Here is a 142587-nt window from a genome sequence, read left to right as displayed (position 1 = left end):
AAAAAAATAAAACTAGATAAATATGAATCCATAGATAATGTAAGAATAGTTCTAATAGATCAAAGCATAAAATAAGAAACAATTGAAAATTGTTTTTATGAAAGGATCACCGATATTTCTTAGTTTGTATCAAATTAAGGAATTATTGTAGTATCAAACAGTAAATGCGATTGAAAATTTAGAAAAAAGGTATCATGAGCATACTATATCCTATATAAAAACAATGAATAATAGACGAAAATTTTGAGGAAACCTTCTGTATTACATTTGTGCTATTTCAATTCAAGAAATGTGCGTATTTTCGATCGAATGTTTTGAAATAAAAGTGATTAATAATTTTTATTCGATTCATAATGTAAAATATATGACGTTGAGAAATCAAAATTTCAATGTACGCGATGAGTTAGACGTACGAACTTTGATTAGTATTTGGAATTTGTCACACTGCACTTCGTAACCACGTAAGCTTACATTAGAGACTTGAGTGCATTAAACATAACAGTACGCAACCGGTCTTTTGGATGCAGTAAAGTCCCTCAGCAACACTCGTCCTTGTTCTACTGGTTTTTTTTTAGTACAAATGTAAAGATGGTTACCCTAAATCCTGTACAGAAGTCAGAACGAGAACATTGTGTACGGCGAATGTGTACTATTTGCAGGCGGGTCAAACGTGATAAAGGTAACATCTTTTGCTTTTAAAGTTGATTATGATTTTTTATAAGATAATCTTGTGCTATGATATCTTTAAGAAACCTTTCACTTATTACTCGATTTACAAATATATTAAAAATTTTCAAACTATGGGATCATTGTCCATAAACGCATTAGCAATCTACATTTTATTTTTTTCTTTTAGAATACAATTTTTTTTCAACATACTTTAAATATAAATTATACATTTATGAATAAGTATTAATCAAAAATTTATTAATAACATGAGAAGAGTTAAATCTATATGTTTAAATTTGAATGATATTTTTGTAAGAAAAAATTATTATTCTTGAAGAAACTCAGTTGTTTAATTGGGTTCTAACTTTGCAAGTAAATAATAAATTACGAGACTATTTTAATTTTATCACTGCATTTGAATTCAATTAATACTATATTTAATTAAACAAAAGTATAATCAATATTCAAAGAAAAAAAAAATATTTTAAGCTTGAAGTTATTTTGAGAAAATGAACATTATGTAGTTGGAAAAGCCATTCACGAATAATTGTAAAAGCAGTTGAATCAATTAACGGGTATCTTGATTGATAGATTAGTAAGTTATATTATTAAAGCTGTATTACTACTTGTAATAAATTTTAAATAAAAAAATACTGAAGCAATACTTTCATGCAAAAACTTGGTATATTAAAAAATAAAGGTTACTCTATAAATAAATCTGGGTAGGACATATATGAAATAAATACATAATTAAACTTATTTTTTATTAACTAAACAGTATGATTATATAGTTTATACATATTATCGAAAGAACATAAATATATTAGGTGAGATAATAATAAAATGGTATGTAGAAATATAAATATTGAAATTAATGAAATTTAATAAATTTATACTCTTTCGGAAGTTAAAAAAAATAAGTAATATTAAAAAAATCACAAGCTCATTTAATTTGATTTATCACTTTATATCATTCTAATTTTTTTGTTTACACGTATAAAAAATTAAGTATATTAAATATTAGAGATAATATAACAAATTGAAGGAAATTGAATGATTTATATTTAATGTTAAAAATCGAAAATTGTCGATGACAAAATCGGAAGTTCAGAAACTTTATAAACTTCTTATTCATTTAATATTTCTAACACAAATAACGCTTATAAAACTCACATAGTGACTGGTGGTATGGCAAGGCTATCCGGTTTCAAGTGAAAGAAAAAGAAAGTAAAAACAGGAAAAGATGCGTGGGCTTACGACCAAGATGTTTATAAAGCCTTGCATTACGTATCGGAACACCCACACATGTGCCGTTCTCTGTCTTTCTCTGTTTTTCTCTCTCGACACATGAAAATGACGTGATATTGTCTGATTTGTTTGCATACATCGATTACGAGACGATCGAGCAATCAATAAACATAGTTTGATTATAATAAAAAAAGTGAAAATTAATATTCCATTTTTCGACTTTACTATAAAATTCAATCCCAAAAAACAAATTTGAAGCGAGTAAGTTTTCCGCTCCCGTTAAATTGGTTTAATAATTAAAAAATATTACGTTCCAACAATTACCAGTTCAAATAATTTCTCTTATTTTAGTGTTATGAAAGTCATTTAGCGAATATTTTACCTCGTTATACGATTTAATTGATGTATTTTTTCTAGTCAATCAATTGTAATAAAACAGTCTCCGAAAAGCATAAGCTTTTTCCTCCATTTCGAAATTTCTTACGCTAGTCCCCTTTTTTTAATAATTAATTTCCTCGAGGCTTATTCAAGTTTTTCAATAAAAGTTAAACGTACTTCTTACACTAGCTTCGGAATATTTTTAATAATGAAAAAAACAATGATTTTTTTAAATAATTCCATTTAGTTCATTTTTTAAAATTGAGAACACGTGCGATCTTGAGATTGCAATGAATTCATAAATTAAATATACCACAGAGTCCGTAAGCTTTCTCTTTTTCGTGCTCTCACGGTAACATGTTTGTGTCTTAGTACCAGAAATGGTATAGCTTTTGCGATTCAAAGAAACTCTAATATTGCTTCATAAGCTAACCAGAATAAGTATGCCGATGCAGGTGTCCGTTTTTATCTACATTTTTCGCGAGAAAAGTTTTAATGTTTAAAATTAATTTTTAAATTTACATTTACATTTCAGTATCGATATAGCTGTGTTATTGATATAAACTTTTCTCATGATTAATGCTTCAAGTACATATGATTTCATTGCCAAATGTCTTTTACAATTTCTTGGTAAAAAAAACTAATAGAATTGGTTTTATTAATTAATTGTATACATTTTATATTTTTCATATGTTTCAAGGTTCTGGAGCAACTGTTATTGTTGAAGCCATTTTCTTTTCATTATGAATTACTTTATTCATTCAGTACAAATGTTTGCGATGGGCATTTGTATGTAGTTTAAGTAGTACAATTTAGTACAATGCGTAGTATATTTTTTTGCGTTCTTTGAAAATTCATTTTTCTAAAAAAATTGAATTGCCGTATGTTTCAAGCCTCGAAAAGATTTCGCACATACATAATTTTACGTAAAATTTGATGCCTTTTCAGAACCTAGGCTCAAATTTAAAATTTGATGCTTCGTTAAGAAGTAATATTTGTTAAACAAAAAAAACGTAAAAATTTGTGCGAAACATCGACTTTAAGAATTATTTTCGAAGTATTGCGGTGAAAAACTCAAGTTATAAATATGGTCAGAGGTGATCATGGGTGTAAAAGTAATTAATGGAATTTTTATAGATTTTTCCAATCACTTTTTCTAACAAAATGGTGGCTATAAAAAGAAATAGCACAATTTTTCATTCGAATACAAGAATCAAGATATTTTTAGGCATACTCTTTAAAACTTTTCGAAATAACGTAGTGCTACATTTTATAAGCATAGAGTTTCAATTTTCACAAATTCTGTTACCGTTCCACGCATCAATTAAAGCGAAGAACACAATTCTTCATTGAGATCATTTCTTCATTTTCTTTATCTCTTTTTTTCCTGGGCATATATTATTTGGAGAATCACGTGTTGATACGTACATATATTGTAAGGACTTTTCACTACTGAGTCATGTCGCAAAAAACGGTAATCATAAAGGATTTTTCGTGTTGTATAACAAATATTGTAATCTTAATTATTCATTCATATTAACAAAAAAAAAAAACTGAAAAACTCATACATAATTGTGTTTTATAGTTTATAAATACACAAAACTTTATTTTTATTTAATATAAAAAGTATATTCATTTCTAAAAATTTACCCAAGAACAAATCATCCTATTCTTGATGAATATTATATTTGCATTATGATAATATGTAAAACTAAAATTCTAATATATTAATTGTTTACAGCATTGAAGGTTAAGCTGATGTTAAGAAGACCATATAACCAGCTAGTTGACCAAGGAATCATGCCGCGTAAGTTGATTCAATTATTTTTTTTAAATTATAATAATATTATTACCGATAGTGAACGAGGTACTTTTTGAATATTAAATCTGCCCCTTCCCAGGACCTTGACTAGTCTTTTTTTTTAAGAGAAGCTGCTTATGTAATACGAAATAACTTTCTTTTGAATTATAATGATTGTGATAATTTTTATAACCAACCAATCTGAAACATCTGACAATTCTTCAATGTTTCTGCAATTTCTTAATTAAAATTTTACACAGAATGTCAAATTTGACATCGACTCGGATTAGGGATCGAATCAATCGTTATTTATGTACAAGTAAGAAGAATGACACTCTAATTTTTTAGCCCCATCTGTTGACGCAGCCGGTCTTAAAATTTATTTGGGCATGAGAAATTCATGTCAATTAGTTGCCATAATAACCTTTTATCTTATTGTAAATGGGAGCGCGTCAATTCGCCCCCGCGCCAGGTCGACCTATATATATGATAGCTCGGCACAACATCTCGACGCTGACAGACATATGTAATAGAGTGGAGTCCATAACTCTGACGTAAAGTTTGATTCGGTGGCTCTACAGATTTCCAATGTTATCACTTAAGCCTAAGAGGTTGTTATTTCCGCCCCTCAATTGGGGCACCATTAGAATGACCATTGATATGAATGATCATTCTGATGGTGCCGTCTATTTATCTTCATGCACGGTACCAAAACTATCGAGCCAGCTTTGTATGCAGAATTCTAGACAGAAAAAAGTGGTTCTTCCAATCACAAATCTTACACAGTCTCGATATGTCGCTATAGTTTATGTAATAAATAATGGTGTAAGACTTTGCAATATTCAGCAAGTAGTTTACTATGGGCAATAGGCACTTCGTACACTAAGAATAAAAGTAGGTGGCGTTGACTGAAGCTCCCAAGTAAATTCTACTTAAGGAGGCAGTAGCAAAAATGGAAAAACTTTAGATCGAAGTGAAATTTTAACCAATGATAGTTTATGAAATTACAAGATTTTTGTTAAAAAAAATTTGGGGTTGCCATGCAAACGTGGGAAATAATGAGATTCAAAGTTTTGGCTATTTAACTATAGATCTTATGGGAAGTGTCAGTTTTTAGTGTACTGTGAGCTCAAATCACTTTACAAGTTAATGAAATTAATAAATATTATAGGAAATCTTATTTGCTTTCGAATGATATAATTATAAATGGGTATTTCCAGGCAAATAAAAAAGATATTAAGAGTCCAACACATTTCCCCTATGTTCTGCTATGCTAACGCTGTGCGCTGCGTAACGCATATAGCCTTGCCCACATAGTGTTTTAATACAGAACCACCTTGCATCGCTACAGCCTCCTCAACTGGCGCGGTAGTAACGGTTCGAACCGATTCAACTCAATACTTCGGTAGTTTTTACGGGACAGCTAAATCTACTTAATTAAATCTACTCAACTATTGAGTTAAATCGGCTTGAGTCGCTACTATTTAGGTGCTTCAGTCAACCTCGCTGAATTTTATTCTCAATGAGTTTTTAGATCACTTTAAGCTTACAGCGCATGTATGAACTTATCAATCGAGTCAAAGAATTACATTTTTCTACTATAATGTTAAATAACTTTTTTAAATGATCGATAACGCAGATGTTTAATATTTTAAACCAGAGTTAATAACTTCACGTTGTCTTACGTCGTTTTTCAATTGTTTAGCGACACATTTGAGAGTTATCACGTGAAATATCATCAATTTCACATAACTCTTCGTAAGACCCCACGTAAAATTTACGAATGGTTTGTTTTAGAAAATTAGATCGTATATTGGGTCTTAAATTTTAACAGATAATTTAATATATCTTATACTAAAATTGTGTATAGTTTATTATTAATGACACCGACATATTCAGTTTAGTATCGAGCAGCTTCGAGAATTTCGAAAATAAAATAAGAAACTGATGAGTGTTTTACGTTAAAAAAGTCGTTTACAATACAAATTTATTAATATTTGTTTTGGTACAATGTAAATTATCAAGTACCTTATAATTCTAGCTTTCAAGTCACCGGTATCATTACACGAACAGACAAAACAACAAGAACGTCGAAAAACTGAAGACATGCTCAAGGTAAAAATTCAACAAAGGCCTGGTCGAGAAGAACTGGTTAGACAACATATTCTTGAAGACATAAAACAGATAGATCCAAGTTTAGCTGAACGTCATCGAATGTTAAAAAAAGCTAAATTAGCTGATCAACTTAATGATCAACTTAGTCACCGTCCAGGGCCACTTGAACTCATACAAAAAAATATTTTACACACTGAAGAGCCTATAGAAAGAGCAGTTAAAGGTTAGTAATAAATAAATTATATCTTCTTATTACGAAGCGATTACGATTTATAAACAAGTATATTAATTATTAAAATAGAGGGTCACATACCGTTCAAGGCCACAAGTGAAGGTCAATTGACAAAACCTCAACACCCAGACCACTATATAAGTTTTGAAGATGACTCATTAAGTTCGGAAGGTGGAGCACCTTCACCATCATTAAACTCTATGGAAACAAATCAGCAAGTTTCCAATCTCACTGTGAATAATACTGAATCAGAAAAATTAAAAAAAAATGAAGCGCCCGATAATACAGTCACTATTGATGGCTCTAGTATCAATACGTCAAATGCGTATAACGACGACCTTTCATGTATAGCTCAAAATACTTCCAATTTTCGAGATAAAATTATAAGCTCATCTGATGTTCCAAAACAATCCGTCCCTACGTCTCAGGTAATAACTTTAAAATGAAAATTTACAGGCCCTATTGAAGCATTTTACAAAATGTACATTACAAAAGTGAAACTAAAATTTATTTAAATCACAAAAACAACTAACTCTTTGCACCTAAATATAAAAAAGTCGTTTTTACTATCCCTTTTAACATTTATGATAGATTATTTTTGATAATATGCTGGAAATTTTGATTGTTTTGTGTAGGTTATCGATCATAGAATACAAGACTTTGGTAATTTATCAAGTGGTATGAACTCAGCTAGTAATTTGGTTTCGTTAGCTACAGTTCAAAAACCAATACTGGTAACTTCCATTGTGCCAAATCTCCGACCAGTACCGAATATTTCTATGGTATCACCATCAAATGTGAACTCGAATTCACAATCTAGTCCTATTTTAGTAACTTCACAATCCAAATGTGATGCTCCTGGTAAAGAGAAAAATCGAAAAAAATCTAAAATCAAAAACCAACAGAAAGCAAGAACCATAAAATTCCACGAATATAAGGTAAGCAGTAATTGTTTTATTTAATCATAATGCGGTTGACAAAGAGACATAAATACTTTCATATGAACACTTGTTATACTTTCCTGCCAATGACCAAAAATGGAATTATAGTGAAGTAATGGCTCGGTCCATATCAAACTATGTACTACTGTTCTTACAGTCATACATGTACAAAATGGCACCGCCTCTTTTTTACGTGTCAAAGATATTACCAAATCAAAGTATAACACGATTATTTAATTCTTGTTAACAGCTTATTTTTTAACAATAAAGAGCTAGGATATTTTGTCAAAAGTCATTGCTTGATTTCGCTTAAATTAGCTGGTTTTTAGCTTGATATCCAGTCGTATCAGGATTTACAGCAGTCACGCATAAATTTTCGTGATTTTTTACCTCAAATAAATCTCTAGGATACACGTTGATACACTGAGTGAAAAAGTAAATTCAACGATGATTTTAAGAAGTCGAAGTAATTTTGCTCGAATAAATTACCAAGGTGCCCCCGCTCAGTGTACCAGGTCGATAGTGAAAATTTGTAACAATTGCTTCAAAAAATCGAAGTATTTTATTTTAGTTTTATTACGACATGAGAATACAAGCGTAGTGCGTCAGTAAGGAGACCACTTCAGCTGTGGGTGAAGAATATTTCCGAAAAATTTATTTCGAATCTCCTGGTACATGATAATAATGCTTCTTGTACTTAGTTTGATCCCGTGGGCCTTAAGGCCCTTTTTAAAAGTGTTTTCTATTTTATTTAAAAATCTTTTCTATTTTATTTAAAAATCTTTTCTATTTTCTATCTCAAGATAGAAGCACTTAAACGGAAAAATGCCAAAAAAAGTTTTAAAACTTGCCTTCCTGGAGGAAGTCGTCACAAAGCTCCATCATCAATCTGGTGCAACTATATTGTATCCTGGTGCTGTAATTAAGTCGGATAAAAGCTGAACTGCCTCAGAGAATACGTTATCGAGTTCGATTTTGTACCAAGTGCACCAAGCTTGTATCCTGAAGTTTGAAAACCTCGACTTCTCCTCAGAAGTTATCACTAAGTCTAATTATCGACCTGGTGATCTGAACGGACACCTTGGTGTTTTATTCAAACAAGTTTACTTTGACTTACTCTTACTTTTACTTACACTTACTTTTTAATATTTATCATAGGTTATTTATAAACCCTTATTTAAGGAGGTACCTGCGCGATTAGAATTACTGAAGAGATTTTGATAAAACTTCACAGATAGTTAGACATTTATGCAATAATGATTCCCCGAAAATTTAAAAACGTTTAGTTAGTTATGAGAAAAGTTATGCGAGTTACAATTTTGCGTTTTTAACATGGGCCTTATGGGAAATTCAAGATATCTGAAAAATTACTGAAGAGATCTTGATGAAATTTTGCATGCACGTAGAAATAATAATTTAATAATGTATGAAAAAAACTCTGATTAGTTTGGTTAGCTGTGAGCTGAGATATAAACAAATTAAGCATCATGTCTAGTGACTTTGGTCGTCGAAAGCAAGCGCGCGCGATACACGTTCATAACCTCGCTATTCAAATTTCGTAAACTGCACGAGAATTACATAAGATTATTTACTGATTAGCTTTGTGTTATTTAAATAATAAGATAAGATTATAAAGAGCCAAAAAAAGAACATTTATTTTACTATACATATAATAAACATTTATTAAACATTTTCACATCGAAAAATCATCATCATCGCCTCTTGTCATAGCAGCGCAGCAGACGATGTGACTTATGACAACTGTGTCGCTCAACACACTTTTGTCCCTAAAAAAAACCCTAGGCTAGCTCGACGCAGGTACCTCCTTAAAAATTACATTAAGTTTAACATATAAAATGAGTACTCAAGAATTTTTCTCGCTCCGATAAGATGATTTAATTACAGACTACATAAGAGTAAAAAATTCTGTCCGCCTGGGCGTTGACGGGTTAAATCGAATTTAAAAATTTTCGAACGACTTTTCCGTTTGGTCCGAGCCAAATAATAGTTATTTATGTAACAAGTGCCCAAAAGGCGTTTTTGGGCACGAGTGTGCGCAAAAAGCTGGGCACGTGCATACAAAATTTTATGCAATAGTAGGCGAAAAATACGTTCATTTAAATGAGCGTATTTACCGTACACCCGTGTCCAAAATGGGGCATTTTACCGCACACAGGTGTCCAAAAACGCTTTTTGCGCACTATAAAATGTGCGAAAAAAGACATTTTTCGTCATACTATTGCATAAAAATATTTTTTTTCTTTCTTTGAGTCTAGAAATACTTTGAATTAATTTTTTGATGATTATTTTTTAATTATTCAATCACAAAATGTAATAATAAAGAACGAAAATCTTATTTTTGCACGGTAAAAATCCACGTGTCTGGTGCATTAATAAAAATCACTTTTCTTTCTGGCCCGGGCCAAAAGAAAATTTTTTTTCAAGTTCCATCTAGTATCACATCTTAAAACACGTATGATCTTATTTTTCCCTCACTGTCTATATCCAACTCGCCTAAATAAGTTACATTTTACAAAAGCGGTCGTTGGCTCAATGCATAGCGAGTCGGGTATTGAGACAACATTCGTTCGAGAGGCCGTGGATTTTTATCCTGCTGGTTGACAATTGAAAAAATCCAATTGCCCTCATTAGGATTTGAACCCACGTCTTCTCGAACGAACTATGTCGCGATACCCGGCACGCTACGTATTTAGCCAACGACCGCTATTTTTTAAGTGAAATTTGTTGGTATATGGGATGCGATGGGGAGGGGGTAGTAACATTTCTCTTACGCACGGGCTATATTGGCCTCGAGTATCGACTGCAGCGCCAAGCGCGCCGTGGCGGTATCATGAACTGGGAGAGGTCTAGAAATGTGTACGATTGCATGTATTTACATACAAAGTCACGAAGGCACCCACCATAAACAACTGATAAATAAACAATCATTGATAATACAACATTACATTGATAAAACAAGCATTTCTGCGAGTTACTCTAAAGGCAAATAGCTTATTATCTGTAGGGAAATAATAAAAAGGCACTTGTGTTACGCCATTCTTACTTTTGCAGTCACGCATACAACACCTTTTCGTTTTTATTTTCTTCACTTCAGTTTTCAATCCTTTTTTACTTATAAAAAATGCAGTTACTCGGGGTTTCTAATGTATCTTTATACATTAACTCTTACTAGCATTGACCGCTCACAGTTCATTTGCCTGACACCATGGGCGCTACATGTCACAGACTCGAGGCCAATAGCCTCCTGCAGGCCTTCTCGTGAAGGAAGATAGAGAGAAAAAAAATTTAGAAGTCAAACTAACTAAATTCTAACATGTTACTCATAGCAATCACATAATTTAATACTTCTTTGTATTTGTTAAAACTTTGTATTTTTTGAAATTCTTACTAAAAAAAAACTATTATTTATTATCAGGGTCCGCCAAATCATCAAAGAATGGGTGGGGCTTCAAATCGATCTTGTACACAATCAAATGAAACAAGTTATGAGTTACTACTTCGCCAACAACAACTTTTTCTTCAGTGGCAAGTCGAATTCAAAAATAAAGTAAGTAATATTTATGTTCTTTAAAAGATGCAATAGTAGAGTTTTTCCAAAAAATGAGAATACCGGTTCGAGTTAGTTTAAAAAACCATACTTGCATATGTTGAAAATATTTTTCTCCCATGTCCCCGACTGGTGCCAGTAAGTTGTGTTTTAGTATTGGTTTTAACGAATGCCACAACGAGTTGGATTTTCAAGTAAACTGAAAACTATGTTTTACTCGAGTGTAAGTTATTGTGTTTTATCAGAGCAGTTGTGGTCATCCTATATCGGTCAACACCAGTGTCTGGGAGCATAATTGAGGGCTGAGAATGAACGATATATGCGATTATAGCAAAGAAAATTTTAAAAATTGAAAATTTTGAAATTTCAATGTGTTTGCTGTTCATATTTAGTAAATCATATTTAGTATATTTAGTAAAGTAGTGTTCAAATGTAAATCACAAAAAATAATAGCCTGCGTAAAATAGTATTGGCCCCGAGCGTTCACACAGCGTGGCGCTTTCTCATGTTAATTCTAATAAGAAAAAATTTAGTTCGAACGGCCGACGCTGGCATTTTTTCAAGACGCGTCCTATTTTTCCATAAGATTACGTGTAAATGATGACTGTAGCGCCACTCTAAGCTCCGCCCAAACGCTCAGAGCGAATATTATACAAAAAGTGTGGATATGCTATTTCTGCAAAATGAGGGGCTACAGAACCAGCCAAAGACGAGTGCTATAACGAGTTTTATTGAAAATGCTCATTCACACAAGTTCAATTTTTATGGCATAAAGCTTGAAAGTAGCGGCAAAGTTGCGATTTTTAGGTTAGAGTGTTATAAATCAAATTTTTTATCGTTTTAAATTTTGACTGAATATTTCTCCTAGGCACTCTATAGTACCATATAGTACCAAACATTAAAACGGCTTGTATCATAAAGCTTATTAGAAAAATATTCAATTAAAGTCTGAAAAATTGAATTGAAAATTTGATTTTTGGTTGATTTCGACATCTTCATAATAAAAGGCTGTTTTTCAAAATGTTCAATATACATTATTGTTTCAGTATCCACAACTGATTTTACCTGCTACACAAAGGTCAATCAAACCAATGTCTACAGACTCTAATGTTGCGAAGGAAGAATTAAAATCAAATGTCTCTAATTCTAGACAATCAAACATAATGTCTTGTGAGTCTACGACGGAACAGCCTCCATTCAGACCACTCGGTAAACTAGAGGATATGAAAGGTAATTTTATATTACTACACAAGGTACCATGCATCAGTTTAACCAATTCACTGTTAATGTTACATTTTTATAACATTCCATATGAAATAGACCCGACGGACACAATATCTGTCCGGACCTTACTTCACGCTAGACATGAAAACTTCTCATAAACGTATAGATAGACTCCGAATAATCGGAACAAGTGAAGTCGATCCGGACAGATATCATGTCCTGGGTCATTCTCCTTTTTTAATTTTAAAAAAGTGTGCGCGGCGATATTTCAAAAAAATCTGAAAAATATATTAAAAAAGACTTTTCCTAAAATTTTGAAAAAATTCTACACGGGATAGTTTTGACTTATCAGAGACGTAATTGGAATCATTTTTTTCGTCTCAAAAAGTACCCTTTCAAAAAAAATTGACCCCGAGTTTTTCGTCGAAAGCCACATTTCAACCGTAGTTCAAGTAAATAGCTAATTTTGTGGATTTTCAGTAATATTCAAACGGTTCTAAAGCAGTCAATTTTGAAGCAATCAAACCTTTGAAATAGGCAAATTAAAGGTATTTTTAAGACCTTTAATTTGCATATTTTAGGCCTCTTTTAGTTATATACAAAATAAGAAAATTTTTAGAGAAAAATATTATAATAATGATACATTGATCGAAGTAAATCGATTATTTTCGCTTATAATTGATTATTAAGCTGAAATAACTTCATTTTAATAGAATAAAATGAATAACTTGATTTTAATTTTTCAATTTTTAGTATGCGACTTGAAAATTGAACTGAAAAAACGAAATTTACCCGTGTCAGGTTCTAAGCCTCAACTTATCGAACGCTTGAAACCTTTTACCGAAGTTTCCAAAAATGGAGCAGTATGTTTAAACGGTCAGCACCTAACACAAATGGGCCACATACTGATGGATACGCCAGTTTCATTGACATCAGATAAAATTCCGAATAAGTCACAATCTGATGAAGTTGAGGCAAAAAATGAAGATACTCCGGAAACAAAAGAGAATAAAGGAAAACTTACTTCAATTACAGAAACTACTTCAAAAGAGCTTGCCTATCTTAAAAAAATTGAAGAACTGAAACAAGAATTATCCAAAGCACGCACACAGCAACACCAGTCACAACAACCTATAAAGACTGAAAAACTCGTACTTCAGCAACATCTTCAAAATAAAATGCAACAGCAAAATTTTGCTCGACATCTCCAACAATTACAACAGTTACAATATCATCATAATTCAGCCCTGCAGGAACTCAATTCAAAGACTTTTCAACAAAACCAAACAAGCAACACCGATGTGGTTCAGTCTGCTTCCATTACAGCCATAAATAATAAAAAAAACCAGAGCAAAAACATTTCAGCAACTAACAATTTAGATGTTAGTAATGACGCAAATATTCAAGTGCCCTCAGCGATTGTTTTAAATTTATCGAAGCCAACGAAATTCAATGGATCAATTTTAGAGGCTTTAGTGGCTCAAGCTCAAAATGAAGCATCTTCCAATAACGATAATAGTACCTTATTTGAATATGATGAATCGGCTAATTTACTTAAGGTAAGAACTAATAGCAATTCAACAATTATTTTGATTTACTAGAATGGTTAAATTATTCACGTTTCGATAGCTCCAATGGTTTATGCGAATCGAATTTTCGATCTAATTTACTCCTAATGTCTGCGTAATCAAACTATTTAAAAAAAAATTATTTGAGCCGCGATAAAAGTTGATCTTTCATACATTCTTTATTAAAAATTTAAAAAAGTGTATTTTTTTCTTACATTTCTAAATACAATACATAATCTTACGTGGAACAGTACATCCGGTTTTCGTGCTCATTCAACACTTTACGTGACTCTTTTCTTCCGCGGTATTTCGCACCTTGACTCTTTATTAGACTTTTTCACAGCATTCGATCTGTACTCAAATAATGCACTCGTATTATTTCGTTTGAACCCATGGGCCTTGAGGCTCATTTTTTACATCATTTTCTTTTTTATAACACCGTGTGTTACACTTTCTGTCATCGCGTCTTTCGCATCTCACTTGCTACGTTTGTACGCTAATCTCACTCAGCGGTACAAGAAAGTACGAATTAAGACTTGTGCATCGTACTCATGCGTCGTATATTGAATACGATACTCGGGCAATAGGAGACAGTTTCCAACACGACTATTAGGACCCTCGCTGCACTCAAGCCCTAAACTACGCCGTGCCGTAAAGTGTTAGTTATAGCTCTTGTATCGTAAAGTACTGTTTTCAAGTTAAAAGCACAGCGAGTGTGATAGGAGCGACGTGGTGTCAGAATGTGCGACTTATGCTACCGGAAAGCGTGTCATAAATGTGAACTTATGCCCCGCAAGGATATAAAGGGTTATTTAAGACACTTGTATCATAAAGTACGATTGTTATAAAATCATTCCGGATTTCTTACTCGAAAAAGAGCGTCTGAAATAAAAAAGTGCAAAATACAAAAAAACCATAAATTTTTTAAGAATACTTTTGAATTAGCCTATCACCTATTTTCAGAGGCCCAAATTTCTTTCAGTTTTCAAAGACTTCTGAAAAAAAGCCTTCGGAAATGGATTCTGAAAGAGAATTAATTATTGTTTTATAGGTGTATGTTACTTTTTTGTTGTCATGAAAACTGAAATTTTGTGAATGTCCGATCAAAGAATTAATTTTATCGCTTAGTCGCTCAATAAATTTTCGTAAAAATATTTACACGCTCTTTGAAGTTGCGTAGTACGTAATAAAAATATGCATTTTTGATTCACAATAATACCGTTTTTTCTTAGGTGAAAATTGAGCCCGTTACACGAAACGTAGTGAAAAGTCAAATGGTCGATGATGTATTAGAAATTCTTATAAGTAATGGTGAATTGCCGCCAAGTGCTGCCCAAGAACTGGTTACTCCAATGGCGCAAGATGGTCAACAAATGAATCGAGTTTCCCCAATGATTTCTACAGAAGATATTTCATCAGAATCTTCAATTTTGCTGTATGCTGATTCCAATTCCATGAATATAAACCAAAGTGAATGCGAAAACTATCAAAGACAAACACCACATGTATCACCATCTTATACTGCTTCTAATCAACAATCATTTTGTACCTCAAAATCGGGTCGAACATTAGAAAATATCGATACCGAAATTAAGACTGATCTAGTACTGACTCAAAATGCCAAAAGTCAGTCCTCTTCAAATCAACGCTCGCTTTCAGATGTTAAATCTTCTCAAGACAATAATCTTGAGCTTAAGGTATGTAAATGATTTATATATAATTGTTAAAGATTATCTATTTGGCAGTTACTATGATTCATGGTATTGTTATACTTTATAAGTATAAAAACAACAAACTTATGAATTATTTTGACCATCGAGTAGACGTTTTATAATTTTTAAAAATATTATTATGATTTATGTAGGAACTTGAATTGGATCTCGATACAGTGGATTTTGGAGAGTTAGGCTGTGAATTCGACGTAAAAATCGAAAATTCTCATGAATTAATGGATATAGAAGATATACCTATGGAAGTGGATGAGCCTGATTGGTTTAATTCATTAATTCCCCATTCGTCGACCAAAAACGATGTTCCGCTGGAGACGGAAACTAGTATGAACTGTTTTTCAAATTGTGCTTCAATGAGTAGTCGTCAGATGAACTCTTCTTCTCGTAATCTAAATTCGAATGATATTTATGATCCGTTATTGTGCAATAGTCAAGACGCCGATAATTTCTTCAATATAGAAGATTCAGAATTAAAAATGTCTTCCGAACTTTCTCTTGCTTGGGAGAATGGGCAAAATGATTTTGCATCGTAATTTTAAGTAACTAATCATCGATCTCTCTGTTATCCATGAATACTGGATATAGACAAGGAGTACAAATCATTCGCTTGAAAAATATTGTTGAATCACTGAATTGTTCGATGTTACTTAGTGCCGCGAAAAATAGTGATGATTTAATAAGGACTCGACTGTTCGAGAAAAATTTTTGACTTTGCTAAAAAATATATATATTTTCCAAAGAAATCTAAAGTGTCGTTTTGAATTGAATTAGGAAATTGCTACGTAATTCAATTTTAATTTCAGAATAGTGTACCTACAAAAGGAAGAGTAAAAAGTGAGAATTTAATTACAAACTTATGTAATAAGTATAATTTTTATTCATTGACTAACTATGTAATTGAGTTTGTGTATTGATTAAAAGCTTGAATTTAACCTGATTGAGAAAACTCAAGTACTGATGCGTTATAAAAAAAATACTAAGTACTTAGCCTAGCTTTGTAAATGAAAATAAATATAATAAAAGTATTAATAAAATATATTATTTTACAGTTTCTTCATTTATTTAATGAATATACAATTTTTATAATTGATTTATCATTTGAAATTCGAGGTCTCTTATTAACAGACAACCACTCGGAGTTGACAAATTAATGCTGATCATACCGAAAATGCTAAAAGTATTTTACACTGTGGAACAAGTCGAAATTTTGTCAATTTTTTCAATTTTCAAATGCATCTATCTTTGTCTATCTTTATCGTATTAACTAGTATTAGTTGAGCGAAACACTAAAAATTAATGAAAAAAATTGATTATTTAAACGTGTACCAGAACTACAGTATTTTATCATCAAAATCTAACATACATGATCGCAAAATACTCCTTTCAATGAGTAATTTAAAAAAAGAGAGGTCTCTACGACTTTTATTACACCCTATAGGCCGTTTTGAAGGTACCATTTGTTTGTTACGCAAAGAACCTTACATCGAGTCGATTTCAGCTAAACGAGATGTTCTGCGTATTTCAAATAGTTCCTTCAGAACGCAGAAATAATCGTATAAAAAACTTTTTTTTAACATTCAAATTGAGCAGAGTAAATTGTGATAGTTTATGTTAGATTTTGATGAAAAAATTACTAATAAAGTAATTTTTAGAGCTGCGCTCAAATACTACTCAATATTGCCTTGAACCCATTCATGGTATATTCATATGGATTTGAAGAAAAAAAAATTTTCAAAAAATCTAAAAACTATTGTCTCGATACGATTCAAATAGACAAAGATAGAAACATCTGAAAATTCAAAAAATTTCTACAAGAATTTTTGTTGCGATAACTTTGTTGCAAGGTGTATTTCATTCATTTCACCCAATCATTCAAGATGATTGGGTGATAAATCAAATGTGTTGTTACGGGAGTGAAACTTTGGATTGTTGTTGCTTATGACTCTCCTTATGTATCCTTAGAATTTTAGCCTATCTGTTAAAGCGGGCTTCGCTTTCCGACTCTTGTGAAAGTTTATTAAAAGTTGAATATTAAATGGCTATAACTTGTTAATTCTTTATCGAAAATTTCGATCGAACACAATTGTGTTGAGAAAATAATAAACAACTGTTGATTATGAAGCTGAAATTGTCATCATTCGAATAATTTATTAAAAAGTACATGTTACCGGACTTTCGAAGAAAATATTTAGCGATGAAGGGTAAAAATTAAGTCATTGCAGTTAGAATCCACGTTTATTAACCTACTAGGCTGCGCGTAGCAGTGCAGTAAGTGCAGTGTTACTAGAATGAAATTGATCACCCAACCATAAGACTTCAATACTTTTAACAAGGTTTTTTAGGAAAAAATATTACAGATGAAAAAATTCCTATAATTGATCGAAGAACAAGCTAGAATTTCTCCAAATTTTTAAATTTGCAATTTTCGAAAAATCTTTCAATTTGTTGAAAAAATAAAAAAACACCATCGTATTCTTTGATAAATCATAAGAACTTTTTCATTAGAAACGCTCTTTCCTTAAATTAATCGTTTTCAGGTTAAAAATTCCGGAAGGCTTTTCATTTTTTTTCGTGTTCGAGACGCTTTTTTGTGCGCTTAAAATTTTATTTCATCAAGTTAAATCATCATAAACTTTACGTTTAGGACCCATGAACGCTTAATGTGTACTTAAAACGATGTCCATGTCTAAAATCAAAAAGAAAAGGAAGCTTTTTTTTAAACACCAGTTTTTCTGCATAATATTATCCTTAACTTTTGACCCATTAATTTTTTTCGAAAATTTAACGTCAGATTCAAAAAATTCATTAAACCGATAATGCTTACTACTTACTAATTTCACAGATCCTTTTTTCGCTGAAAAGGCAATGGTTTAAAAAAGTATCAGAAATGTGACAGTGTAAACAATATTTTCTCTATATTTTTCATGCCACCCTTACATTTTTTTGTTATTTCGTGAATAAATACGCTTAAAAAAGATATCATCTAAATTTAAGTAAAACTTGGACCACCGGTGGAATTTAATTTTTCATAGACTCTACAAGATTTTTTTACTCTTAGTCGACCAAACAATAAACATACCTATGAGCTCTTTACTTATTTATCAGCAAAAAATGTAAGCTATCGAATTTTTATGCTCAATGCATAAAAACATCCTGGAGAATCAATTTCTTAGAACCAACATGTCATTATGTATATTTCGCAAAAATATATATCGATACAATTATTTTGAACCTTGAGGTTGATGATCGGATCTCCCCCACTTGAGTTTTGTTCCCCACTCTTCTAGTACAACCGCTGTGTGTTTACAACTGAAAGGAAGGGGGGTTGAAGAATTTTCAGTTAGCTATGGATTAACTGTAGTTATATTTCTCGTATTTTCCTATTCATCAATACCTATTTCACGTGATTGATGGTAAGTACACTTTAATAAATTTCTAAAAAACCTCGACTAAATCGGAAGTATCGGAAAATTATAAAATTATAAAATTGTTACAGTTTTCATGTAATTATCTAGAATTTAATAGTAATTTTTATAATTTCTGTCCGTTTACTATAAGATGTTAGATGTTCTAATGTAAACCGTTGTCAATGTCTCGAAATATAATCACTATATGCCTCCGTACCAAAGTTTTTATTTTGATTTTACATGATAACAAAATTATTTTGTAATTTTTACAATTGAACTTATGATTTGATTTTTTATTTCTTAGTGGTAACTGGCAATAAGTGTACTTCCAAATAAATATTAATAATTCAGAAATGAATATGGATTCTAGAATTCCAAAAAATGCAGCTTATTATTCTAATCCTCCAATGCATTGGTCACTTGGACTCATTGCATCTATTAATGATCCTGCATCAATATTAGAAGAGGATGATTATATCTTTGTAATAAAAGATTATTATCCAAAAGCACGCTTTCATTATTTGATCTTACCTAAAAAAGATATACCTTCAATTGAAAAAGTGACCAGAGATGATTTACAAATTTTAAAGCATATGGAATTAGTTGCTCATAAGTTTGTACAAAGACATGAAAATGAACAGTTTCAGTAAAATATTTAATTACGTACTTTCTAAATATTATAAACATTTATCCATTTAAAAATTTACATATTATTTTGTAGGATTGGATATCATGCATTACCTCACATGCATAGATTGCATTTACATGTAATCAGTACCGACTTTGATAGTCCTTTTTTGAAAACTAAAAAACATTGGAATACTTTTACGACACCTTATTTTATCCCATCAGAAGGTAAAATAATTTTCATTTAAAATTTTTAAGTTTGTCTGTTCTTTTTCAATTTATAATTTTTTTATTTTAGATATCTGCAAACAAGTTGAAAAATATGGTCATGTTAATATTGATGTTCAAAAATATGAAGCTTATTTAAGAACAAGTTTAAAGTGTCACAAATGTCCTAATCTTTTTACAAATATAACTGGACTAAAAGAACATTTGGTGGATCATAACTAAACATGTATTAATACATCCATGATTATACTATACTTGATTAATTTGTATTAAAATAAATTAAGCATATTAATTCATTATAATGAAATATGTATTATTGGAAAAATTACAAACATTGCCAATCCATTTTTTCTTAGTCCATAATAAAACACAGTGTATGTAGGTGATAGTGATGCATTAAAAGTAAAAATTATAAATTATAACAATTGCAACCAATTTTGCCTAATTTAAAAAAATGTTATCGACACTTATATGGCATGAATGAACGTATGTTACATCTGTAATAGACTACACACATTTGGCAAAAAATATTTGATAAACTCTATAATTAAAGGTTCTTAAGTTATGTTTGAAATTTCATTATTATTTTAAATTATTTTTTTTCTATTAATTTTCAATTAATCTACATTGTTACTACAACAACAGCTTTTCAGTTCTTTAATCTCAGAAAGATTTTTACATCATTATAGATCTATTATACAACTAGTAGTCTACTGATAGCTTAAAAACATAATCTCTTATTCTTTCTAATCAAAGATCACATTCTTTTTTACTAGAATTTACAAGCTATAGAGTATATTACAAAAATATGTAATAAATTTTAAAAACCATAAATGTATTTAACAACAATAAAATAGATAAATAACATTTTTTATGAAATACTATTAATTGATTAATATTTTTTACAATACATTTATGGGCATTTTGGTTATTTATAGATTATTATTATACTATAAAATTTCAAATGTGATAACAAACTTCAAATTCATGAGTTATAAAAATGAATCGTCAGTGAAATCAGAACTATGTTTGTACCTCTAACTTCTATATTTTCAACTACCCATAAGAAATACTTTTATCTATGAAAATGTGATGTAAGATAAAATTGCATACATTTATACAACAAAAACATATTTTATATGTTATAAACTTATGGGTTATCACTTTGTCCATAATAATGAATCCGCACATCATCAATAGTCCGACACCAATCAAGAGCAAAACCTTGAGGATCTTCAAGATAGTAAGTTCGATTTGGCTGTAAAATAAAATTTTTCTATGAAGTTAATTACTGATAACATTGATAAATTTTTTGCTTGAAAACTTCTTAATTGTATAGAAAACAGAAATATTCACCGTGTGCACAAAAAAGATTTTGAAGTTTTTTGGTTCAACTTTAAGTTTATTGCTCCAAGGTATTTCTCCTTTCAGTGTCATAGAGAAAGGATCAACATAATAAAGATGTGGTCCGGTGGTAAGTAACAGCATGCGTCGCCTTGCAAACAAGCCTTTTCTTTTATTAACAAATCCTTCTTTTAGAATGAGATTGTTTTGAACAAATTGATGCCATTGATTGCTAGATTTTTGTTCAGCAAGCTTACAAATAAACTCATGATCATTCATTAGTAAATTCAATGATTTATCCTGAGGACTTTCAGAAATTTTATCTGATTTTTCAGCATTAACTTTGACTTTTTGTTGCTCACACATTTGTAAGGTTGATAATTTTTCAGATTGTACTTTAGAAGATGATTGTAATGAAGTTGTTTCATCATCTTCGTCATCTTCACTTAATTCACCAATTCCAAGTCCAAGAAGACGAGTAAGTTGTTTATCATCAAGACCTGGCTCAAGATTATCTGGTAAACGATATTGTGAACGCATTTCTTCATTATCAGAAGTTCCTGGTAAGTAAGGACATATAGGTGGTGGTGTTTGTTCCGGCAGTTTTTCAAAATCAATACCATTGAAGAAAGGATGAGCACGAATACTAGTGTATCCAATACTTAGTTTATCATTAGCACCAAGTCGTTGAGAAGGTTCACGCACAAGTAATAAACCAACAAGATTACGAGCTACTTCACAGAAACCATCAGGTACTTCATAATCTACTTGAAGAATTTTCTGAAAGATTTGATATTCACTGCGTGAACGAAATGGTGGTAAACCTGCAACCATTTGGTAAATTATACAACCAAATGCCCATAAATCCGAAGCAGGACTCGATATTTTGTTAGAAAGTAGTTCAGGGGAAACATACTGAGCTGTCCCAACAAAAGAATTACGTCGCTGTGTTCGTGTAGATGTTTCACGATGATCTTGACTTGAACTATCAGTTTGATCTGGTTCTCCAAGTATTTTAGCACTACCAAAGTCTGTGATTAATGCATGCATTTTATCATCAAGTAAAATATTTTCTGGTTTGAGATCTCGATGGATAATACCAAGCCCATGTAGATATTCTAAACCTCGTAAAATTTCTGCAGAATAAAACTTGGTACACTCAATGTCAAAACTACCATTTTTTGTAATATGTGGTAAAAGCTCCCCATTTTTAGCATATGATAAAACAAAGTACAGTCTTTCTACATCTTGAAAAGTACAGAAAAGACGGACAAAATAATGCTTAGCATTGGCCAACATATTAAGTACTTCTTTTTCTCGTTTGACATACTGAGTTTTGCGTTCTTTAATAATGTGTCTCTTTTCACAAACTTTTATAGCATATTCTTTATTTGTATGAATATCCTTGGCAAGGTAAACCTGTGAATAAATATTTTCAAGCTCATAAAAAAAAAACTGACTTATCCAACATATTGCTCAACATGAAGCATTACTATATAAAAAATTATCTATCATATAGTTGAATAAACCAAAATAAATACAAAAATTAATTGATCTAAGTTATTCAATATCAACTAATTTTTGTCAGTTGTTTAATACATAAAAATAAATAAAATAAGATACAGAACAATTGTATTTACCTATATTGCAAAATTAACTTGAAGTAATTGAGTAACATAGAATAATTTATTATATTAGTAGCTTATGCTTCGTTTGTTCTCAATTTGCTTATTTTCCTATTTTATAAAATGTTTCATAAATAAAGTACTCACTGTAGAAAAACTGCCTTCACCAATAACTTTTCCAAATATGAAATCTTTAGGACTTCGTTTGTGTCGAACCACTTGATTAGAATTTGGACCTTCAATTGGCTCTTGTGAATTATTTTGTGAATGACTTTGATTCTGTTTTTGCTCATGATTTTGTAATAAAGGATAGATGGTACTCGGTTTGACAACGTTAGTTTTAGGAAAAATAGTTTCTCCAGTAGATTTTAGTTCTAGATTGTGGTCACTCACATCTTGAGGCGGTGGAGACATGTTTAGCATTTACCTGTTTACCAAAAAAATAATAAAAAAAAAACGATGAAAAATTTATTTTTGATGCATAAAAAGTAATAACTTATTCACTCATAAACAAAAAATAACAAGCTTTCAGCATCTGATGCTTAAAAAAAGTCATGTTAAGCACCCTATTTAGCAACCAACACGTGCCCACTTTTCCATAGATAAAAGGTAAATCTAATCAATACCTATGTATACTTATTAAATTTGCATCAACGCAGTTCGCTGTCTCCAAATTTCAGTTGTGTTGCGTCGGTATGGATAGACTATGAGTTAACCGTTACTCCCTGTCAAATAGCGACTTGTAGAATAGGTGCATTTATACACATAACTGCGTTCGCCGTCCCACAAAAGCTTGATGAATGTAACGGAATTCGCCGTGGAACGACAACGTTTCTATGTAAGTATATGAAATTCTCATGCAGTCAGTCCTATACTGTTCTCCGGACCAGGGTAAAAATTCACGTATTAAGTAAAGTTGGCAATCGATTACATTTGATTATTCGAAAATCAAAAATGAAAATCTTATTTTCAATTTCTTAGAATTACAATTGAAAGTGAATAAAGTAATGAATTACTTATGTTGTATCGCGTGCTTTGTAAAATAACAATGCCAATCGATAATTCTTATAAAAAGCACACAATATATATCAAAGTCAAAGCTATTATAAACTATAGAAAGTATTAACTTGCGTTGCAAAACATTTTTTTTCAATGAAGGAATAAAATGTGAATTGGTTGAATTGAACAAAAGTTTAAAAAATATTAAAAATAATTTTTTCTTAGTTGCATAATAAACTACTAACAAGGACAGGTGTATTGGGATAAACACGTTTGCTAGTTACAATTGCTAGCTTGCGGAGTGGAATTGCGGAATGTCATATTGTATTCTGTTATATTATTATAGTAAAAAACTTGAGCATTTAGTTGAAGTCAAACTAATATTCTTAAATAAAGTAAAATATTGATATAAATTTCAAATGAATCTTCAAAAGTTGAACATTATGTTAAACTGAAACTTAACATTTTTGAAATTTTCATCTTTATTGTTTAGCTTTAAGGGTTTACGTAAAGAAGTAAAAAGTAGCCTGATATTGCCCTTCCTAATTGCTCATTTAATAAGTTAAAAAAAAATATTTAAATTGGTCAAGAAAAAACAATTATTCTTCAATAATTATTTTTTTGTAATTTCCTCAATCCCGTTCCGCAATCCTATTGCACGTGCGTTCTGTTGACACTATAGTATGTTGACTGTCGCTCATTGCTCAATGGCAAAGTGCTCTCATTGCTGAGACGTTAGCCCTCATTTAGACAAAAGCATAATCGGTGTTAGGATATGTGAACTATGAAGTTTAAACGTAATCTTAACCTGTAACTAATTTATCACTGTTGACTGTTATTTGTCATTAAATGCAAATTTCTGTAAATAATTTAATTCGTACAATCGTTTCGTGTCGTCTCCAAATATTTTTTTGTTTCTATTTGATTCACTTTGTGTAAAGTATATTTTTTCAAATTGAATTAATTATTTTACATTTGCAAGTCAAATATCTGAAAAATTTTTTTCGATTATTAGTAACGTCCTGTAACCTGTGAAACATGGCTACATCAAAGGTAACTGAAGTTATCAACTTAGATTCTGACGACGATAATGCCGCAAATGAAGAGAAAAAGACAAATGCAAAATGTATCAACTTTGAATGTAACTCTGGTAATAAATTAAAGCTCAAGTCTCCACCACCATTTGCTTGTGCGTTTTATGGCGTTAACAATAATGCAAAAAAGAAGCTTTATATTTGCCAAGAATGTCTAAATACTGCTTTAGAACATCAAGATGTAAGTTTTTTTTAAAATCATGATATTTTTTAGTTGTACTCTTGAAAACATGTAACTATTTCTGTTTGGTTTTAGAAACTTATCCAAGCTTTATTAAACTCAGAACCAGTCGTTAAGTATGAACTTCCAGATCATACCATGCAAGTGGAAATTTCAGACAGTGATGATTCAGATAACGATACAATTCAAAGTAACATGGTTTTTTCTACTTTTCTATTTTCTTTACAACTTAAAATGTAATATTTAAATCAATGATGTTTTTTTTCAGAGGACTGTCTATCCATTGTGGAATTGTCTCAATTCAAAGAAAAATTGACTAATACTTATGAAGAAGTATTTAAGACTTATAACATTGACTATCAAATAAGAGAAACTCATTCTGATTTAAAATCAAAATTAGATGAAATCAATGGTAAAATAAACAAAGTATCATGATTAATTAATAATTAGTTCTAAACATTCATTAGATGATTTAATTTTTTTAAAAATTAAAGTTTTTGCTAAAAAATCTGAATTTTGTAAATTGTAATTTTACTAAAATTGTAGAATTAAAATTTATTTAAAATTAATCTCATACTTTCATATTAAATTGTTTTGCAGCTTCTAATAAAGAGATGGAGGAACAATTTTCAACAATTATGGGCAATTTAGATGATTATAGAAGACAACTTTACGATGAGTTTAAGCCTGACATAAAAATGTTGGAAGAATTGACCATCAATGACGATAATGCAACTACCAATACTTCATCATCTGCACAAGTTGCTACTAAAAAAGTTACACGTGGTCAATGTTCAAATCTATCAAATTCTAATGTGGATAGTCAACCTGAAATTCTTCAAGTAGCAGCACCAAGCAATAAACTTCTGGGGACAATGAATTTACCCCCTACAGGCCAATTAATAAAACCTGTACCAGAAATTGATGAGTATGTTTTCACAATGAAGCATCCTCTGTTTCCATGGATCAAAGGAAAGGTAAAATAACAATTTGATTTGATAATTAATATATGCTTATATAATTCCAAAAAATTATTCTTATATAATTAATTTATTTTCATCATTAGATATAAAATGTTTTCATTTTATATATTAATTAAATAAATATTTTACATTGATTTCAGGTTCAACAGATCTCAAATAAGTCTCCAATGCAGTACAAAGTAAAATTGCTGCAAAAAAAATATGCTGGTCAAATAAAAACTCTGAGTGGAAAACATATGGCATATAGTAAACCAAGTCCAGTTATCATACCTGTAGGTACTAGAGTTGTAGCTATATTTCAAGACACATATTCAAGTAATTATTACAGTGGAGTTATTGCTGAACCACCCAAGTCTACAAATTTATTTAGGTATTTATATAGTCTTCATTTTTTGATCGCTAATGTTAATTTAGGACTTTTTTAAATGCAAATATTTTAATTTATAGATACTTGGTATTTTTTGACGATGGCTATGCTCAATATGTATATCACAGACATATATTTTTAGTTTGTGAAAGTTCACGAAATGTCTGGGAAGATATACCTCTTGAATCTAGAGATTTTGTTAAAAAGTACATGGAATCTTATCCAGAGAGACCAATGGTAAAACTCCAAAAGGGTCAAGTAGTTAAAACTGAATGGAATGGAAAATGGTGGATAGCTAGAGTACGGGAAGTGGATGCTAGTTTAGTGCAAATGCATTTTGATGCTGATAATAGAACAGAATGGATTTATCGTGGGTCTGCAAGATTGGGACCATTATATGTGGAACTTATGAAAGCAAATCTTCGACAACAAGGTTGTCATTCTTCTCTTAACACACCAAGACGCCATAACACTATTATTAATGTATGTATCATCCTTATCTTGCAATAGAATCAAATCAAATTTTTAAATTTTAAATAATTCAACTCCGCTATATCTTCAAAGATTTAAACCAGCAATGGTTGAACAAAAAAGAATTGTCGGTTATCTATAAAAGTTTAATTTGTGTTTGTTTCAGAAAAATGGACCATATGTTGAATATACATCTACAGCTACTGATGAACGAGACGCTTTCATAAATGACACAAAATCTAAACATTCAGGGACCGTTAATAACACTTTAGTTGAATCTGTTGCACCCCAACAGGCTCGAGCAGTTGCTAAAAAAAGTACTGCCAAGCGTTCTATTACACAAGAAACTACTTCTACTTCTATTTCAACTACTTATAGCACCAATACAGAAACAAAGCCATCTCACAGTATTGTTGTAAGTATTTTATTAGAATTATTTATCTAAAAAAAGTAACATTTTAGTTCAACAACATAAAAGTTATTAATAATTTTATTCTAGTATTATCAAACACAAAATAAAATTCAGACGAAAAAATATAAAATTCATAACTGCAGTCCGGAGTGTGTTAAAGCAATATCGTTTACACCTGATGATTTACGTGGTTATTCGCCATTGTCCATACCACTACTATGTGGATGGAATAGACAACTTTGTAGATTCCCCAAGGGAAAACAAGTTATACTATATCAGGCCCCTTGTGGTGTTAGGCTGAGAAATATGGAAGAACTGCATAAATATCTCAGAATTACTGGCTGCCCAATGTCTGTAGATTTATTTGAATTTGATTATTGGGTTCATTGCTTAGCTGAGTTTGTCTTGGATAAATGCTTCGTAAATATTAAGGTAAATTACACATACATTTATTGAAATCAGTTTTAATAAATTCATTCCAACAATAAATGAATAACTTGTGGGATTTTAGGATCTTAGTTATGGAGTTGAAAATGTTCCCATTCCTTGTGTCAATGAAATTGACCATGCCTTTCCAGATGCCATTACGTACGCAACTCGGCGTCAACCTGAGGACGATGTACACATAAATTTAGATCCAGAGTTTTTATGTAGTTGTGATTGTGAAGATGATTGTGCTGACAAGACCAAATGTCAGTGTTGGCAATTGACCATACAAGGCGCTACCCTTGGAGGACGTGTGCCAAATGCTGCTGTTGGATATGTATATAAACGTTTACCTGAAGCTGTTACTACTGGCATATACGAGTGCAATTCACGGTTAGTTAAATAAATCTGGTTGAGAAATAATAAAATTTTAATAGCATTTTGAGGATTTTTACTACTTTTTTTTAGATGCAAATGTTCGGTTAAAACTTGTTTAAATCGAGTAGTCCAACATCCACTTAATTTGAAACTTCAAGTCTTCAAAACAGCACCCCGTGGGTGGGGTATTCGTTGTCTAAATGATATTCCTTTAGGATCATTTATATGCATTTATGCTGGCCGTTTATTGACCGAGCAAGGTGCTAATGAAGGGGGTAAAAATTATGGAGATGAATATCTTGCAGAATTGGATTATGTTGAAGTTGTTGAGAGTATTAAAGAAGGCTATGAAAGTGATGCTCTGGAACCTGAAATGGAAGGTAATGCTGGTAATGATGACATAACTGATACAGATTTTAATATATCTGCTCATAAAATGCAAGAAGATAATGTAGATTCAGCTAATGCATCAGAAGATGAGGATTCCAGATCATCAATGCGGTAAGTTTTAGAATATTGACATTTATGAATTATTAGTGTATTAATGTATTATTGATATTGCAGAAGACGATTAAGAAAAAGAAAGAAGTATGATGAAGATAATGCCTCAAAGGATAGTCAAGAAAAAGGAAGCGATGAAGAAGATCAAGATGAGATTCGTGAACCAAGTAAATTAGATTTAGCTGTAGATACAACAAAGGTAGAGAAACCAAAATTCAAATCAGTTCGTGATTTCTTTGGTGAAGATGAATCAGTATACATTATGGATGCTAAGACAACTGGCAATATCGGAAGATATTTAAACGTAAGAAACAAATTTTAATATATATTATGCAATAAAAATATAATAAAACAATTGTTCAATCATATAATTTAGCACTCTTGTGATCCAAACGTGTTTGTGCAAAATGTATTTGTTGATACCCATGATGTAAGGTTTCCATGGGTAGCTTTTTTTGCATTGAACTATATTCGAGCTGGTCAAGAATTGACATGGAATTACAGTTATGATGTAGGTAGCATACCTGGAAAAGTAATTATTTGTAAATGTGGAGCAAGTAACTGCAGAGGAAGACTTTTATAAATCTCAATTTTATTTTTAATTGAAGACTGAGTGTATGATTGAGTATTTTTAAAGTTATTTCCAAAAATCTCTTTGTAAAAAAAAACACCATATTCAAATCAAATTTTTGTATTTTTGTAAAATGTAATAAATATCTGTTAATTTACAATTGTATTATTTGTATTGTAATGTAATATTTTTGATAAATACATATGAATTCATTAATTTGCAATGAGGAAAATGTATACCATTTTAGCACATAAAATTAATTACATGGATTATTTTCTGATGCATCTATTTTATCTGTTTTGTTGTTAAAAATATAATTTTAATTATTTAAAGTTTTAGTCAACACTTTTGAACTTGATACCAAAATGCTTTAGAAATATCTTTCTCCGACTTCATTTAAAACAATAGAAGTTTTGCACATAAGTTTCAACAAAACTAACAGTAAACATTTTAAGAGTATAATTTGTTTTAAAATTAAGCCAAGTATAAAAAATTAACAAAAAATACCATTATTATCTTTTCCAAGGAAAATTTGTTTCTTTTCTAGCTTACAAAGTACACTTAAAATTGAATTAAAAAGCTTGGATAATATGGGTCTTCAACTTTTGGTTTAGTATTAATGACTCCTTAATAAATCTTTTATATCATCTTTTTCAGCTGCATCTAAATAACTACTTCCATCTGGTGTTTTTCCAGTAGCTGAAGCTCCTTTTTCGAGCAATAATCTAACACAATTTGTATGTCCTTCCCAAATTGCTGCCAGTAAAGTTGTGATGCCATGTTTATCTGTTGCCTAAAGTAAATCAAGTAATCAAGTCGGCGAACAATTGGATGAAATATTTAATAAAAATACAAAAAAAATTTACAGACATTTGCATCTGCCCCTTTATCCAGAAGGTACCTAACAACTTCACTCTGTCCATAATCGGCTGCATAATGAAGCGGTGTTCTACCATCTATAGTTTGATTAACATCAATGTTCTGAAAAAGTTGAGTTAGTCAAATTCCCGGAAATGGATCATAACAATAACTTGAATATCGTATAATTTTATTAATAAGCTAAATACGTTTACATCAATAAAATTACTAGAATTTTAATTAATCTTTAGGCCTTTATTTGTTATTTTATAGTCATCTATGATAAAAGTAAATACTGTCAGGAATGTACCTTTTTCTCTATGATATCGCGAACCTGATCAAGATCGCCATTTTTTATACCCCAGACTAATTCACTCATCTTAAGATTTAATTACTGAAGGTCTTAATTTCTTCTCACTTTAAATAAACAAGACAGCACGAGTTATGTACAATTTCGGAATATGATAATTTATCATTTACTCAGTCATGAATGTTTTGCCGTATTTACGAATTACGGCTTTAGACATGTGTTGTTGCTTACAATGGAACGTCGGTCGTGTGACGCGTCCACTGCTGCAAATCTAGTGAAGGTGTCGCATAATCGATTGAATGTGAAGTTAGCGTTTGTTGGATAAAAAAATATGAAACACTTGAGAAGGAACTTATTTGTAAAAAAAATTATCCCTCCTTAACAATAAATTCACTATTTATTGAACATTGTCATTCGAATGATTATTCAAACGTTTACTTGAAGTTTTGAAGCATTATTTCCTGTCCTGACATTAAATGATTTATCACGTCGCAAGATAAAATTATTTCTGTTTAGGTGCTTATTGTATGAACTTATGCTGTTACTCAAAATTCATATTAAATTAAAGAAAATTAATAAGATATGAACATTTTTCAGTTATTCACAGAAGATTTTGTTTCATTTGACACAAAACTTTAGTATTCATCACAAACGAAACGAATTTTTCGCGATATTAATTATTAAGAATGTTTTTGCTTAAACAATTTCTAATTGAAGTTATACACACTATTGACGTAATAGAAAATGCAATACATATACTCTTAACGACGATGGTTTTTGATTTTAAATTTAATTCTGAACTTTCATCCAACTTGCTGCATAAATTTGATTTTTCTCTTTTAATTTTCAAAATTAAATGATTCAATAGTGAATAGAAAAAATGAAAAGCACATTCAAATGGCAAGATGTATTAACTTGCAACAAAATCATCATTCATTCTATACCTCAAGCTTCATTGTTATGTACTCATGTGTAAGGCTGATAATGCTTGTATCTTTTGTATTAATCAGACAGTCTGGTCAGGTGCAACACTGAATTCTTATGTAAATTCGAAAAAGAAGCTTACAAATATACATGACCAAAATCGTATTTTCTGCGTTTTGTTGATAAACAATTAGAAAATATCTTTTTTGGCATTGAATTTAAAAATATTTCCATCTTATCTTTCTTTTTTTAACTTATACTTATTTTTGATTGTTATTTATTTATAAAATAGCAGAAATGGTTTAATTATATAAATGAACATGAACATTGATGCGATCGTTAATCAATCAAAATTTTTCAAAATTCAAAGCCTTCATTAAAAATAAGATAGTATTATAATATTATGTTAAAGAAACGATTTTAAATAAATTAAATAAATCGAACAGAAACATTACAATTTTTTGAGCTGTTTATAGTTTTTCAAAAATTTCCAGCTCTAGATTTAATTATAATTTTATCGAGAATAAGTCTTGTAAACAAACTATATCATCACTATACTTTTGCTGTTTAAAGTAAAATTGATCTAAAATCAATAGCTTTAGGGAAAATTTCGTATTTTCTGCTTAAAAAATATGTAGAAAGTAAAATGATTTGTCATACTCATGAAAAATGTATCGTTTATGAGTATCGTTGATAATTTGTCAATCTGAAGATCAGTACATTGACAAAATTGAAATTAAAAGTAAAATAGAATATGTTTTTAATCAAAAATTTAAAAAAAAAATGGAAAACAATCAAATAAAAAATATTTTTTGAAAGTATATCATTCATTTTTTGGAAAGATTCATTCCTATGAATCCGTTAGTTATGTGAATTCTTTCCAGCTCACAGGTTCACGAGCGAAACTGCACTTTATAATAACATGTTATAATCTTTAATATTCCAATCGTGTACACTGGAGTATTGCACGATGCATCGTAAAATCTTCTTATTTTTATTCTTTCGAGCAATGAACAGATTTATCAACGTCGCTTCAACATCAGAATGAACAATAATATTTGCTTCATAAGAATGTCCGTTTTATAGGACTTTTTATTTATCATTATTAATAACGAGTAATTTTCAAAAATATTGTAGTTTATTAATCAAACATCTTTTTTAAGGCATACGTTAAGATTCTTTTTTGAAACTAATAAATCAGACAGGTTTCTGTATTTTTTACAATAATTTAAGCTAACTATATGTTCATATTATAAAAAATAAATTTATTCATTTTAATTAAATTGAATTTACACCCTAATCGAGGTTGATAGTTATTGAATTGTCGGTCTTTTTATTTATTTGAGTTACTTACAAATCTTACAAGATGTTTCTCAAAAAGTTAAGTATTTTTAAAAATCATTTCTATATAAAATTGTATCATTTCTTTAAATTTTTAACTTTTGATAACAAATAATAAGGCCGTAAAAACTGAATTGAATGTCTATTCAACAATTTTAAAGAAACAATGAACGCAAAATTATTTAAAAAGTTTCAGTAGTTTCATTAGGAAAGTACTGAATACTCATGACAACTTTTTGTGTGGGTAACTTTATTTAATCGAAAGAGGATGTTGAGTCGGTTGAACTGAAAGAAGTCCAGTCAGCTGCCCGGATATGTCTCCCCTTTTGACTTGCACTGCACCACACTCGAGAGCAACCATGTGAGACACCTTCCTTTTACTTAATTCTCTTTTTCTGTTTTCTCTTTCTGACGTCGTCGCTATCTTCTTCTTTCGACGCTGCAGAAATAAACTATTAATTTTTATTTAATAATTTTATCGTTAAAAACTAACGTTATAAAAGTTTAAACTTTTTCTGATTATTACGATGATGTTTAAATAATTTTATCGATCATATTAATAGATTTTTGCTCATGAACATACTTGCATTTTGAAAAAATTGTAAAGATAATAAAATGTATTAAAGCTGCTATCTAATAAAATGCTGAAAAATCATTAAATTTATTTCACAATGCGAAAAATTGCATTTCAGTTTTACTCAAAAAAATGTATCATTCTGCCAAATATCATCTTTTAATTAATTATTTAACAGGCCCGTAAATATCATAAATAAAATATGTGTTGGAGGTTTATAATTTATTTTTCAGCAAAATTATCTCTTTTTTTCATAGGAAAGAAGAACAACAGACTAGCTGGCTTTATCTCTTTTTCTCTTACCCACGCAACTCAATTCAGCCTATATCTCTCTTGCTGTCACGAGCGACAAGGGGAGAGGAGTTGGTCTCTTGCGAGGCCGGCAGGTATTGACCCGGTGCAAGCACGAGCTTCCATGGGTGGTAACTTAGCAACGTTGTCTGCCAACACACCCGCGTATACTATTCTTCATGAGCAAACCTAAATTTTTTCCTCATATTTTGTTTAAAGTATTTTTGTAAGCTTCTATTGATTTATTTTTTTAAAACAAATAACAAATTTATTCATACATAGCTTCTGATTTTTTTAAATATATAAATGTATATCAAATTACTACAAATTTTTATCTTAAGAGTAATTCTTCCATGTTGATGCATCGTTATATATAATTTTTAAAATAAAATTGAAGATAAAATATCTGAAATTTACTATTCAATTAGTTTCAGATTGATAATCAAACGTGAAATGAATTCGTAATTTTATCCGATTGCTGGATTATAGAATTATAAAAAGGATAGGATTAGTAGATTTAAAGAATTTATGCCGTGAAATGATTCGTAACATGTGACTCAATGTTATGAACATAAAATCTATTGCAATAAAATAATTCACTGTATAATCATGTTATATGTTCTTGCTGCGCAACTTGTCGTTAAAATATTATTTAAAATAAGTAAGTGTGTAAGTATGTAAGCTAATTGCAAACTTTTAAAAAAATACCCACTAAGTAGCTACTTAAGTTGTAAAGATTTTACAGTACGAGTGTCATTTTTTGTAAGAATTTTTCTTCGTGATCTTCAAAATCGTATAATTCCAAGCCCTAAAGTATTTTCAATTATTTACCACCAATGAAAATATTGTTCGACAACGTCAAAAATAAGAAATTGAAATTCCAAAAATTCATAACGTTAAACAAATTTTAACATCAGGATGAGAACGAAATTGTTAAAAAATTCACCTCACCCGTGTATCATAATCGTACTCAAAGGGTAGGTAATAAGAGTGCTGGCTCAAAATGAGCTGCGTAAATAATGGAGTGACTCGGTGGGTGCGGCACTTCGTAACCCAGAGCAACACACGCAATCGACCACCCACATCTGCAGTTTCTTCCTCTCGTTACACGGCGCTCATCTTATGCACGCATGTAAAGGCTCTGGGTGAATTTTCATGTCGAGATGTTTATTTCTGGCGTTGAAATTACCAGAGTACCATTGTACCATTGTAGTTTTCATTAGAAATTCTTATAAACAATAATATTTTTAAAACTATACCCAATTTATACTTTCCGTTTTGAATTTTCTTTATTTAGTATCATTAGATCAGTTATTTTATGTCACCTGATAATTATTAAATTGTTTAAATTCGCGCGCAAAAATATTTGTAAATAATTACAGTTAAAGTTTTTCAAAATTGGTTACTACATCAAATCCAATTTTTCGTTTACCCTTGTTTTAGAACAAGTAATTTTTCTTTCATGCAAAGAAAAATGAATCACATTATGATCTGTAAGTAGAGCAGCTTTATTCATGTTATCAATTATTGAAGAACGTTAATTTCTAAAACCATAAGACTTTGATTGTGACAGTAAATCAGCCGCCATCGTTGCACTGTAACTGACTCGCGGCCATCTCAAAGATAGAAACGAGGGCGGGAGGCGGAAAGAAAAAATGAGAACGGAGATTGTAGTAAATCAAGGGGAGTTTCAGTAAAGTTTTCTGCAAGAATAAATCAGAAGTGGGGATGAAATAATATATTTTCATTGATAAATCTTTCTATTTTAAAAAAATTTCTTGTAAGACTCGCCTATAATATTATGAATGAAAAAAATGTTATTTCTGGATATACCGTATCCCGAGCAAAGATAAATATTTGCAGACACATTTCAAAATGTTAAAAAATATTTGTTGAAACACTGAAAATCAATCTATAGAAGATTAGAAGAAACATATTGATTAATTTTTTAAAGTTATATTTGGTATCAATCGTACGACTCCTGTTTGAAAATGGTCAAATAATTGCATACTAGATTCAGAATCTACGTATAAAACTTTAAAATTTGAGTGTTTTAGATATATTGAATGACTTTGGAATACCATTGAAAATTACATTTTTTCATTTGAATGATTGAATGTCCTAATAATTGGGGCCAAATGATTTCAAAAAATCACTGCTAGATATTAACCAAAAGCTCTCGTGTTAGCGAACCAGCACTCAAATAACCATTAAAAAGTTAGAACATTTTTTAAATGAAAACCCGTTGCGATTTTTGAGAATTCGACGATTTTCTAGCGCCATACTCATACTTCATGAAAATGTAAGCAAATAAGAACTCAATTGAGAATAATTCACGTGAAATTAAAAAAAATTTATGATTAAAAAATTGTCCTCGCATTTTTTTATCAGTTCACCAAATTATTATCCAATCTTCACAATCCTGATTAAAAGCCTTGAATGACATTGAATCTCATCTGAGCTTCAAATGTACAGGAAATCAGGCTCAAATTCGAAGGCAATTATACATTTCGTAATATTAAATTAGGATAAATATTGTAATTTTCGGTGTCGTGGAGTGAGAAAAGCGCGTATGTAATGGTTCTTGAAAAAATAAGTAGAAAGAAATTTAAAAATAAAACTAATGCAGTACTCGGTCGGTAAAAAGTGTGCCCTCGGTATTCTCTTAAAATTTTGCGGAAATTTTTGTTTTACCAACCAAGCTTTGAAAATCTATATTTGCGTACTTTTCTAAGCCGATTTTTGAAAATTTCCTATTTGTCGGGTAAAAAATGTCCATCCAGTTTTTTGAAAACTATTGAAAGTAATTGACAGAAATTCGGTTCAATTATTCATAGCAACAATATAGGGGGCTGCATGGAGCCCTTCTATCAGTTTTGGATAAAAGTTATGCTAGCATACATATTCATTGCTCGGTTGGTAAAAAAATGAGACTTCGATATCACTTTAAGTATGACTGAAGCCCTTCGCATATTGGTAAAATTTATAAATTGTTTCGAGTTTTGACTCTATTTTTATTATGTTTTTTCCTATTATATGAATGCCTCAATTCATTTATTAGTATAAACTAAAAACGGATTAGTTCAGGATTTGCACCCAGGATTGTAACCCTGAAAACTTAGTGTAGTTATAACTTTATGTAAAGAGATTTGATGGATGAACTAAGTCATAAGTAACATAAGTCTATTAGAGAGCCATTTTTTCCCTCCTGCACGTAACGTTCCCGAGCTCCCCATTGTCTGCCCCTTTCCCCCGCTACAACAAAGTCTTTGTTTATAAAAATTGTCATATTATGTTGACAAGTAGAGTCATCAAAAACTCTGTCCGATATAGTACTCTCACTATAGCGGAAACTAACGAAACTGTAAAATTTGTCCGCTTTGAGAGATAAAGGTATACGTAGTACTGTATAAATTATCAAAGCTCAGTCGGTAAAAATGTAGCTGTGGCATTTACCTTATAATGCTTCTGTCAATACTTTTAGCTATTCGAAGTTCGTGTCCTTCTCCCTGCGGAACATTAGCAGTATCTTTGTCAGAAACTTTTTTATGCATTTAACACAAAACCTTTTTCAGTAAGATGCGGCATATTTTAAAAGTTTTATAAACTCAGTAGATAAAACAGGTGGATTAAGCATCTGTTAAAGCTCTGCAAGAATAAATATAGAATCATAAACCTGATTATAATTAACTGTACTATTATTATTTTACTGATTTATGATAGTTGAAATTGGTATGTTAAGTTATAACGCTTATTTATCATATATTTATCATACATATTTTTTTTGGTCAAGTACTTTTTTTCATGCTTAAAATATTTATATTGTTAAATTTATAAATACTTATACTTAACACATTTAATTTTATATTAATTTTTTTATATTGATATTGGTTTAATAAATGGAAAATAGTTGAATAAAAACAATTTTAGAAACATATTTGTTTATAGTTACCTTTTCTTGAACAAACGGAGTTTTCCTAAAAGAGTCTACATCGTGCTGAGATTTGTCGCACCTAATTTACAATCTGGTGTCAAATTATCAAAAAATCGGGCCAAAGAAGTCATAGCCATTCAATCATACAATGAGCCAATGTCAATTAAATAATAGGCAACTTTTCTGCTAAATTTGTTTAGTCCTAGATGACCAGGGTAAGCCTGACGCATTGCCAAACTCGTAAAAAACAGAAAAATGAACATTTTCTTGTTTTCAATTTGGAGCAAATGCACCTTTGCAGTAAATTTTATTATAAATTGATTTTTATGATTTTTACTTTACGCAGAGTATGAAAATTGCGATATATTTTGCTGCCGAGACGAACTTGACCTAATAGTAGGATAGTCAGTATTCGATAAATGAACGACATATTTATCAAACAGTCGTACATACTTACAGAGAGGGAGAGAGAGAGAATCCGTTATCATGCTCTCTTCACTCGTACTTGCACGGAAGTCCAAATGGTTAAGGCTGCTGATGCGTGTCATCGTTCATGTGTATGAATGCGTACATCGCACTTATTATTTATGTAAATGGGATCTGTGTACGCATTACTGCGTTACCTGCATTAGGCATTAAAATATGAAATTCTTGTCTTCTTTCTTTCAGAACATTTTTTACTCGATCGCTTTTGACGCACATGCGTGCTACAATTATTGAATATCGGTAAAGTATATTACATACACTAATTTCAAATGAAAAATTTCTATTTGTATTGGAATATGGTAATAATTTAATTAATACAAATACGGTGTATTGCATCTATTTCGATACCTCCTCAGAGATTCGTTCATAAAAACGTAGATAATTGAATTTTCTTTGTATTGGTGACAGTGTATTATTATACTCCAAATCCCCAGGGAGATGAAAGTTATTCGGTGGTTGTACGAATCTCAGATTACAATGGTAATTAGTCACACAATATAAATCACTTCTGATATTCGTTTTAAAAAATGAACAAGGGAAGGGCCGTATAAACTTGATAGGCATGTCAATATCTGTTTAAATTCTGACCCCTCGTATTCTGAACAATTGGTTGATTTTGAAATTGTCAATGATGAATATGTTTTTCAATTTTTTTTAACATTACTTTTATAAGTAGACACTTATGAAGTAAATTTTTATTTGGATCCCAGTAATTACTTGTACAAATATTCAATAGAAATGTCAAAAAACTAATCATTTTCATATGTATTTAGCATCTGTATACTTCTAATTTTTTTGCATAAATAGAGATGAGCAAGTTAAGAATCAACCACTTTTTTTCAGCTGCTATTGCACTCAGCCTCACCTATAAATATCCATTTATGGCAAATGAACATCAACCGCTTACACGCAGGCGAGGTGTACGCGCATGGGCAAGCAGATGACGCCGTTCAAGATGGATCTGAAACACTCCAGCTGCTTTGGATGAGTCGACGTTAGTATCAGGGTAAACGACTCGATGCTACAGATGTTCTGTCTAAAATATTATACATATGGGTGCTTCTATATCGAATCAAGATTGGTTTATTTGTTTATTTTTTTTTCAATTATTAAGCATGTTACAGTCTACTATTTACCGAAAAGTTTTGTCGAAATATTTTTTTTTCATAACGATTCAATTGCTTAGAAAATGACTGTACATGTTCACCCTAGTTATCGTTTATTAATCAATTTCTTATCATTGCAAAATAACTTTAATTTTTCCTTTGAAATTTTCGAAAATATTTTCTATTCGTGTAGAAGCTACGTAAATGCATTTTAAAAATAAAAAATCTTGCTGAATATTTAATTCAGCCAATAAAAAAAAAAAAACACGAAAAATTACGTACATTTGTTTAAATCAGTCTGTAATTTTTTAAATGTCATGCGATAAAATATTAGTGATAAAAATTATTAGAAAAATATTAGTGAGGAAAGATGGAATTGATAATAAGAGTCGAGCATTGGTAGTAAATATTAATCATAAATTCGTTTATGTTTCATCAGGTTCGTTAACTGTAAATTATGTTAGAAATCGTAGGGATGAGTATGTATCTTATACTTGGTCGATTTTTAAAAAGTTGATACGAAGATCAATATGCAAGAGAAAAAGAGAGAGAGAGAGTACATTTACATTCATATAATATCGACACATAGGGTAATGATGGGTTCGGCTCGTGCCGCAGCTCGAATTACAATATGTAGCCGAGTCATCGCCACCGCTAAAGCAGGTGCTGCCAGCAGACGTCAAGTTCTCTTCCTCTCCCTCTATCATTTCCTTATTTATTTTTTCGAAGTAAGGAGAAGCACTTGGAATAATGTGTTAAAAATGAGATATTTTTTACCAGATGATCTAGTTAAAGAGACGTTGATGTTAGATTAGTATTTTGCATTTTCAGCAACATTTTTATGTAACAAATGTAAAACATATATTTTTCTAAGTATTATAGATAAATTAAAAATTTACACGTGTATTTATTATCATTACGAAGATAGTTTTTTAAGCCCACCCCTTTCTTGGTAATTTGTCATTATTTTTATTTTAGTTGTTTGTAAGTTATGAAGACATTTCATTAGTCTTTATCGGTACGAATTTTTGTTATTTTTTATTTTTATTGATAAATATTTTTCAATTATTTTTAAATATTAAAAGAAAAATTCATCTTCAATAATAATAAATATCGAGCTTTTTTAAAAAAGTTCAGAAACGATTATTAGGAAAACAAGCTTTCGTGACACAGTTCGATAGTAACATCATCGATAAAAGCAATAAAAATAAATATGATTTTTTTTTTAAAAGTGCATTCTCTTTAGTTACTTTTGAAGGGTTTACAGTGTCAAAATTGAACTTTTTAGGTTATAATAATGCAGTTGGTACTCAAAATCCATCATTAAATTTTGTACAATGGCATTAAACAAACGAAATTTCGAATGATGATTTTTAAGTCAGAAAAAATTTGAGAGATATGAAAATAAACACGGTTCGTTTCTCGTTACCAATATGGGTTTCATTTAATCATTCATTCGTTCTATCAGGTATAAGAAGGAAACTGCTGGAGCGGCTGTGCAAGAGATATTAGTACGTAGGGTATATACATGTATATACAGTATTATAGGTGTATATGTAAGTGGTCAGATAGCAGGTGCCACATAGCATGCAAGGGCAAACAGCTGTCACACGCCAGCCACACGCCTTAAACACGCACCCACATATACTCTCTTACTGTTTCTGTCTGAAAGAAAATATATGTACATGTTTTTTTATTGCTTTTCCAAAATTTAAATGATTGCCTATGTCTATTAGAAACTATATTTTGCTTCTACAGTAGTAAGTGTAATATTTGTGTCATAATAAGTAATGGTGAATTTACGAAGAATATACATGTAGTTACTTTTTTTGTATAAAAAAAATTGATGATCTGAAAATGAATAAAAATAAACTGGCCATATACCGATTTGAAGAAGTACAATGTAAATTCTTCTATGAAACTGATTAAAAAAATCAAAAAGTAATTATTATCAGGTTTAAAATTGTTTTGGACTCAAAATTGTAACGATGAATTCCAAAAGCTCAATTTTCTTTCAAAACGAGGACTGGAAATAAATTTGTTTAATAAATTAACCAATCTTGTTTCCTATTTATCATAAAAAATCTCATAATTATCAAACATTAGTAAATAAAAGAATGATATGCACAGCTTGTGAGAGCAACAGACTTTTTGAAAGCAAACGGCAAAAAGCTATAACTTGGAGCGGAAATTGATTCCTCCTTCCCGCGCTTTCTCGTATTCAGAGTGCGTCGTTGTATGAATGTATAAAAGCAAGTGTGTCTGTTGTGAGTCGCTGATCACGATGGCAACGGTTGAGTGCCCATGGCAACACCTCCTTTCCCTCGCGAGTCTAGCTTTCAGAGGACATAACAAGAGATGACCTAAGCTTCGTTCAAAAATGAAGCACATATGTGTACTCTTCGTAAATTCATTTTCATTTCATTTACCTTCGTTGATTCTCAAATAATCAAATGAAAATATAGTATTCTTAATTGAATTGATAGTATTTAATTTAACAATTGTAAAATTTAAATATATGAATAAAAATATTTTATTAAATGATATAAATTTTTTTTTTTGGGTGAATAAATTGAGCTCATTTAATAATAATTCTAAAACTGATCGATAAAATAAGTATTTCTAAAAATGTACAATGAATTAGAGGCTTTTTAAATTTATTCGTAATAATTTTTTATCAAAGGACTATGAAAAATGTACAAGAAACTCTTTTAAAAAGAATTTAAAAAAATAACTTAAATTAAAAATAACATTTCAAAGTTAATTTAACATTATAGTTTTCATTTATATTCGTATTTCGTTATGCTAAGCAATTTTATAGAAGATCATTCAAAATGATCGTGCATATAATGTGTAAAATTATCTTAATTCCTAATCCTAATCTTTTATTTATTAAAAGTTCAAATCAAGACAAAAAATACCTACTATTAATTAGCAATAAATTTAGTTACTCCAAACTTCAAAGACCTATACAGTATATTCAGATATTATATTTATAATAAGTTGAACGTTATAAAGGGATATTTTGGGGTTTTCTTAAATACAAAAGTTTAAAATTGATCTAAAAATAATGATTTTTAATGAATGCGGTAAAATGATGTATTAAAGTTCGTGAAACATTTCGATAATTATTCAAATTTATATAACTAAAGATCAAGTTAAAAGGAGTTAGTTTGTTATAATAGCAACCTTTTTTATTTAAGGGAAATGCATTTTGTTTAAAATGTCATTATTGTTGATTCGTTCATTCTTATTATAAAAATAACAGAGACGAAAACTAAAATATCTGAAAATAAAAATTTTTCTTAGAATTCGTAAAAATTTGTAAATTTTATTATTTGATTTTATTATTCATGATTTATTATTTTTCACAGTATATTATTATAAATAAATGTTAGTGTACCGTATAAACTATGATAAAAATTACACTAAATTATCCATTTTTATTATTTATTTTATAAGACTGAATGAAGAATCTCAGTAATATCTCAGATTCTTAATTTAGATAAGAAAAGAGAATTTCTGCTTTAAATGAACACTAACTTGCGGAAAAAAACAATTAGATTCAATGCAATACAAGTATAAAAAATGACAGTGTGAAATTTTCCAACTTCTTAAAATTTCTATCCGTACTCAGTTAATTATTTAAATACTAAAATTAGTTATTCGTAAAAATTTTGATACATCAATTCGTAACTTTAGTTCATGAATCGATTCTTGTAAAAGAGCAGTGATGAAGAAACGAAATGGATGGCAAAAGACGTTTAAAAAGCAGAATTTCCTCACAATCAAATTTATTCTGACTCGATTGGAGAACGCTTTTGAACCGAATGACATTTTTTCATTGATCGTGCATCAAACGTTGTAAAAATCTTATCACGAATCAGCAGCCTACTGAAATTTTGTGTCTAAAGCCTCAGCTACATGCTCGACCTTTCTCACGTAAAGAATTGTTCAAGTTGACCCCTGTTTTTTCTTTAAGTATTATCGCCGTCACAATGATGAGCGGCTTACTAACGAATAAAACTAAAGGCGAGCAAGAGACTCACCTTGGATTTTTTTCAGCACAATTCAACGAGATGAATATGGATGATATCTTATGGTAATTCTCGGCCGGCATTGGGAGTATCAGAGGTCACAAACGTCAATCTGTTCGAAAAGTGAAAATTCTTCAAAGATGGGATTTAGGCGTTAAAGATATTCTTATCAACCTAATTCATTGAACAATTTTTTAAATTTAAGTTGTATTTATTTTATTGTTTGATAACCAAAATACGTTTCAAGTAAACTATTGACTATTCTACAAAGAAATGTCACAATTAAAATTTTGAAATAAAAAAAAATTCTAGTGTGAAACTTTAGTGTAAGTGGGTTACTGTACGAAGTTGCGCTAAAATCAGTATCACTACGCTTTGGTCCAAAACAATAAAAAAACACATTTAAAAAACCACTGAAAAGTTGTGTTCATTTTGTAGTACTATTTTTACAATTCTTATAAATGTATATTTACATGTATCATATCGTTCAACAATAATTAATTTTAATTGGCTGTATTTATCCATTATTTCACCTATTTTTACGAATATCAGGGATTGTAAATAAAATCTTGTTTACAGAAAAACTACACGCATCAATACTATATTTATTCTCATTAGTTGAAATAAAACACGGGCATTGCTATATTTTCTGTACAAATCTTGAATTGAATTAAATCACGCTAATTTACGCAATTTCGATTTTTTTCCAAAGTAAATGCTTGATTGATAAGTCATGCGCACCGGTTAGACGTGCAAAATATCGTTTTGTCGAAAATAAATTACATAAAGAACTCGTATAAATATAAGGTTGATGGCAAGAAGAAGGAGAAGTAACTCGAGAGTTTCGTAGTTTAAAAGTTAGGATTGACAAGCCGGAAGCTTATTTCCCAGGAATCACTTGTACTATCTGCCGTTTGATGCGTGTATAAGCCTAGAAAAGGGCTAATGCAATTTTTTGCTCCCGACTCTCCACTGCATGGACATCGGTCACTGCATCGTTCAAGGGTGGCGATTGTATAAACTTCCTAGTTAAAGCCGGTCGGAAAAAACGTTGACCAGTGCAGATGGAAATAGGGAAGGAGTAGTAAACATGTATAATACATGTCTATAAGTATGCCTTTATTACACGAATTTTTTCTGTTGCTACGATTTACATAGTAAAGAATGACGCTTGTGTGGCAATGACCGTTGCTGACTTTTCGTTAAAAAACACCTCATGGGAAAAGGTAGTTCATACAAGAATGAGTAAAAATTACAAATTAAGAGAGCTAACGTACATAACTGAGCCAAAATACTCGCTCGATGATATTATGAAACTGAAATGATTTTTTAAGCAATAAACCAAGATTAAATAAAAAAATACTAAATCGTGTTTAGTTAAAAAGGTTGTAATCGTGAATTATAATCAATTGATTTTTTTCCAATTAAGCGAAAGTCATCTACAACTCCAGCATCACAAATAATTTGAAAAAATGTTCAAATCGTTTACTAATGTCATCGTTCCTAATCATTTTTATTTATTCAATTGTTATACCGTGAAATATTTCAAAAATACTCTCAGAGTATGATTTTTAAATAATTAATATCCAACAATTGCTAATTGATACAAATGAATCGATGAAAATCTACTGTGATGAAATGTACTAGCTGTGCATTTAATTGAATGATAAAAAGTGTGGGAAACTCCCGGAAATAATTGTAGGTCGAAGAAAAAAATTGCGCGCCCGATTTTCTCGCCCGGTGAATTTGCGCGTCGCGAGCGAGAGGGGCGTGTTTGGACAAGGAATTTCGGCTAAGAAATGCATCTCTCCTTAGATTTATAGCTAGGCACATTAATAGTACGTGCGAGTGACCAACGGTCTCTCTCCTTTTCTCTCTGTCTAGGGCTATGACAGAATAAGCACTCGTAGCTCTCGGTGTACCTAGCGTAGACTTTATATTGTGACGCCTATCATCGTGCATATGATTATAATCGTTTTTCGAAGCAAAAAATATCTCTTGGAAGGAAGATGTATGGAGAAGAGAGAAACGCATTTTATTAAATGTCCCGAAGAAGGTATACGTATGTGTGTGTGCGTGTGTATATACCTGGCTATTTCTATGTAGGTTAGGGTTACTAGGACTTGCACCTCGCCCAAACCCCTCGCACCACCTTGCAATGGGCTCTGTCTCTTTTTTTTTTTGCAAGTGCACACGTGCTTGTTAAGAAGCATCCGGTTCTAGGACCCTTTTCTGATAAATCTTAGGGGACGGGCCCGGTAGCGAAATTTTTGGACAGTGACAGCGGAGTCCCGGGTCCCGTATAAGAATGTAGTCGCACGCATGAGTTATGATTAATGCGCCGGGGATTATGCGTGTTTCGGAATGGATGGTCAGTGGCGGCGCGCCTCATGCTACTACCGAGCGCGCGCGGCTACGTGCAGTAAAAGTGATAGTTTCCTAGGCTTAACGCTAGTTTTACGCTGGCTATTAGCGTTACAGTTGTTTGCCATAAATTATGAGAGACGCTGCGAGCCTCTACATTTATTTTAGTTTACTTCGCGCAGAGGGACCGAAAAAAAGATGCTTAAAATGTAATTACGCGTTTTGGTGAAATCTCGCGATTTTAGTCAAGGAGCGACGAATTCGAAAAGATATGATCAAATTCATAGAAGTGATAAGGTACTTTTTTAAACGCACTGAAAACTTTCGAAGGAAATTTAAATATAAATGAACAAACCTCCACAAGTTTTTCAAGTAATAACAAACAATCTCTAATAATTCTTGCGTATAAGTTACTTTTTAAAAACTCATAACATCGATGTGCGTTGATTTTAATTGTCTCATGCTCAGCCACGGCAATACAAACATTTCCTTAATCACGAACTAACGATCGAGTAATCTCGTAAAAAAAAATCGATGCCCATTAATCAAAGCTAGGCGCTAATTGATAGCGTGGCCGAATTTAGCGGCAAATCGAGAGGCACGTGAGATTGACATTAAAAATCAGGATCGGTCCGGGTCAGTTTTCGCTCTCTCCCTCTCCCCGAGCTATATCCGCTGTACATCGCGTCGTGTCTTCCCTTCCTCAAAGTTATATATATCCACCTCGTCTCGCGGCGACAGGTAGCACCGCTTGTCAACGTCCACATGATACATAATACGCTCGGCATGCATCATATATATAAGGGTGATCCACATATTATGCGCGCAAGCCCTAGAATAACTGGATCTCGTCTCGCTCGGGCCGATGATCGTGCGGGGCACGCAGGGCCCGGTGGCGCTTTCACCTTTAAAAAGTAACTTGCCCCGGCTATACGGCCGTGTATTACTCGAAAAACCAGTATAGATGCTACATGATGTAGTGGACATTTGCCTACACGGAAGGAAATGCGCGCGCGAGCGAACGTTACTTACTCCCCATCAGCGGCCTGAGCAGCAGCAGCAGCAGCACTACTACCACTGCCTTGTGCGTGTGATATGTGAGAGCAGCTTATAGTACCCCTACTCCTCTCGGGCGCGTATAGATGAATTTACCGGGCAACAAGCGAATTAATGAATACTCGCCTCGTAGAAAGCTAGTCATGTAATCGCTTGTTGCACCTTCATAATTTCGATTGCGGCTAGCGGTTTCACGACGGCACATCGCTCGACTCGTCGTCGACAATACATAGAAATTTTGCGCGCACACACACACATACACGTGCACACATATTTACCAATGTCTGATCAGGGAGGGTTACGTATAAATTGCTCGATGAAAACTCAACGGTATAAAGCTACAGTTAGTCGATCGTCAAATGTAACGCGATACTTTCTTCGTAGTGTCCAGTTTTGCCATCAAAGAAATGAAATTTCGCTGCAGACGCACTATCGAGTCTTTTTCTATTTGCTCAGCGAACGTGCATAAATTTAAATTATAATGTGCCAGATCCTTTTTTAAAAGGTTTTTTTTATGAAAAGTTCCCTCAAACATATTCCTTAGGTAAACGAAAGCCATCGTCATTGGTCAAATGCAAAATATTCAAGACCTTTTTAATAATTAATTACAGATATGTAAACAATTGTCCAATGCTTTTTATTTACAGATTTATTCAGTATTATATCAAAGGAAACATTCATTCGATGTCTTGATTTATTCAATTTACTAAAAATGTTTTTTCTGATCAAATAATGCTTTTTTCCTTCTTTTTACTGATTCGATAGGCATAAACAATAAAGCGATGCACATCGTACTGTATGTTACCGTGTATTTCATATTCAAAGTACTAAAGTAAATTTAAAGCACAGTTGAATCATTATAAATCTATATCGTCAACTGTGAAAAATTTAATTAAAAATTAGGCTGAAAAAATTCTCGAGGCTCTGGTCATTGCATCTAGAAGGGGATTATAAATGTTCTAAATTTTCATTGGTTCAAATCTGGAAGCCAACCACTACTGGGCTCCCCAGCTTCCCCTTCCCGTGACATCACACGATTTCCATGACTAGATCCGCCTCTCATTTTCTAGAGATTCAACTGCGTGGTGATGTCCAAATTTCCAAGAAATGTATCACTTTCTTCACTTAGAGAAAAATGGCTTCTTATTTGTCACAGGCTAAATAGCTGTGAATAAGTTCCAAGTTAAATTTCTCAAATCACTCCTAGTTATTATATTATTTAGAAAAAAAATTAACTATTGTTTCATACTTATTACCTATAGATATGCAATTCGTTCAAATTTAATTACTATAGAAAAGTTTTAGAGTAATGATTGTGCGATATTTTTTTCTTGAAATAACGTTCTTGTATCATTGAAGTTGAAAAAACGTAACTACAATCGTACTTAATATTTAACTATATTCCAGTTTTGTAAAGAAGAAAACCTTGGACATTATGTATCGCATTTACGTACTTATAGAGTTATTTAGATTAAAGTAGGGCAAACTAGTTAAGTTTCTTAAAGATACAAAAAGTATCTTTTTGTGTCGAAATAAGTCTTAATATGGAAAATTTAAACTGGGTAGTGATAATATGTACAGTTGAACATAAACATATATTTAGAAAAATGATTAATGTGGTATGCATAATGCCTCTTAAAAGGTACCTTTTTTATTTACAGAAATAACAATAGTATTTGATAGATATTCATTATAATCTCAAAATTTTACCATCCAATCTTTTTATTTACTCATTTTTTAAATGTCATTAATGATGAAAATAGACGCTGACCAATGTCTGACCACCACCCCTTCTATTGCTCATGTTATCTTTCCTCTACTCTTTTCCCCGAATCTTTAACCCCACCCCGAAAGAAATCAGTTTCTTAATATTTTAAGAAGGGTTAAGGGCTGGTGGTACCTTCAGAAAACTTTCGTACCACATAACTCTAGTGACAAGTACAGTGATGGGCTCACTGATCAAGAGTCGACGGGACAAGCAACATCAATTTTTCAATAATAGTGAATAGTTCCGTATTTCTAGCATTTAGTACTGTCAAATAGTGGAATAATTCATATTACAACTAAAATACAAAAGCAGCCAAAAGTGAGTTATTTCAATTTATTTTTTAAATATTACAATTTTTTTAACAATTACAAAATTGTATAATACCTAATATTTCGATCCGTCACTCTTACGTAATAATTTAAAAATTTTTTAAAGAAAGGTAACTGACCTTAAATTAATATTTATCAAGATTGTTGAGATTCAAGAATATCTCCACATATAGGATGTATTGAATTACTGTAAGAATCAAATTTGATCAGATAGTGTATCAGTCTAAGAATGCTGAAATTGCCTTTTTGCAGTAATAATTTAAATGACTAAAACTCGATCATTAATAGCAGGAAAAAAGCGTTATTTATGTAAAAGGTTAACAATCGTGCAAAGATAAAAGATATTCCACACACGTGCACACTTGTCTATATTACTATAGAAAGCATGAATTGATACAATCAAACATCTCATATGACATGCTAACATATCACTTTTATTTTTGCGAAGCCACGTGCCAAAGACCTATCGTTGCTATATGCTTAAGTGAACAGGATGAAGCGAAATATGAAGGTGTGTTCTTCTCGGCGGATGTATTTTGAGCTGCATTTATTGCTTTAAATTTATTTTATAAAACGATCAATAGCAACGAAAAATCAAATAATTGACTTTTCATTTGGAAAATATGAGAAATCTTTCTTTTAAATGTTTTTTTTTTTCAAAATAAAATTGAACATTATTCTTTCGAGTATATCTCCAAAATACTGTACAGTAAGCTTGGTTTTATTGTTCTTCGAGACCCCACGAAACCTTTTTTTTACGGTGGTTCCGGCATCTCCTTTCCGAAAAATACAAGGCATTCATGTGTTCATATGGGTAGTGCATATTAAGCACTCGATGATACATTCTCGACTCAGATTTTTACGAACGTCTATTGAAAGAAGTGAATGAACTTTTTGGTAATAGTTCAAAAACTTTTTCATAAAAAATTTAAACTAGCGAACAAATTGACCAAATAATCGATTCGTCAATGACGACGGCATTTAAATGCTCTTTTAAAGCGCACGAAAATAAAATAATTTCAAAACAGTACGCGTCAATAAGTATCGCCAGCGAGTTCACGACAGAAAATTATTCAATGGACTGCTGGCTCATCATATGCGCGCATACGTGTCCGACTGTAGCATTGTTAATCGAGTGTAACTTGATGTTGTTTAGAGTTTTTGCTTATCAGCATCTCTCTTCGCTTCTTTGCAGTTCGTTCTGTTGTTCGTGAAAAGGCGATTAACGTTTTTACTTCCTTGCGAGCGCGCGCGAGCCGTTGATAACTTATCATAATTCTTGTACACTCGATCCAACTATTAGCGAAAGAAAATTATGCTATCGATCGATTAATTCTAATGAATGCAAATACCCTTTTAATTGAACGCTATAACTTAATTCAAATTACAGCAGCGATCCATTTATGCCATTAAACATTTAACAATTAATGCTTTTATTCGCTGTATTGATTTGAAAAATCCAAAGCGTACGTTTCTTGAGAATAGAATTTTTATAAATAAAAAGATGTATTTAAATCACGCTCACATGATGTCTCGCTTCGCGAAGCCAAGTCTGTCAAAGATGATAATGATAGAGTTGCGAAATCAAATCACGTTTAACATTTCACCGTGTATTATAGAGATCGCTCCGCTCATACTTAAGTACATATACAATTTCAGAGAAAGATCTGTAAGATCCGAATACAAATTCCGCTGACCTCCTGTCTTACGCGGAAGGCAGAGCACAGATCGTCTTCTTTGACTTTGAAATTGAAACTGCCTCTAATTCTCGGAATAATTTTACAAACGTCAGTGTCGAATGTTTCGTCGATTAAAGTTTGCTCAGCAATTTTAATGCAATTCAATTTAAATCGCTGTAGCATTGCGAATCCATTTAAATCTATATCATGGAAAAAAAAGTATTTGAAACTAGAAATTGTAAGATGTAAATGCTCTTATAATTTTGCCATTTCGAAGCGACCGAATAGTTGGATTTACGAAAAAGCCGTAAAACATACACGCATACGAATGACATTTATCTCAAAAATACATGAAACTTGCTTCCGAATCCTTTTGAAAGGATGTGGTTAAGCGTCTCGCACAGACTGACCGGATGATCATTATACGATAGGGAGCATGCAGAGAGCGAACGAAAAGAATCAGGAGAGCTGCTGCAAGTGTGTAAGGTGAAGCCTGGAAACTCATATGCATATTTACCTGTGATATAATTGGGTTGTGCGAAGAATATAGAAAAACATAAACTGAAAAATCCGTGTGAAAAGAAAGAAGGGTAAAGACATTTGCTCAGTTAGAAAATAGGGTTGTCGAGATGAGATGAATTTACATATACCTAGAGAGCGTGCCCGATCTTGAACAAACAAGCCATGTATTATGATCTTTAAAATGAAAAAAAATGTTAAACCGAGCATGAATTTCACGAAAAATTATGAGTTTTTGACTGTTTATATTAAATTATATTTACGAGATTTACGAAGATAAACATTCATAATTTTGCAAAAAGTAACATTGTGTTTCAGTACATAATCAAAAGTAACACATTTTAGCTCGTTTCATTGGTTTTTGCATGAGTTTGTCAATAATTTATCATCAAGTCTCAGATTTTTTAAATAAAATTATTATAGAAAAAATTGTACTTGAAAAAGATTCATAAAGCTTTATGGTCAACACATACATAAAGCAATTTAAAACAAGTTGCAAGGTGTCATTGCTACATAAATTCATGACTACTACCAAATCTGTAGTAATATTTATCAATCAAGTTCAGTGATAAATAAACGAAATCGAATAATTAAATAAAAATTTGATAACTCGGAAGCTGTAAACAATTCTTATACGGCCAGGCGTTAGCCTCGGTTAACACACTGCAACTGATGCCGCGTAATTCTTAGACGATATACAATGTAATAAATTAGAAAGTTTTAAGCTACTAACAACAAGCTCGAGGTAAAAAATGCTTGGATAAAGGCATATATGTATATATGCGCTCGCGAGCATGCCTAGGCGCACGCACGCGCTTATGTACAACGCGCATTCGCAGTTTTCCCTTTTACTGATGCGCTTCGTAGATTTTTACTTGTATCTGTCTAATCGAACGAATTCCGCTATTTCCGCTTTTATCGTTTTTGATTTTATCGTGAGGATTTTTCGACAAACAGCATCGAATCGTATAGACATTTCTGATTATTTATTTGAGAATCATAGTACATTTTAATAAAAAGTGTCATTTGGCTTGACTGAGTGGCAGAGCACGTCGTTGCAATATATACCTGCGAGCACTGCAACAGCCTCGCGAATACAAAAGATTATTAAATTTTTCGTGCAAATAAAGTATAAGTATCGTTGCACACGCGCGCGCGCTCAAATGCTCATGTAAAAAGAAGACAGTCTCTCTCTCTCTCTCTCTCTCTCTCCTTCGTTTTTGTCTGTCTATAAAACTATTATAGCCGTACGTGCATCGTGTAACAATGTGCGAGCGTCAGCAAACGAAAAAAAAAAAAAAAGAAAAAGAAAAGAAATGCTCATACCTACTCGCACGCTGCGCTCGCTCAACTATATGTATATGCGGCAGGCATGAGGCACAGGCAGGCAACGATGGCCATCGGTTACGTAAAAGCTCTCTTCTTTTATATAGTACCCATACTGTATAATGCATACGTACGGGTTAGGCTTACGTGTGGAGAGGCGCTCGGTGGGCACCGCGAGCAAAAGTGAAGTTGCTCAGACTAATTAGTACGTATAGAAGAGAAAACGACGGCCAGCCAGACGATGAGATATACATAAAAAAAAAGAGAGTGTGCTACACGCTCACTTATCTCTCGTAATCGGAAGAGGAAGAAGGAAATGCGCGCACATCTCTGTTATACCTATATGCAGATACACACACGCGCACACACATACACATACACACGTGTGCATCAATTATTATATTCCATTGACATGATTGGCTTTCAACGCGCGACGATATTCGATATAAAGCTTCGATCCTCTTTTGCGATCGATAACTAATCTGTATACGACTGCGCGAGGAAGAAAGAGACACGCGTGTCTCGTTCGTATTGTATAGGATTATTTTTTTTTGTCAGCCATTAGGTCTCGTGCATGAATACCGATGTGAATGAGATAACTAAAATCTCATGTTTGACTGACCTCACACAACGTGCTTGTTGTGTTTTATCGACTCACTATTGCTCTATGCACCGGCGTAACCATTTGCGCTTCAAAAAATTAGAAAACTCGCTCGTTGTTACATATAATGAGTTATGTCGGGTGAGGAGAAAAAAATTCGATGGTTTACCCATCAGACGAGAGTGCAAGTCGTTGCAGTTTCGCAACTCTGCATTATTCTCCGTTTTTAAATTGCAAATATAATTTCGACTTCGTTATTATCGTATCGAACCATAATGTATTTGAATGTAATGGCCTACGCGCGAGTCTGTGGATTAAAATTTTCACCTTACAAAAGATCATTAGTTTATCTTTTTTGACGGCTTAAGATAACTTTAATTACTTGTATGTGATGTTGTTTGATCTCTCCTGAGCATCCGATGTTCTTTCTTGAAATAGATCATTTCAAGATTTATCTAGCACGTACAAGAGCATGAATCTGGGCGATTAATTAACAATTACAAAATTGTCAACTTTGAAAAGTATTTACATCATATGACTATGATTTTTCATCAGAAAATGTATGTTTGTTCAAAGTCAATTAGATTTGAAAGTTTACTCGGCTACTTGTATGCACGTTCACACGTATTTATTAATTCAAATCGTTCGTGTAAGAGAGCGAATAATATCCAGTAGTAGTTCCTCGTCGTGTATATCCGACACTGCATGCGTCAATCTTTTCTCAAAACTCAGCGGCAGTATTGCGCACACATATAACACGACTGTATAAATATATGGACCAATGCAATTCGATGTTTATCTGAACAAGAGCAGAGCTCACGGTGAGACGCGACACGTCTTTTTTATCGCGGCTGGACTATTTATCTCAATTGTCAAACACGTGTGCGATAATAAACACATCGTATCACATGATCCGAGGTTGCTTCATACAATTCAAGATGATGATTTTCTCGGAAACTGGCGAGGTCATCTATTCTATAAATCAAGACACAGGTGTGACTGATAATGTAACGTTGAAGCTTGTAGCTCGGAGTCTCGTACCATTTCTTATTGATACAATGATATATACCTGAAAAAAAAAACTGATTCGGCAAAGAGTCAACACACTATCCTATGAGTTACAAAAGCATATAAATTATATAAAAAAGTAAGTCATAACAATTTGATCTTTTTGTAACGAAACGAAACAATTGAACCGTTTTTTCCAGTTTTTAAACACAAGCCTCTTTGCCAAAACTTGAAAATTTGCTCTTTCTCGAAAATCTGTGCGTTTTTTTTTCTTTTAGATGTATTTCAAGACAATGTAAAGCGTTTTGCCTCATTCTGTCCCACGCTCCAGAATTTAACACTTAGCGTCGCGCGTAATAACGTGTTTCAGCGAGATGCAAGATATTCTCTTCTACTCTCGGCGCGCGGGCAGTTGAGCGACTTTTTAGCGTTGGCTCTTTAAAATAGCACAGGATTAACACGCATTTTACAACGCGAGTCGCGTTGAGAAAGTGTGAGATTCCGAGAGACTGCAACACACAACGCAGGGCCTAAGTGAAGCGCATATGAAACCGAGACTGCAGCGCGATGAGAAAGACTGACCCTTTCTTTCTCTCACTAATATTGAGAATAAAGCGACGCGAAAGGGACAGAAGCCAACCTGACGATCTATGATGCATCTCGCGAGTACCATTACCTTTCTTGGTATGTAGATTTTGACACTTGTTCGCGACGTCTGTTTTTTTTTCTCGTCGACAGTTTGAAACATTTTATTCGATGCTATCTTTTTTTTCGATTTCAATCTTATTCTTTGATTGCAATGTGATTAACCTTTTTACCAATCGAGATAAAGTTTCTTCTAACTCGTTTAGAAGATTTACTTCCACATTGAACTCATTCGCTATCATACAAGTATAGAGCATCCGATGGTACAATTTCGCTCGGTGATAATAGAATTTTATCAGTTTTTTCGAGAATATAAATACTTTTTGTAAGGCTGTTAAATATTGAGTTTTATGTGTGCAGAGTTTTAATAGGTTTAAGCTAACATTCTACGTCACAATTCTTATAAAGCTTGTAAATAATTCATTCCACAGAATTTCAAGTCAGTGCTCGGTAATCCGACACGCTATCCTTACCCCTATTACAAGACCAAGTTCACTGCCCTATCTTTATAGATACAAACGAAGCTGAAAATTAGTTTTGATAACGTGTAAAAACTTAGTCACTGCTGTTATCAATGGAAATAAATATTTTTCGCATACTGTACTTAATAATGAATTAAACTTTTTGCTACTGAAGACGATGAATTTAAAATTTAAACATTTTTAAATATTTCAATAATTTTTGTTTCACGTGTAATACTTACAGCAACAATGAAACAATACGTAAAAATTGTAGTGATTTTTCTGGAGTATAAATCTTGTGGAACAATTTCTAGTCCGATTTTCCTGTCTTTTTGTATAACTAACACAACGAGACTTTTTTTTTCAATGCGTGTATCGACCAAACTCTCAGCTGAATTATTAATACTAAGGTCAAGTGCTCAATTGTCAACGAGATCTGCATGTATGTAACGTGGAATGATTTTTAAGAAAGAAAGTTTGCGAGAAGGAGATCAGTGCGATTCGTTGTATGCATTTTTAAAGCGAACTGCAGTGCACCTGTACGCGACATGCTAGAGCATCAGTAGACGTGGTTAATGAACCTTAGTTTTTAGAAATCTCTCGTCACATGTTGCATCGATCCGCTTTGATATAATGCAAAATTTTAAATTAACTAGCTTATTGAGACTAATATTAATAATAATAATAATTTTTTGAATGTATTTATAAATAAATACAGAAAAATAAATGAAAAAACTCGAATTTATGATAATAATGTATCTAAACTTGTGGTTATCATGAAAAAAATCGATCTTGAAACTAAACCCAAGAAAGTTCAATCCCACTTGTATTCTCGAAATAAGATACATGAGCGGTTACGCATGGTTTTATAGGCTAACAGGTGTTTTATATAAATTTGTAAGTTCATGATGTATCTTATTAGATAGATATTGCGAAAGAAACTTTAATTGTAAAGTAAATAACTTCTGCAAAATATTAGTACGTCTTTAATCTATGAGTCGGATGTTAGTATAAAAAATACCTTCGCATTTTTTTATCATAGTACTCAGACCTTATTGTTATCGCTGGAACTCGAAGCATCTATGCACAAACCGTAGCAGTCACTGCGAAAGTTTTGTAAATTTTAATCCCGAAAGATACTTGAAAAAAAATGGAAATCATCAATGATGTATCAAACGCGCTGTCTGTATACCTATACATACAGCGCAGCCGGCAACGCGCAGCATCTGCGCGCGACCTCTCAAACGCACCTGTGTATACAAATTGTGTACACGCATGTTCCTCATCGAATGCTATATGCTCGGCGCAAAGTATTATCTCCTCGCGCTCTCGCGTGCTCTCTTCTCTTTCTGCTCGTACCTGTATATAGGCATCGTCATCAGCGACACACATATGAGTTTTGCTCTTTACTTTATCCGAGTCAGAGCACGAATATATATATATCTGATAATGCCGTCTAATCTCGCTGTTCGGCATCACAATCGTCATCATCGAGCTTGTGAAACTGGGCGTACTTTGCTCATAAAAATATTCTCGGTTACGATCGATTTAGGTCACCTGTAAAATTCGAAATGTCAATTATCGGGAGTTTTTTCTTGATACCTCGAGGTGATAGTTAGCAAGACAAGCAGAATCGAGTTAAAATATAAAAAAAATTTTGCTGCACAATGTAAATTATTGTATGAAAATTCACCATTATCTAGTTACAATTTTTGCCCAAAATCTTGTCATCCGAATTCATAAAATTATATCATTAATAAATTCGTTTATAATAAAGATGTATTAAAATTGGCTCGGCACATAAAAGACAATTGAATATTTTCAACACAAGGTCTCAAGTTTTTTTTATATTCATACTTAGCTATAATGCACCTGCAGACGACACATTATTTTAAAGAGAGAGAAAGAGAGAGAGAGAGAAATTTCGCAGTGTAATCATTTGCTATACGTGTTATAAGTAAAAGTTGGGAGCAGGCAAGAAGTGATGCGTGTGCCATCCGTTGGCACAACGTTTTTGTTGCTATTGTTGCTGCTGATGTGTGCGCACCATGAGCGAAAAATGAGATATTCCTTCTCGGCTGTTTCGACATCCGTTTTTGGTTTTTTTATCATTATTTCTTTCTGTGCATGCGCATGCACATACCTCGAATACGACGAGCGAAATAATTCTTTCGCTGAATATAAGTATTTATTGAAGCGGATGATTTATTTATCTATGCATTATCAATTTGTTATAGTTAGGGACACTTATTATTCGCAAAACTTTTCAACAAATTATTTTTCTATAAATTTTTATAAAAATTGTTAATATTTGTTTATGTCTTTGGTCAAAGTACCAATAGAAAATAGTACAAAAAGAAATACAATTGATAACAATAAATTATGAACGAGAAGTAAAATAAATAATGTAAATGTTTATAATAATTTTCATTGTCGGGTAGTAAATAAGTCCGTGAATAATAAGGAATTTAACGAAAATTTCAACGACACATTTAGCAGGTTCCAGCCGGCAGTGGCAATGTGGCTGGGGCTCTCGTGAAGTTCTTTTGTTCATCATCATACCGCTGAATGAGAGGAAGCAGGTGTCTGCAAAGATGCAGGTTGCACTTGTTGTACATGATACTCTTATATACAAGCGTAAGACTTGATTCCCGGTAACGTAATTATTATAGCTTTTATCAATACAGATGAAATCTATACAATTCTCTATTATGAACATTTTCCGAAGAATTATCAACTGAATTTCATCTAGTACAATCATCTTCTAAAATAATGTATAAAAAAGTGCGAGTTAAGCGGAATCCCTGCAAGTTGTCAGTCGTCTGCAAAAAGATCGATATTATACACATTCTAACTTCCATCCGGATGCTGAGATTTGGCTATTACACGCATGCCCGTAGCCGTATATATAACTTATAAGCAACATTTACAAGGCTTCTATAAGAGGACAGTGACCAGTGTCAGTGCTAAAGAAGACAAGGAAATACAGAGATGGAACATATGTTGCTACAGTTGGCGCTTTTGTACGAAAAAAATATTCTGTGTACGATTAATACGAGGGTAAGAGTGAAAGGACCTTTCGGAAAAAGATGCTATGTTGTATAAATAATTGAGGCATTTTCTAATACAATTATCAAGTGTGAACGATGATTAGGATGAGTTGTAAATATTATCAAATTAGTCAGCTTGAAAAAATCGAATTTTAATATATAAGGTCAATGTCCCGAATTTCGCTCATGTCCCGATTTTCGCTCAGTTTGTACAAAAATATATAATAATAATTTAATTGCTAAATAAAATGAAATAAAAAAAATATTTTTGCATTCTCTAAGTAATTTGGATTGAAGTATGACAAACTAAATACAAAAACTGAAACTAATTTTGAAGAAAAAAAATAAGTTTTAAAGCGATGTCTGCGTCATGAGTGACATTTTCCGACATCTTAGCATTTGGGCTAAGATATTGCAATTTCAATTTTTATAATAAATCATGTTTAAAGATAATGATCTACTTCGGGAATGTTTTTTTTAATAGTATAATACCTTAGTATTCGATTGTTAAAAATTAATCATCGAAAATTTAAGTTGTTTTATAGTAATGTAGGTGAGCGAAATTCGGTACATGAGATCTATGCTCTGCTGATATTTTCGCTCGCTCCAATCCGTCGCAAACATAACCGCTTGTCCCTAGTGCGACGATACATCGCAGCACGGCTCATGCCGCATGGGTATTTACAGAACTTCGTTTCAATATTATTATAGCAGTTAGAGACACGAAAGTTATTAAATTGATAATTACATTGGTAATTACAATTAATAAAGTATAACAAAAGGAAATATTTCTTCAGAAGTTGCACAATCGTAAGTTTATTTACATATGCTTGGTCTACATAACCTAATTGATATATGTCTAAAATATATTTTATTGAAATGTTTACAGAGTCAAAAAATGGGTAAAAAACGCAAAATAACATCAAGTGACTCTTCAGCAAAAAAGATGAGAGAAAGTTATAGGAATTATAAACAAGAGCAGCTGGCTAATGCACTGACCGCTGTAAAGAAAGGTGTGGGCTTGAGAGCTGCAAGTGTTGCTTATGAGGTACCTTATTCTACGCTGAAAGACAAAAGAGATGGAAAAAGTCAAATTGGAGCNATGATGATGAAGCTATTGAAAACCTGAATGATGACACTGTTTCTCAACCTCCTGTTATTGAATTTAACAAGTTGGAGTTTGTGGAAACGTTAATTGACAAGAATGTTATAACCATGTTTAAACATGCTAAGCAGCGAGATGGTAATTGGTACGGGGAGGAAAAGTACGCTGAATTATTTACTTTCTGGAAACGTTGTGCAGATTCAAAAAGCACCCAGGAAAATAATTCTCATTGTGATGAAGCAGCTCTTCCTTCTGTCAACATCAATGAAAACTATTCCCTTGAGACTTCAAATATCGTGGTAAAAACATTATTAAATTTTTAAAACTAATATATACACCATTTTCTAAAGATAGTTATTATTTACAGTTTAATTTCAATCTTTAGGTCATTTTTAGATGAACAGAGATGTGATGAATTTTATTTTTTATTTTTTTTTTAGTGCAAACAAATTGTTGTTATTGTAATTATAACATTTTTACAAAAAGTGATTAGTGGACACACCAAATAATGTTTCACTCCAGTTAATTTGATAACGTTTTGGACATTTATCTTTAAATTATAGGTCGAGAAAGAAAAAATAGAAGATGAAAATATATTTGTTCGTGAATCGGTAATAAATGAATTTGTAGCTCAAGATGTGGAATTGGTTATAGAATCTGACATAAATTTAAGTGAAATAACCGTCGATGACATGGTAATTGTAGAAGATTCTCCTGAATCAAGTAATCAAGCTCTCTCTAATTGTTTAAGCAATAAAGATACAAATTGTAAAGTTTTAAAGGAAATTGAGCTTAATTCTAATCCATCAACAACTATTAAAAATGAAGGTAATAACTATTTCTTTACTTATATTATTTTATATTTAACATTGTAAATAATGTTTATTTTTTTTTAAATTACAGATGTGAAAAAGCCAGAAGCTCAACACGTTTCCAAAATTTTCAAAGATATTTTATTTTACCCAAAAAAAGAACCAGCTAAACCAGGAAAAAGACAACCAAAAGAAAAAGTTCCAGCAGTTGCAACTGGTGATATATGGAGAAAGTGGAAAAAAGAAAAAGAAGACCAAAAAGATTTAGCTGAAAAAATAAAAAAAGAGAGAAAAATTTTAAGAGAAGCTCGAACTAAGATAAAGCAAGAAAAAGATAAAGAAATAGCAGAAAAGAAAAAGGAGATACAATTAGAAAAAGAGAAGCTGAAAAAACTTGAAGAAGAATCTAAAATGCTGAGAAATAAAAAAATTGAAATAAAGGAAGAGAAATTAGCATTAGTACAAGAAGAAGTTAAAACATTGAAAGATGTTAAAAAATCGAAAGCTGCTACTAAACCAAAACCCAAATCAAAAGCCAAACCTACAGCAAAATCAAAGTCAATACCCAAAAGGAAAAAAGAAAATAAAGAAAACTAAGCTAAAAATAAATTATACTTTTCAATACTAATTTAATTTAGAAGAATGTTATCTAACATTTAAAATACTTTTTATTCTTGTATTCTTAAATATGTAAAACAATATATAAGTTTTCCTACTCTAAATTGCAATTTTATTTACATAACCCTGTCTTGAATAATGGAGCAAAGTCGCTGAGCGAAAATACGGACAGACGTGAGCGAATTTCGGGTCAGTCACGTTGTGCGTGAGCGAAAATAGGTACTGTAAAGGAGCCAGCTTTATTTATATTTTTTCAACTCAAAACCTTCGAAAATAATTTTTCACACGTATCAGTATCATAGCTGGACATGTAAACTATCATTTAAATACACTTATTTTGCCGAAAATTCGTTTAATCTTTTTATATACGCTAATTTCGCTGTTAAACGCCCTTAGCTGAGCGAAAATCGGGACGTTGACCTTAATTGAGGTTCATTTGGTTACTTACTAGAACATTTCCTAATAAAATCAATAATTCAACGAATTCAATATTTCATCATAATTTACACTTTCGTATTATCCCTGATTGCACCTATAAGCAACGATACTGACATAGTGAGGTTGTATGTATTTAGGAAAAAAACTGATTATAAATGTAATAAATTAACGAGTATATTTATAATAATTGAACCAATCAATAGTTAATGAGTTAGTTAGTGTCCAGCTTATTTTTGATCATTTTTAATCTTTTTAATTGGTTTGAAAGTATCTTATTAGTTTTTTTACTTTAGTTTATTAATCAAATATAAATTTTATTGTAAAATATTCTATGCAATTTGTGTTTTTAAATCATGACAGCACTTGTCTTGCTTTGTGTTAAAATCCCTCGTTTTGTGAAAAAAGGCTTATCCGCACTAGTTGGGTAAAGCACTACTACACAACAAGTGTTGTAATGGGAATTCATCCAGAAAAAATTTTTCTTACAATTTTAAATTTATTGTAGCATGAAATAAAACTCAATCAAGAGTAATAGTATCAGCGGATAATTTTAAATACTCCGTGACATAATCACTTCGTCCATGCTCAACTCTAACAATTTTCAGGTTTTTTTTATCAGTTTTCTACCATTGCTTTTGGTGATTCACTTTTCTTTTCAAAGATTCTAGCCAAAATCAAGAGATAATTGGATTGTTTTTTTCCGTAGTTCTTCTTTACAAAAAAACTCTGACTCGGGAAAAGCAGAGCATAAACGAGAGTTACAGTATGATATTTTCAGGTTGACCAAGTATCTCTCCTTGGCGAATTATTCCCAGTACAGTAAATAGCCGAGTAAAAAGATTTGGAGCGACCTACGCACATATGATTTTTTATGATATACTCTTTTCCGTCTAAGTGAGCTGTACTAGTCAAGTAATTACAATATTTACATCATCGCACAACGAGAAAAATGTGAATGTTGATTACTATCGACTACTTATAAAAAAATTGACCATATTTTATTCATATTTACATAGATGCTGTTTGAACTCAATATGTATAAAATTATTTGATAGGGCGTTCAGGAAAAACCTCATCTTAAATTTAAATAGCTAGGAAATACTTTTTAAGAAAATCTTTTTTTGAAAAAATCAGTAGGAATTTTACTTTAAAAAACGTTTATTTTAGGTAAATTAATGCATAATTTAATTTCTGATAGGAATGTAAATTAGGAAAAATGAACTCCTGTATTATAGGATTCCTCTTTAGGTTCCTGTAGGCTCCATTTAAATACTAAATCGTATATGGAGGGGAGAAAACTGCCGTGATGACCACGGGCACTCTGACACCTCCGTAAGATTAACATGGGAAGAGGTGGCGCCCTCATTCGCGCCCCCAGTCTACATGCACGCCACTGACAGTTTTATTTATAAAGCTGCAATAATGATAAGACTGCATCGTATGAAAAAAATCTTAAACAAACAACTGTATCGACGTAAGGATTAAAAAAAAATTAGTTAAGTAATATGTTTGAATTTTCAATCAATCTTTGTTTTTGAACTTTTTTGAGGTATTATTCATCCCTTATGAAATAATAACATGCAAAATTAGTCTTAAACTAGAATAATTTGGTCGAAAAAAAATCTCTTTTCCGAATATTAATTAAAAATGTTTTAATAAAAATCCTAATTTTATCGATTCATATTAGTGTGAACTCATGACTTTCATTTCAAAATAATGTGCAGTTGTCTGTATAGCTCAGCGCATAGCTGAGTTATACGCTGCACGTGTGTATGTACAAGCTGCTACAAAACCATTTGTTAATGTACAAAATGTAATTTATGAACAATTTTTAATCTTTAAGCCAAATTATGATTTCTGTATTTTTCAAAGCAAGAACTACCTCGTAAATCGATTAGAAATATAAATAGTTTTTTTTCTAATAAATACAATACTACAATATTGAGTTCGCGCTTGCGCGAACTAGAGTTGAATTTCCGCTATTGTATGTAACACAAAAGCTACTGACGCTTAACTTGTAATAAAGATTTGAAGCTACACACTCACAGCTATACTTGATTCTCAAAATTACCGAGAGAAATCGTTCCTCGAATCTGAAGTCTTTGATCAATGTTACAGTGTCATCGATTGATAAGACTATTGCTGATGCTGATACATTTATGTCGTTAAATTGCTATTAACCACATACTTCTTGAAATTAACAGATTAATTTTCTCGGATTCTCTTTTCTTATTGATAAATGTCATTGAAAAACTGGATGTAACTGAATGAGCGAAAAAATTTCATCTTTGAAGATAAATCTATTCGAATTTCGTCCACCTTAAGATAATAGCTAATGTGGGCTTATATTATAAGTGATGTTTATTCTCATATGCGTCACTTTCGTAATTAAAGATTTTTATCACACGATGTTGTAATTACAGTCTTTATCGGCTCATGTCTGTAAGTTTCATAGAACAAAAAAAGTAAAAATTTTACAATAATACGAGTAGTTTTTTAAAATTGTTTTTCGTTACTTTTAAATCAGTTGCATCGTGTTTCAAAAAACTAGCATCGTTAAATTAATATTTTTCAACGACATTTACAGCAAGTTTTCAAAGATAAGATGTGTCGATATACAAGCTTCTGGTGTAAGCTATAAAATCATCTAGGATATATAGATATTTAATATGCACTTGATTCACGCATGTATTTATATCCATATGTTTATTACACAGGAAGATAACAAAAGGATTTATCATATAAAAACAATAAATTCTGATATAGAATGATAGTTTGGAGCAGAAAATGAGGTTGTGGAGCATTAGTCATCAAGTCCTTTCAAAATTGAAAACAAATGTATCACTAAAACAGTATTTTCGGTTAAAAGATAGTCAATTCTAATTCTGCAGAAAAAAAGTAGAATATAAAACGGTGGACATTTAAATAAATACTTCTACACTTTTATCTTGGTTAAGTTATTATATTTTACGTAAAAATAAAAGTATTATAGATATCTGAAAGTAGGCGTAATGTTTGTATGAGAATAGTTCATCGCTAGAGCTAATTAGAACTGGTGAGCTGCAGACTACCGTATGGAGGGGATGACCACCTCTTTACTCGGAATCGAGAATGGGGGGATACATACAGTAAATTTGCAGCCAAAGAACGAGAAGGAAAGACAGATGAGAGAGAGAGAGAGAGAGAGAGACGCGCGTAAGAGCGCGCCTCCCTCGCCTGTACAGAACGCACACACAGCAAAGAGACGAAAAGTAAATAGGTAGGGGGAAACAGGTAGAGTGCTCCGTCAACCGGGCGGTCTCTGCTGCTTCTCTCGGGTGAGATCATTTCCTTTCTATTTGTCGGTCTGAGCGCATCGCGGTTGCTGCCGCCGCGCGCGTTGCTCCTCTCTGTCTCTCTCTCTCGGTTCACAGTGTGTAGCTGCGAAAGAAAAAAAGAAATAAATAAATTTCAACTGGTGCGAAACACTCGTAATGTGATATATATATTAAAGTAGTGAGAGTGCAGGTGTTTATACATATACAAGGTGTGCATTGAAAGGTGATTGACTACTGCAAACGGTGATATTGTCTAATATAAGTGCACAAGCTCGATATCTATACGTGTACGTATATAGATATACCTGGATGTATACCTGTATACGTCGTTAAGGCTGTATAAATACAATGACAGATAACTAGCAAAACTCTTCTGCCACGAGATAATGCTTTTGAGGTTCGTACTCTCGTTATTTCTTCTTCTGCAAATTTTCCATCTTTCACGAATTTCAAACTGAACATCTAAAAAGTGTATTGTTATACAACTCAATTGCATTGCTCAAAGACCAATGTTATTTATTTATAGATATCACTGTTGTTGATTAGTCGTTATTATCATATTCTTATTATTATTGTGGTCTGCGTAATCTAACTTGGTCAATCTAAAGTATTATTAATATTATTGTTTAATTCAGAATGAAAATGGATGAATTATGCAATATTTCGCTTCAAAGTAATTTCTTTTTAGTTGTGTTTTTGATATATCTTCTAAACTGTTTTTAATGTTCAAAGAGTCAACGTCACGCCAACTCACAGCATGTTCGAAAGCTCCATGTTTAAATGAATTTTCGATATTTACGTAGAATAATCAGTCATCACTGAAGATGACTGTCAGTTGAAATTAGATAAGATTGAGCCATACAATATTTAAGAATACATTTCATGAATTGGGTTCTGTGAAATCATTTTTTTTTCAATATTATCTGCGCAGATTACCTGCTAGTGCTTTCCACCTGTATTATTTTCAAAATATCACTAGACTAAATGGAGCATTCTGTAGATATGTATCTATTCAATTTGGCCTAGTAAAATGAGCACAAGCTCGATCGAAACCCAATGTCATAAATGTATGAGTTTGTTTATTAATTTTTCTACGAAACTGTAAAAGTTTATAATTTTTATGTATTACAATTAATTCGCAAAAATATTGCACCAACAGAAACTATACTGATTAATTCATCTACATACTTCCAACGAATGAAAAACAGTTTCTTACAGGACACGATTGTTTATAATATGCATGCATTTTATTTTTCCATTCGCCATTGCAATATAAAATAGTTATAGTCGAGTCACAGCATCGAAGGGAAAAAAGAAATTCGATAAAATGTGCGCACACGCTCACGGACTAGTGCAATAAAAGATCCTGTTATAAATTTGCTTGTGGTTCTTCATGCTTAAAAAGTGGCATCCGTTTATGTGGTACTTTTAAGGCAGGGCAGGTTGCAATCAGACGTGACATCAAACGACACGTGCCTGATTCTGGACGTAGCGCGCACCACTCCCGTTTTGTGTGACACTTGTTCTCGTACGCTGATGTTTTTAAAACTAGGCTGCTGCCTGCCTCTGATGCATAATTTTAAAAGGATGTCAAGTTTTGAGAAAAGTCGCGTAGCCAGTCGAAATGTGCTCACCGCCTGGTTATACCAGCTCCGAAGTACTTGCAGTATCCTGTGTCCACCGTTTGCGGGGTCGACCCGGGAATATCACTTGGGAACTGGTTAAGCCGGCTATCGCTATTACAACTCATCACTGTAACAGCTCTGCGCAAAATTAGGAGCCAAATTAAGTTGTCCTTCATTTTAATTATTTTATAACGTGTGATGTTCAGCAAACGTTTTGATATATTCATTTTATTGAGAACAAAATTTCCAATACGTCTATTGATTGGCCAGCTATATAGGGACACTGTATAATGGAAAATGCTCACAATCTATTTGAAAGTATTTCTTGAAGTCACTTAAGATCTCATTAGATATATTATATCAGTATTTTCAAGTATGCATCTCTCAAGCCTTATGCTTGTTTTCAACTGTCCTGTACATAATTAGCAAAAGGATACATCCAGAATCACGATTTTTAAGGACAGATTGAACAAAGTGATGTGGGAAAAAACATAAATAACTTTTGGTTGGTTTAAAAAATGTTGCCACGGAAACAGGGTACAAAATAGTTACGCTTATTTTGACTGCCTTCATTTTTTCCATTTGATTTGATATTCATAGTTTTAAGGTCGTTCTGAAGCCAATGAAAAAATGAAGCTTTTTTAACTAGTTTTTTGAGACTTAGCTTTTGTCTTACTATTTTTAAGAACACCATAGTTTTGTTTAGAAAAGTATTCAGTAAAAGTATCTGTAAAATGATTTTGGAAGTGCTCATTTTTACCCTGGCTTTGGCGTCGCCTTGAATACTCTTGATTCAATATTCAATATGGAGACCTTGGTTGTGTTGTTCTTGCGGTCTCCATAGAGACTTTTAGAAAATCATTCTGTACAGAATACTCGTTTGAAATTGTTTATAACTTCGTAGGTTTTAAAATTCGTCAAGCAAAGCTATTCTTTCCAATCATGTATTGTTATTCTTTTTCTTAATCAATCTAATGATTGAACTTGCAATAACGAGTACACATTGAATCGTGATTGTTCTGATACAAATTGCCACGGGGAACACCCAGTAGAAAAGAAATTCACTCTTCGAGTGATATTATTTCCCGCAAGAATTAATTATTTTTGATATTAGTTTCGTATTTTCTTTCATAAAATAATAAAAGCGTTTCTGTATTCTTTTATTTAAATACATTCATTCATGAACTTTATAAGTATAATTTATAATACATGATGTACACGTAGATACGTATGCATCTAGACTTTTTAGCCTCTTTTTGCTAATTTTAGGTTTACCGTGTACATCATATACAAGTTTTGCGCATGGCTTAGTGTGCATGTAATAATATTGCACATGGTAAAAAGAGCAAAGAAAAAAAGGTCTGGTACTATAGAGAGGTATATATGCGAGTCGCGCGGGCGACGTGGCGTTGCCATTGGTAACAATGCACCCATACAATTACAAAGCTGTACCTTGACTCTTGAACGTTTTTACCTATAGCTCGAGTGAACTTTACTGCGCTGCACTGAGAGTTTATTTATTATAAATTAAGCATCTTATTGTGTTGGTACATAGAGTCGAAAAATTTATTTATAATATATAAAAGCTTTTGAATGAAAATAACTATTCGTAAAATCTGTCCTGAATTATTAATGGCTAAAATCGATAATGAGATACTTTTTACCATTTGGCAAGAACTTTGTATAAATATTATTTCAAGAAGCCGAAGAATAAAATAAGATGGTCTAAAAAGTTGTATTGTTGATCTAAATTCCGTTTATTGTGAAAATATCGAGAGCAGGAATCTTTCGAAAGTCCGGCGATGCTATTGATCGCTACTCGACAGATAAAAAAGGCATTTATTTATATTCATTACCGAATCACTTGTCACTCGTGCGAGTGAATTATCAATTTTTCTATGCTGACTAATGGTTGATAAGATGAGGTGAGGCGAGCATTAGGGAGAGCTCGGACGCAGCAGCGCAGCGAGAGAGGAAACTTAAACTTGACGTCTTGGCGCGTGCGCGCGGAGACTTACGGCGAAGCTGGGGGCGTTTGCTACTCGCAGGCTCCGCCACATCTTCGGAGCGAGCGGAGAAAGGCCAACCAATAGCCGCTTTTAGGTTACGCCCCCATATTCAACATCACTCTCTTTTGTCCAGCATCCCGCCCCGAAAAATATCAAGCTCTATTATCCCTTCTACGCTTCTGCTTTTCTACCTGTGTGTCTTTTTCTTTTACTTGTCCTCCTATTAATTTGTTAATTTTTTTTCACATTTAATACCGTTTGGTGTCAAGTTCTTGTGGAAATTGATACGTAAATCAAAAGTAAAAGTAACCTTCGTATTTACTTCTCCGATATTAATATTATACCGACTTTTTTGCGATTGTAGTGTATGAAATTATCATTCTATCTATTAAAAAATACTCGAGTATAAGAATAAGAGAATATTTATTTACATTTATTACTGAAGCTTTATCTGCAAAGCTCTAAAAAGCACATTTCATCTGCTTTGACTTCGCAGAAAATCATTACGAATAATTCTAATTTACAATGAACTTTCAACTTGTTTCTTTTCCATGCAAAGTCTTATTTTGACCAGTGTAAGAATCAATTTTTGTTTTCTGCAAATGTTAAGAATTAAAAGGATATTGGGGCTATTTAAATTATACTGAATGATCTTAATTACCAGGCTTGAGTTAGAAACAAATTTTAAAAATTGCACATTGTTATAGAGCAATCGTTAAATAATTCGTTATATTTATATTAGTATTCATATACTACTGTTCGAGATAACAATTTTTTAAGCCACTAAAAGATGAATTGTTCAATGGACTTATGAAAATTAAAAAGAGTTTATAAATTTACTGTAATACAACTTTTTATGTCTTTTGGTTTCAGTATTAGAAAAAAAAACATTTAAAACGCATCGCCTAGTTTTTGTTTACTTCTTGAAAACAACAATTGTTACAATCTTAAATTCGGGCGATGCTTCAGATCGATTGGTATATCACTCGAGTATAATTATGTTTTGACAAAATAGTTTTCCTTAAAGGTTACGACATTCGAACAAATTTGAGGATAAAATGTAACACGCCAATTACACAAAAGTATTACGTACAAACAAGTGCGTTTCATAGAAATTTTCCAACAATGAAAAGTGCATTGGGCCGGTAAAGCAAATCCCACCCGAAACCGTAACACGCAAACTAACAATTTAAGATAAAGAAATTGAGGTTCTTTTTTCTTTTAGATTCTCCAAGCGATTATAAATCTATTTACTAATTTAATTTCACTTGAAAATCACGTACGCGCGATGAACGAAATTGTAAGTGTGACACTTTATCTTATAAGAAACTTCGCGATCGCATTGATGAAGGTGCCAAACATCTATCATACGTTCGAGCAATATACGGATTTCATCATAAAAGATTAAGTGATGAGGTTTTAAAAAAAAAATACAGTCATCACGTAGAAAAATGTCTTATTATATTTTTTTTATCGGTCATTTTTCCTCTTGTTATATTTTTTGTGTCTCGATTGATGTATCATAAAAACAATTCAAAGTAACACAAGCATGCACGCGCAGTAATATACTTCTCGAGTTTATCAAACGATTTTTCTCATTAAATTACTCGCACGAGTTATTTACGCGGCGGATTTACATGCATACTTCAGTGTCGATCTTTCGAAATTTAATCTTTCTTTTTTTACTTTAAACAAACGAAGATGTTCACGTGTCGAGGAGATTCTCGGCGCGAAGATTCTCGCGCCTCTTCGAAATAACGTCGCGAGCTCGAGATTATTGCTGAGAAAATGTCCACTTTCAGCGTGCCTCAGTTTTATTATCGGTTCTCGCTTAGTGAGAATCAGTAAAGAATGTATTGATATCCGCTTGAATCACCATCCGATCAATACTAACGCGAGAGAGCCTTTTCATTGTTTCTAGCGATCGATAACAGAACATTTAAGCTTTTATCGCAATTGTACCTGGTTTCTACGAACACTTAATATGTATAATATAACTATATTTCTCGCTCGAGAATCACATATGTTGTACACATCTTTTGTGGGTCTGAATCAACTCGTTGCATGCGTGTGTTACAAAGATAGGTAAAATACGAAATGAGAAGATCAGTCGTTGAACATCCGGTAGACTGCGGATACTGCTTTAAAATTTTTAAAGCACAAGTTAAATCTTTGAGTAACCGTGAACTATTATTGTTTATTTCTCTACTTCTAATGGTTCGTTTGATCAATCAATTAAATATTCAATTGAAAAGCCTCGCAACGAAATAAGTATTAAATTTATTTATTCTTCTTTTTGTTACAGTGACTGCTGAGATCACAACTGATCAATGGTACGACGTGAGTTCTTGCAGTGATAGTCGAACGGATGTTGCATCATCGTCATCAGTAAGTGTTGCTGTGTGTAGCTATATACCGAATGCGTCATTCGCCTTGAAAATCTGCTCACGCACAGAGATCGTCGCAATAAATTTTCCTTCCTCAATACCGAACCATCCTCTCAATCTTCAAGATAAGGCCTCTCATATGCACACGTCATTTTTGTCTCGTCGCTGAAAAAGATAAGATAAACACCTTGACGATCGTATCGAACTCGAACAAGAAACTCTTTAGAGGAGATCTAGCCTATACAAATTAAAAATATTTTTACATCCCGATGTTACATTGAAAACAGCTTCGCGAAACGAGCGCGACAACTTCAATGCTGCCTCGTTCGTCCTTTTCATAATTTAATGTCATTATGTACCAACTTATTACACGATCTGGCACAATATATTAGAAATTTTTTAGAATCGTTGTGCGCGCCTATTTCTCCTCGAGTATTTATGTATTGTTCGGTAAACAAGAACAATAGCCTTAAAAATTTACCATACCATTGTTATTATCTCATCAGTTCACAGTAAATATAGCAGACTGCTGCAACGCGCTCAACGCGACAGCACCTGTACGATGCATCGATGAAAAAATTATGTTTCACATTTTATACTCTCGTTATCTCTGTCATTGATTTGTGGGTTCTTGTTCGCGTTACCACGTGTTTCAATTTCAAATTTTTGAGAAAAAAAGTGATAGCTCGATGAAATTGAGGATTTTGTGAAACAATTTTTAAAGAGATTGTTTTTGGTGAAGTTCGATGGATTTGTCTGGTTGTTAAAAAATATCTTTAAAAACAACCAATATATGTCCATAAAAGTATTTTATCATTATCATCGCGTTAGAAAAATAAGAATAGATCGATCGAAGCCTTGGAAATTAACAAAGGCACAATTTTGCAATTGCAGTACAATTATTTCAAGTGCGAGGTCGAGCTGCACTCGTTCCCGTGCGACGCCGCGACGGATTTGGACGGGAAGCGAAGTGAAGCTTATCTAGCCAGCCCTGGCGGGCTGGCCGAGCCGCCAGAACAGCAGCAGTTGCAGCAGCAAGAAGAGCAACGAGAACGATTGAAGGACCTGCTGCGGAGCATCCAGCAGCATCCTCGCGACAGCTACCTCGAGGAGAGCCAAGCCGAAGTGATCAGCTGGTACGGCAGGATGGCGTTCACGGCGAGCAACGGCCTGAGCGAGCGTCTGCGCGCCGAGCACCACTCGGTCTCGCCGACGTCGCAGCACAGCTGCACCGACTCGGACGGGGGCGGCAGCAGCGACAGCGAGCCACAGAGGCCGGCGCACAAGCGACGCATCGTCCACGACGAGTACAACAACAACGAGGTGACCAAGCGCCAGTGCATCGAGACCGACCGCAACGATCCTCGCTCGCTGCTGCTCGCCGATAAAAAGAGTCAGGAGGAGGAGCAGCAGCAGCAGAGCAGCCAACAGCCTCGATCGGCCAAGCAGCAGCATCAATCGGACTCGGGTCCGCACACGTGCGACATCTGCGGCCAGCAGGACTTTCCCACCTACAAACTGCTCGACGCGCATCTCGAGCAGAGTCATCCGGACGATCCGATCAGTTGCCCGGAGTGCGATGTCGCCTTCAAGAACTATCGCACCTACAGCGTACACAGGTACATGTCGCACTCGAGCTCCACAACGACGACGACGCCGACGCCGACGACGAGGCAGAGCAGCGCCGAGTACAATCACAACAGCGTCGTGGGCTTCTCCGACCTGACCTACGTGGACTTTACGAGCGACAAGTTCCCGTCGATAGCGCGGGCCGCCTGCGAGCGAGCCCGACACAGGCCGTCCTCGAGCGACGAGGCCCACCTCAGCTTCCAGTGCGACAAGTGCCAGCGCGCCTTCCCCTGCCGCTCGGCCGTCGAGGCGCACGAGTTCGACTGCGGCCGGAGATCGCCGCCCTTCGAGCCCGAGCACTCGCGGCGCAACGACTTCTTCGCCGGCCTCGATCTGCAGAACAAGTCGTCGTCGAGCGAGGTCAAGGACAGTCGCGATCTCGCCGACATACAGAGCATCATCTCGGTGACCTCGGGCCCGATTCTCCAGGGTTTCGGCGCCGGTCACCACGGCGAGTTCGATCACGGCCGGCGACGCTCGGCTCACCTGCCCACCGAGATGATGTCGATGAGCTCGGAGCAGCAGCAGCAGCTGCAGGATCAGCACCCCCAGGAGGAGGAGGCGCAGGACGCGTTCGCCGCCGAGTTCCGGCGCATGAAGCTCAAGGGCGAGTTTCCCTGTCGGCTCTGCAGCGCCGTCTTTCCGAATCTGCGCGCCCTCAAGGGCCACAATCGGCAGCACATGAACGTGTCGGCCGGCCAGTCCTATCCGTGCAACATGTGCTCGTACAGCCACCCGGACAAGGCCACGGTGATCAGGCATCTGCGCTCGCACAACGGCGACCGGCCCTACGAGTGCTCGCTCTGCAACTACGCCTTCACCACAAAGGCCAACTGCGAGCGGCACGTGCGCAACCGGCACGGCAAGGTGACCCGCGACGAGATCAAGCGGGCCCTCATCTACCATCCGAACGAGGACGCGACCAACGACAGCAGCCTCGAGCAGAGCTCGCCCCGCAGCGGCTCGCTGCGCGCCGACGACGTGCGCAAGTCTCACATCTACCTACCCGGCGCGGAGAAGCGGCCGGAGATCCACGCCGACAACATCCTCTCCTCGCTCAGAGTCAAGGACGTGGAGGCTGTGGTGAAGGCTCAACGAGCCGTCGACGAGTTCGAGGAGCCGCTGCGCAAGCGACACTCGGACGAGGCAGACTCCCATTCCTCGGACGGCGACGCCGCGGTCGTTCGTTCGGCGGCCAGTCAGGAGGCGCTGATGGATCGCAAGAAAGACAGTCCCATTCATCGCTACTCGAGACTCGACGAGATTCCCTTGGATCTGTCGATGGACGTGCTGGACCTCAGCAAAAAGGCAAAGGCCGCGGCGGCCGCCAAAGCCGTCGACGCGATCGCGATCGGGCAAGACGCCCGGACGAGCAAGAACGGCCTGGAAAATTCGAGCAACGAGCCCAAGGACGTCTACAGCGGTAGCCAGGACCACTTGCTGCTGACTCAAGCGCTTCTCAAAGCCACCAACATGGGAGCTCCCCCCTCGTCGCTCGAGTCCCTCTACGCCAATGCCCAGATGATCTATCGCAACTTGCCCGGTTTCCCGCTGCCGTTCAACATGTTCCCGTTCTTCGCCCAGGATCTCAGTACCAAAGACAAGCCACAGAAGGAGCTGGTGCGCGGCCTACAGACCAGCGGGGGCAGCCTCGTCGAGCCGTCGAGCAACAGTCCCGTCGTCGGACACTCCCTCGGCCACTCGCCCAATCCGATCAACTCCGAGCACAACGACTACGTGGCGCTCATCAATCAGAAGCTCATGAACAAGAGCGGCAGCAGCAGCGGTGGCGGCGGTGGTAGCAGCAGTGGCATGCACGGCAGGGCCGACAAGATCGAGACCTCGCCGTCGTCCAACTCGGTCAAGATGGTCATCAAGAACGGCGTGCTGATGCCCAAGCAGAAGCAGCGCCGCTACAGGACCGAGCGGCCCTTCACCTGCGAGCACTGCTCGGCCAGGTTCACCCTCAGGAGCAACATGGAGCGCCACATCAAGCAGCAGCATCCGCAGCACTGGAGCCAGCGGCCGCGAGGCGGACACTCGAATCGCGGCCGACCACCGGCCAATCCGCCCACGCTGCTTCAGAGCCTCAGGCACTCGCATCTGCCGTCGAGCTATCCGACCCTGCTGCCCAAACTGAGCCAGAGCTACAATTACGAGAAGCACGAGATCTCCGACCAAGTCAAGTACGCCATTCTCACTCAACACCTCAAGTCCAACAAGTCGCTCGAGCACGAATCCGACGAGGATCTCGTTATCGACGAAGAGAGCGTCAAGGAAGAGAAGGAAGGTAACAAATCAAAAGACAAAACTCTGAGCTTGCTGAGAGACAAGTTGGAGTCCGGTATCGTAAATCAGAGTCACGAGGCCGACGGCCTCAAAGTAGAAATAGATACGAAACAGGAGCTGGCCTCGCCGGAAAGCGATAGTAAATTATACAAAAAACGTGCCAACACGATCGAAGACGAGCTCGATCAGTCGAGGATCGGCGAGAAGACGAGCGAGCGCGGGGGCGTCAAGGCGGAGAAGCAGGAGTCCGAGGATCTGGCCAGCGTCTCGGAGATTCTCGACAACGCCTCGCAGAGGTACCAGCAGTTTCAGCCGCAGTACATCAGCGACGAGGAGGGCCTCGTGGCCTCGACGAGCGACTGCAGCGACGACAAGTCCGACTCGTTCAATTCGGGCTCGGGCTCCTCCTCCGGCCGCAAGAAGAAGAAGAAGCTGAAGAAGAAGAAGAAGGCCAAGTCGTCGGCCTACTCGCTGGCCCCGAACCGGGTCCTGTGCCCGTACTGCCAGCGAGCCTTCCCCTGGACCTCGTCGCTGAGGCGTCACATCCTCACGCACACCGGTCAGAAGCCCTTCCAGTGCACCTACTGCTCGCTCCTCTTCACCACCAAGTCCAACTGCGATCGCCATCTGTTGAGGAAGCACAAGAATTGCCTGAATCTGAATCTGATCCGTAATCGGGCGCGCAGCACCTCGTCGCCGGAGGTGCAGGAAGCGGCAAAAGATAGTATTATTAATCAAACGACGACGACGACGAGCAACACTACGACGGCTGCTAACGTCGCCTCGAGCATCTCGGCGTCGCACGGGGCTCTGGCCCTGCGCAACGTTCCCGAGCGCCCCTACAAGTGTCACCAGTGCCCGAGCTCGACGTTTTCCACCCTGGGCAATCTGAAGAAGCACCGCACGACCAAGCATCCCCTCGCGGATAATCAATCGTACACCAAAGCTAACGAGTCAAATAAACTTGATAAACCAAATAAAGCCGAAGACGGCGAAGAGATGGCGAGGGCCGAGGAGGAGGAAGTGGACAAGGTACGATCGTACAGCGTCGAGTCCGACGCGAGCCTTCGAGATAGCCCTCAGCCGTTCGATTATCAGACGGCCGGCCTGGCCGAGTATTCGAGCGCCAAGAGGGACTTCCGGGAGAGCCAAATGAAAGCGAGCAACGACCAGAGCGACTACGACAGCCAATCGTCCGGCGTGTCGGACCACATGGAATCTTCCGGCTCCGTCAAAGCGGCCACGAGTTCCAAGACCTTGATGATGAGCAGCAGCAGCAGCAGTGCCAACAACAACAACAATAACAACAACAGCAGCAGCAACAACAACAACAATAACGCGACGTCGCCCTCGAACAACGACGCGGCGTCCCGCTCGAGACGACAGTCGCCGCATTTGTCGCCGGGCATGGTGAACAGCGACACACCCTTCAAGTGTCACCTGTGCGACTGCGGCTTTCCCGAGCGGCAGGACTGCCTCGATCACATCAGGGACAATCACGAGAAGTCGTACGAGGTGCTGGTCGCCAAGGGCGCCCTCGACATGGAGATCGACGGCGTGGACGAGCTCATGCCGCAACAGCTGGTGGCTCAACAGCAGCAAGCCTCCAACGCCAGCGACGGCGAGGACAAGAAGGGCCGCTTCCCTGACTACAGCAACAGAAAGGTAAGCCAGTCGCTCTCGTTTTCTCTTCTTTTTGTCGAGCTCCAAATTGAGTTAACGTGTTTCGTTTTTGCTCTGGCGTTATTTGCGCGCAGGTGGTATGCGCCTTTTGCATGCGTCGCTTCTGGTCGGCGGAGGATCTCAGGCGCCACATGCGCACTCACACCGGCGAGCGGCCCTTCTCCTGCGACATCTGCTCGCGGCGCTTCACCCTCAAGCACAGCATGCTGCGCCACCGCAAGAAGCACGAGTCCGTCGACTCGAGCATGTACGTGGGCACGAGCGGCGACGAGGACTACTCCATCAATCAGCATCATCATCATCATCATCATCATCATCAGCTGGCACCCGTGACGACGAGTGGCATGCGCACATCACTGCCCCAGGTCGCCGCCGTGGCCACGGCGGACGCCGCCCCAACTAGTCTTACGCACTTCAGCCCCTACGAGAAATTGTCGGCCCTGCAGGGCAAGCTGATGGCCGGCAGCCAGCATCAACAGGCGAGCAGCCTCGACTCCAACGACAACAACGACAACGATTTGATTTCCAATCTTCTAGGCATTAAGGGACACATGGTCGACGAGGTGCTGCAAGCTTCGGCCGACGACGCGGCCAAATTACTCGGAGTCAAGGGAAATCAGGAGTAATTGAGCTTTAGTATATAATCCAATTAAAAGGTTTCTCGTATCTTTTACGTGCTAAATACAAAATAACGAAGGGATGCTATTCTAATCAATGGTCATTGAACTAATAATATGTGTTGTATAAGGCATTTTTTGGACATGATCGTGAATTTTTTTTCTATACTAAAGGCTGAACTTTTACGTTACTAAGTCAGAGGAGAATGATAACGATTGTAATTTGATGATTCCTCGTTGAGTAAAATCCTATTCATACAACGAATCATACAGATTTATCCAAAGATATTAAAATAAAATAAGGTACTATATACAGTCGAATTCTTACATCACTGGAAAGATGATTTTGTAGAATAATGAGCGTACGTGCGTTGATATGCAAAAATGTTTTATCGTGTGAATGTTTATCGATTTGCGAGTCAGTAATTATAGGGTATAATCGAGAAAAAATCGAGGGCGAGTTTAGTTTTAACTCAATGAAAATGAAAAAAAACGTTGCAATTACAGATATATTGCGTTTTGCACCAAATCGAGCATGGAAAGAAAAATAATGTATCTAAATAACGAGTCATGCATCCTAAATACTTGCGCATTTCTTTTCGTTTCATATTTTTAATCGTTAATAGTGAAAAAAAAAATTGACATCGTCGATGATGCGTAAAGAGAGGCGAGTTCGATTAGCTCTCTTTATGGTGTGCAACAAACTCGATGCTGCATGCACAAACTATTATAATGAAGCTCCGCGTCGAAACCCCATTGCACCGATGTCAGCGGGCCTCGTATCACCTTATCGTCTGCGGACTGCGAAGCTTATATTTATATTACGTACAACGTAAATAGATATAACTGGCCTGGCTACATTGATTGTGATAAGAGGCCTGCCGTTACATCAGGGTGTCGAGCACGAGAGGGAAAAGTTCGTATGCGGTTGAATATGTCAAAAAATAATCTTTCTGACTTTTAAAGAGATGACATCTATATTGAATAATTTTTCTCATATTTACTTTTTTGACATTGAGCTTTATTCAAAATAAAATGCACGAAGGTTCATAAAACTTAATATTCAAAATATTACATTTTGCATTTTCTCTATTCTCCGCGTATCCGTCGTTCTATGAAACGATTGCGCTCTCATTTTGGAATATCTATATCATGCATATACTATTACATCAATATTATTTATGTTTGTATTTAGATATTTTTTGTACCAATAGTTAATTACGATGAATTTCTTAGATAGATGTATTATACACGGAGTGAATTATGAATTAAATTCTTCACTGAATAATTTAGAAAAATTTCAACGAGGCAACGATTTGCTACTAATTACGAATAAATGGCAAATTCTATATACATATCTATATATATATGTTTGAGTAAATATTTACACACTCATATATAAATATTTATATATACAAGTAAAAAATGTAACATAATTCAATATTTACAAAAGTATAGCGTGTAAGTATAAAATAATTACATGCAGAGGCAGCCCAAAAGAGCCTTATTAGTTTTAAACAAAAAATGTGTATTTGATGTAATATAAAAAATTAATATTAAATTTTAATGTCGTTCGTTCAAATTCCAAAGAGTGGTTTGTCTTTGGCATACCCGTTTATATATTGTCTATTATTTCAATTAAATATCGACCACTTGCATTACACAATTAATGTGTAAATCTTTGTCGGATAAGTATAGTAAGTATGCCTAAGATTATTAGTGAATTTAATATGTATTCTTCAATGAAAGATTCGCTAATAAGCTCAGGCACTGCACTGATTGGTACATAATTTTACTTATTAAGATTAGCTGGGACTGCGATTTCTTATTATGTTGTACGAAAAAAAGTAAATAAAAAGGTATTCATTTTCTGAACTATACATACTTTTTATTAATAAAACATGCAATATCTCCTTAAAAATATAATCTTAAATAAATCTAAAATGTTTTAATAATATATCAACTTTTTTTTTGATAAGTATCTCAAAAACGAGCTTATAGTGGTTTGACAACAAAAACAAAACCAAAATTGTTTGACTCACTTGAACGATAACAGTCGTCTTCTAAATGCGGAACGTACTAATAAATATCGTTTGCAAGTTATTTCTAAGTAATAAAGGCACTTCATGAACCTTACATTTTGAATGTTGAATATGTTAATAAATGGCAAGAAACTAAAATATTGCGGTATATATTTCGACGACTTTTTTAGGATAATGTTATACATAAGTATTCCAAGCATTCTGATTCCTTGCCTGATTGGCATCCATTCTAATTTTTTCTAATATGTCTTAGTGGAATTTGTCTATATACAATAATTTCCTTTTTGGCAGAAGTGATAAGCTGTGGTGTAAGGTTATTCTTACTTTTATCAAAAGTTACCTAACTATTTCTTGTATAATATAATAGACATTAACATCGATAAAAACATTTTTTATACATTTTATAAATTTTCCAATCAATTTTTTACTACAAAAAATATATGATGCTGTTGCTATTGATGAGCTGTTTTGTTTGATATTATTTGAATTTCAAAGATTTTTACTCAAGAAAACTTTCTTGAAAATCATTGCTTCTAATGCTTAATAAATACGTCAGGGAAAATTGATCAAAATTATGAAAGTAGCAAAAATTCAAACGATTATTCATAAAAATTGTGAAACAAATATACGAGAATTCAGGAGTCTTCGAGTACTTGATTTCTTTAGTGAGTCGAGAAAATTCGAGAGCCGAATAATTTCGGAAACTCGAGTTGTCTTCGATTACTCAGAAAATGTGGTCAAGTCGGGAAAATTCGAGAACTGAATTATTTCGGAAACTCGAGTATATTCGAGTACTCGGAAATCAAGGTTTAGTCGAGTTTTTTCGAGTACTCTTACACCTCAAAGAAAATTCCGATAATTATACCATTTTTTTAATATCAAAATACATTCTATAATTTTAGGGTCTGACTATTCAGGGAAAATTCGTATTCGAAATTGTATAATTGGTAAACGAAACTCCAAAAAATTTCGTGCACGAATTTGCCCTAAATAGCCACTTCGATAATTTTATTTATTTTTTTATAAATGTTTGCACGTTCTTATTTTTTTCTCTATTGATCCAAATATAGGAGTCTCCCTTGATTTATTATATTATTATATTAGTTATATTTGTTTATACTTAATTTAATTTTTTACTGCAATATATTTTTATATTTTATTAAAATATAAATTTAAAAATGATGTTAAATGTATGTGTGTATTCACGTGTGGAGAGTGGAGACTTCTCAATCGACGTCTGCGCGAACACGAACGCGCAGCAGAGCTCAGCAGCTATAAGAAAGTTACCTTGATACTCATAACTCATTACTCGCGCAATGTGCATATCGCATAGGCCATAGACTATGAAATTCGTAAGATTTTTTTCTCCCTCTATGCTGAAGACAAAACAATCCGTCTCAATTATTATAATACTTATTTTGAAAATTACGATAACTGTAGTTACTAAATTCTTAAAAATGTATAAAAATATACAGCCAGTCGATGTTTTTAAAAACAGCGAATTAAACGGTAATATGAAATTGCCGTGGTTAGTACTTTACTTTGACGCACGTAGCGCTTTCCTATTGCGCGTAGTAACACGCTTTTATGCAATTTGTTGCCTATCTTAAAATTTTCACGTAATTTATGGATTCCTGGCTTTCACAAAAGTCAAAGTCTCACTGAACTGTCTGGAAATGTTTCACTCAACACTCAGTATTGCATCAGCCAAGTTTAATTCTAATGGATATTATAAATTTCATTGTGCACATGAATTCATTGTTATATTTTATTGAAGCGAACATGAATATACCCTGTAAAAAGTTTATTTGGCATATGACATCTACAACAGCATTGACAGTAACTGGTGTTTCATCATTTTATTGTTAAAATATCCATTTTCTCCAATAAGTTCATGTAAGTACAATATACTTTTACACTCACACACTCACACACAAATTTTCCACTAAAACATATAAAGTTGCATATTAGTACAAACTGTGGCCTTCTATAGATGATATTTAAATATGTCATGAACAGTCTAATTAAAGATGTCCAATAGCACATGTATAGATCTATATGTATAGATATTAAAGAGCATGTGGTTTAAATCACTTCTGCGCATCTCATATTATGAATACATTTTTGACGTGATCTTCAAAGATTTAAAACTCAAATTTTACTGTTTTTTTAGAGAAGATCATAGTACATTTCTCAGTCGGTATTAGCTATAATTTGTTTAATTTTTAGAAATTTTCAATTTTTGTAAACACTGGTTTAAACATAATAATAGTTAGTCTAAAAGTATCCACGATTGATATTTCAAATAACTCAAGTGTATCATAGGTATACTTACTTAGCTGTTAATAGCTTTATATTAAATTCTGATACTTAGGTATTGAATGTTTTGACTTCTGATTTATATATTATCAAGATTAAAAATGATGCAACAAAAATTTTTATGATTAAATTACGTTCATTGAAATGTTTTGTAATGCAGTATTTGTATTCTTATAAGAAAATCTGGTATTAAAAAATGTACTTCAAAATTAATATTTTAATAATCTGAATATATTCGTTTACAAAATTTTTATTCATCCAGAGGAAGAAACATAATAAAATCAGCGCTATCTTCATGTACATCATGTTTATTATGATACAACACATATTGCGCAATTAGGCATGATAAACAATTATAAAACACTTTACACATTTCACAAATAACAAAGTCATAATAGTTTATTGAAAGTTATAACTTCAATTCTCTAAATTATGTATAATTTATGTTGTAGTACAATGTATCCAGAAAAAACTTCCCCAGTACAAAGATTATTGGAGAGTATGACTGGTATTTCAAACAAGTTAATAAGTCAGAATTCTGGTATATTTGTAAAGAATTTCAATATTATGGATAATCCTTCATCTATAACTATAATTTCAAAAGATTTGCAACAGTTTTATTTGCCACGCAGCAACAAGGATAAACCTTTTTCTTTTTGTACTATGAATTCATATGGTAATAAAATTATATTACTTGCATGATGTCATAGATATATCTATATAAAGAAATGCATGCTCTTCACAGATTCCCTTTCATTGGAAACATTTTTTTGAGAAAAAATATTAATAATTAAAAAAACAAACAAAAGGGAATTATATATAATTTATTTATTTATAAAGGCCTTTCTTTAGATAATTTTTAGCAATAATCATAATTTTCATATCATGTTGCATTTTTATGCTTTTATGCAATTTTTAATTTGAAATTTTGTTTCAACAGCGTCAGCAGCGAATGAAGAAAGAAGTTGTACAGAATCATTACTTCAAGGCAAAATTTATACCAAAAACCAACCGAAAAAACTTAGTCTAATGGATTTTAGATCTTTAATCTTAGAAAAATCACAATTTCTTCTCACAAATTACAAGGACGAAGTAAAAAACAGTATTGTACAAAAATTAGAGCTCAGTAGAAATAATATAGTTAACGATTTACCAACATCTTTAAAGCAAATAAAAAAAACAAAATCACATAGGAAACGTGTGATTTGTAAAAAACCAAATCTGATGATTAGGATAAAATCAAAACAGTGTAAAAAAAGCCAGAAAAAAAAACTTCCAACCAAAACTATTTACAGATTAAGAAGAGTGAACTTAAAAGTAAATAGAGAAGATAATATGGAAACTGCTACAGTTAGTAATTTAATACCTGATGGTATTTCATTGCAGAGTAAAAGAACAAATAATAATTCAACTCTCAAGGTGGATAAGGAAAGTATTTCTAATGCATCTAATACTCAATTTGACAGTTTAAGTTCTAATGAGAGTAGTGATGAAGAAGAAAATTCTGAATTAGATGGCTCAGGTTCTGATGAAGATAGTGATTCATCAGACGATGATTTTGTTGTTTTTAGCAAACAAAATGATGATGGTAATAATGATAAAAAAAATATTTCAATTAACTCAACAGATTCAGATGATAACTTCATCATTTTTAACCATGTAAATGATGATTATGATCAAAAAGATGATGATGACGATGATGATGATGAAGATGAAGATGAAGATGATGATGATGAAGATGATGATGAAGATGATGATGATAATGATAATGATAATGAAATAAATGATTCAATCAACTCTAAAGATTCAGTTGATGGATTCATTGTTTTACAAAATAATGATGATAATCAAACAGCGTGTTGTCAAAGCAGCGGTGCAAATGACGTCCAAAAAAATGAGAAGAAATCAAAAAAAGAAAAAAGAAAAGCTAAGGTATAAAATATTTTTATTAACATTTTTAAAATAATCCTCATCATTATATAGTGACCACAGAAATATAACTTTTTGACATTTTTTATAGGTTTCTTTTGACTTAAAGCCACAAGTTCATTTGATGATCAAATGGGATTTTGCATATCGTAAAGCACGACCCGGACCTTGGGAACAAGCAGCTCGCGACCGAGGACGTTTTGCTCGACGAGTCTCCGACTCGCATAAAGTCCTTGACAAAATACTTTTACCAGCTCATCGTGCACGTATTTTTGAAGAAAGATTCCAAGATACTTCATAAATGAGCGTCAGTCAGAAATTGAAACAAATTGAACTGTGATAAGTTAATATATAATTATTAACTTGTAAACTATATGCATAATTAGTTTATTTATAGGAACAAATTTTATTACGTTAGGAAGTCAATGTGGAATTTATTAAATTGAATTTAGCTTACTGAATAACATCAATTTACCTACAATTAGATTTCGAATGATTATTTTTTTGTACAAAGATTATACTTCATTTTAATATAAATATCATTCTAATGTGTTTTAATGTTTCTATTAACCATTTATAATTGGTCTTGAATTTGGAATAGAAGTATTTGCAATTGTATGCATACTTTTTAAAGTTGAAATAATGAATTTGAAAAAACACATTTCATGTACATCACCGACAGTTTATATAAAATCTTAAGCGTAATTTTCTCTATCTTCTTAGCTGCTGACTGAATTTGTAAATTTTGCTCTTAATTAAAGTAAGAAATAGAGATTATAAATTTTTTATTGAGCTGTTACTACATGATGAAACACATATTTTATTTTAACATAACATAATCAAATAAATGTTTTATATGACTAAAATTGTTAATATGATTACTTATTTATTTATCTTATTGATAGGGAATAATTTATTTTTTATAGCATTAAATACTATTTAAATTTTAAGCATTGCCATGATCTTTAGCCTATATTTTAAAGTATTTTTGAAACTGGAAGCAGGAAAGATAACACAAACCTTTGATTGAAAAAAGAAAAAAAAGTAATTATTTATAATTATCATTGATTCTAGTTCTTATTTCTATAATTCTAAATGGATAACAATATCAGATTCATTGAAATTCGTCACAGCAAAATTATTATTGATTATAATGGTCATATTTTCCGAGTTTTTAAAAATAATACAGTTCATTAAATAATTGGACGATTTAATTTTAGAAAACAGAAGCATGAGTTGGTATCGCGCTTTAATTTTCGTAATTCTCTCAAACTTTGACACAATTTATGATAGTCACATGGCATGATAGTCGTTAACAGGACTTGTACATCCTCGAAATAATACTTATTATTTTTAATTTTATCCGATTTATCCAACAATTGAGATTGAATTTTTAACATCATTGTTTAATCTTTGATATGGTACATGCTTCAAACAACCATCAAATATAAACATCAGGTGTTGCCGATCGGACCGCATAAAAATCGTTGGAATTTTTTGCTTTGATCTAACGTAATGACGAAATATAACGATAATATCTTGGTCGATATTTGTAATCTTTTCATTTATTTTTTTAAAAAGTTTTCTTTTAATTTAGAAATAAAAAATTGATATTTTCATTGAAATTGAGTTTTAATTAGTTTTCCTTCATATGAATTATGATTTAGTTTTGGTAAAAAAAAAATTCACTATAATAAATTTGTTATCTTCGTAAAAAGTTAATACAATCAATTGTTCAGCTGAATTAAAATTTGTCACTTTTTACCTATACTTGACATTTGACAAAAATGAAGTCTAGCCTACCTACAACAATTTTTTTTTTAAACGCAGGCTGATTACTGATAGCATGAAAAAATATCCAACTACATTGACACCTCTTTAGTGTAGGTATTTTGTACACATCAATTGCATTCACGACGTCGTCTGAAGAAATGACATCTATAGGTCTTTACTTTATCTGCATTATACAATTTAACCTAGAATATTGTACGGGCTCTAATTTTTGATTATATGTTTTTGTTCGTGCATTGTATTTTTGTATTAAATGAATCATCCATTGATAAATGACGCGATAAACTCAAAATGAGTTACTAATTCTTTCTTTCAAGACGCAGGTAAAGAAATATCTCATTAATAAATTGGTCTTATGTTATTTTCTTTTGGTAACTGTCTGTCTGTACCAAATTGTGTCACGGTAATAACACGGGAAATTTATGTAACAACCAAATATGTTCATCTTGATATGAATTAAAATTGAAAATTTTGAATACATGTAATAATATGTCGTCGATTTATTGAAGTAGAAAAAATTATCATGTTTTCACAGAAAATTTATGTCCAAACACAAAAATAATTTTAACTTTTAATTTTAAGGAAATTGAAAAATTTTCAAGTTAAAAAAATACCATCATGCCAGATCAAAAGAAAACCACAAAGGGCGGTGATGAGGTATGTATTATTGTTTTATTGATTTTCATTAGACATGTGGTATATTTAATAAAAATTTTTGTAGGTGTTTGCAGATACAAAAAAATCATTTTCTTCTAAGCAACATAAACAATCGGCACCACTAAATTTAAAAAATATAAAGGTAAAATCAGTGAATTAAAATTCATTTTGATAATTAGTAATTGACCCTAATAAATGCAATTTATTTTAGGCAAGAGTTGATAAAATTCATATTGATGGGCTGTCTCGAACAAACCAAGATATTGTAAAATCACAAATTAATGAATTATTCAAAGCCCAAGATTTTCAAGATATTATTATTAACTCACATAATGTTCGAGGTAAATTAGAATCCTTAGGATGTTTCAAAAATATAGGCGTTTATATCGATACCAGCAAAGGACCTAATGCTACACCTGATGGAGTTGAGGTAATTGAATCAATTTATATTTTATTAATCATTATCTATTTTTATTTGGGTGTTAATAATTTTACACTTTAATTTTTTTGTTTATTGCAATAATTTTACTTTTTCAGGTTACATTCACTGTTCATGAATTCAAAAGGCTAATGGGTAACATAAATACCATGGTTGGAAATAATGAAGCTTCTCTTCTTATTGGTGCCAAAGCTCCAAATTTATTTGGTAGAGGCGAACGATTGCAAATGGATTATTCATATGGACATAAAAACTCATCTAACATAAATATATCTGCTGTAAAGCCTTTTTTTCACGATAAACTGTACAAAGCGTAAGAGTACTTAGAATTTGCTAGTAATTTTTTTCTTTATAAGGTATTAATTATTTTCCTTTTTATAGTCTAACAACAAGTGTCTACACTACAACAGCTGATTTTCCATGGTCTGGTTATAAAGAAAATGATATGGGCTTCTTATTGGAATTTGCTTTCAATGCTAATGAAACTGATTCCTTTAAACACCAAATTCAATATGAAGCAGTAGTCAGAGATCTCACAGCAGTAAGACAAGCCACTTTTAAAGTGAGAGAGCAGTGTGGTCCTACTTTAAAGTCATGCATTCGACATATTTGTAAAGTTGATAAGAGAGATGAGCATATTTTTCCATCATCAGGAACATTAGTTCAATGTACAACAGAATTAGCAGGATTAGGAGGAAATATAGGCTTTGTAAAAAATGAATTAGCTGTTCAAAGCAATTGGTCACTGCATGAAAGTCTAGTGAGTATTTGTACTATGCAACAAAATCATTTTTTTTATCCCAATAACATTTTAATAATTATTTGTAGAGTTTACAATTATCAGCTCAAACTGGTTTTTTGAGGGGAATTAATAATGACATGAAGTTGAGCATCTCTGATAACTTTTTCCTTGGTGGGCCTATGAATTTGAGAGGTTTTGACATAAGAGGCTGTGGTCCAAGGGAAGAAGGCTATGCCTTGGGTGGCAATACTTATTGGGCAGCTGCTTTACATGCATACACTCCACTCCCATTTAAACCAGGCAAAAATAGTTTTGGTGAACTTTTTAGATTACATGGATTTGTAAATGCAGGAAATATAAACAATGTATCTTTTAAATTAGGTTAGTCAATATATATGCCATTCATCTTTAAATATAAATCCGTTATTAACTTATATAATGATTTAAATTACTTGTTATGCTGTAGGAAGCAACTATGAGGATCATATGAAAATTTTCACCGAAAACATTCGTTGTGCCGCTGGATGTGGTATTGCAATGAAATTAGGAAATATAGCAAGAGTAGAATTGAATTTTTGTTTGCCTTTGAAATTTTTAAGGACAGATATTCAACAACAAATCCAACTTGGCTTAGGTATTCAATACTTATAATTTGACGTAAAGTTCATAATAAAAAATGTTTTGTTTCTGAAGTTTACATTATTTTGTGTTTGTTTCCTCAATGTAAAAAAAATCATACATTTAAATTAAAATGTTTAACTTTTGGCTTATTTTTAAAATTACTTATAAAATGAGATGAAAATAAATTTCTTAATAGTTATAAAGAAAATTTTTTAAATTCATTTAATTAATTCAAAGTATGTGCAATTATAATCTTGCGAATTTTAAAAAATTTTGATCTTATTAAACTCATGAAATCTAGAAATAGTTACACATATTGCTTCTCCTCTGCAACAGATATTTGCTCACAAAATTGTTTGAGCCGTCAAAGTATATAAAAACTTTATCCGCCCGTATTTAACTAATTTAAAAAAATATTAATTTGAAAAAAATAAAATAAAATTCACAAAATATTTCTCGCATTAATATATGTTCGATAATGGGCAACTTTTATTTTTACGACAAATAATGTTTTTTTCAAAAGTAACTTTTCACGTAAAACACCACCCTCAACTTCACCACTATGTCTGGGAAGTTATCTTCCTTTGATTGACCTTGGCATCGGTTATGTGCGTACTAGGCCAATTTCAAAGGAAACGAGTCGCAGCCTATGCTAACACGACCGATTTTTTTCCGATACCGGATGAAAAGCATATTTACTCGATTTCCCAATACCTTCGACTCGAGTTCTTACGACATGGGATAAGCAACATAGACGCCGACTATCGTTAAATTGTCATTTGGCTCAACACTAGGTCATGAACCTAGTGTACAAAGACTCCTGTCACTTTAGCTCAAGTGTGAAGGAGTGTTGGCTATACAGATGTCGTAAGCAAATATATCAGTCCCAAAACTTCAAGATTAAGGCTGAGTGTAGGATTACGATAACACCGGCTTTTTAACATTGGCTACACGCCAAAAAGTGTTGCATGAACTAGAATCTGTTATTGCTTACAATAGGTAAAAAAAGAAGTAATTTTTTTTATGCAAAGTTCTTTGTGTGTGCAAAAATTTCTGACACAAATGAATATTCTGGAAATTGTTTCTTCATAAAAGGATTTTACGTTATTTTGTTGCCATAACTAAATGATTATTTATCGACGATCAAAGTCTCATTAAATCAAATAATCAGTTATCATATAGTTTTTTTATCAATTATTTAAACTTTTTCCACTATAAATACTCACGTAATTAAGCGATCCGCATGTACGTGCTATGCTCCCAAGCCGAAGTGATTTTGATTCTGAATAAAAAGAACTTATTCACAAAATTTTATTTTCTTTATAATAGCATGCTTTGATACTTGCCACAAACTAACTATTATACATTTTTGTAAAACATAGAAATGGAAAATAATTACTATTTTAAAATGAAAATTTTTTTTATCTTCTAAAATCGAGTATTTTTTCGCTAACAGGTTCGAAAATTTGCTAAAAGATCGTTAAAATTAATAATTAAAATACCTAAAATTAATTATTTGCGTTATTTCGAGTATCCTGATTTCGAACATTGTTTGGAGTAGAATAATTTTTAAATATCGAAAATTTTAAACAACATTCAAGAAAAAAACTGATTATTCCATTTTTTTCAAACAAAACACTGCTTGAGAAATTATAAATACGACTTTTCAGTATTTATTATAATGAAAAGTAAAAAGAATCATTTTGTATTCAAGGTACATTTGACCTTGCATTTAATTTGTCAATGTCCAACTTGACAAATTTAACTCCAAAAACTTGATTGCATTAAAATATCGGTGCAACGAATGAAAAAAAGTGAAAGTTGAAAGTACATTCATATGAGTATCGTAATAAAAAAGTTGAATTGATTAAATAAATCAAATAACCAAACAGTTTTCGTAAAATTTCACAATTTTTTCAAAGTTTATGAATTGAATGCATTTCCTTTTAGACTTTTAAATTTATTAATTTGTTATAAAAATCAATAATTAAAAACTCTTCAATTATGCAGTACATTATTTTATTCTTTGTATTTTAAACGCGTATCGAGATATTTTCAGAATATATTCAAATTGATTAAATCAATCATTAAAACATAGTTTTAAATAAACTGTATAAAGGACAACCAATTGAAAACTTGTATTTTTCAATTTATACATGTTATTTTTTCGAAACAGCCATACAGGTTGCATAATTTGTTAATGACTCCAATTATCATAAATATATAACTCTATGCATGCTGATCACAACTAACGATTACACAAAAACAAAGAAACTATGACGCATATTTGAGAAAATATATGGGTGAGAGCGAGCTGTTAAAAGGATGTGCGAACGATTGTCACGAGTGGGGTTCCCTACTTCTTCAAGATATAAATAGCGTCAACGGGCCTTAGTCTCAATCACTCCTTCCAATATCGACTCTTCGATACGTTCTGAAGCGGGTTTCAGTTGCGTTTAAACAAAATGAAGTTCTGCAGTTTAACAATAATTTTTGCTCTTGCCATCGTATATGTTAACTCACAAGAGGATGGAGCTTCTAAGACATATCGTAGACTGATACCGGCTGATGTATTAAGAGGTGTGTAAATGTTATTGTAATTTAAAAATAAATCTTGAAAAGATTTTGAATAAAATTTGAATTTATTAATAATAACTTGAGTATGATGCATACTCAATTTATTATTGCTCAATATTATTATTCAAATATAATTTTACTTTCATTATATTTTAATTTTCTTTTTTTCATTTTTTTCATTTTTATTTTCACCGTTGATATTATTTTTATAGTATTATCATTTTTGTTATAATAAATTATCACAATTTTTAAGCAGTAAAGAGTTTTTTCTGCTTTGTTTTTTCTAAAAGCGAAAGTTGGTATTGAACCACTTAAGTTAGGTCCTCTTGTTACTTAATTTCGGAAATGTTTAGTTACCAGTAACAAGTATTACCTCTTAGGTGTTAGTTTGTCACCTAAATTTTTTCAAATTAAAATTTTTACATTAATATTATATATGATATATATGAATCTTAGATTTGAGAATACAAAAATTGCTGTACTGTTTTGTTCGATTTTTTATATTTACGGGTGTATCAATTTATTTAATTTAAATTTCTTCAAAATTTAAACTAATTTAAGTTAAATTTCAAAAAATTGTATTTCATTCACTTGGAAATTATCAATCTATTTGATACATCGTTATTGTCACGAAAATGTTTAATTGAAATGACCATCTAAGAGTAATTTGAATTGTTATATTGTTACATAAAATAATAACTTCATATCAATCAGTTAGATGCTTCGTTTAGAAGCATCCAAACTACAACTTCATTACGCTTCGATGAGTCAAGAGGTTGGTATGGTATTATTTTGTTCGCACGCAACTTTTTACCTCGGCCTACTTGAGAGGTAGAAAAGGTACGCAGAAGGTAGAGAACTGTGTAATTTTTTCTGGCATACTTAATAAAATTATGCAACATCATGACGTTGTGTCTCTTTAAAGATTCATTGAACAATACAATCGATTGTTTTTTATTCTGATCTCGTTACACTTCATAAACATTACAGCAATGCATGATGAATGAATTACATGATTTATTTTCATTACCTAATTCAGTTCTCAAAAACTAAGTAAAGTTTGGTGCACTGCGTTGAACAATTTTTCACATTTGTTTTCAAAATTGGGGATTTGAAAAAAATTTGTTTATAAATTTTGAATATTTTCAAACCTTTTCTGCGGAAAAATTTTTACCATGCGTTTAACTCTGGTTCAATAAATATTTATAATACAAATTTTCACGATTAATTGATTTTATACGTGATTTTATATACGCATGCATCCTTAAAAATTTCTAGATTTTCCTGGAATGTGTTTTGCATCGACCAAATGCGCAACTTTTGAGCCAAAACAAAGTTGGGATTTGACTCCATTCTGTGGCAGATCAACTTGTGTGTCAGCTGATGATAATAGCGGCCGGCTGTTTGAATTAGTGGAAGATTGCGGTCCATTGCCAAAAGCCAATCCAAAATGCAAGCTCAGTGAGAAAACGAACAGAACCGCATCTTTCCCGGATTGCTGTCCCGTGTTCGAATGTGAAAAAGATGCAAAACTCGAATACCCTGAAATTTCAACTGTACCAGTTGCCGGTGGCGAAGACGACGTGCTTCTCAAAACTGCCAAGGCGATTCAAGAGAATCCAAGAGCATAAGGAAATTGATACTTTGTTTCGTCGATTTTTAAAATTGTATTATATAATGCATCGATAAAATCTCCGATACGCCTTTCCATTTTAGTCCAGTGAAATTTAATCTGAAATTGCATTTCTTCCAGAACAAGTAAAACGAGCGCGTAAATTAATGTTTCTGAATTTCAAGAGTTTAATGTAACATTTTTTTTACTTACGAGCCCAGTAATAGCACGTCAAAAAGAAAGTATTAAACGATCTTCTTCTCGTAAATAACTCTGGAAATTTACAGAGCTGCAATTTATGTCGGGAGTGTTTACATCAGTGAAATTTTTGAAGTTATTTTTCGCCAAAATTAAAAAAAAATTAGTAAAAAATTATTTTGTTGAAAATAAAATTGTTGTAATAATATGTCAAAATTAAAAAAATTAAACTAAATTTGTAATGCAAATTTCGTTATAAAATAGTTGACATGACTATTTTGCTGGATTACAAAAGACTTAACTTGTGAATTTTTATTATTCCACCTATCAAATACGATGGCTAAAAACGTGAAAAAGTAAAGTAAAGATTTGGAAAGTAAAGTTTTAGGTTAAGTTATAATTATTTAAAATGAAACAATCAATTAATACATGCATTTTTTATACCTCTCACGGAATCATGCACTTCACATAAAATAACCATTAATTAATATAATAAAGTTTATATATTGGCCATAGATTATACGTCATAATGTAAAGACACTTAAGAAATAATTTTAATAAAAGTGTGAATTGTATAGGAAAAAATATGCATTTGTACTATTTTCGATTAATCCACTTTGACTTATCCGGAATATGAAAAAAAATCGATGTGTCTTTCAACTGTTTAGATTACAATGAATAGCAGATTATAGTTTGTAACATCGACTTACGTATTGAACTTAAGATATACACCATTTTCCAAAAGATTTCGTCATTCAAAAAAGTTAATAAAAGATATTTTTAATCTTGTTAACCGGTGATGTTTCAATGTATACATCGGCAAATATTGTTATGAAATAAATAAGATTTTTATAATATGTAGATCAACTTCAACTTTTCGAAAAACTAGCCACTCATTAATGAAGAAAATAATTTTCATTTTCGGTCTTTGCTGTAACTGTAATTTTTATGACAATTGAAAAGATTTCATTTAATTTGTTTACATACACCAAAAACCAAAAGTATTTGAGATATTTTTTCAGCGCTCTACAAATAAAATTGATGGATAAAGACTTCTGACTCATTAGCGGAACAAAATTAATTTCGAACGAGCCTCCGATAAATTTTGTCCACTTGAATGATATTTTTATCGATGTATCAAGTGGATTAAAGAGTTACGACCATACATGGAATTTTTTCTTAGAAAACTTCATTTAATTTATAATAAATAAATTCATAAAGTGTTCTCTGTAATCCTTTGTTTTTTCCGATTTTTCACGGCATCTTTGACTTTTTCAAATAATCGTTAATCTTCTACTGTAATTTTAAAAATCGAAAAATCAGTTATTGAAATATTTTTATTTCAACACAATATTTTAATTAATTATTTTAAATTTCTTAAATTTAGTAGTACAATTTTAATTTTTTTTTCAGTGCATTTAATTATTTGAAAACAATAAATCTTAAATTAATTCTTATCAAATTAAAAAAAATTATTCTAAAGCTTTTATCACTGTGTATACGATTATGTGATATCATTTAGAAATAGAGATAAAAATAAAATTTCATTTCATGATCTTTTTTAAAATAATTGCAATTTATTCAAACAATAAACGAGTTCAGAAAATCCTGCAGAACTGTTATTTACTAAAGTTTTGAAAGTGATAAATTGTGGTATTTTCAACGTCTAAAATTTATTTATTACTATTAATTTTAAAGAATAATTGAGTAAAATAATGACAAATGAATAATCTGTCATATGTGCCTCAAAAATTATCACTGGCAACGCTGCAGTTGTGTTACAAAATATATCTGGAATTAACTGTTTACGTACAGAATGTATTTAATATTGTCTTTTAGATCATCGACAACGCCGCAGGGGAGAACCGACGCTGTAAGCGTAAATAAGTTAGTGTACCGGATCGTTCGTCTCAAACGCTTCCGAGTGATAGCTATTGCTGTGCCACAAAATGAAGTACTCAATTTTTTTGATAATTGAGTAAGAAGAAAAAAAATATATACCTCACACAGAGACAGATGTGATTATTGAATATTAAAATTCATAAAAAGAAGCAGTTGACGACAGTGATTAAACTAGTGGTAAGCAGTGCCAATGTTATTCATTTTAAAAACCTTTATAATACGTTAACGTTAAATTTTGATTGATTATTATTGAACAACAAAACTATAGATTGGTGACGTAAAAAACTGGAAAAAGAAAAGTGTTATCATCACAGCAGGCTATCAGTCGTCTCGAGAATAACAAATCTAGACAGCCAAATTTTTAATGACACGTCCTACGAGTCTTTGTATTTGAAGCTGCTGAGTCATTTTGATCAAATCGTTACCACTCTAGAATATATAAATTCCTCTTAAATTATAATCATGTTAGCTATAAAATGGATAGAGCCGAGCCTCCTCAGATCATCTATAAGTTGTTCAAGTTTGTCAAGAGGCCGGTGCAACCAGTTGATACGAACTCTGACTACCAGTAGTCGAAACATCAAAAGCTTTAAGCTCCAAAATAGTTACAAAATGTTTGAGAGACATTTTTCCGAGACAACCTGTACAAAACCAATGGTCTTGAGCAAAATCAACAACGTGTCCATTATTGCAGAGTCATATTACAAGCCGTAAGAAATTATTTATTCTACTTAACTATTTTTTAAATTGCCTAGTTATATTTCACTAGGGTCTAGACAAACATTTTGGTGCAATGTTTTAGACATTTTCTACTTTTAACACCCAAGCTTTTAATTTCACCGATTTTGTTATATTGAATTATTTGATTATTAAAGTACGAAAAAAAGAGGATGACAATGGACAGAACATTTTATAAACACAATTTTTAATTATAATATTCATCTTTTATAATATAATTATATTTATAAGGATAATTATTTAGTACGAGATTATTTTAAACAAAAAAATAGTGTTTTTTTTTACTAATTTTTTCAACGGCTTTTGTTAATATAATAGCACTATTACAATACTTTTTTATTACAATAATTTTCACTATAATATTATTTTAATAAATATAATTTTTACTACAACTGTACTATTACAGTACTTTTTTAAAAATCGAAATCATAAATTTCTCAAAAAAGTTTAAAATATGAAACGAGTGTCAGCCAGTGAGGGTAAAGCGCTAGTTTTATATGATATTTTGTGTCGAATTTTAAATAATTACTATACAACTTTTGTTAAATTCATAGGTAATTATTATTGCGACAGGAAATTTTTAATTGCAAATACTTGAATAAGAAAGCAATGTTTTTTCCATAAATTTTTGTTTTCAACATAATGAATTTGTATATTTTTACCAAGTCTGAACTCAGATTGAAAAAATTGTTTATCAATAACTTTATTAACGTACTGAGAAGCTGTTATCATGTGCAGTCAGAAAACCATGTGTGGTAGAAATTTATCAATAGCAGACAAATGCAGCTGTTGCTAACCCAGACGTGACGTGAGGGCATCATAAGACTCGAACAAATATTATGAGTACTTTTTTTTAATGTAATCTAAATAATTCACATATAAAGTGCTCAAAAGCAAAGTATCACTGTAAATGTTGGAATTGTATTTATGTTAATTTTTTTATTTAGCTTATTTAGAATTTAAGCCAACGATTGAACAAAAATTAAAATGACTATGACCTATTTGTTACATACATAGATAGAATTGACTTGAAAAAATTTGAGCATTTATATCGATATTAAATCGCACTTTTTGAAAAAAGGTTTTTAAAATTTAATGATAATGGTTAATAATTATTTTAGTTACTTTTCATAAAACTTTTTAATAAAATTCATTAAATGAATTGTAAAACTTAATGAGACATTTTTTATTACAGAGGATCACGATTATTATCGACGCAAACAGTCAAAGATGTCGAATTTAAAAGTCACGATAATATCGCTGGAAAGCCTGTTGTAAGCAATATCAGTATTCCTTTGGCTCCAAAAGTACGCGATTTTATTGAAGAAGCCGTACGACTATGTCGACCTGATAGTATTTATATTTGCGATGGTAGTGCGGTGGAAAATGAAAAATTATTAAAGCTAATGCAAAGTAAAGGCACTATTGAACCACTCAAAAAATATGATGACTGGTACGTTTAATATTTTCATGCCATTTTAAGAATAGAAAAAAAATTGTTCGTAAAAGAGAATTTAAGAGAGTACTGAGTACTAAAATTATTTCGTATTTTCTGAAATTCAAAAAAAAAATGGATTTGGAAATGCTCATTATGATATAAGCATTGTCTTTCCCATAAAAGTTTTTCCTATCTAATATGAAATTTATTCCAGCTGGTTAGCTCGAACGAATCCTGCTGATGTCGCTCGAGTCGAAAGTAAAACATTTATCAGTACTGAGAATAAAAATGATACCATACCAAAAATCCGTGATGATGTGAAATCCACTTTGGGCAATTGGATCTCCCCAAATGATATGGAGATAGCTATTTCAGAACGTTTTCCAAATTGCATGAAAGGTATTATGAGTTCGCATACCATATTTTAATTTAACACTCATCCACAAAAATGTGTTGCAAGCAACAGTTCAAACTATAATGGAGATAATCCTTTCATTTCGAGTGTTTTGTCTACTGGAATAATTTTTAGTTGTCACTCAAAAAGTATAAAGCATACAATGATATGATAAGACGTAGCTGATTACGTAAAATTTTTTTAATTATTATATTTTTTTGCTTAATTTGGTTCTTTTGATGAACAAATCCAAGTTAAATATTGAGCTACAAATCAGATTTTTGAATCGGGACTTCTGGTTATATAAACACATTTCGTCAAAACAATAATTAATATTTCAAATTATCTGTATTTTATGTTAAATTATTATGGACTCATATATTTATATTCATGCAGGTAGAACAATGTACGTCATCCCATTCAGCATGGGACCAGTTGGGTCTCCACTATCTAAAATTGGGATTGAAATCACTGATTCAGCTTATGTAGTTAGCTCGATGCGCATAATGACGAGAATGGGTGAAAATGTGCTTAAAGTCTTAGGTAATCAAGATTTCGTAAAATGTTTACATTCAGTTGGAGTACAAAAAGCCAATTCTAACGCCAAAATTTATGAGACTTGGCCATGCGATCCTGATCGTACGATTATTCTTCACAGACCTGCTAAAAATGAAATTGTTTCTTATGGTAGCGGCTACGGTGGAAACTCATTATTAGGAAAGAAATGTTTTGCTTTGAGAATTGGTTCAACTATCGCAAGAAAAGAAGGATGGCTTGCAGAACACATGCTGGTGAGTTTTGATATAATACGTCGCTTTAGTTTATAAATCGTTCATCGTGACAAAATGTTCAACAAGCAACATAGTTTTCATAAAATGTATTATCGCACACATTCAAATAACATTCACTCAGCTCTTTAAATTCTATGACGCAGTATTTGCTAATAATCGCAGATATAATTTTTATTATATAAGAGAACTTTTCTTAACGTATGTTTGTGTTCTACAGATTCTTGGAGTTACGAATCCCAGTGGTAAAAAACGTTATATTGCTGCCGCCTTTCCAAGTGCCTGTGGGAAAACTAATCTCGCAATGATGCAACCAACCTTACCAGGCTACAAAGTCGAATGTGTTGGTGACGATATAGCCTGGATGCGTTTCGATGAGCAGGGTCGATTGCGTGCCATAAATCCGGAAAATGGCTTTTTCGGCGTAGCACCTGGAACGAGTAGCGCTACAAATCCAAATGCCATGGCTACAATTTTTAAAAATACAATGTTTACGAATGTAGCAAAGACTGATGATGGAGGAGTATTTTGGGAGGGCATGGAAAAAGAAATATCCCAAGATGTTCAAGTAAATAATTCTTCATTATTAAAAAATGTATAACTATACACCATATTTTTACGCTCACTGTTTTTAATGTTGATTAGATAACGGACTGGCATGGAAAACCATGGGTCCGTGGTTCTAAAACACCTGCTGCACATCCCAATTCACGTTTTTGCAGTCCAGCTCATCAATGTCCCATTATTGATCCAGCTTGGGAAGATCCCAAAGGAGTTGTAATTGATGCTATATTATTTGGAGGTCGCAGACCAGAAGGAGTACCGCTTGTGTATCAAGCACGGGATTGGCGTCATGGTGTATTTATTGGTGCCACTATGAGATCTGAAGCCACTGCAGCTGCTGAACATAAAGTAAGAGTTTTGAATGCCCTTTGCCTCCATTTGATAAATTACTAATTCGACTTTTTATATTTAGGGAAAAGTAGTAATGAACGATCCATTTGCTATGCGACCATTCTTCGGTTATAACTTCGGTCATTATTTGGAGCATTGGTTAAGCATGTCAAAGGTACAAAATGCTCGACTCCCAGAAATTTTCCACGTTAATTGGTTCCGAAAAGGTCCAAATGGTTTCTTGTGGCCTGGTTTTGGCGAAAACTCACGAGTCTTAGATTGGATTTTACGTCGCATTGATGGAGAGGACATTGCAACCGATTCACCAATCGGATACATTCCAAAACTCGACTCCCTCAATCTCAAGGGAATAAATAATGAAATTGATTTGAAAGAACTCTTTAGTTTACCGAAAGACTTTTGGCAAAAAGAAGTAAAAGAACTAAAGCAATATTTGAATGATCAGGTTGGAGAAGATCTACCCGCAGACATTGTACGAGAACTCGAAAAATTAGAGAAAAATGTTTCTAAACTCTGAGGAGCAATCTTTAAGTTGATTCAAGAATTTTGTATTTGTTGAATAGAAGTTTTATATTGTATTTTTATATAATAAATAAAATATCACAAACTTATTTTTCGAATAAAAATATTATTTAAATAATTGCACAGGTACAAGTAAAAACAATTAATAATGATTTTAATTAATTACTAAGCTCTGCAACCTCATTTTCTATAATGATGACCTACATCATTTTTCTTATTTATGAGGTAAATATAATTCAAAGTGTGAATCAGTTGACACTGATGTTCAAAGAGTAGCCATTATAAATACTTGCATTATAAATACGCACATTAATACTTATGCATTAGTTACATGTTCAGTTTCAAAAGAGGGTTGGGCAGTCAAAAGTTATTTTAAATATTACATTATTAATACTCTTGAATCATTTTAACAATTTTTAATCAATATATAAATTTTCGTTTTAACACTGTTGAGAGATGGTACCATAGTCATCTTCTATATCGACTGAAGAAGTAAAATGATTTTTTGCTGTTGGTAACTGGTACAACGACGGGTAATAAAAGGTATAAAAGCCAAAGATTGCTCTTTATTATTAATAATCCTTTTTTAGTAATATATTAATGAAATCATATAACTTAGGTTTAGGGTGGTAGCGTAATTTATACATTTAATCATTATGAATTTTATGATTTCAAATAATAAACTGTAAAAATTGTAGAAAATTTTGGATATCTCTAAAACTTTTCAAGTTTCTCAAACTTGCACAGAAAGATCCTTTTTATGTAAAAAATTCTGTTAATTTGATTCTGAGCCGAGTTAAATATAAATATGAAACCACAATGTTAAAAATTATAATTTATATTTTTCGTTTGAGTGAAGAGAATAACTTACCCAATGTAGGAGTGAAAACTATTAAAAAAGTACACGGAAATTCTTTCACGAAATTTTTTAAAAACACAATCACGATTTGTAAAAATGATATAATAACAATCGAAAGAAAATTTTTTCAATTTTATGTAAAATTTTATTCAGTTCATAGAGGATAATAAATAAAAAATCCATGACAAAAAATTAAAAAGGTATTGGGAAAAGTCTACCTTAAATTTCAAAATTTCTCTACAGATAAATAATAAACATCCCGTAAACATACTTGAGAATTATATTGCTCTGGCATTGGCCTTATAATAAATAAGCATGTAGTGTTGTCTTGGTTGAATTAATATCTATTTGATGATTGACTAAAAATGTGGAATTTTTTATTGAAAAAATCTGTCTAAGAATAATTGAATAATATAAAAAATTTATTTTGTCACACTTCGTGTTCAATTAAGTTCAAAGTTACAATATGATTTTTCATTATTCAACAAACTGTAACGTAATACAGACAAGCAGTATTTTTACTGGATTATACCTATATTATCCATATACTAAAAGATACGTTTTAAACAGCTTCGACAGGATTTTCTCATAAATTATTTTTAAAAGCTAATTTTTTAGAAGTCGTTAAATATTAATAGCTATATAATTGTATCAATCATTTATAATTAAAAAATGTGTTCATGAGAATTAATTCGACTTTTTAGCATTCTTTCATACAAATCCGATTATATTTTTATGATTACAGCAGTTCTTATTTTCTCGTATTTCTGTTCTATCAGACTTATCAGATTATCGTTGAATATACTTCAACTAAATTGAATTACCCTACGATTTTTTTCGATTCCATTTCCTTAATAAATTAAATTTTTTTGATTTGAGTTTGTATGATCTAAGTGAATTGATAATGTATTGACAGTTGTCAAAAAACTAGTGCAGTTTTTTACCTCTGGACAATTAATCACATACATTTATGGAGGATCAATCATACTTATTATACTTATAGTGGAAAAATGGTAAATTATATATGATATTGCTTTAATTACCATTATGCTAGAAACGATAATCACCATTCAAAATTATATGAAAAAAAACCATTTATAATAAATAAATAATTTAATTTATAATTTCTTTATGCATTTGATTTTGATGTTTTAGAATTATTATTGAATTGCATAATGAATTCAACATTTGATCCAAACGCGCAATTTTTATTCCATTAGATAACGCACATAAGTTAGTTACCTTATCTCTGACAAAAGCTTTCACTCGTAAAACTTGATTTAATCGTTTTCATGGTTCGAATTATACTCTGATATAAATAATTTTTCCAAAAAATTATGTTATGTAAAAATTTGTAACAATTTGAAAACAAATGAAATGACGGAGTTTTTTCTGTTGCAGCTGGGTAAATACTTATACCAGGCTGAAGAACACGTGTAAAAATTTTTCCGATCGATTCTTTGTGTTTTTCAAGCTACTGGATTCGTTTAGTTGAAATTTTACAACATAAAGTTTTAATGTTTAAAAATTTTTGTGAAAGATAGTATTTTCGCGCAAATTCTAGTTATAGTTTGAATAAGCTTTGTTCCTGATAATTACGTATCATTTTATTTGATTCACTGAATAAAAGTTTTACTTATTTTAATAATTTCAAATAAAAATATAATTTTATTATATTATAATTTATTTTAATTAAGTAAAAAAATAATAATAATTTGTTGATAGTTGTTCAAAAAAATTGATTACAGCTTGTATTAGCTGATGCATTTCTATAGCATCAACAACAAGCTGAGTTACTATTTTAAGTGACTGAAAAATAACTGGAAATTAGATATTTTATTAATAATATCTTACTTAACATTTTTTTATGCACGATGATCATACAAAAAAACAAAGGTAAACTAGATTTTATCTGTATGTCTAATTCTCACTACATCTATAACTTTTGAGGTAAATAATTAATGTCACACATTTACCCTAATTTCACCTGAATCATCTCAATAGATTTCATTTTTTAATCCATATAGTAGCAAAGGTATTATATACCTGAAAAAAATGATTGTGATGATTATACTTTATAATAGCATTTTCTGCATCTTGTTTTCACAAAAGTAAATCATTTTGATAAACTATTTGTAATCCCGTAAAATTTATTTTCATTGTTCAATTAATATTAATTTATTGTTCAATTTGAACCTGCGATAGAATGTATACTTTTGTATTCAAAGTAAATTAAAAATGCCTAATGTAGAAGATATTATTTGTGGACTAATTATAATTTACACAGCATTTTTAATATTAAAAATTGTTTATTCTTTCTTAGAATTACAAGAATGAAGTTTTTAAATAAATTCTAGAAAGTAATAAAATAAACATAGACGTTAGACGAGTAGATATTTCTTGGACCATCTTAATCATCTCAGCTGAACGAGTGCAAGAAATTTATAATTCATTCCAGAAGTATAAAAATTGCAGTAGCTAATTAAATTTATTGACCGAGTATCGTGTTTTAAATGATCTATATAATTGGAAATCATTTTGTTTCTTGGTGTTCGGCAAGGTCAGCTGGCACTCGAGAATCGCGTGCTACGTTATATCACGCGTGAAACATTATTACTCACGCTTAACATGCGTATTTCTGTATTGACTTATCATTTATTCATGCATCAAGTTCAACTTAAGTCTCTCACCTATGGAACTTTTACAATTATTTGATTTGGCTAGGTACACCCTCGTGAAGAAACCGATTGGCACCAATCAAACTAATATTATTAAATGATTTGATTTACTGTCAATTTTTTCGTTTTTTGAAAAATTTATAATTTACGATTATTATTTTCAGAAAAAAGAATCACTGATATGAAATATAACATTGATAAGTCTCATGATGCATATGCATCGTTTTTTACTCGAATTTTCGGCTTAAAACAATTTATTTTTATTGCCCCACCTTGAATCACAAGTTTAACGTTAAAGAAGCACAAGTAATGAATAAAAAGTGAAAAATCAAGATAAAAATTAAAAGCCATTTTGAACATCATTCTTGCATTTTAAAGAGTCCCATTCGATTCTTTTTTATCCATTCTATTTAAAAATAATTAATGAACATTTGTGCATGTGTAACATACCATGAAATTATAAGATGATACTTAACTTGAATTCATTCCCATAACTATTTAATTATATTAATTAGTCGAATTATCTGAAAACTGAGTCATGAATTATAGACATGTAACGTTGAGAAAATTTGAAAATAATCATTCATTTTTTTTTGGTCACTGAAATTCTTTATGTATGCCATTGTCAGTTACTGTATTCAAGGATATTCAATTTTAGTGTGCCTGAGTTCAATCAACCATTGAATCATATAAATGATTTTTCCACAAACGCTGAATAAAACAAGTATAATTATGCAATTACAGTTCAGTACAATTATACTTTTGATAATAACAATTTGAATGAAAAAAATGCACCAGTAGTTTCTTTTATATCATAATTTTATTTACTTGTTAAACACAGACAATATCCTGGATAATATCCTAGTCATATTTAATCGTGTATCTATTGAAGTTCTTTGTTTCATAAATTGCAAGCAATTTTATAAGCGTACTGCTGTAATTCTATATTTTTTATAGATTAACTTATATGTTTAATCTTTATAAATAAAAATGTAAAACAAAAGCTGTTAGTGTTTTCTTATAGTTGCACATGTGTTGGTTTACACCAGCACTCCAAATATTATCAAAAAAAAAGTATCCTGGGTTTTTTTACTAAATATGACTTGCATAATTCTTTGTTCCGAAAAATATAAACGCAATTCGCGAAAGTTCATTAATAATAAGTTTTGAGGCGTAAATACTGCAACCTTGGCAGATGACTAGAAAATGCCACAGTGTAAAAAATTTTTTAGTAAATGCACGCGTTCTTATAAGTTTAAAGTATGTACGAGAAAAAAAAAATAAAAATGTGATACATCGGTTGATTGGTACGACTACGCAAATACTCATAAAAGTCAAGGACAATTCTGTTCATTATGACATCACACACTTCTTAATAACAAATGCTGATCAAGTTTTTTGCTCCTGTCTGTATAATAATACGTTTTTTTAATATGTTTCTTGAGAAAATGTTTCTTTTTTACCTTGCAACAAACTGTGAGATATAGGAATAACGAAGGACATTATTTTACATACAATCGTATAGTGCATATTGAAATATATATGTGAAGATATGTATAACATATTTTATGAATAAAATAAATAAACTGTATTATAAATATACATGCATCAAACCATAAATTCATAATGTTTAACTTACAATGAAATTTCGTTGTTAATTATTCGGTAAAGAGTTATTATCTGAATCTTGATTTGTTTATTATTTGTTAAATAGATCTGGAAACATTGAATATAAATCAGTTCTTATTATCCCATAGATTTAAAATTTAAATTTATTGATCATTCAAGTACACGTTTGACTAAAATTTTGTTGTTCAATCGAATTTGCATATTATATGGGCTGGTATATCCCAATATAAAATTTCCGATGTCCGTATGATACTCTGTAAATATTCCATAAAAATCAAATATGCATATAAAATATTCCATGGATCTTCCTCTTCAGATTCAAAATTTCACCGTATGATTGTCAATGATAAAATTACTAATCAAGTTAATTACTTCAGAGGTTAATACAAGATTGATTATACTTTTTCTGTCTTATTCATTTCTCGGAACTTCAAGCATCCTTTTTTTATTTTTATATTGTCCAATAAAATTGTTAACATTAGGATTTGGTACTTATTATAAAAAAAATTATAATCAAAATTCAGAAATCAGAAATTATATTTTTATTGACAGGGGCACCCGAGCGTATCGGCACTGACCCATAAATACACATATATTATTTTATTTATATTTAAATTTATGATCATTATGATCATTAATTGTGGTTATTTAGTTCGGAAAAAATTGTATTGTACTTTATAAATGTATACCTCGTATTACTCACTGTTCGTCTAACTCAATACAAAACTAATTTTTTTTAAATGGTATTAAAATTTGATCTTGCCTAATTTAACTTATGTTTTTACCTCTTGAAATATAGACTTTGAACTAGAGAGTGCATATTCGTAATAATACCGGGAGCAAAGTACTGTTGAGACAAGAGTGACAGGAATGGACAATGGCACGAGACATCACTGACACAAGAGCCTCTTTGTCATCGTGTTGTTGACTGGATCGTAACATGATTTTTTGAGTAGCACGTTATGATCTGCATATAATTGATTTCCGATTCTATTATTTGCGAAACAAGTTTTTTCATTGTTAAGATGTTTACACGTGCTAAATTGAATATTAACTATAAATACACGGATGGATATAATTAGTATTGAGGATTTTTGAGTAGAATGGAATTTATTGATTAATAAATGTCTTGAATAATTATTATGAATTGTTTTGTAATAGACCTGAAGAAATTATCACACTTTTTTACTGCAACTTTTATTTAAATTGTGTTACTTTTAGGGCTGTGTACTTTTGACACGTAAATAAAGAAAACTCATATTAAATGTAAATTAAGCCAAATTTCATTCTAGGTATCACAAATTTTACTTTTTAAAAATGCTAAAGAATACACAGCTAAAAAAATGTCATTGTTCTCTTTTAAATATACGTTTGAATAACTTTTATCAGGATTAGCTACGCCATGCGGTGTGTGCAGAGTTTTGATGCTATTTTACATTGAAAACCACCTTATAGCTTACAGTAATAATATGATATGTTTATATTTCATAACAAGATAATAGAGAAAAGGCAAAAAAGAAAATGTTATATTCTCGTTTTATATCATCTTCCCTTATTATATAAAGGAAATGTAACTATTTATCAATCATTTTTAATAAAAAAATACTTTTACTGCTAAACAACTTATGAGGAAAAAGACCAAGTACCGCCTTAAAAGAATTCTTGTACAAGGAAAAGTAGCCAAAATTAACTTGTGGGTTACTTTGTTCATAAATTTATGTAGTCGTTAAGAAAATGGGTTATTCTGTGATTACCTCAATATAATCAATTCATATGATATAAAATCCAAAGATCCGAAGACATCTGATAAGAATTGAATTCTTTATAATAATTTATAAGTTTTATACGTCTACGATTTTTTAAATATATTCTATACAATTGCGTCAGTAGGCGATGTCCGTATAGACCTGTTAGCGATGACGCAGACTTGTAAAGTATAACTGTAAAATGCGCACGAGCGTGTAGGAAAATCCACGCACGATTTGTAGTTTTTTCCCAATTGCAGTTACGCACATTCATTTTTTATATTCACCTTTTGAATGTTTCTTCCTTTAAACACGTTTTACTTGCGTATAAGATGATTATTTGTTCATAATTGTTAATTTGTAACTTTGATTTACTCACGAGGATAACATGAATCGATGTTAAATTTAAAAAAAAATCGTTAAAATTAGAACGGTTACAATATATGATAAAATAAATTGTAATTGTACGAGTTGAAGTTAATTGAATTGAAAGAAATGTGGGAGTTCACTTAGCTTACAAAGGTGGATTTAATTGAACGTAATGGAAAAAAATTTATTGACTTGATAATGTTGGGGGCTCGACTCATTAATAACTGATTATGCAGATACCCGTGACAGATTCTTGCAACAACCGAGCAAGTGTTTGACGATATATTAACAATTTATTGAATCCTACATTAACTTATAAATTGAAAAAATACACACGCGTACACGCGCACACACGTGCACATAGCACGCACTCACTGCAGTACCCACATTTTTCAATGTTTTTCCTTTATTCATCTGATAAGATGTAATAATGTCTTTAAGGAAAACGACGAGAAGTATTATTAATTTTTGAATTTAAAAAAAAATTAAATTAAAAATAACTTTGTTCGAACTCCTTGTAAAGTTGATTTAATTTTGGACGGACTTAACGAGGATTAAAAATAAAATTGATACAACAAAGACTAATGGTTCATTAAAATGAAAATAAAAAATGGAAAATAATTTTGATATTTGTGAAAAATTTCAGTTTGATACTCGTTAAAAAATTGGAATTTGAATATTTGGAGACTGGAGTAACTTTTTTTTTGGTATCTTGAATACAGAAAGCTTTGATTACTTCGAAATTTCATTTATTAGACTTTGAGTCATGAAAAGTTGAATCGAGCTAATTGTGGACGGAAAAGATAAAAACTCCACGGCAGAGTAATGTGGATATAATATCGGTGCGATAAATCAACAAGATCAGTTGTTTTTTTTTTATTATTATTATCATTTCAATAAAAAAGCTTATTGATCATTAAAAAAATGCAATGCGCTCTGCAGCCGAGAACCTGCGCTCGGCGCGCGATAATTAAAAACAGAAATTTTTCAGCAAATAATTATTAACACAAAGAGGTATCGTTACATACGTCAACGGCGAGCCCCTTCTGCATGCGCGCTGTAAAAAAATAAAACTGCCTCGCATGTAACGACAAGGTAAAAGTGCCTCCCGAGATATTACCGCGAGGCAAGCTTTGAGTCAAAACACCTGAGTATATACCTTGCATGGCATCGGAGCTAACTTGCTGCCGCTGCCGCTGCTGCTGCTTCTGCCTTGCCACCACTACACCAGCTTTATAAGCCATAAGTGTATTCATTCTTCTCTCTTTTTTCGTATCTGGCCGCGCGCGCGCGCGCGTAAGACAGTGTGTAAGCACGCCGTGGCGTACGTGAGCACGCGCGTGGAAAATCAGAGTGAATTAATGAATATGACTGCTCGAGGTGGGGGCACCCCTGACCCCGGTGCGAGTGAAGGGAGGTTGCGTTTATAACGCGCCGCTAACCCGCCCCAGAGACGCATTCGCTCGTTGAAGTTGGCCTGGGGAGCCTGATTATATTCAAGAATTCGCGGCAAATTCGTTCGGCCACATTGTATTAATATTGTCATTTCGACTAATCACAAGTGCACACAATTAGCGTCGACTGCACTGCTGCAAAAATTAATCTCGACAATTCTCAAGAATAAACGCAAAACTTTCGGTCGCTCATTTTTGACAAAAGCAGGCTCTTCCTTGTGAAAGTATTCGCTGAATTTGAATTCGAGAAATTATAGTGTCAGTTGACAGTTTTTGTTTCATACATTCGAGAAAAAATAGTTAAATTTCATTATTCGAAATGGCTGTAGCTGCTGCACAAAAAAATCGCGAGATGTTCGCCATCAAGAAATCATACAGTATCGAGGTAAGTTTTATTCGATATATCGAGTGATTGTAATTTTATCATACTAAATAAGTTTAACTTTTTAAATTCAGTTTTTTAAACGGTAAATTTACTTGGTTTCGGAATTTTTTATTTCACAAGAAATTATTTGAATTTTAAAATATGTATAAACTCTCTTCCGTTACGAGACTTAAAATATTCTTACCGATCATTAAGAGCGCTTTCTTTGGACCAGATAACTCAATTCCGCTCAAAACTTTATAAAGGCTAAAATTTTGACATTTCATTTTATGTGTAATCTTTTGACTCACGAATTTCGGCTAAAAAGTACAAAATTACTAAGGATCGTTGTTTTTCGTGAATAATAATAATTATTCGAAATTGATAGATAATTAGGAACTAAATTTTAAACCCTTGCTACAAATACAAAATAATACGAACTAAGTTTAAATCGGTTGTGGATGAATGGTTATAGGGCTGAAGTGTTAAATATAATTTAGCAAAATTTTCAATTTTATTTTCCTTATGGGATACATTCGAAATTTCTAGGCATTGTTTTTAGTGAGTCACACAATAAATTTGAAGAATGATTTTTGAACCAAATTCTATTTAAATGAGAAACTAAAGTAATTATTTCAGATTTAAAGAAAAATGACTCATTGAAATTATGCATTTGCATTTCTCGACAATTAAATTATTCGATCACCGACTATATAATACAATTAAGGGATTCTTAATATACTCGGATTATGTGGTCGAAACAAGCAAATTGTTGAAACATGTAACTGAGCAGCAATTACAAGGCAATTAGTTCCGGCGCAAACTGCACGCGTAGCACACACATAGTCACGCAATTTTTCTCTATATCTTTTTCATAAAACGCACGAGCGCGGATATCTCTCACTTTTTTCGATTTCTTATTATGAAATCAAATTGGCCTTGTTCTATTCATAATTATGGAGTTACCGCATACCGAAGAAACTACTCGTGTGAGTCCTGGCGACTAAATGCGTGCGCGCGCGAAATCTATATGAAAACCATTAGAATAGCGCACAGATGTATAGACGATAGTTTACCTTGAGCGCGTTGCCTTGTTCCTCATAGAGTAGCAATGGATCGTCACATTGGGGATCCTTGCTCGGGCTTGGAGGCTCGCCCCCGCTTTGTTAATAAGTAATCTTGTTACACATCGATGATGTTATGTCATTCATTAATAGGCTGGCTTTTTTCAAACCTCATTACACGATTAAAATAGATATGCATCTTGGAATACATTATAAAAAATCTAGACTTAATCTTTTACAACGTTAATAGTTTTAGTAATTAGTTAAACTCGTTCTTTAACAATATGGCATCTGATGATTACAATGCACGCGGCGATTGGTATTAATTATGCTATCAATATGTTTGAAGACGTAATCTCGTGCATAGTGTGTGTGCATTATGCGAAAAAATCTATTCGTTTACGGTCAAAGGAATAAATCGTCTTGCTTTAAACATGAGCAAAAAGCAGCGCCACATAAGCCTGCATACCGGAATAATTGTGTCAATGCTACATTACAAAGCAAATGGTCTTATACGCGCTTGCATAATCCGAACCATTTTTCTTCTGTACGGATGAGCTTTTACTTGCTGCGATTGAAGGCAACAGTTATTATACGCATGCACGCCTGTTTAATTACAGATTTTTTTGCTTAATGAACCATGATCGTAATCTTCGCGTCATTCTTACTTAACTATCGTATAGGAATCGAGTCGCGGCCGATTCGTAAACAAATAATAGATCAACAAGCGCAAAAGATTTGCTGCTCATTTACCCACAATTAAGAGAGATCCTGAAGATTATTATTATCGTCGCTTAAATGCAACGACAGCAATGCTTAAATGTAAATAATTTGACTAGGCTTTTGGAATTGGAGCATATTTCTAGACTCGGTCGCGATTATTATTTCTAATATTCAAGAAATCAGTTATTGTGATTGCGATCGGATATATAATTATTACTTTGACGCGATGACGCGTCTGCACATTTTAAATCAAGGCTGTAAGAGTTGTGACGTCAGACGGAAATTTGATTCAGAAAATAAATAAAAAAACAAACAAATACCGACCGAGAAAAAATTGAATCTTTTGCGCCTTCTTAACAACAGATATCCTTTTGAAGGATATACGTGCATACTCACACAAACAACACGTACGTCGCAGTAATTCCGATTTCAAATTCACGGGAGTTTCCTTTTGTGTTCTTTGAACTTTACCTCAATGGAGAAACATTAACGCAAGGAAATGATTCATCTAACAGTACTATACACGGCTTTAATTATCTACATCGCGTTACCTCTATTGTGCACATTTAATCGGATATCGAAAAAAGTTATTCCTTTTCTTTCGACGAGCTGCGTTCTCAAGTTTGTAAAGGAATTAGAAATTATCGAGCCAGAATGAGAGCTTATACAAAATCGATAGAAATTAGTTATAAGTTTTATCCATTGTAATCTTCTTAATTTTTATTTTTACATTTCTAATTAAAATTGTTTCATTTGTCATTTGTTTCTCAGAATGGATATCCAGCCAGACGTCGTTCTCTAGTTGACGATGCTCGATTTGAGACACTTGTTGTAAAACAAACCAAACAAAGTGTACTAGAAGAAGCACGCCAAAGAGCTAATGGTAAGGACAAATCATTATACATACTGTGTACTTTGTGTTATCCGTTTTTCAAAATTTTAAAATTTCATTAATTTCATTTTTTTAATGTTAGTCTAAGTTAATGTTATGTGTTCAAAAATTTTCTATTGGTATTTTAATAAATTATTTCGATGTTTTTTGATGTAATATTGCATGAAATAAGAATTGAAATTATTAGTTTTTTGTAAAGATGCCATTTTCGTAACGCTTTTTTCAATGTCAAAAACTATTGAAAAACTATTGAATTGTAAATGGTCGTTCAATTTATGGGGAAAAAAGTTCAATTTCAAGTTTTTCATTTCTATATCAAACACTCCTCACTACACAATGGATGAAAATGATCCAAGAATTATCACTTTCTTTATGATTAGTTTTATTTATTTTTCTCGTCGTACTTACATTTTGTTTATTTGGTTCTCATTCATCAATTAGATTCACCTGTAGATCAATTGAATCCAGACCCAGAAAAAATGTCTGATAACTCATTAGCGTCATCATCTAGCGACGAAGAGCAGCAAGAAGAAACATTGGCTTGTGCTGCTCAAAAACAAGGTACGCAGGTGTCACAGTGCAGACGACTGTGTCCCTATTCATTTCATGAATTTTTTTTTAATTTTACTATGGCTGTTTTTTATTTGCACGTGCATGAACGTTTTTTGATATTGTATTTTTAGAAGCCAAAGCAGAAGTTTCATCCGATGGCGAGGAAAAAAGAGACGATGGTGAGTGTTTGATGTTTAATTGTCGCGAAATAAAAACTTTTTATTTCACATAAAAAGTATTTATTAGATACTTATAATGCAATCATATAATGCACTGAAATGCCTGTTCTAAAATTTCTAGTATTTTTTCAAAAGATTCGATCTCAAATATTGCGTATTATTCATGATTTTCTTTGAGTAAGACTTGCTACTTTAACTCACTTTATCAATTATCTTAAATGAATGTATCATTTAATTATTTCTTTCTTCGTGAAATACATTAGCTCAGTATAACTATGTAAAGAATGATGACGCAACGAATCTTTTTGTTTCAAACATTTCTATTTCAAAGCTACATTCTCAGATGCACGTTATGATTTACCATAATTTTAGATCCTAAAAAATAGCTGGGATACGAGCGCAGCATTCTAAAATGCAGTATATAAATGCTCTCGCACTCACGCCTTGTGCTTCTATATTTTCAAGCGATCACGTCGCAATAGAAAGTGGCGTTGGCACTTTATCTTTCTCCCGTCCACTTTCTCATTCTTTTTTCTCTATTACCCTTATTACCTTTGATGCGCGGAAATGGATTTGAAATTGCCATAGAGCGTTATTCAAGGTGGACAATCTTCTCGGCACGAACAATTCTTTCAAGTCTGAAAGTATAAAGCTCTTAAATCTTTTCTATTATTCTTTATAATATTTTTAGTTTCTTTTCAAGTATAAAAATTCTGTATAATTTAATTTTAAGTATCACAACTACTTGGAGTTTTATGTTATTTTTGGAATTCATTGTTAATTTTTATTTAAACATTTTTAGACTTTGGTTTGACTGAAGAAGAAGTTGTCCTGTCCCGTACGATTGCTGAAAATCCCGATGATCAATCGATCCAAACTGCTGCATTGATTCTCCGTATGCGAGATGGAATGAGTATGCTCCCACGCATTCTCAAGACAATCGAAAGTTTCAAGGGTCAAGTTGCTCACGTCGAAACACGATCGTCCAAAAATGAAGGACAGTACGACGTTTTGGTGAAAATCAATATCACTCGCCAGAATCTTGCCTCGTTAATTCGTAACTTGCGTCAAGGAACATCTCTGGGAGGCATAACTCTCCTTGCTGACAATACAAAAGCTGTTACTGTCAAAGATCCGTGGTTTCCTCGACATGCTTCCGACTTGGATAATTGCAATCACCTTATGACCAAATATGAACCCGATCTGGATATGAGCCATCCAGGATTTGCCGATAAGGAATACCGAGCTCGTAGGTAAGCAGATTCGTCGATTGTTTTTCGATTAACATATTTGTTCTTAAATTGCAAAAATTATATTTTACGTTGTTAATGCACGCGAATTAATGTTTTAAAAATCGTTTCATTTCAGAAAATTAATAGCTGAAATTGCTTTCGCTTACAAATACGGTGATCCTATTCCTCATATTCCATATACCGAGACAGAAAATGAGACATGGAAGCGTGTATTCAACACATTGGTAGATTTGGTCCCGAAACACGCTTGCAAGGAATATCAGCGTGTGTTCAACAAACTTATTGAGGAAAAAATTTTCGAGCCTCATTGCGTACCGCAGCTCGAACAAGTCAGCTTGTTCTTGAAGAAGAACACCGGATTCACCCTCCGCCCCGCTGCTGGATTACTTACCGCTCGAGACTTCCTTTCGAGTCTTGCTTTCAGAATTTTCCAAAGCACACAATACATTCGTCATATCAATAGCCCATATCACACGCCCGAACCGTAAGTATACTCAAAAAATAATTTTATCAATTTTCTTTCTTTTTTGTAATTATGAGATATTATTTGGCGCGATACTCGGATTCATTGTTGTTATTCGCACTTCGTTAAATGAAACACTGATAGTTGCGAGCTTTTAAAAGCGTTTAGTTAAAGCGAACAGACTTGCCGAAGTGACACTCGAGCGCTTAAAGTGAAAACAGCGGTAACAGAATTTCCGTTCGCTTCTCTAAGCTTGTAATGGAACTCTAATTGGCTTTTAACGATACAGTAGCGGCTTTAATAACTCGCTTTGATGCAGTGTTGCCCATGAAATTTCGCGAATATGCTACACGTAGCGACGAACGTAGCATGCAAAATAACTAGCAAAATTTTCGATTGAAATTTTAATGAAATTATAACTGCGACAATTTCGTCTGCAAGATGTACCTATAGTTTCTTGATCCTTTTCGATACGTCTACGGAACTAACTGCGGGTAATATTTTGTACAGAATTATGCTCATATTCTATTTTTTATTGTTGCAGAGATGCTATTCATGAACTTCTTGGGCACATGCCGTTGCTCGCCGATCCCAGCTTCGCTCAATTTTCTCAAGAAATTGGTTTAGCTTCGTTGGGCGCCAGCGACGAAGAAATCGAAAAACTCTCGACCATCTATTGGTTTACAGTAGAATTTGGTTTATGCAAAGAAGGAACAGAAACTAGAGCTTACGGCGCTGGTCTACTTTCCGCATACGGTGAGCTTTTACACGCTCTCAGCGATAAATGCGAACATCGCCCCTTTGAACCATCAGTAACTGCTGTCCAGCCATACCAGGTTTGTGCAAAAAAAAAACATATTTTAATTGACAATCTTCAAAAAGTGTAATTGCAATAAAAATGTCATTTATAGGATCAAGATTACCAGCCAATATATTACGTCGCTAATAGTTTCGAAGACGCGAAGGAAAAGTTCCGTCGATGGGTAGCTACGATGTCGCGACCATTCGAAGTCAGGTTCAATCCACACACCCAATCGGTCGAAGTACTGGACAGTCTAGAGAAACTCGAGGGCGCCGTGTCTCAGCTCAACATCGAGTTGACCCACCTTACAAACGCCATCAATAAAATGAAGGTGTCGTTCGCGTAAGGATTCCCGGTACCGGTGACTTTGAGTCCATCTGGTACCGCAGATAACGATGACAACGATGACGCATTATATCGTTACGACGATTATCGAACCAATGATGGGGACCACAAGTACCGGTATTCCAGTAATACGGCCAATCGTAGAAAACGCGCGCGTTTGCCATGGCTCAAGTATAGGAAGCAACTATGCCATGCCCTTTGAAAACGTCGTAGGCAAATTTCCTCTCTAGATATGCAATGGCAATATTTATCCCGCTTTCTTTCAATAAATACGAAAAAATGAGAAGAAAATTGTCACTCGAGTATACTTATGATAGAACAGTTAGCCAAAGGGTATATACAGTATCGTTATTTCAAGTTTATGTATATCACGTCGAACAATATGATTCAATTTAAAAATGCCAATATGTAAAATTAGATGATTTCTGAGATGAAATCGATATTTATTGATAAACATTGTTGTCAAAACAATGTTTATTATTAATGTAGGTAGAATAATGTATTCGTAAAAAGCAGTGACAAAATCAATACATGAATTCAAGACAATACTTCAAAGTAATCTAAAAAATATATATCATATAAAATTGTACAGAATAATATATCTGTGACAATATCGCAATTGTTATATATAATTGCAAAAATATTACGATGCAAACAAAAATAATTTATGATAGCCTCATACATAAATGAAAAAAATTTATCAAACAATGGTTAATATGTTCTGTTATGCTGCTTTTTTAGCGGGTCGTTTCGTTAATGTTAATATTGTTTTTTTGCATAAAGTCCTTTGTATAAAGTACCTCTCTGTTACTCTATTTTTCATTTTCAGCTATTTTCTCTTGTAAAAAAAATTTGCATGGGTGGTAAAACGTGCGTGACTTGAAAGTATTATTAGCTTACAAATAAGAAATGCTCGGAGATTCAAATAAACGTTCTAAAACTATAATCATTATCAAATTACGTCTGCCTAAAATTTCACTTTTTTCAGAACCTTAAACTTTCTCTTACACTGGCTCTCTTGATCACTTACTTGAAGTTTCAAGTATATACTCTGAGTAAATTGCACGTTTATTTGCTATTCGTTGTATATTTAAGTATTGCGTATATTTATGATATAATTACGTAATATGACCTTATCTTTCTGTATTTAAAAACTTGTATTAGAACTATAAGTATTAATGTATTTCAATTGATAAATACTATATGAAAATGTATATCTGTCAAACGATTTAAATAATTTTATTTCAAAGATAAAAGTTTGTGATGACGATTATAAATAAACTTATAATAGATTAAATGTTGAAACAGGATTTATGTATTATCTTTTCTTGCAATTTATCTATTGAACGATTTTACTTCCCATGATACCTGCAATATTTTTCTTAGATTCCCTAGAGTAAATTTCGTGGAGATTTAATATTTTGCTATAAAAAAATAATTTTTTTTTAGAGCACTAGACTGACAATAAAAACATTTTTTTTAAGTCGGGGTTTGAAACTTTTGAGGGAGCGTCCTGTCGATTTAAAAACAAAAATTTTTTTTATTGTTGGTCTATTAGGGCACACTCATGTAATTTTTCGGGGGACTTACAAATGATCTAAAATCCTGAAAAATTAGTGTCCATTAAATTCGGGTGTGAGCTTAGAAAATTTAAAATAGTACATGTTACATCTGAAGCTGATGAACCATCTTTTTAAGACAATATGTACTGCTAAATTTGGTTAAAATTTTAACTTTTCGCCATTTAAAAAAAAAGCACTCAGCGTTATTTTTTCTAAAATGGCAAAAACTAAAATGGGTGATATGAATTATACCATTCAAAGTCAAATTATTGATGTGCCACGCGAAATTCGCTTCAAATGTTCTTAAAATTAAATTGGGCACGAGCATAGCCCATGTTTATATTGTATATTACTTTTTTTAAAAAGCACGTATAAGTGGAAATTCTACTTGATTTTACGCAAAAACTATCTTTTCTCATAATTTGGCTACAATTTACAATAGGGCCTTTTGGGATAGTGGGATTTTATTTAAAAAAAATCGTTAAAATACTAAAAATCGAATTGAATTCTTCTTCAGAGTGTAAAAGGCTCGGGCAACAAAGCACCCCACTCAGTAGTATTTATTTTTTAAAAGCACGGGATCTGAGAATTACTTCTGTCTAAAGCTTGATGGACCATTCGTTAATTAGAATTTAAAAATTAAAAGAAGCATGAGTTGAATATGAGAATTTGTAAAAAGCACCATAAATTGGACGTTTTTTGTATGAATTCGTGTTCGTGTACCACTAGAAATTGTTTTGAAGACCAGAAAAAGTTGAAAATTTAACATAAACATTACCAGGAATATCAATTATCAAGTTTTCTCAAGATTATAGTGGAGTTGATACAAGTATAAAAATCTCGCGAGATTTACTCATAAATTGACTTTTTTATTTCCACTAATTCTAGTAGACGAAACACTGAGAGTTTAGGGGCGCTGCAATATCGAACGAATTAAAAGTTTCCTATAGTTTTAATAATATAAAAAAATTGAATGAGCTTTGAATGGAGCATTGAAAACTATATGAAAAGCTATTCACATTTCCAAATTTTCCTTTATTGTAATTAATTGTTTCTCTTATAATTACAAAGTTATAAAAAGAAAATTCACATTGAAAAGTGTACATTATCAACTACTGTGCGCAATCACATTTGAAATTCATAAAAATTTTACATTAAAATAATATTGATACAGGTATCAGTAAATTATGTTTCGAACAATTTTTACGGCTTTTTCAAAAAAGTTTATAACTTTATTGAAATTTAACGAAGTTTACGTGGGAATAACATTTCAGCATATTTTGCGTAGTCTCGTTGCAGCAAAAGGCTGATTCAAGAAGAGTAGGACTCAAGGAACAATTTCGAGTTGGCTCAATAGGTTCGATATTTATAATATCATAACAATTAAGTTTTTCCCTCAAAATTAAACTTCTCTTATAGGAAGCTCTACAGTAATTTTTTTCTTTAAAATACAAATTAATGTAAACGATATGAAATTTGATTTTTATCATTTCTTTTTTTTTTTGAGAAAAATACGTTAGTGAATGTATGAATTTTTTTTATAGTGTATTAATCAATCCATAATTTCTCGCCATTTTAATACAATTAAATTACAAATTTCGTGGAAGATTATATGTTTTGATCCTATAAAGATTTTAATTTCTTAACTACTTTTGTAATTTTTAAAGCTTTTATACAGCAACAACATTATTAATTACATTGAAAAGGTAACTGAAGCGAGATATACAGTATAAATACATCATAGTACTAATCTTAAGGTGACTTGAGAAAAACGAGGAATTACAGATAAAAATAGTATACTTACAAGTTCATGTTTTATTTTCACAAAGCCCGTGAAAACGTGGCAATGGCGACTCAATTACAACTTTTTCATTTCAAGTGCGAGCTATTAAATGATAGGTAATTTTAAAAATATTCACAAAAAAAAATATTTTTCACCTTTCCCCTTTTGTAAACTCTTTTAAATGAACAAATTTCATAATTAAAAATAACTTCAAGCAATTTTTAGTTATTCATAAAATTTTGTAAAATTTTGTATAGGATATTTTTTTATAGGATTATAGTATTACATTTAAAACTGTACATTGATTCTAAAAAATACATGATAATTCAAACATTCATGGGAACATGAGAAAATTCACAAGATTTTAAAATAACTAAAAAATTTGAGATAATTTTTATATTTATAATATATTATTATTTATGAAAAAAAAAATTACAGATACAGTTATACTGTTTTTAAATGTACATATTTGAGAATTTTAAATTTTATGAATTTCTTAAGAGCTCCTAGATACATGAAACTGTATATTGTAATAATCTTGTACGAATAATTCCATGGCGTAATTTTAATTTTAATTTTGAATAGACTGTTTGACGGCCGAAACAAAATTTTGTTCAGAACAATGAAAAAAATTTGTTTAAATTCAAATTTTGACATATCTCTGAGCCCTTAAGCTCTAAAAATTCTATAAACTTTGAAATTTTTATAAACTCATACGTAGACTCCAAAATCTGAACATCTTAGTAGTGTATAAAAGTTTCAAAGAGTTTATTCAAAATTCTCCTAAAAACAATTTTCGTCAGATCTCAGGTAAAATCTTAAACGATTCCTTACTTTATAATACAAAGAGAGTTCTGTGTAATGGAGCAAAGATCCAATGAACATTTTTTTTCACTTTAAAAATATTATTATAAACATTTACTACAGTATTTTTTCAGTTCAGGTTACTGATTTAAAGAAAAAGCCCCAATTTAAGTGAAACCAACATAGATCATTAAAAATTTCCTTAGATTCATTTACAATCAAAATTACGGTCAACGCAATTATACATTTTTATTTTCATAATTCATCTTCAGTGGTTTCGTAGTAAATGATCAATCATAAAACTGCAAGAATTTTTGGTAAATATCTAAAATAATCACACATATAGTAGAATTGATAGAAATATATAAAAGTTTTAAAAACGGGATAATATGTAAACTAATTACTGTTTTCAGAAAAAGAATCACATTTTAACGATGGAATGTACGCTCCAAAAAATTGAAGTTTAAACAACAAAAATTTTGTTGGCGGAAAAAATGCAATTTGTTTATAGAAAAAAATTGAGATTCGTTGTTACAAGTTACAATCAATGATTTTGCAGGATAAACTACGATTTTTCGTGAATATTTGTATTTACTTTAACCCCTTAAGGTTTTGATATTTCTAATGTTATGGAAAAATCACACAAAGTCCACATTATAAAGTAAAGAAGTAATAATAAAAATAAGCATATTTGTACAAATTGTACGTACAATTTTTTCTTACGAAAGTCTAAATTTAGCGTCAAAATTGCATCATTAGATTTGAGTGAGAAAAAATTGTATAATAATCTATAAATAATAATCATGATATTGTAACATTTAAGATTAATGAGTAGATCAAAAGAGGAAAAAAAATTGAAAAATTATCTGATTGACTGAAATTTTATAATAAACATAAAAAATGCTAGAAAGAAAATAGATTGTATCAAAATATGTATTATAAAGTTATGAATTTGTTTAAAATAGATAAAATAATGCACCAAGCAATCCTATAACATGTATAAAAATATGTTATTTTAATCAACATAAAAGCATTCTCCTACTGGATTTGGGAACCCTTACTATTCTAACATCGACGTATTTTCTTAAAATTATATCTTGCATAACTCAACCAATCGATTTTCACCTAAAAATCCTATAAGATATCATCTGAGATTTTATTTAAATATACGAATATTTTCTCAGCAAGATTCATGTCATTAGAAAATAAACCATTGCCAATGTTCAGATTTAGTAAAGTCTCTTTTTACAAAACGTGCAAGTTTTCGCAGCTTTTCGATTTGCTGTCACGTCCCCATACTTTACCCAAAAGATTACGCACTTTAAGACTAGTACTTATTCTGTTGCCTCTAAATTTCTTTGGTGAACTAGTTTCTGAACATGAACCGAAGGGTGAACGACTGCGATTGCGTCGTGATCGACGACGGTATAAGTCCCGACTTCGCTCTGGATTCTCTAATTTCAGCCGGATTTGCGTTAGTAAACCCACTAGTAGTTCATCTACATTATGATTAAAGCTCACTGACGTTTCGATGAATTTACAGTCATATGAAATTGCCATAGATTTTCCTTCTGCAATAAAAATCATAATCAATTAATGTAATGACATTAATTTTATTACATGATCATAAATATTTTTTCAGTTGAAATAATCACTACTTCAATCTTCGAATAATTGATTTTAATTGTGAAATTTCTTAAAGCTATGCCAAGACTTCCTGTTTTTTTCAGTTTACTAAAACTGTTTAATTTGGTTTAAAATTTTTTTATGCAAACGTGTTTCAAAGTAGCTTTTAAGCGCATTGTAAAAATTGGGAGTTTTAAAAGCTTTTATCTCAAGGAGAAAATTGTGAAATTAAATCGAGTAACACTTTACTCACCCTCTGTCGATACCAAGCGACTTCTTTCGAGATCGACTTTATTTCCAACGAGGATAACTGCTCTAGCAGGTATGTGATCGCTGCGCCAAAGATTTTGAAGTGCTTCTTCGGCTACCCGTACAGAAGCACGGTCTGTTGTTGAATAAACAATGCAGTAACCATGAGGTTCATATGAAGATATGCAATTTTCGGGCTGAAAAGAAATCATATTAATTTACTCTGAATGTGATAAATGAAGAGACTTCAAGCTAACGAATGAATGCAATTTTGTAATATAATGTTAATATAAGTGGCATCGACTAATTTCGTCAATTGGCATTAAAAAAGCAGACATCAGATGTAGATACTATTTATTTTTATAATTAATAATGATGCACTTACCGTCATTTCTGAATAAGGATGATCAACAAAAGTTAGTTCAGATTCATCACCGGCTAACAAAACGCTGACAGTTTTTTCTCCAGATTCGTCATCTGCAGCGTGAAAGGATTTAAATAAAGACAATATTGATAATTTTGAGAATTTTTTGAAACAATACTTGATAAATTCTGTCGCAACAGAAAAAATCTCATAAAGTTTTTTTATGAATTTTTACTCACCAATAGAAGTATCGTAAGCATGTAAATATTCCGACGTCATAAACTGTGATACAAGAGAACTTTTCCCCACTGACGAAGCTCCAAGCATTAACACTCGATATGGAGCTGGACCCTGAGAAGCACTACTTTCACGAGAACTTGCCAATGAACCTGCTGCAGAATTCCGAGCAGAACCCGGATACGAAGCAGTGAGATGTTCCGTACTGAAAATGATTACCAAAAAACAATTTTATCATACAAATTTTTTGAATAATAAATAACTATTATTCCTTTTTATTTAATTCTTGAATCGATTTGCTTTTAAAAATAAATTCTTCATTATAATTTTTTTAGAACTATTAGATCCAAATACATTACCAATAAAACATTATTTTAATTATAAAAATTAAGTTCTTGGTTTCATTGAAAATTTTGACAAGATACCATTAAATTTAACAGAACAATTGCACTACTTTTTATTAATAATAAACATATTTTTACGTCTAATTATACCATACCGTGAAGGGCTAATTTTACCACATAGTATTTCTTAGAGCTACTGATAATAGAATTTATACACACAAAAACTGAATGCCAATTCTCATGTGCCAAGTTTGTTACAAAAAAAAACTTCAAATTAGGTATTATTACGCAAAAACTTGATTTAATACATAGATAATAAATAAATCTTGTTATTTCATAATAAAATTGTAGAAAAGTGGAAGTCACGACGATTCTCTGAAGTCAAACACGTGTATCTACGTCCACTGCTGGTCACACGTAAACTCACGCGTTCGATCCAGAGCTTTCATCGTATTCAATTTTGCGTTTCCCTCGACGTGTTTTGAAGTTGAATACAGACAGAATCTGCATAATCAGCTGCTGATTTTATTTTAGTTGATGTAAGATAAATTTCAAGTCTATCAACGATGCAATTATATTCAATTTTTAAATAGTTTTAAATAACTACATTACTTGGAAAAATATGAAATTTGATTGAGATGGACAAACGGACTTTCTAAATTATCATACATGCATTAGATTAACTGTACAATCAAGTCATAGCAAATATATATTAATGTTAGTTAATAAAAATTCAATAAAAAAAATTGCAAAAAAATTACAAGAAAAATTCTCAGAGAAGTTTCCAGAAAATTTTTTTCGCCAACAATATCAGATGATAGTTTTCATGAAAGCTTAAAAAAGCTTACTGAAAGCTACTGTTTCAACAGCTTGCCAAAACCTTTCAGAGTAGCTTACACGATATTAATCTAAAAGTGCTATTAAATCTTGTAGTAAGCTATTTCTAAACTTGATGGAAAATGTTTAGAAGGCTTCCTCAGCAATTTTCACAAAGGCTCTTAGTAGTTTTCTGAAAGGTTTGAGATGAAACTTTCTGAAAGATAAGTATCAAAGTTTCGACGAACCTCCAAAGAAAATTAATGCAGAAAATTACAAATAATATTCCAGTTCATCAAAGGCTCTTAGAAAGGTTGTAACGAAAGTTTCATACAAATTTGAAAAAGCTTTCTGGAATCTTACGAGTGAACTGTAATTTTCATAAATTGACGATAGGTAGCATATACATAAATTTTTAATGACTCGCACTAAAATATATTGGGCCCACTCCTTATTCTTTGAAATAAGATTTTCAAATGTTTTTTGCGTGAATACTGAATTAGGGGAATTTATTGGGAATTTTAAGTTTCCTGAAAGCCTTTCAGTAATCTTTCAAAATATTTTCAAAAAACTTGAAAATAAGTTGTAAATGAAGTAGGAGTATTAATTACATAAGAGTAAGCATGCACGAATGACATGAGTGGTTTTACAATAAATTTATAATACTCTTCAAATTATCGATAACTTCAGCTGAATTATTGAAAGCACGTTGCCTCATCTATTGTGCCGCATTTCGGAACATGTTGAGTCTTCTCAATATAATAATCAAATAATGCAGTTTACATCACGACATAATGTTTGGAAAATAAAACAAAATGAGATAGAATTAAATTTAATATATACCTGGAATTACTTGAAGCTACACTCGTATTCGATCTTGACCGTCGACTTTTAAGAGAATCACCACGATTAACGACACCTTTCCCAGTTATACTGAAATGTCGTAAGAGGTAATATTCTTCTTCGACGCCTGTATTAGGCATACTCGCTACACGCGAACGTTGTTGAGGCAGGCATAAATAATTAGGACGACCCGATGATCTACTTCCCGAAGCACGAACTGATTGTGATCGACTGTGATGAGGACTACCGTGTCTGAAATTTTAAAAAGTATTTGAGATATCTCGAAAACAATTAAAATTGTGGAATAAATTATTAAAAATGAATTAATTTACCTCATTTCAAAATCATGAATATCTTCCAATGTCAGCATGTTTGTTCTATCCATAAGCTGTTTAACACTTTCCTCGCGTGTTTTTGAAATGCTATCAGATGACTTTAATAATATTGTGGATGCTGGACTATCTAAAGAAAGAGAAGGTTGTTGTACAACAATAGTTGCTTGGGCTGCACGCTTTGTACTTCCACTTTGTCCTGAAAAAAATTCTTAATTTAAGTTGATTTTCATTTCAAAAATTACAAAATATCTATAAGTACAACAAAATACTAACTTGAAAAAGTATTGGAAGATCCAACGGAGAAAGATCCCACACTCCGATTACGTCCTTGCAAATTATTGCTTGTTGAGCTATCTTGACTGTTCATTTCCTGGTTAAGTGGCAGATCCAACGGATTAGTAGTCACATTGATATTTGGTTTATTGTTGGTAATTGTGGCGTTAGCATTAGTGGTCCCAGATATATTTTCGGTATTAGTGGAAAATTTATTATCAACGGTAGAGGTTTTAGCGCTACTGGTCATAGATTGTTGTTGTTGTTGATGGTCCTTTTTATCATTAATGATCGAAGCATTTATTACATTATTAGTGCTTTTATTAATTTGAATTTGCAAATTTTCCTTTGCCACAGATATGGCAGAATACAAATTCGGTTGTGTTGCATCGGCTTGGCCTTCATCCATAGAACCTCCTACAGCTTGGCTATAAAATAAAAGTACCGTGAAAAATTGATGACATTCCTTAAAAACTTTAATTAAGAACGTTATCTATGTCATAACATTTCCACATAATCTGTAATTTTTGACAATAATGACTAGTTTTACTTTTTATACGAAACATTTTAAGGAGATTTCTTTATAAGTTTTTATGGGTCTTTTTCGTATACTTTACGCGTTGCTTTTTTTTCTTTTACATGTTCCGATATTTCATATTTTTGAATATTTTCTGAAAAATGATCATTCGAAAGCATTATTACCTAAAAAAATCAGTTGTTTTGAGATCTGGCAGGGTGGGTATTTTACGATTTTGGTCCGGAAATGTGAATCTTGATTCTTGGTGCAACCCAAGCATAGGAGTGGGTGGTGGCACACCAGGACTATCAAGACCATTAAAATTATTATTTGATGTCATTGGTATAGAACATTTTTCATCGTCATCCGATTGAATGGCGGCCGTCACAGATGCAACGATTGATGAAAATACAGGTATAGTACATTTTTGCTGAAACAAAATTATTTGTGATTACAAGAAAATCGCGCATTGAAAACCTCTTTTAATTATTGTAATAATGTAATTTCTCTATTACTTTACTAAAAAATCTTAGTTCATAGTTTCATACAACATTTGAATATTATTGTTTATTTCATGACAGTTATACGATCTTTATACGTAAAAAAATAATATGAATTTTATTTTATACATTGCATTTTTAGTATTATCATATATTGCTGCAATTAATTGTATTATAAAAGAGTTAGCTTTATTTACCAGCATTGCTTCTTTTAAAATTGTTGCATCATTTTGGTGAGTGACAGGGGTTGCGCTAGTTGTGTTTACTCTAATGGTTGAAGCTGCATTAAAAACTTCGTTTACTATTGGGGGTGATAACTCAGAGGGTACGTCTATTAAATCCAGGCTATCGTCATGCTGTTCACCGTCTGTAGTTGTCACCTGCAATTCATTTTTTAACTCAATTTTTGAAATCCCTCGAAAATGTCAACCTTATTAGAATTTTTCATAATTAATTTATGCGTTTATCAAAATACTAAGGATAATAGTTTTTGGCAAACGGCGAGCAAATGGATAATGAAAAACGTTGCGATTAAACGTAGTTGCTTTACCATAGTGACCACGGTATTGGCACTGTCGGTGCTGGTGTTGACAGTATTTTCCGAAGTAGTACTGGATCCCATGATGACAAGTTTGGGAACCGTTCGACTACCGCCCAATGATTTGAAATGCAAGCGGCGTAAAGCCGAAGCTGCGTGGGCAAGCAGATCACCGTCGCGCGCGTTGAATCTGTCGACATGACGATGAAGATTTTCACGCGACGATGATATGATGCCAGTAGCACCTTCAGCTCTCACGCTGCTCTTTTTCGTTACAGCCGTCACACAACATCCTTTGGAACCACGATGTTCTGGACATTCCTGCAAACAAATCCCAAATGTTTCAATATTTACACTATAATGGATGAGCTTCATCAATAAAAAATGTTTCGTTGTGATAAGAAATTATTCTATCGAACTCTTTTTTTAATTATGTATACCGATAAATTATGTACTTTTAAATATTTTAATTCTTTCGAAGTAAAACGTACGTGGTTTGCATGATCTGGAGTCGATGGCGTTTTTGGAGTATTGGGCAATGAGCTTCCAGATGATGTGCCATGCCGCAGCCGCGCTAAAGCCGTACGAAGGCCCTCCGTCACGAAGCTCTTTAATTATTCTTTTGACGATCAAAGAGTTCACTACTTATGCTCGAATGGACTGGACTGTTTTATTGTGTACTTCTTAACTATGATTATGGAAGTTTTCATTATATGCCATACAAGAAGTGTTATCACAAGTAGCTTGGATATCTAACACCATTGAAGAATCTAAAAAATATCGATTATGTCGTAATTAACATTTTGGAGATGTATTAAAAAATGAATTAAATTTGAATATTTGATCGGTTTTTCTGATTTTCATGTTATGATAAATTCCATCAGTTAATTTCGTGAGCCAATCTACTACTGCGCATGTTCAATTTTTTACTGCAGTTACTTTACTACCCTTAGCGTTAGCAATAAAGATAAGGAATAATGTTTCTCATAATTTACTCAGATCGATGAGTTTTTGGGATGTATCAAAAAAGTAACTGGACGTTTACGGATGAAAAATATTTCTACATATTTTTAACTATATACACCAACCAAATTATATAAGAAAATATTTTATGCTAATCAAAACAAACCTTTATCAAAATCGCATTTTACTACCGATAAATATATATCGTTTTCAGATGTGTCGACGTAATATTTACAAGAGGTAATATTGATCATTTTCTTTTTTATAATTTATTGATGAAGTTTAAAGTAAGTAAGCTGAGGTAAAAAGTAAAGCAAAAACTTAAAGCAAAAAATTATCATTATTATTTTTACAAAAAAAACATTAATACTCAAATATTAAAATATTTCTTATTCTTTTTTTCACGCAATCTTAATGTTATATCGAATACATATTATTTATTATTTAATATTATAAAAATTAAAGTTAAAGGTAGCAAATTATTGATGGTGAAAAATAGAAAAAGTTCAAGGTAAAACTATATTTTTTATTTATGAGTCTTAAATAATAATAAAAAAATGGATGAAAACTTTTTCAGCTTTTCTAAAATAAATTTAAATTGTGAATATACAATAACTGGTCGTCAAAAATTTCAATAATTATAATAACAGTCGAATCAAATGATCAAATGATCGATATTGAAAGTAATCTAAAAAAAATCAAGTTTAATCATTTGATGAATTACATTTCCAAGTACGTTACTGTAATTGCTGTTTACATCTATCGTTGGTATCTTGGCAAATGAATAACTTTTGTAAAATACTAAGCACGTACACATTGTTCACCCTTGACAAGCCAAAACAAATTATATTTTTACTGCGATTATGCTGTCTAAAAAGTCAATAGTGACGTATAAAATGTACATCTAAATATTACCAACATCGACTTTTACACATTCGTGGAGAAAAAAATAACGATAATGTGAGCTCTCAAATTCCGGAAGTAAAAGGAGTGCGCATTTTAATATTTTTATTTTCATTGCAAGCGCAGTTCAACAAAACCGTGAACTCGAGATGCGATATAGTCACTAACATAATAACTGATCTGAAACCTGAGTAACGAAGATGATTCATTTTATTTTATGCGCAAGCGCCATGTTTGTTCTACTTCGTGAAATAGATGTATGTGTACGTCAGGGGTAGTAATGCAGCGAGGAATAGCACGCATGTGCTGAGCGTGAGCGAATGTTCGTTGTTATACAAAACTAAATAATCTATTCTACAATAACAAATTAATTGAAACACATTTTTTTAATTATAAAAAAATTATTTTCTATGTCAATTCATATTGTAGAACTCAAAAAATATTCGAAAAAATTGTGAAAAAATGGAAACATTTATCTATACCTATGTGAGCGAGATATTCTCATTTTATTAAATGTTTTTACTTTTAATTTATGTTAAGTAATTTACCAAAATTTCAAATTAGAATAAATAACAATCGAACACTCATCGATTACATTGTAAAATATACAACTACTAAAGTCTAACATTACTAATTATACACAAGTATCTTCATTAAAATTAAATAAAAATATGCCTAAAGTAGACTATAAAAATATCGATAAGCATCCATACATTAATTATTTATAATTAATCATGTTATTCATTAATTGATAAAAAATTAACTAATTAGTAAGAATGAGTTAAGCAGTAAATTGTAACGTAAGACATGTTTATACTTGTTTTTACAAGCAGCCATATTGAAAACATAAGTTGCAGATTTTAAAGCCGCAGCGTGCATATATCGCACACTAACTAAACATTTTCTCTAACCTCACATTATGTGAAGATCGTCATTATCATATATCACACAAAAAAGATAATAATTCTAAATTTCCACAGTGGTGGATTTATTAGGACATCTCACCTATAATGAACATTTGTGGACATGGTCCTAAAAGCCTTCACTTTGCTTAAATTCTAAACTATGTCATGTCGAAAAAGACTACTTACAGCACTAGTATGTTACACTACTTTCTTCACGAATTGTGAATATATTTCAAGACTCTCAAACATTAACGAATGAATTGTACCATAAAGATGTATCGATATCAGAAATGAAACGCAATTATTTTGGAAATCATGTACTCAGCTCAATGTAAATTTTTGAGTATATTTAAATTATAATTTTTTGAAACAAAAATGATTTAAACAAATTTAAATGCATTTGAATGATTATGTAACAAAGACATTCATTTTAAATAAAACTAATATCTAATATAAATAACAAAAAAATTTAATTTAAAATGAAAAACTAAATCGACAAAATATATAACAAAAATATATATTCCATCAAGAATATCAGCACAAAAATCGAAAATTCTAATCACAAATAATATACGTAACTCTTTACTTTTATGTATAAACTGATCGATTTGCAATTTAATAATAGCTATATACCCATTAAATTTTAGATTGCTTAGGATAACATTAAAAATTTAATAAATTAAAAATTCATGTTGACCACGTAACAGCGTAATTCATTTCTAATTTATAAATGATTTCACGTAAAAGTAAAGAATACATTTTTCGGACTGCTAAAAGTCTTACAAATAATTGCCAAATGATCATTACCGAACATAACAATTTACATTACTTACATTTTTTACATAACAAAACTCTTGCAATACTTAACGATACATTGTACGCATATTTTATATTGTAATATAAAGCATCTAGTACGTGTTAATTGTAATATTCATTTTCAAAAAAAAACTTAGTTTTATTAGATAAACTTGAAAATTTGCAGATATTAAAAAAAATAATTGTCGTGATATTCGGTGCTTATAGAGATTTATTCCGACAATTCTATCCGATAGTTACTCTGAGCTTTGAACTTTATCTATAAACACTCTAACAACGCAAAATAAATTAAAACGTGCATGGTCAATCACAATTACCTTTTGGCGAATTTCTTAGTATCCAAAACTGGATCCTTAAAAACGAACGATATGCTTCTTAATTTTTCAGAATTGATATCTTTAGATTTTACTCTTTTATACGGACTATGATGTATGCATATCAAGGAACAGTTCACATCTACCTATACTCCACTAGTTGGACGATCTGACCTCGCGCGCAGGCGGGTTGAGTGACCGTCGTGTGATACCACACTGCACTTTATCGATTGCCGTGCTACCACGTGGTTTTTTCTATAGGTATTCTCTTAAAACAATGCGCAAATGTACAAGCCACAGCTTTGTCGAGTCTCGCGTCAGACTGTCGGTCTTAATCCGTCCGAATTGTACTGCTCGTGCTGCACTACCAACCAAATACACGTTTGGCACCGTTTTCTAAACAATTTTCAGCCCCAAATAGTTAAAAATATAATTTCAACACAATATTGTCACATGTATCATTATAATTCCCATTTTTTGTATCTTTTAATATCAATTTTTTCAATTGAAAAATTATTTAAATATTTGTTACAATTTAAATAAAATTGAAAAAATGTAATGAAAAATGGCTCAATCTATATTTTCAACATTTCTCTCCCCTCCATAATTTAACGGAGCTAACTTTTTTCGATCCACTTAAATAATTTTAAATTATAAAAGAAAATTTAAACATAAGTTTGGTACTTTCAATGGTAATATGCTCATTCCAATTGAATTGTCAAAAGATTTTTCTAAATACCGGTTAACTTTCTTTTTATCTTTAAATCAAATTAGCCGAATTTTATATTTATCTGAATATTGAAAGATGTGAACCAAATTTGATACTTAAATTTTTCGATATTTTGGATTGGTTATTTCTGCGAATATGATAATTGAATTATACCTCCAAAATTTAAATAAACTGTAGTAATTTACATAAATGACTTTTCCTCCACGCTATGAGATCATTGTAAAAAATGGGAATTACTTTTCTTCAAGCCTCTGAGTATTGAAAAGTAAAAGTTTTATTCATAGGATTGAATATGAAAAATTTTCACATTAATCATTTAAATTGCTGAAGTATTCATTTCAAATTATAAAATAATTTAACACTGCATTTAATTTTCATTGCACTTTTACATTAAAAACTGCATATTTTCAAAGAGTAAAAGATAATATGTAGAAAAAAAGGAAAATTATTGTGCACATTGAAAGAATGCAATGATCTTTCTATCTATGTTGTTTTATGTAAAAAAAATCTATAAGGTTTTACAATAATTTAACAGTTTTGTTTGTTATCAGACTTTTTCACATATATTAATACTGTATTAATATATTATTAACATTTTTTACATTAACATCACAAATCAATATAAAAATAGGTCCATTTAATTTTTATAAATCTTAATTATAATATATTCTCTTAAATATACTACTAATTTTACATTAATATAACTACTGCACTTTCATTTATCATCATAATGTTGTAACACATCTGCTAAATGATCATTATCTCTTGGCTTTTTCGGTGCTCTCTTTTTGTTGTTTCCTTTTTTCCTCTTGACTGGTGCCATTTTCTTTATACCATGATCTTGCATTGATCTAATACCTTGTTTTTCCAAGTATTCAGTCATTTTAGCATCATCCACTGCATCAACTGCTACTGCTCTCCAGAGTTTTTGAAAATCTTCATCTACAGGAAATTCAGCTGTCCTATCTTTGTAAAATATAATTTGTTTCTTATCTTGCGGACGAACAATGGTGATGATATCATTTTGAAGATTCTATAATAAATTTTAAAATTGATTTTTAGAATTATAAAAATAAACTGTAAGAATAATTATAATATATAATCATTTACCTTCAAATGTTTTTCAGAATGTGGTAAACTTTCTTTTATATCTTCCAACATAATTCCTCCTTGTCCTTTCAGGTCATGTTGTTTAAGTAGTTTCAATAATGATTTTTTGTCCTTGATTTTGTACATAGACTTGAAAATGTATTTTCCATCATCGGTAAGTTCTATTTTTGGATTTTGAGGCAAAGCTTCATTTTCAAGCCATAGTTTATTCTAAATAAAACATTTGATATATTACTAAAATGTAAATTATTGAATCAACAATTTGAATTAAAATTGAAATTTCAATTCAATTCAGATCAAGAAAATTTGATTCTATTGTCAATATATTTACTATTGTTGAGACAAGGAACACTGTAAAAAACAATTGAATAATATACAATAATTAGATTTTACAAATTTAGGCATATTTTTAATATAGCTGTTATTTACTATAATGCCTTTGCAATAACCATACTGATCCAAGTCATAAAAAATTAGTAAATTGCTCTGATAGTAAAAGGGAGAAAAAAACAGAAAAGTTACAGAACATATTTAATTTGTGGCAAAGATAAAACTAATGCCAATGAGCACCTGCTCTGGGACATTCTTTTTTCCTGGCTTAAACCTATATATGATATTTCTTATCCTGCAGCCTAAAAACCACTTATTTTGTTTGTGCAGCAGAAAGAAAATAATCACTTTTAGGCCACTGGTATGAAAAATATTTTTTATACATGAATTTAGATTCATTTCGAACAATTTAACTCAATAGGCTAAAATAACAATGACAATGTAATTTCTACTCACTCTGGATCCTATATCAAGTTGACTTGTTTCATCAAGAATTTCATCTAAGCTCAAAGCATAATCATCTCCGTCTTGATGTCTAGCTTTCATATATTGAACGATTTTTGCTAGAATACCAAATCTGACGGTGGAAGCACTTGTAACATTTTTGTATGAGTTAATATCAACTTTTGGTTTAGATGGAATAACTGGTTTGGGTTTTTTTCTAAATGATTCATCAGTATTAGCTTCTTTTCCATTTTTGTCTCTTTTCTTTTCAATGCTGAAATAAAATTGTATAGAGTTACAAAAACTTAAAACTTAGTCATAGTAAAATGCTCATATAGAAGTGGAAAGAAAATTTTAAAAAATATTTGACTTATAATTATTTTTTAAAACATTGGTTATACTTGGACATTTACCAAATAACAACAAAATTTGATGAAATTGACCAAATGTCTTGAAAAAAAAATTTATACACTCGTAATTAAACATTCTTCAATAAAAGTAAAAAAAAATAATATCTAACATTTATAGTAGGCTGAAAAATGTATTTGTATTATTTTTTAAATTCTAACCTAGGTGTTGCAGCAGCTCGCTTTTTGAAAGCTTCGTGTTCTTTAAATAAGGCTGGATCCATTTTATTAATTATCACTTAAAAATAACTAAGAAGCTCTTTTTTCCAATTTTTCGCTGAGCTTGTCAAAAACAACGTGTGTTTAAACATGCAGTTATAACTTGAACTACAAATGTCAACACAATACACGCAAGATTCACACGACGTGGTGACTTACACTGTACACTACCGAGTACTGAGCCGCACTACAGACAGAGCGCAGTGATGAACTGAAATAATGAGTGAGCACCAGATCAGCGACTACAATTCACTGTTTACATGTAAAATGCTCACTCGGCTCAGCAGCGAAACTATTCAAATTCTTATGTGTCTATATCGATGCATATTAACTCCAAGTAGATGCTCGCTCATTCAGAAGAGTAGCATGTTTCCATTTAAATTAACAAATATACGTCTCTACCGTGGATAACGTCGAAATTACGAATTAAAATTTTTCTGCAATTACATAAAAAAAAATTTATATTTACATAATGCTTTTTCAAAATGCTTATCAAAATAGAAAAACTTTTGAATCATTACTTTGATTTTTATACATCACGTGGGTGTAGAATATTTTAATTAATATTAATATTTTCCGAAATAATAAAATTAAAAATTATAAAATAATATTGTGGTCTCAGTAAAAAATTCGTCAAAAAATGTTATGTTATTCTTCGTAACAATCTGTCATAACAAACACGATAATTTAATAAAATGTAATAAAACTGGTCGACTGGATTACTTGTCCGATATCGATTGTTAACGATAGTAATTTTACACATTTTTAGATTTTATTATTGCTCGTAACTTATTGAATTTTTTAAATATTTTTAATACACTTTTTCCGGTAGGAATGATGCATAATTGGGTTTAATTTTTTGGAAAGTTTCGATTACTCGAAAGATTCAAATTTTTTATAAAAATGTCTTTTCATAGAAAAGCATAATTTGAAAAAAGTGTATAAAAAATATTTATAATTTTAAAAGTGAATGTTATTGAAGATTAAGCTTACATTATGAATCTAAAAACCCAACAGGGTGAAAAAATCGACTTCAGATAGGTTTGATGAACTATACTTAAACACTAGATCGCATAAAAAGCATTTGGCCAATTTTTATAGCAAAAAGTATATTGCCGGTAGCATATGAATATTTTTATATGGCATTTTAGCAATTAATGAAAAAATACAGATAGAGCAGCTTTATAAAAGGAGGGTGAGGGTGGGTTGAGTTGATGCTGAAGGCTTGATGGGGGTAGTTGGCTTGTGCGGATGCTGCGCACTATGCTCTTCCCGTTCCCGTGAATATCCAGTTCGTATCGTACTGCTGTGAAGTACAGTATGATACATCTTATTATTGATGAATTTTTATCTTACATTTGATTTTGTAGTAACAAATTTTATCTACACTATACATTTTATAGTTAAAAATGGATAATCAAATACGTATGAAGTTACGGCTTCATTTTTTCTTATTTATCAAATCGATATAATCGCTCATAATATAAAGTAGTGCAGAATTAGTGTAAATTCAATAATCTTTGGAATAAAGCTGCAGAATAAAAGCTATTAAAAGCTAGACTGAAAAAAATTTAAGATAATAATGATAAAAATGAATAACTCACCAGATTTACGGATGAAAAAACTGATGCTTCTTTCGTGCAGCCTCGCCCTCATATACATTGGGCAGCCCGGGTTAGCAGATAAAATATCAGTTGGTGAGTTATTACGTGATGTGGTTTTATTATATTTAGTTGCACTTTTGGTGGTTCGCATTAAGGCTTAAGCTAGCAAAAAAAGAAAGTTATTGGAAAATTGAAGAGATACATGTTCATAATAGTTAAATTCAATTTCGTAAAAATGCTAATTAAGGTGTTGAAAAAGTTGAAAATATTGTTTCCACTTGTCAAGTTGTTTCATAGAGTTGATTAAAAAAAATAATAACGATAATTAATTGAATTTAGTGGCTGGTATACGCACCAAACCCCTAAAACATTTCAAAAAATTCAAAATCAAATTTATAAACTTTATTATTTTTGATGTCTGAGTTATGTTACTGTCTAAATTAAATTTTATCCGTGCAAAAAATGAATAATAAGTTTATTTATGATAATTAAACTTTTATCAGCTATACCTATAATCTCCTAAAAATTTGCTTCGAAATACTGAACGCATAGAAACTATTTCGAATTCCCTCCAAGTCAAAGTAAAATATCTTAATTTTGTACTAGAGAATGTAAAACATCTCTTTCTTTGTTGAAGAAAATACACGACGCCGGTTACTAGATACGGTTCCTGAACATCTTCAGATCTCAAGAGATTTTGAAAAAGTCTTGTTTTCGTCTTGCGCGTCAATATGTTTTAGTGGTGAATAAACAAAATATCACTCGAATGGAATGGAACTGAGGATCATCAAATTTTATTAAATTTGATAGAATTTAAAATTATAAGAGAACCTCACGACCATTATTAATTTTTAAGGACCATTCTGAAATTAACACAATTAATAAAACTTTAATTATATACAGCACCGGTAATTGGTTTAAAAATGTTGTTGTATATTGCTCGCTAAATTATCAATAACTTTTCTAAATTCTAGTATCAAATAAAAGACGTAAAGCTGAAAACTAAGTAGATTATTTTTTATACCGTAAGTATATTGAACGAGTCGTACTGTGCGGTCAGTACTACCGTAACTAGTGGGGACGTATTTAGGATTTAAATTGATGAAATTCAAAACTTCTTAAGTTTTCTTTGTTTCATGAATGAATTTCATTTCCTAATCAACAAAAAAACTGTGTGATTGATGAACATCGATTTTTTGCATTATAACAGTGATACACGAGAACTGAATAAAATACTACAACATTTCAATATATTTTAGGAGCCATATTTGAACAAGGAATTGATGAAGTTCAATCTGCTTTTATATATGCAGTATACAATCATAATCAAAATACGACTCATAGAAGATTCGAACTTCAAGCATTTGCAGATATCATCAATACAGCAGATGCTTTTAAGCTTTCGAGATTAAGTAAGTAGTAATTTTTAATCTTACAGCGAATACATTTAAAAATCTGTAAAAACCTATTCTTTTCAAAATAAATAAAAAACCTGGTAGAAATGCTCAATATTTCAAGGCTAGTTTTTGGCCCACTAAAAAGTTGTCGTGAAGTGAGGTGTCGTGCTTTGATTTATATAACTATTTTTACTCTACCACTTGCAGATTTACGGAAGATTTAGGTACTCGCCATCTAGTGGTGAAGTCTTAAAGAGGCACATTATCATATTTAAAATGGTTGAATACATTTTCTAAACTAATTTAATTATTATTTTCAACTATTATATTAGTAATATTTATAACGTTTCTCATATTTGTATTTGTATTATTGTAACATAATAGTTAATAAATGGAGATGTATTTTAAACAAATGTAAATGATCAGTTTTAGAATATTATTAACGTCGAACATTTCTACCAAAGAAATTTAAAAATATTACTTATGATTACTTTTTATCTTTTGACTATATATGAATATTTATAAACAAAATAATTGATAATACCCTTTTACTGAGACTTCGACCGTACATTTTCTCAGTGACTTTATAGTACTTAAAATTTTAGAGTAATTCAGAACGAAGTGAATTTTTATTTTTACTTTTGTTTTAATTTCATCATAAAATTTTTTAATACCATAATTATTCTTCCTTACAGTTTGCAATCGTTTTGCAAGTGGAGTGTACTCTATGATCGGTGCAGTCAATTCCGATTCTTTTGACATTCTTCATTCTTACAGTAATACTTTTCAAATGCCATTTATTACCCCATGGTTTCCTGAAAAAGTGAGTTTTTCAAACAATTACTAACACATTATACTTTATCAAATTGAACTTTTTTTATGTTTTATTTTCATCGATTTTTAACTTTATCAAAACACAAATACTATCATTTATTATTAATATACAATTTTTTACTATTATTTTATACACTACTATAGATAAGGTACATAGGAGCCTGTAAAATCAAATCATCTTTACACTTTTCGATTATTAGGTACTGCAACCTTCTTCAGGTTCTGTTGATTTTGCCATCAGCATGCGTCCAGATTATCACCATGCAATTATTGATACGATACGACATTATGGTTGGAGAAAAATCATTTATCTCTATGAATCTCATGATGGTTAGAAATAAACTTGATATTGCTCATAATATAAAACTTCTGGTATTTGCAAAACAACGACAATTTTCATTTACTTGCTTATTTATTTATTTTCAAGGTCTTTTGCGTCTTCAGCAAATTTATCAAGGGTTGAATCCAGGAAATAACACCTTTCAAGTTGAAACTGTAAAGAAAATACAAAACGTATCGGAGGCTCTTAACTTCTTACGCAGGCTTGAGGAAATCAATAGGTAAGTAAAGATAAATATCAAAGATAAATTTTTATAAGAGTATTCAATCTTGATCATACTCGAACTTGTAAAAATAATGCAATGGCTCCTAATCAATATTTAATATTCTCCCCGTTACAGAAATTTTTAATTATCATGTATAGCAGTATAGCAATTTCAACAAAAATATATTTAAATTTGTACAATATGTAACTTATCAATATCTTCTATATAAAAACTACATTTTTCCGAACATTAAATATTTTAATTTTCATAGTTAAAATTTGAAATTAAAAATATTTTTAAATCATGAAAGATAATCAAACTCAGCATTAATAATAATTATTTAACATACCTGTATCGGTTTTAAATTAAATATTCTTAAATACTTTTCAACTATTTTTTACAGATGGGGAAATAAGTACGTGGTACTTGATTGTCCAACTGAAATGGCTAAAGACATTGTTGTGAGTCATGTGAGAGATGTAACTTTAGGTCGGCGAACTTACCACTACTTGCTCAGTGGACTTGTAAGAATAACAATTTTTAACTTTCAAATCAGTCAAATAAAAATTTTAAAAGTCTTGTATTTGATAAATTATAATGACGATTCAAAATTTTTCAATCATTTCAAATATCAGTTTATTAGAAAAAACTTTATTAATAATTAGATTATGGACGAGCACTGGGAAAGCGAAGTTATCGAGTATGGTGCCATCAACATAACAGGTTTCCGTATAGTTGACACCTCTCGAAGACATGTCAAGGAATTCATTGATGGATGGCGTCAATTATCCACTAATAACTATCCTGGTGCCGGACGAGACTCCATTTCTGTGAGTGGTACATTTTATAAGAATCCTATACAAGAGATCTTGCAATGGAGAACATTTTCAATTAATTTTGTGAAAGATTTTCTTTGCCTTATCAGAATTTTGTACACCAATAGCGTGCTCAAAAAATGAACCTAATATTATTCATAAATCAAACTTCTAGTAACTGATTAAAAATTATATAGGCACAAGGAGCTTTGATGTATGATGCAGTTTATGTATTGATTGAAGCTCTTAACAAATTCCTTCGAAAAAAAACTGACAAGAACAATCCAAGACGAATTGGAGGAATTTCAAACGTTGGACAACAAACCAATGGTACTTTGGACTGTAATTCTAGTCATGGTTGGGTTTCACACTTTGAGCATGGAGACAAAATAGCTAGATTACTCCGAAAAGTGAGTTAATTTTTCCCTTAACTTTGAAAGCTTTTTTCAAATTTATTTTTTTAATCATCAGTAATAATATCTCGGTAAAAATTACCTCACAAAACCAGCAGTCATTCGAATTAAATTTATCTGTTTCATTTCGTAGGTTGAAATTGAAGGGCTTACTGGTCAGATTAAATTTAATGAAGAAGGTCGACGGCAAAATTATTCTCTGGATGTAGTTGAAATGACTGTCAATAGTGCTCCCGTAAAAGTAAATATTTAATTATAGAAATGTCAATATTTCACTTCATCTTTATAATAAAAAAATTTTATAGGTTGCTGAATGGAGAGATACTCAAGGATATTTAGTAGTTCCATCAAAACGAGATAGACATTCCAAATCAGAAATTTTAAGAAACAAAACTTATATTGTAACAACTATAGTGGTAAATTTAAATTTATCCTATTTTCATCGAGTATTAATAATTTCTGAGTACTATGTACTTGCAATAAAAGCGATAATAATTTTTTGTAGGAAGAACCGTACATAATGGAAAAAAGACTTGATGATACTAAATTTGTAGGAAAAGTCAAAGATCGTTATGAAGGGTATTGTAGAGATTTGGCAGAGTTAATAACTAAGAAATTGAATATAAGCTGTAAGTTACCAAAACATTTGAAAAGAAAATTAATACAAATGTAGATAACTAATATGACCATTCTAATAATAGAACTTAATTTTTAAAATAAATTTAAAAAACATAAGAACTAATTTTTATAAAAATCATCAAAACACGGTTAATTTTACTTGATCATTACTATTTATTTTTATACTTACGGAAAGGAATGATTTCAAGCAAAAATTTTCATTCAATTTTGAAAATTACGTGGTTTGTGGCAAAATTATTATTATTTACGTACCGTTTTTCAGGGGATTTACAAATAGTAAGAGATGGCAAATACGGCTCAGAAAATCCATCGGTACCTGGTAGATGGGATGGTATGGTCGGTGAACTAATCAGAAAGGTAAAAAATATAATAGTCAAAACACTAATTATTTATTTCAAAATGAGTTATTAAATGACCTATTAAACTATCGCCCCTTTTCCCAATTAATATTACATATTACGAGAAAACATGCTTAAAATATTTTTTACGTAATAAATTCATTCTACATACTTACGTTAAATAAAAAATTTTTTAGGAAGCTGATATAGCTATTGCTCCAATGACTATAACGTCCGAACGAGAGAGAGTAATAGATTTCAGCAAACCTTTCATGTCGCTCGGAATAAGTATCATGATTAAAAAACCAGTGAAACAAAATCCTGGTGTGTTTAGTTTTCTGAATCCTTTGAGCAAAGAAATCTGGGTGTGCGTTATTTTCTCATACATCGGCGTTTCAATTGTACTATTTATTGTATCAAGGTAAATTGCTTATAAAAAGTGAATTCTTTGCTCAGTCACTCGCAGTTATTAACTTAACTTTCTATAACCATTTTTTATAATGCCAAGATTCAGTCCATACGAATGGAGAGTTCTTACGATTGGTACGAATCGCGATCCCAGTCTTGTTTCAAGGGACGGTACTCTGCAGCATGCGCATGGTTCACAAGGCTCACATATTCAACACACAAGCATAGCTAATGATTTCAGTATTCTCAATAGTCTGTGGTTTGCACTTGGTGCTATAATGCAGCAAGGCAGTGATCTGTCGCCTCGGTAAATTACGCCTTGTTTGAAATTCATTTACCATCGTAAGTAACGTCACTTTGAACCGATTTTGATTATTTATTTCAGATCAATATCTGGCCGAATAGTTGGGAGCGTTTGGTGGTTCTTCACGCTCATTCTTATATCATCGTACACTGCGAATTTGGCGGCGTTTCTAACAGTCGAACGTATGGTATCTCCCATCAACTCTCCAGAGGATTTAGCAGCTCAAACTGAAGTTCAATACGGTACCTTGCAAGGAGGTTCAACTTGGGATTTCTTTAGGGTAAGAGTAGTTCAAAACTATTTTTGTCCATTAAAAATGTTTTAAATAAAATTCATAGTTCAAAAGTAAATTGATTTCACAGAAATCTCCGATCGAGCTGTACAAACATATGTGGAGGTACATGAATGAAAACAAGCAAGTTTTTGTAAATACTTATGACGAAGGCATTCAAAGAGTTCGTATGAGTAAAGGAAAATATGCTTTATTAATCGAGAGTCCAAAAAATGATTACATTAACGAGCGAGAACCATGTGATACAATAAAAGTTGGACGAAATTTAGATGCCAAAGGATTTGGAATCGCTACTCCACTAGGCTCTCCGCTTAGGTAACATTTATAAATGTTTTTTCACCATTAACTTGACTCAATAATGAAAAAATAAATTGCATTTATACAGAGATAACATCAACTTGGCGGTTTTGTCTTTGAAAGAAAGCGGTGAATTGGCCAAGCTAATGAACAAATGGTGGTATGAACGCACAGAGTGTCGACACGGTGATAAACAGGATACTTCTAGGAATGAGCTGTCTCTTAGCAATGTTGCTGGAATTTTTTACATTCTCATCAGTGGACTTCTCTTGGCACTTGCTGTAGCACTCGTGGAGTTTTGCTATAAGTCCCACTCGGAAGCCACTAGAGCGAAGGTATGAACCTCTTTGATCTGCATATTATCTAGTCAATAAGCTGATACAGTAGTTTAACGATACAAGGGTCATAAGTAGCACTTGATGTGACACGGTATAGTTTAGAACTTGAGCGAAGTGAGGGCTCTGAGGGCCCTGTCAAAAAGTGCCACATGTGCACTAGTGTCTTACAATATTGCCTCTGCTCGATGAGTTTTAATGTACAGCTGTGAACACAAGTTAAGTATACACTTGTGAAATTACGAAAACTTTGTGTTCTAGATCCCCTTATCAGATGCAATGAAAGCAAAAGCACGTTTAACTATAGGTGGAAATCGAGCTTTTGATAATGGACGGGTAAGAAGAAGTCAAATATTCTTGAAATGTATTTAATTTAGACTGATATTTTATTTTTTATTTGCAGTGGTACGGATTACAAAGCTAGACAAAGGATACTTGTACCTTATCAAAAGCCATCCGTAAGTCAATTCACCTTTTTTTTTTGTACTCATTGCAATTGAAGAGAAAAACAAAATTCAAGATATTATTAATGATACTTAAGAATATAATAATATAATAATATACAGTAAAACATCGCTTCAGCGGACACTGACGGTATTGAGAAATTTGTCCGTCGAAGGAGGTTTACAGTATATTAAAATTGTAAAGGGCATGATACATTTCAGTCGACATGTTATATCACTAGCATTTCAGTTAATTCATATATTGATTGTACTCGAGTCTTCTGTCTCGAAAATAACTTTTTTATATGTAAATGTCTGCTAAAATGATTATGCTAGCTTCTATAAAATTAAAATAGTTGTAATTTTATTTATTTGAATACAATATTTTAATATACTAACAATAGAAATACTAAACTCTTTTTTATTTTTAGTGTCACACGCCTGTGAGCCCATTGGTAATATCAAAGTAGAACTGGTGCGACACAATTTGCATATGCAACTATAATTAATCGTGGTAGCAGTTTAGATGTCATAATTAAGTATGGTAGTAAGGAATTGTCAATTTCAATCATTTAATCAATGGCATCATAATTATTTAGGAATACATTTTCCGGCACTGTGTAACGTTTACTAATTTTTCTAACAGATCTAAAAAAAATACCATAATCGATGTAAGGTAAACAGGAGTACTCTCCAACGTTGAGAGACATTCTTTGTTAATCAAAAGACTGTTTAGATTTAATTTTTATCCGAATGCTAGAAGCGGTTTGAAATATACTATACAATTCATCTTCATTATGTAACGTGGTTAAAAATACTAACAAGGAGACCACTTAAAATACAAGGTAACCGTTTTTTCCAAAATATTCTTCGAGACTCTAAGCGTCAAAAAAAGATACCCTTTGTATACGATAGTCCCTAAAAGATTCTGGTAGAAATCGATGTTTCAAATTTTAAGTCGTCTCCTTGTAAGTGAATACCAAATAATGATGAAGTCACTCAGCCATAGAAGTCGACAAAATGTTAGTGTGATTTCAAAATATGATTTTCACCATTCAGTAAAAGAAGTTGGAAAATTGCATGTGTCATTTATTTTGCACTCCCAAAAAATCGAAAGTAACTGTTTTCTTTCTACTAGGTATCGTTTGATACTTATGAATGTGATATTAATATCTGAGATAAAAACACGATCAAGACTATTTATTTTAGATTAATGTATAAATCTATCGAAAAATAATAGTCGACGATTTGTATTTTCTACATCATACCAATACGGAAATACTTGTTTTTCCTAAAACTCTAAACAAGCATTGACGTATTCATGGAAGGTTTTTAACTCAATATGTGAAGTAAGTAAAAAAAGTACTAATTGCACTAACTTGGTAAGTTAATATTAGCTATACACATTTAAATGCATGGCAAAAAATCTGACTACTTTTACTGGAGCATTCAAACTGATTCATAGACATACAATTGTCAGTGAAAATAATCAATAATAAAATTGATGTTAATTCATAAAAATTTTCAAAGAATCATAATATTATTCGACGTTTAACTAGGACTGTGATGATATTTTTTACCTTAGGGGGCATCTCTAGCTAAATTTTATAAAGAATAGTATAATACTACCCTGAGCCGTGAAAAAAAGTCTCAGTACACGTGTTTATCTACATCAATCGTTACTTACACGTTACCAAGACTCTTCTTTTTTTGCGCCTTAGGATGGTGATATATTAGGTTTTTCCGCGCAATAAACATAAGAAACTAAGTTGCAAAACTTATTTAAATCACATGTATAAAAAATCTACTAAATTTTTGTCTCCCTTATGTGCTAGGTTTAGTGACGGCAACTTAGTACTATAAACTAATACTGTATATGTAGTTCTAGTTTTTCATGGCAAAACAAATGTGCGTCAATTTGTTTTATAAAAATTATCCGTTATCGAGGCAAATTTCTCTCAACCTCATTAACTCCATATAGTTCAAATGGTCGATTATTTGTTTTTTTATGAAAAAACGTAGACATAGTCGGTCTAGCCGTAAGTTGCCGGCACTGCACCTGGCCCTTATCCACACGGGTTTGCAACCGTTTAACTAATCACGTTGGAACTTTATAGGCTTTTTGATTCATATTATTTGATATATTGTCTACACTATATGCTACAGTTATTAATATCATTCTAATGTGATCATTATTTCGATTAAAAACATTTTATAAAATCGGTCTAAGTAATTTTAAGTTCACCTTCATCCATCACTCGAAATGTTTACTAGGCCATTCACGGGACTCACTTCGTGTAAGAAACAATTTTTGAATATTGATATATCTTATATATCGAAACAAATCAAAAGGTTTCAACTAATTACTTTATTGTAAACAACACATTTTTTGAGAGACTGGTGCCAAAAGCTAGAGATGTCTTCTTAAAATATAAATATACATGTATCATTTTTAATTACACTTCACTGAATTTTATGAACTCTAATAATTTTTATAATTATAAAATGGAAAAATTAAAAGTTATTGATAAAAATACAAAATGATTGACTTGTAACTTTACCCTTTATGCTGATATTATTGAAATTTGCGAAGTTGTGATGATCAACCCCAAATATTGTTTTCATTCAGCGGAATCTTTGCGATGGTGCGGAAAGTGATTTTTGAAATGAAGTATTGTTGGAAAATTGGAAAGTAGAAGGAAATTCTAAACA

General features: G+C 32.0%; 15 protein-coding genes across 29 annotated transcripts in view; 11 read left to right on the top strand and 4 right to left on the bottom strand.

The window, feature by feature from the left end:
* LOC106652485 (myocardin-related transcription factor B-like) overlaps window positions 1-16455 on the top strand; it is a 24794-nt gene extending 8339 nt beyond the window's left edge. For 2 of the 3 annotated variants that reach the window (XM_014371469.2, XM_014371467.2), the window contains exons 3-11: window positions 4037-4102; window positions 6138-6434; window positions 6513-6871; window positions 7079-7381; window positions 10821-10952; window positions 11999-12182; window positions 12930-13735; window positions 14977-15441; window positions 15609-16455. In XM_014371469.2, coding sequence (XP_014226955.1) covers window positions 4037-4102; window positions 6138-6434; window positions 6513-6871; window positions 7079-7381; window positions 10821-10952; window positions 11999-12182; window positions 12930-13735; window positions 14977-15441; window positions 15609-16007 — 3011 coding nt within the window. In that variant the 3' untranslated portion in view covers window positions 16008-16455. Of the gene's footprint in view, window positions 1-357; window positions 680-4036; window positions 4103-6137; window positions 6435-6512; window positions 6872-7078; window positions 7382-10820; window positions 10953-11998; window positions 12183-12929; window positions 13736-14976; window positions 15442-15608 lie in introns of those variants that run through there. The other variant, XM_023459710.1, reaches the window with a different exon arrangement.
* A 1775-nt stretch (window positions 16456-18230) lies between these two features.
* On the top strand, window positions 18231-19978 carry LOC106652645 (aprataxin). The gene is made up of 4 exons (XM_014371725.2): window positions 18231-18887; window positions 19186-19527; window positions 19603-19736; window positions 19807-19978. Exons 2-4 carry the CDS (start codon window positions 19235-19237, stop codon window positions 19956-19958), a joined length of 579 nt encoding a protein of 192 aa, XP_014227211.1. The 5' UTR covers window positions 18231-18887; window positions 19186-19234; the 3' UTR covers window positions 19959-19978.
* Window positions 19979-20028: 50 nt separating this feature from the next.
* Window positions 20029-24193, bottom strand: LOC106652644 (3-phosphoinositide-dependent protein kinase 1). 2 transcript variants are annotated; one of them, XM_014371723.2, is made up of 4 exons: window positions 23332-24193; window positions 22853-23132; window positions 21093-22499; window positions 20029-20994 (listed from the first exon to the last, which is right to left on the bottom strand). In XM_014371723.2, the coding sequence occupies exons 2-4, from the start codon at window positions 23126-23128 to the stop codon at window positions 20887-20889; spliced, it is 1791 nt and encodes a 596-aa protein (XP_014227209.1). In that variant the 5' UTR covers window positions 23129-23132; window positions 23332-24193; the 3' UTR covers window positions 20029-20886. The 2 variants fall into 2 exon arrangements, with proteins under 2 accessions (XP_014227209.1, XP_014227210.1); XM_014371724.2 differs by lacking the exon at window positions 23332-24193 and adding an exon at window positions 23210-23312.
* A 227-nt stretch (window positions 24194-24420) lies between these two features.
* On the top strand, window positions 24421-29180 carry LOC106652487 (histone-lysine N-methyltransferase eggless). 2 transcript variants are annotated; one of them, XM_014371471.2, is made up of 13 exons: window positions 24421-24644; window positions 24720-24979; window positions 25055-25169; window positions 25248-25391; window positions 25580-25956; window positions 26103-26332; window positions 26410-26812; window positions 26967-27215; window positions 27300-27644; window positions 27724-28031; window positions 28107-28517; window positions 28581-28821; window positions 28894-29180. In XM_014371471.2, exons 2-13 carry the CDS (start codon window positions 24743-24745, stop codon window positions 29098-29100), a joined length of 3267 nt encoding a protein of 1088 aa, XP_014226957.1. In that variant the 5' UTR covers window positions 24421-24644; window positions 24720-24742; the 3' UTR covers window positions 29101-29180. The 2 variants fall into 2 exon arrangements, with proteins under 2 accessions (XP_014226957.1, XP_023315441.1); XM_023459673.1 differs by having other exon boundaries at window positions 24422-24639.
* A 188-nt stretch (window positions 29181-29368) lies between these two features.
* On the bottom strand, window positions 29369-30499 carry LOC106652547 (myotrophin-like). The gene is made up of 3 exons (XM_014371556.2): window positions 30257-30499; window positions 29959-30069; window positions 29369-29881 (listed from the first exon to the last, which is right to left on the bottom strand). The coding sequence occupies exons 1-3, from the start codon at window positions 30323-30325 to the stop codon at window positions 29705-29707; spliced, it is 357 nt and encodes a 118-aa protein (XP_014227042.1). The 5' UTR covers window positions 30326-30499; the 3' UTR covers window positions 29369-29704.
* Window positions 30500-58868: 28369 nt separating this feature from the next.
* Window positions 58869-62999, top strand: LOC111693849. The gene is made up of 4 exons (XM_023459721.1): window positions 58869-59159; window positions 59424-59688; window positions 59764-59995; window positions 62933-62999. Exons 1-4 carry the CDS (start codon window positions 58971-58973, stop codon window positions 62997-62999), a joined length of 753 nt encoding a protein of 250 aa, XP_023315489.1. The 5' UTR covers window positions 58869-58970.
* Window positions 63000-64111: 1112 nt separating this feature from the next.
* LOC106652637 (ras-responsive element-binding protein 1) lies at window positions 64112-78159 on the top strand. Its single transcript, XM_014371709.2, has 4 exons — window positions 64112-64442; window positions 69985-70067; window positions 70961-75649; window positions 75742-78159. The coding sequence occupies exons 3-4, from the start codon at window positions 71213-71215 to the stop codon at window positions 76291-76293; spliced, it is 4989 nt and encodes a 1662-aa protein (XP_014227195.1). The 5' UTR covers window positions 64112-64442; window positions 69985-70067; window positions 70961-71212; the 3' UTR covers window positions 76294-78159.
* Window positions 78160-79939: 1780 nt separating this feature from the next.
* LOC106652515 (dentin sialophosphoprotein-like) lies at window positions 79940-83440 on the top strand. 2 transcript variants are annotated; one of them, XM_014371514.2, is made up of 4 exons: window positions 79940-80222; window positions 81098-81321; window positions 81586-82577; window positions 82666-83440. In XM_014371514.2, exons 2-4 carry the CDS (start codon window positions 81102-81104, stop codon window positions 82873-82875), a joined length of 1422 nt encoding a protein of 473 aa, XP_014227000.1. In that variant the 5' UTR covers window positions 79940-80222; window positions 81098-81101; the 3' UTR covers window positions 82876-83440. The 2 variants fall into 2 exon arrangements, with proteins under 2 accessions (XP_014227000.1, XP_014227001.1); XM_014371515.2 differs by lacking the exon at window positions 81098-81321.
* An 848-nt stretch (window positions 83441-84288) lies between these two features.
* Window positions 84289-86900, top strand: LOC106652522 (sorting and assembly machinery component 50 homolog). Of its 3 annotated transcripts, none has more exons than XM_014371525.2 (8): window positions 84289-84518; window positions 84948-85022; window positions 85087-85164; window positions 85234-85452; window positions 85560-85774; window positions 85843-86221; window positions 86290-86584; window positions 86670-86900. In XM_014371525.2, the coding sequence occupies exons 2-8, from the start codon at window positions 84984-84986 to the stop codon at window positions 86852-86854; spliced, it is 1410 nt and encodes a 469-aa protein (XP_014227011.1). In that variant the 5' UTR covers window positions 84289-84518; window positions 84948-84983; the 3' UTR covers window positions 86855-86900. The 3 variants fall into 3 exon arrangements, with proteins under 3 accessions (XP_014227011.1, XP_014227010.1, XP_014227012.1); XM_014371524.2 differs by lacking the exon at window positions 84289-84518 and adding an exon at window positions 84525-84688; XM_014371526.2 differs by lacking the exon at window positions 84289-84518 and adding an exon at window positions 84766-84846.
* Window positions 86901-89181: 2281 nt separating this feature from the next.
* LOC106652581 lies at window positions 89182-92294 on the top strand. The gene is made up of 2 exons (XM_014371611.2): window positions 89182-89404; window positions 90680-92294. Exons 1-2 carry the CDS (start codon window positions 89290-89292, stop codon window positions 91030-91032), a joined length of 468 nt encoding a protein of 155 aa, XP_014227097.1. The 5' UTR covers window positions 89182-89289; the 3' UTR covers window positions 91033-92294.
* Window positions 92295-93120: 826 nt separating this feature from the next.
* LOC106652580 (phosphoenolpyruvate carboxykinase [GTP]-like) lies at window positions 93121-97997 on the top strand. The gene is made up of 8 exons (XM_014371609.2): window positions 93121-93290; window positions 93382-93823; window positions 95047-95304; window positions 95504-95688; window positions 96080-96474; window positions 96692-97039; window positions 97117-97383; window positions 97448-97997. Exons 2-8 carry the CDS (start codon window positions 93576-93578, stop codon window positions 97901-97903), a joined length of 2157 nt encoding a protein of 718 aa, XP_014227095.1. The 5' UTR covers window positions 93121-93290; window positions 93382-93575; the 3' UTR covers window positions 97904-97997.
* Window positions 97998-106579: 8582 nt separating this feature from the next.
* LOC106652462 (tyrosine 3-monooxygenase) lies at window positions 106580-114589 on the top strand. Of its 2 annotated transcripts, XM_014371439.2 has the most exons (8): window positions 106580-107027; window positions 109565-109676; window positions 110127-110246; window positions 110369-110416; window positions 111219-111669; window positions 111785-112153; window positions 112677-112968; window positions 113044-114589. In XM_014371439.2, exons 1-8 carry the CDS (start codon window positions 106962-106964, stop codon window positions 113278-113280), a joined length of 1695 nt encoding a protein of 564 aa, XP_014226925.1. In that variant the 5' UTR covers window positions 106580-106961; the 3' UTR covers window positions 113281-114589. The 2 variants fall into 2 exon arrangements, with proteins under 2 accessions (XP_014226925.1, XP_014226927.1); XM_014371441.2 differs by lacking the exons at window positions 110127-110246; window positions 110369-110416 and having other exon boundaries at window positions 106583-107027.
* A 2764-nt stretch (window positions 114590-117353) lies between these two features.
* On the bottom strand, window positions 117354-128095 carry LOC106652602. 6 transcript variants are annotated; one of them, XM_014371658.2, is made up of 13 exons: window positions 125949-126138; window positions 125758-125858; window positions 124562-124840; window positions 124083-124391; window positions 123730-123912; window positions 123218-123462; window positions 122516-122943; window positions 122240-122438; window positions 121908-122159; window positions 119907-120109; window positions 119689-119780; window positions 119308-119500; window positions 118674-118999 (listed from the first exon to the last, which is right to left on the bottom strand). In XM_014371658.2, the coding sequence occupies exons 4-13, from the start codon at window positions 124152-124154 to the stop codon at window positions 118674-118676; spliced, it is 2193 nt and encodes a 730-aa protein (XP_014227144.1). In that variant the 5' UTR covers window positions 124155-124391; window positions 124562-124840; window positions 125758-125858; window positions 125949-126138. The 6 variants fall into 6 exon arrangements, with proteins under 6 accessions (XP_014227143.1, XP_014227144.1, XP_014227146.1 ...); XM_014371657.2 differs by having other exon boundaries at window positions 117354-118999; window positions 125758-126138; XM_014371660.2 differs by lacking the exons at window positions 125758-125858; window positions 125949-126138 and adding an exon at window positions 127975-128095.
* Window positions 128096-129177: 1082 nt separating this feature from the next.
* On the bottom strand, window positions 129178-131404 carry LOC106652603 (general transcription factor IIE subunit 2). The gene is made up of 4 exons (XM_014371661.1): window positions 131155-131404; window positions 130598-130859; window positions 129812-130021; window positions 129178-129734 (listed from the first exon to the last, which is right to left on the bottom strand). The coding sequence occupies exons 1-4, from the start codon at window positions 131214-131216 to the stop codon at window positions 129417-129419; spliced, it is 852 nt and encodes a 283-aa protein (XP_014227147.1). The 5' UTR covers window positions 131217-131404; the 3' UTR covers window positions 129178-129416.
* A 1124-nt stretch (window positions 131405-132528) lies between these two features.
* On the top strand, window positions 132529-142329 carry LOC106652601 (glutamate receptor 1-like). 2 transcript variants are annotated; one of them, XM_023459666.1, is made up of 19 exons: window positions 132529-132908; window positions 134075-134227; window positions 134908-135035; window positions 135247-135376; window positions 135474-135606; window positions 135995-136115; window positions 136257-136421; window positions 136604-136816; window positions 136953-137060; window positions 137125-137235; window positions 137325-137448; window positions 137721-137815; window positions 137994-138217; window positions 138311-138511; window positions 138590-138788; window positions 138871-139115; window positions 139186-139432; window positions 139694-139768; window positions 139836-142329. In XM_023459666.1, the coding sequence occupies exons 1-19, from the start codon at window positions 132794-132796 to the stop codon at window positions 139854-139856; spliced, it is 2808 nt and encodes a 935-aa protein (XP_023315434.1). In that variant the 5' UTR covers window positions 132529-132793; the 3' UTR covers window positions 139857-142329. The 2 variants fall into 2 exon arrangements, with proteins under 2 accessions (XP_023315434.1, XP_023315433.1); XM_023459665.1 differs by having other exon boundaries at window positions 138305-138511.
* Window positions 142330-142587: the final 258 nt, after the last annotated feature.

The sequence above is a fragment of the Trichogramma pretiosum genome, unplaced genomic scaffold (assembly GCF_000599845.2).
Source record: "Trichogramma pretiosum strain Unisexual culture from Peru unplaced genomic scaffold, Tpre_2.0 scaffold32, whole genome shotgun sequence".
Classification (NCBI taxonomy): Eukaryota; Metazoa; Arthropoda; class Insecta; order Hymenoptera; family Trichogrammatidae; genus Trichogramma; species Trichogramma pretiosum.
The sequence above is the reverse complement of the archived record's forward strand: the minus strand, read 5'-3'. Positions and strand labels throughout refer to the sequence as shown.

Excerpts from the sequence above, each read along its gene's own strand:
- LOC106652602 (XM_014371660.2), bottom strand. The coding sequence starts at position 124,154 with ATGGGATCCAGTACTACTTCGGAAAATACTGTCAACACCAGCACCGAC. Across the intron at positions 119,781-119,906 it reads TGCTTACGATACTTCTATTG|ATGACGAATCTGGAGAAAAA; the intron begins GTGAGTAAAAAT and ends TTCACGCTGCAG. Across the intron at positions 119,000-119,307 it reads TCGCTTGGTATCGACAGAGG|AAGGAAAATCTATGGCAATT; the intron begins GTGAGTAAAGTG and ends TTTTTATTGCAG.
- LOC106652462 (XM_014371439.2), top strand. The coding sequence starts at position 106,962 with ATGGCTGTAGCTGCTGCACAAAAAAATCGCGAGATGTTCGCCATCAAG. Across the intron at positions 109,677-110,126 it reads AGCACGCCAAAGAGCTAATG|ATTCACCTGTAGATCAATTG; the intron begins GTAAGGACAAAT and ends TTCATCAATTAG. Across the intron at positions 112,154-112,676 it reads CCATATCACACGCCCGAACC|AGATGCTATTCATGAACTTC; the intron begins GTAAGTATACTC and ends TTATTGTTGCAG.
- LOC106652547 (XM_014371556.2), bottom strand. The coding sequence starts at position 30,325 with ATGAGTGAATTAGTCTGGGGTATAAAAAATGGCGATCTTGATCAGGTT. Across the intron at positions 30,070-30,256 it reads GCGATATCATAGAGAAAAAG|AACATTGATGTTAATCAAAC; the intron begins GTACATTCCTGA and ends CAACTTTTTCAG. Across the intron at positions 29,882-29,958 it reads ATAAAGGGGCAGATGCAAAT|GCAACAGATAAACATGGCAT; the intron begins GTCTGTAAATTT and ends GATTTACTTTAG.
- LOC106652515 (XM_014371514.2), top strand. The coding sequence starts at position 81,102 with ATGTATCCAGAAAAAACTTCCCCAGTACAAAGATTATTGGAGAGTATG. Across the intron at positions 81,322-81,585 it reads TTGTACTATGAATTCATATG|CGTCAGCAGCGAATGAAGAA; the intron begins GTAATAAAATTA and ends TTGTTTCAACAG. Across the intron at positions 82,578-82,665 it reads AAGAAAAAAGAAAAGCTAAG|GTTTCTTTTGACTTAAAGCC; the intron begins GTATAAAATATT and ends CATTTTTTATAG.
- LOC106652637 (XM_014371709.2), top strand. The coding sequence starts at position 71,213 with ATGGCGTTCACGGCGAGCAACGGCCTGAGCGAGCGTCTGCGCGCCGAG. Across the intron at positions 75,650-75,741 it reads CTGACTACAGCAACAGAAAG|GTGGTATGCGCCTTTTGCAT; the intron begins GTAAGCCAGTCG and ends ATTTGCGCGCAG.
- LOC106652645 (XM_014371725.2), top strand. The coding sequence starts at position 19,235 with ATGAATATGGATTCTAGAATTCCAAAAAATGCAGCTTATTATTCTAAT. Across the intron at positions 19,528-19,602 it reads CATGAAAATGAACAGTTTCA|GATTGGATATCATGCATTAC; the intron begins GTAAAATATTTA and ends ATTATTTTGTAG. Across the intron at positions 19,737-19,806 it reads TTATTTTATCCCATCAGAAG|ATATCTGCAAACAAGTTGAA; the intron begins GTAAAATAATTT and ends TTTTTATTTTAG.
- LOC106652603 (XM_014371661.1), bottom strand. The coding sequence starts at position 131,216 with ATGGATCCAGCCTTATTTAAAGAACACGAAGCTTTCAAAAAGCGAGCT. Across the intron at positions 130,860-131,154 it reads CGAGCTGCTGCAACACCTAG|CATTGAAAAGAAAAGAGACA; the intron begins GTTAGAATTTAA and ends ATTTTATTTCAG. Across the intron at positions 129,735-129,811 it reads ATTCTGAAAAACATTTGAAG|AATCTTCAAAATGATATCAT; the intron begins GTAAATGATTAT and ends AATTTATTATAG.
- LOC111693849 (XM_023459721.1), top strand. The coding sequence starts at position 58,971 with ATGTTTAAACATGCTAAGCAGCGAGATGGTAATTGGTACGGGGAGGAA. Across the intron at positions 59,160-59,423 it reads TTGAGACTTCAAATATCGTG|GTCGAGAAAGAAAAAATAGA; the intron begins GTAAAAACATTA and ends TTTAAATTATAG. Across the intron at positions 59,689-59,763 it reads AACAACTATTAAAAATGAAG|ATGTGAAAAAGCCAGAAGCT; the intron begins GTAATAACTATT and ends TTTAAATTACAG.
- LOC106652581 (XM_014371611.2), top strand. The coding sequence starts at position 89,290 with ATGAAGTTCTGCAGTTTAACAATAATTTTTGCTCTTGCCATCGTATAT. Across the intron at positions 89,405-90,679 it reads ACCGGCTGATGTATTAAGAG|ATTTTCCTGGAATGTGTTTT; the intron begins GTGTGTAAATGT and ends AAAAATTTCTAG.
- LOC106652601 (XM_023459665.1), top strand. The coding sequence starts at position 132,794 with ATGATAAAAATGAATAACTCACCAGATTTACGGATGAAAAAACTGATG. Across the intron at positions 137,449-137,720 it reads TAAGAAATTGAATATAAGCT|GGGATTTACAAATAGTAAGA; the intron begins GTAAGTTACCAA and ends ACCGTTTTTCAG. Across the intron at positions 139,769-139,835 it reads GAGCTTTTGATAATGGACGG|TGGTACGGATTACAAAGCTA; the intron begins GTAAGAAGAAGT and ends TTTTATTTGCAG.
- LOC106652522 (XM_014371525.2), top strand. The coding sequence starts at position 84,984 with ATGCCAGATCAAAAGAAAACCACAAAGGGCGGTGATGAG. Across the intron at positions 85,453-85,559 it reads CTACACCTGATGGAGTTGAG|GTTACATTCACTGTTCATGA; the intron begins GTAATTGAATCA and ends TTACTTTTTCAG. Across the intron at positions 86,585-86,669 it reads CAATGTATCTTTTAAATTAG|GAAGCAACTATGAGGATCAT; the intron begins GTTAGTCAATAT and ends GTTATGCTGTAG.
- LOC106652487 (XM_014371471.2), top strand. The coding sequence starts at position 24,743 with ATGGCTACATCAAAGGTAACTGAAGTTATCAACTTAGATTCTGACGAC. Across the intron at positions 26,813-26,966 it reads GCCATAACACTATTATTAAT|AAAAATGGACCATATGTTGA; the intron begins GTATGTATCATC and ends TGTTTGTTTCAG. Across the intron at positions 27,645-27,723 it reads AATGCTTCGTAAATATTAAG|GATCTTAGTTATGGAGTTGA; the intron begins GTAAATTACACA and ends GTGGGATTTTAG.
- LOC106652644 (XM_014371723.2), bottom strand. The coding sequence starts at position 23,128 with ATGCTAAACATGTCTCCACCGCCTCAAGATGTGAGTGACCACAATCTA. Across the intron at positions 22,500-22,852 it reads GTGAAGGCAGTTTTTCTACA|GTTTACCTTGCCAAGGATAT; the intron begins GTGAGTACTTTA and ends ATTTATTCACAG. Across the intron at positions 20,995-21,092 it reads AAATCTTTTTTGTGCACACG|CCAAATCGAACTTACTATCT; the intron begins GTGAATATTTCT and ends TTTATTTTACAG.
- LOC106652580 (XM_014371609.2), top strand. The coding sequence starts at position 93,576 with ATGTTAGCTATAAAATGGATAGAGCCGAGCCTCCTCAGATCATCTATA. Across the intron at positions 93,824-95,046 it reads GCAGAGTCATATTACAAGCC|AGGATCACGATTATTATCGA; the intron begins GTAAGAAATTAT and ends TTTTTATTACAG. Across the intron at positions 95,305-95,503 it reads CTCAAAAAATATGATGACTG|CTGGTTAGCTCGAACGAATC; the intron begins GTACGTTTAATA and ends AATTTATTCCAG.